Genomic DNA, 144,179 nt, shown 5'->3' with positions numbered 1-144,179 from the left:
GTGGGAACCCAAGTGTAGTGGGTTTTGCCATTTCCAAAGTGCAAATATGTAGCTGTAAAATGCTTTCAGTTTCAAATGTGCATTTTACATAAAAATGAAGAGGACTGATATATCAAACAAAAAATAATTTCCTTCCTGTAGAATTCCACCATGTGAAAACATTTAGAAATGTAGCTTTTTGCCCTGATTCAGAACAGCAACAACAACAAAGAAAAAGAAATCTTGGATGGTTTTGCAGGACAGAAAATCTGTTTTCTAACCAGCTCTAGTTCTGGTGTTCCTTTGTGCCGCCGAGCAGCTCTCACGCTGCACCTCAAACACGAATGCATTTCGGTGCTGGATAAAGCTTTAAATATTTCAATAAAGAATAAATAGATCATTGCAGTCCAAATAACTTTTATCTTATATTTAAAAACACTGAACAGGAAAGAACATGCTGCAGTCTCCATGACACAATGTGTTTGTCTGCACACATGAATGAACACAGTAAGTCTAAAATGGATAGCAGTAGTCTGACAGATTTAAAGGTGCAGAACATAGAAAAGACATCATAATTCTCTAACTTAAAAATGTTGTTCAGGCAATGATTTCTTCAGAAAAGCAAATTGCTTATTGCTTTGTGCAAAGAGATTTGAAGGAGTGCATTATCTGGACTGAGAGAATAAAAACGACTTTTATGTCTGTTTGAATCATGCAGTTCTTAAGATTTCTTTTGGGGTTATTAGAGCTGTATAAATACAGGTTGCTATTAACCGCTTTCAGCATCCAAAGATGTATACATATTTTAGATATTGCAGTAGTCTTTGTCTTCATGACTGACATCACTCTTTCCTGATTTCCCATTTTCCACTGGGAGGGGGGGACCAAGAAGTAGTTCAGCTGTTAGCAGGTGATATCATTCCAGGAGCATCCAGCACAAACATCCAAAAGTTTCTGACACATCTAGGCTCCATCACTTCTTCCCTGGCCAGAATATTCAGTGCAGCTTAATCCCAGGTCTTGTCCCAGCCTCCCTCCCTCTGCTCCCTGGGACACTGTGTCCCTCCTGCTACCCAAAGCTACTTTCTGCGGGTACATCCCTGCAGCTACACTGCTCTCCAAATGTGGAGGAGGTGTAGGGAAGGAAGGAAGGAAGGAGGGAAGGAGGGATGGAAGCAAGGAAGGAAGGAAAGAAGAAAAGAAGGAAGGAAGGAAGGAAGGAAGGGGTGTTAAATGTACCTGGGATAGGTGCTGGAAAAGTCTAGGGAGGTGCTGCTGCATACTGGGGATGTGCTGGTAAGGGACCTGGGGGATGTGGGTACCTGCAGAAGGTGGCTGAGCTGGGCACAGCATGTAGGACAGCATTACCCACCGCTGGGGGATTTCCAACATTCGGCCTGCCCAGGGCACAGGTGAGATGCTGGGGCAGGCTGGCAGAAAGGCCAGGAATGCCGCCGCACCCCCCCCCCCCCCTTAAACAAGGGATTTGGGAAACTGAGGTTCAGCTCCCAGCCCTGTCGTAGACTGCCTGGGGGATTGAGCAGGTAATCTTATTTCACTCTGCCTCAGGTTGCTGTCTGTAAAATGCAGAAAGTAGAGCAAATGTGCTTCCCTCTGCCCGAGGGTGTTTGTGAGGATAAAAGCTGTAGGGGTGCAGTGGCATGATGGGCAGCACAGCTCAAGGAGGCAAGGAAAGAAGAAGGGGCTGCCTTTGGCAGAGGGCTCTGGTGCTGCCTTGGTGGCTGCAACTGTGTGGCAGTGTGCAGCCAGACGTGGGGGCTGTCTGAGCTGTCTTTATTGAAGATACAGCTCATTGTGGTGAAGCTTTCTCCTCTTCCTACCATAAAAAAAGATGTAAATTGGAAGGGTACAGCACTTCTCATGAAAACTGTGCATTTATATTTAAACACTGGAGTCACACCACTCCCTATTGAAAAGCCCTTGGCTCTATTGTTGCGCATGACTAGCACAGAAAGCGACCATTATACTCAGCAAAAATGTATTTTCCTTGCTCATTTTCCTGGAAACAAAACCTTCCGAACCCTGGTGGCACAAACCTCACCAAAAGGTATTGATGAAGAGGGAGAAACTGCACATGGCACCAAATCACTGGCTCCATCTGAGAGAGAAGGAATAAAGCTCCAAAATATGGCAACAGATGCCTGTGTGAAATGGTGAGATTGCCTTTGTGGCAACACAGAACAGTTTACCAATAAAGCACTCTCTGCCTGTTATAGTTGTGTTCAATAGCAATGACAGCTGTCAAGGAGCTTGGGGACTTGCTGTGATGCCTTTAACATTTTAATCGCTCCAGCAAAGGCATGGAAAAACTGTTTGTGTTTGGAGCACTCTTATTGCCATATGATATTTAAAAGGAATCGGTAATTGTTATTTACCTAAACATTAGAAGGAGCTTTTGATTGTTGCAATACAGCTCTCATTTCTGTAAACAGAAAGGACAGGTCCTCTCACATTTTAATTTTGAGCGGTTAATTGGTGATTTACATAGCCCCTTTTACCATCACGCTCTCAATCCTCAGACGATGAACTATTTTTCCCTGAGAAGCTCAACTGACAGATTTTAATATTCCATTAACTTTACAGTTTTACTATAACATTGCAGCTTGAGACACTGGGGCACTTTGATTCAAACTACAGGAAATTAATTTTCTCTCTTTTATTATACCACCAGTAACTACCTTAAAAAAAGAAACTTTAAAACTCCTGGTGACATGAATATAATATGTAAAAATGACAGGAAGAATTATGAATTTTATTTCCATGAGAGAAGGAAAGGGGGGGGGGTAATTATAGTGCTGAACCATTGTATTCAATCTGAAATTAAGATACTTTTCTAAGACATGAAATTCGCATAGTGAAGAAATGATCGTGATGTAAATCTTTGCAGTTAAAAGGCATTAACAGTTGTTAACCCCTTTCGTTGCAGCCAAAATGTTTTGACTGAATATTTCTGCAAAAGAAAAAAAAAAAAAATCACAAAATTGGTATTGAGAAGACCGAACTTTTTAATCTTGTCTAAAATGACCACAACTCTTCCTGGAGAGAAAAAACAAATATAGCTGCTTCACTTAAATTTTCACTCTCATTTGAATGAGTTGAGTTTCTTGATAATATCCTATTATGGCAAAAGTCTAAAATTATGTTGAAATACTTGCAAGTTATGGCAGTCTATTAACCTAAATTTTATAGGTGAATATAGAATATATAGATGAATATAGAAGATAGATTCATCTATATTATGCAGACAAATACATATTTCAATATATAAGAGTATCTATATATTCCCTGAGCACAGGCAAGCAGTGGTTAAAAGTTAAAATACGTTCGACTGGAAGAGCATGTTGCTCTTCACATACAAAAAAAAGTAAAAATAAAAGTTGTGGTTTATGTAATTTCCCCAAACGGCAGAAATGGTATGAAGTCAAGAGAGTTCCTGGCAGTTTTCCACACTCCCAACAGCTCTTATCTCTGCTGCCACGCTCTGACCCCTGTACCCTTCCGAAGCTGCCCACCGTTCCCTGCCCCCAGTGCCAGGAATTCCCATCGGCATCACTTGTCCCGCGGTGCAACCCAGGCACAGATGCAGTGGTGCGTTACTTCCACTACTAGACGCAAAATGCCTCATTTTTCACATTGAATGCTACTCACTGCAGGAAATGTTATAGCTGGGAGTTTTATGGTCTGATTGTATTGTCTAAGCCCTCTCTAACTGTAATTACTGAAGCTGCCAAAGGCAGTTTAAAAGAGGGTTTTAGGCTCAGCACCCCAGGCTAAACGGGGTCCCTGGTGCTGGCAGCCCCCTGCCCCCCTCAGCCTGCAGGGAGCCAGGAGCACCCTGCGCGGCTGCACCCTGGAGACTGGGCACCCTGCGTGGGGATGCTGCTGCTCGGGTTATCTCTGGTTACCATCAAAGCCCCAGTAAACGAGCGGGGTCTGCAGAAAGGCCAGGAAAGCTTGTATGGAGGTGGGAGGTGTTTTGCCCCAGCTCCTCAGGCGAGGAGCTGTGGGACAGAGGCCAGGTGGAGGACACGAACCCACACGCGATGGGCAGGTGTCAGTACTGAGGAGGAGGGCATGGCAATGGTATTAAAATAGCACTTCACTGGGGTGATGCAAATCTTCTTGAGAAAAGGTTAGCAAATGCCTGTCTGGAATGGTATCCTGCTTTGGCGCAGGGGTCTCATTTCGACCTCTTGAAATCCCATTTGTCCTATTTATTTTTAACCATTCAGTGATTAAAATGGGTCAAGAGGGAAGGATTTAGGGAAACCTGTCCGACCAACCAGTGACTGAGAATATGAGATAGTTTCTGAAATGCGGTAGTGTAACCCATGTTACTGGGATCACGGAAGAACATGTATGGGAGGATTTAAAACATCTTTGTTCTGTTTGTTTTTTAATTTCAAATCAAACAAGGATTTACAGGCTGCCATGCTATAGAATTATTTTTTAAAATGGGATTACACATGTGGAGGTTTCTTGCCATTTATCTTAAATTTAAACAGAAAGGATTTTCCCATAGAGTATTGTGTTGGGTTGCAAAAGACCTGGGATGTCTGCACATCATCAAAGGCAGCGAATGATATAATTGCTGCACAATTTGCAGCTCAGGTTGAGAAGGCACATCAGTTGCAGGGGGAGGGATCCTGCCAGCAGAAAGGTGCAAAGTATTCACTGGTTCTGCTTTAAAAAAAAGATGAGAGTAGCCTGGAAAATGCTCATCCACAATAAGAAAGTGAGATTTCTGATACGCTTTTGGAAGGCAGGAAAAAACGTGTGCACTTCTTCTGAGGAGGTCAGGATGAATTCTAGCACAAAGCAAACAAGCACTTGCTCTGTGTTGCTGGAATTAAGGCAATCGAATAGAGACTGAAATTACTTGAAGCTTCTGTCTTCCCTTTTTCAAAATAGTAATATTCTAATAACATTGTATCTTCTTAGCTGCATCCTTATGAAATTTTTGTCCACCATCTTAATCTTCTAATGAATTCCTGTTTATGCATAATTAAAAAACCCTGAAGAACAGATTTTACTCATACTTTTTGTGACACTTCTATAGGATTAGGGATGACCTAGGAGTTACAGTTTCTGCCTGCTGTTTTCACAGGGCTTTTAGCAACCAGAAGCTGCACCTTTATATCCATGGGTGAAGGATTAGTCACATGGAGAGGAACCCGTGCAAAGTAAGCAATGTGACACTATATTCCCTGCTGAGATAATAACTCCACTTTCACGACAGGATGAGTAGAGAGGTAATTGAGATCTCAGAGAAATTAATTACATGTACATTGCAAGCAGAGACTATGGCACTAGTAGCTTTATGTTACCATAACACAGTAGCATTACCATAACTTCCATGTGCTTCAGAGGAAGCCAAACAGGGATTTATGAGCTTTTCAGTGCTAGAACATAGTATGAACATGTGTGGCTGCTTGAGAATTGCACTGAGATTTGGCAAATAAACTTTGGCATTTAGAAACAACTTTCCCGATGAAGTCTTCTGCCCCTCATCCACATAGCTTTTCCATAGCTTGAGAAATTCTAGCACAGAAGTGTTGATTAATCTATATGAATTCTCAGATGGAAACTGTCATTCATCTTTAACCAGCCCTGTAGACTCCTGTGATGACTCTGTATTTATTATTGATATAAGATTTTGTCTGCGAGGCAATAGAGGGGAGCAGAGGGTACTTGTCATGGTTATGTCACATAGATCTGCTGTCAATCCTCTGCAGTTTTAGCCAAGCCAGCACAGTGGAGGGGAATGGTGAATACCAATTGTTTTGCAGTAAAGAAGCATTTGGGAGTTTTGACTGAATTTGGGGGTTGAGACAGTTGCTTTATGTAGCTCTTACCTAGCCATGCTTTTTCTCTCATAATTGGAGATCCAGCTAGTCTTTCAGCTTAATCCCTGTGAAACACTCTAGTAAATTTAGGTCATCTTACTATAGTGATTCTGAGCCCTGGAAATCTGGAAATTTTACTCCTCTGTTCCGATACCTTGTGAAGAACAAGCTTTAGCAAAACAGTATTGCATTTTACTCTCAACCATAAATCCAAATCCCGTTGACTTCAAGTGCTAGAGCTGGCACATGCTTATGGACCCACTGGGGAGCTCCTTGCTAAGCAGCAGAGCCAGCACCGCGCGGGATGCCGGCGGGGCAGCTGTGAAGCTTTTAGTATTTTACTAACAATACAAGCACCTGAGAAATCACAAATATTTATTCCTTCCTTTGATTTAGTTGTAAATGCCTGTTGTGGGGCAAGCCTGCTGTAAAGGTGCTTTGGAGGCTGAAGCTTTCCACCACCGACACAGCTGCGAAGCCTGGCCGGGGCATGGGGAGAGCTGCGGGACAGCGTGCCCCTGCTCGGCGCAGGGCTCCTGCCGCGCTCTCCCCCTGCCACTTGCCTGTTGCCATGGAGAGCAGATTTTGTCATGCACACTAGTGGGTCCCATGCGTCTCCTCTCTGCCAGGGTAATCTGCTGTCACTGCAGTCATCACAATAACCAGGCTTTTTTTTTTTTTTTTTTTAATATACTCTTCTCAGTACCACATATCGCTTTCAGCTGCCTAGGTGCATTCTTGGCACCAGCAGCATGATGTGCTACTGCTCGTTTAAACTGGAAGACAAAACCCAGATGTGCGCTGCTCAGAAAATTGCTCAGTACTACTGTATATTCCGCAAGGTTACTCAGGATACACGCACCAGTGTTTCACCTTTTGTCTTTAAAGCGATGTAGGATGAATGTCTTTCAAATGAAAAGACAGGCGACTCGAAAAAAGGGGGGGAAACAAGTAACAAGATCAAAGACATAAATAGAACAAAATATGCACGAGAGATCTCATCTGAGATCAAAGATGTGAGCGTAATTACCATGAATAAGATGTGCAGAGCTCACCAGAACAGAATGGTTTGTGCGCCTGCAGAAATTCTGCAGAAATAAACCATTCTGTGGGAAATCAAGCGCTCCACAGAGTAAGGAAAGGACATTTATTCTGCATTGGAGGCAGAACAGCAGAAAGCCCACCATTACGGCAGGGTTGCTTATTGCTGGCTGACCCTGTGCAGGGCTGCAACCATCGAAGTAGCTCAAGGAAAATCTCTGAACCTTTTATGTTAAAAAGATTCTGATCCGGGGGGGAAAAAAACCCCAAACCCCAGCTCTTTAACCTGGGACATGTGTAGTTTTCAGGCAGACATTTTCCAGGGTAAATGTAGTGATTGTGTTACAGGTGCAGTTTGAAAAAAAACATTTGCTTCTGTTAAAGTAGCTTTGCGCATAGAGGAATTGTACAGAACATGAAGAATTTCTTTTCACTAACTCTGTTCAGTCAGGGATTGCAAATGTGTTTGTGATTTTTTATGGCTGTTTTATACACGTGTCTTCAGGCCCTAACAGAACATCCTTATAAATGGAATAAATAAATAAGTTGTCTAGAAGAGTATGTAAAGAAAGTTACAGTGACTGAGCTGAAATTGCAAAATGCTGATTCTTCCCAGGGAAAGATTTTATGAGCTATATGCTGGTCATATATACCAGAATATTGTTTGATTTTTGGTGGAGTTACTCCAGATTTATTCTTCTTTTCCTGAGAACACACTCTGGACACTGATCAATCCTTGCTGTGCTTCCAGATAAGATGTGCCTCTTCCATGAATCTCTCAAACATAGTGGGAGCGTGGAAACCCAGGAAGTTTTAGGAGTGATTTTTATTTTAATGCTTCTCTCTTTCTGTTGGCATGAGCCAGAAATTCAGACAGAGGTCCACATCAGGCTTATTTCCACTTGGAAGTCAGGACAAAAAGGGAAGCATGTATGCTACACCTACTGTCAAGGCTTATTTTCATAGAAATATTACTGGAACTGTGTTTAGCATGTAGATGATTTTTTCTTTTCTTTTCTTTTTAACAGAAGCTTACTCTATCTTTTTATAGAAACAGCTGCTGTAGGGAACCTGGAAAGCATGTGCAGTCTAGAAATGAGTATTTCCACTTCCTTCATTCTTCTGACTGCTTTGTTTTAGAGAAGAGCCCACCCCTGCCCATGGGTTCTGCTGACCATGACTCTGAGTCAAACACTGAAAGTACAAGCGCTGTCTGTGTCAGATCTCACATTGATCTGTGGTGGCAATCCTGCTTTCCACGACAATAGACTGTCTCCATTGCAAAATCCCTATCAACAGTCACGGTGCGGTACTATGCTGGATAACACCTTCAAAGGGTCATTTCTGCATAAAGCACATCTCTTCATTCCATGATAAAGTTATAGACTGATTCTGCTGCATACAAGCACTTTGCCGGTACTGTGGAATTTTTATGGCATAATAATAAACTTAAAAATGTATAGTTTTAAGCAGGCAAAAAAATAGTTTACTTAGAAAAAAATGTTGCACAGCTTATGCTATTCTCTTCAGAAGAGTAGACCCAATTCTATTGTCCATCATGTCCCCACGATCTTTCTGAAATAGAGGTATACAGATTAGATTGAGAGAAGATTTTGTCCTTTTGCCAGAGATATTACTTCAGAAAAAGTCTTTAGCCCAAGGTGATTTATGATTTATCATCTTAAAATCATCAGATGCTGTCAGATTAGAGGCTGGGGAGAGTTTATTCTGTGATGCCTGCTACTGTTTCTGTTCTCCTGTGAGCCTTTGTTTGGACTTCAGTGCTATCGGGAATCTGTAAACTCACTCATAAAATGAATAGTATCTTTTTTTTTTTTTTAGCTTGAAGGTGTTGCTAGTATTCACAGATGCTTTCAAAATAACAAGTGTGTCCATGGTCCTGGGCAGCCTGCTGTAGGTGACTCTGCTTGAGTAGGGGGGTTGGATAAGATGACCTTCAGAGGTCCCTGCCAACCTCAGCCAGTCTGTGACTCTGTATTTGTAATTCCTCAGTCTCTTCATTTTGATTCAGACGATATAACAATAGAAACCTCTGTCCCCTTTTATTCTATAAATGGGATCCATCCTACAAAATGGGCTCCACAGGAATGGTGATCACAAATTTTGTATGAGTCTAATATATTTAGTTATTTTCATTAAATAATGCTATGGGCTTTGGTTCAACTAACTGCTTAAATGCCAAAGGTAGGCACAAGAATAATCCTGAGGAAGTCAAGAGATGTGCTTTTATAGTGAATACTTGATCTTAAGTGCTCGGCTGAATGAGAGCCATACTCATGATTTTCATTAAAACAGTACTGAAAAAAGCACGTAGTTTGTGCAGCAGAGAGAAAAAGGGCACTCGTTGCATGCAAGTCTTTACCTTTTACATAGTCTTTGAAATTTTGACGCTTAGTGTTGGTGAAAGATGCAGAGTTGTCTCTGAAAACACAATTACCATTGCTTAGCAATGAAGTAAACTGGATTTTGGGCAATCACCTTGCCCAATAACCAAATGGTTGTCTGGTCTTTTTGCTGGTAATAGTGAGCCATCAAACTGATTTTCTGGGCCAAAAGCAACTGCGAGGCTCTTCTCCCCATCACGTCATCCAGCTATGCAAATATTCAGTCAGTTCAAATAATTTATTATTACCTGAGAGTTGCTGTACCTCATGACAACTGTCAGAAGGCAACTAAAAGGCAATAAGGTAAAAGAAAGCCATAGATACATTCTCTAAATATATCTCCTTTTTTCTTGACTCATTTAATGCATGTTACATTGAATTTATCTAAATTGTAAGATTAAGATTATTACGCCAAAGAGCTGAGTCACTACAGCATGTTGTGGAACACTAGGGCTTGTTCCTCCCCTGCAAAAGGGTGGCCAGGACCACAACTGCTCACCATGGCAGGGTACACAGACTCATCTGTTTTCTTTTGGAAACACTTTCTCTGTCTTTACTTGCATCTGAGAAGTTCTACATATCCATAGCATTTAAGTAAAGTAATCCAATAAGAGTTTTCAGTTTCAGTACTGTAGGTTTCAGTACTGAAGGGTTTCAGTACAGTAGGGTCAATGCAGGGCTTCGATACAAGATGGGGTCGAGCCTTTCATTTCGTGGGTGGCAGCGCTCTCTCTGCAGCATGGTACCTCCCATTTGAATTGGCAATGGCAAATATGTTCCTCCGCTCTCAAAATACTGTTGTCTGCCTTCTCCCTAAGACTAAAGCCTTCCTTGTGATCGCAGCAGTGAAAACAGTGTAAAGATAATGCAAACCTTAGTTTAAGTGGGAATCAGGCGCAGAGTTAGTGTATCAAGGACTATTTGAATTACATTCAGCACTGCTTATGGTTTCTGAGGAGTTGTAGAGCCGGTTAAAAATGAAATACTGCTTATGGAAAGGGCCTTATGTTTTCTATTCTGCTGAAAAAAGAAGTAAAGAGGAAAGCATATTTGTGCCTGTTCAAGGCTGCCCAAGGACAGCTTTCATTCTTTGTGACCCACTTACATTAAATGCTTTCACAGGAACTCCTCAGATACTTGTTAAAAAAAAAACAAAGGGCGGGGGGGTGGAGAAAAACACAGGTCAGTGCTTCTAATCTTCAGTCTGAGGACATCCAGGCTTGGAGCCATTGATAGATATCTTGCATCCCTATACCTGTATGAAAGTTAAACAAAGAAGAGATGAGCGGCACTGGAACTGAGAAACTAACTCTGTCCATGTAAATATTAAATAGCATAGTTTAAGATCATTTTCTTTTTAAGAAATAGGACAATCAATTGTAACTTCAGCTGGCACAAGCTGACCTATTGTCCTCTTTCTCCAGTCAATTTATTTTTTTTTGGCACAATGTGAGTACTTTGGGTATTTTGTCTGATATTACCAGACCTTCTGGAGTCCAGCTGGAAGCAGTGCTTTCTCTGGCTTTTGATGCCCATGCTGTAGACACAGCCACAGTGCACGTACGGTGAAAGTGGTGCTTACTGGACCCTAATCAGACAGAATCCCAATAACTTTGAAACTTCTTTGTGGGGCAGGTGAACAGCACTGATGGGCCCCAGCCTGCCCTACATCTTGAATCCTTACTAGATTTACATAGGAGCTGATCTCTTTACCTATTTGACTCAGAATGGATATTGCTGATGAATGAAAAGTGTTATAGACTGTTATATCATACTTAAAAAACAAATCAGTATGTGGTTTGAGGGAAGATAAACAAAGCTTTTTCTTATACTTCTTAATATTGTATCTGAGTAATGGTGTTTGACGCTGCTTGAGGAACGTGCAACTGGCAGTATTTCTTGGGGCTTTGCACTTCCCAGGTCCTCCAGAAGGGAAAGAGAGAGTGCACGGAGCTCCAGAGTGCACTGGACAGCAGTACTGCATGTACCCAGTGACAGAAAAAGCCTTTTGTGGAAACTTAGACAGTCAAAGGGATAGGTGTGGTAAAACCTGTGCACTGGGAGTCCTTTTGGGTATCTTGTTGTCAGTGACTAAAGTAGTACCCAATATGCTTTTCTTGGTGTCGTTGCTTCCTAATGAAGAAGAAAATAGAAACTAATAAAGTCTGTTGTAGTTGCTTGTTGTGATTTGAAGAAGTTAAGATATTCACTATCCACCATACTAATTTCCTTGATACCGTGCCATGTTAGATGCGACAAAATAAAAAATATATTAAAAAATTAAGTGTTTTCTTGATATGAGCCCTGAATTCTTGTTCTTCCCATCATATGAATATTGAGTCATAGATATTTTATGTGTCACACAGAATGGTTGAGATATCAGAGAAAGCTGGTGTTTTGCATAAGCATCCCAGAGGCATTTTTGGCTTTCCAGGATGCAGAAACTTTAGCCTATTGCCTTTACACCGAGTCTGCTGTGATGCTGCATGCCAGAGATGATAATTTGATAATTTATTTTGTGAAACATGATCAGAATAACCTTTGTGGAGGTGCAACAGATGCAGCTGTAGCCATCACTTGCAGCACTTTCCCATAACCTGAAAAATGTATCTCCTGATTTTCTTTCTTGATGACTTTTTTAGGGATCCTTGAGTTGCAACTGTTGCACGCAATGAAATTCCTAAAAGAGCAAGGGGATAAAAAGGTTAAAGTGCCTGCAGCCACAGTTTCAGGACTTAATTGGACACTAGCTACTCCACTATGAGCATTCCCCCGAAGAATGGTGAGTTCTTATAGGCTTCAAACAATGGAGATGCGTGGGTTGATGCCATCTGCAGCCTAAGGCTGGTGGAACAAAAAGATGTCTGAAGAAGGGGGAAATTCTCAGAGATATGGTAGAATGGGAATGATCTGAAAGTAATCAATCATTACAGTGACATAAATCACAACACACAACAGCCCACAGCCAGAAGATGTCAAATACCGCCCGCAGCGCGTCAGTCTCTCTGGCATCATCACTTTTGTGTGCTGTGCCACTGCTTTTTTGCGGGCCATCAATTTTGTTGGGCAATGAAACTCAAGAATGCCTCTATTCCTCCTTCCTCGCTAATGCAAGCTTTATGATTGCCCACCCTAACGTGCACTTAAGGCGCATTCATCCTTTGACCTGAACTAACAATTGCTTGTGAGCTGGGTGCCAAATCCGCCAGATGTTGCTTGATCTCATAATTACGTTAGTGCTATTGCTCCAGCGCAACAGCATCAAAACAATACCAGCCAATCTGGGGCACAAAGAGAATCTGCAGCTCTCATGTGGTCATCTGGTCCACGCCTGACATTTTTGCCTAAAGCTCTCAGATGTTAAACTTAATTTCCCTTCCTTGATTATAAGCAAAATGATCTGTGCACAATATTAAAAAAACATTTATCAGCTGGAAAACAGTAAAAGGCATAGCATAAACTCATATAAATGTTAATGAAAGGCAGACAAAATTAAGCAATAGTATTGTGTTCCTCAGGCTCTTACACACTTTTACTTAAAAGAGGATCTAGTAGAGGAGATCAGAACATGGTTTGGAGGATAAGCACAAAAACATAGTTTGAAATTTACTTTGATTCTTCTTGTGGTTCAGAACAGTGGTCTGGAAGTCTTGTTAAGTGGACCAAGCATAATCCTCCTTTAACTTATTCCAATATTGATCATCAGATCAATATAGATCATAAATCCCTTTGTTTCAATAGAAAGGCTCCATCTTTCTGCTGTTGCCTATAAAATGAAACATGAACTACTGCATAGCTGCTACCAAGAAACTGTACAAAGTAGTAAAGCAATGACTGGTGGTTGTCTAATGGGGTCTATTCCTCTGAGTTATAGCAATTCCATATGGATGGTCTATAGGGCAGTCTGAGCACAAGGCTCCAATTCCCAGTACAAAAATACCTCAGTGCAAATGACTCAAACTAAGTTATCCTTCATCTTGTCATATTGAGCTGTAATTTGCTAACCTAGAGCTGAAATATTAGCAAGGACATTTGCATCCCATTTTTTTCAGCCCTCACCCCCCCCAGATTGCCAGCGGCCATAATGCCCCTCTCTCCTTCACCTGCCTTCCAGTCTACAGAGCTCCAAGACGTGCGCTCAAGTCTTCAGCCCTGGTGGTATACGTGGGAACAGAGGTTCACTAGGGCACTGCGTAGCCCACTGCAATTTTCTGCTTTTTTAAAAAAATGTGGGTGAGTTCTCATCAGCAGCAACTGAGAAATTACAGCATTTTCCTTCCCTCTCGATTGTAAGCTACAACTCATATCTCAAACCAGGCACAAGGAAAATTGTAGCACAGGACACTAACTATCAGCTAGAAAGAATTTCTAAACAATACAATTCGGCTTCAGCATGCCCTACTAATATTCTCCATCTTACAGTATTTGCATTTCAAATAAGAATGCAAAGTCTTACCACATATAAGAGAAATTTTATTTCCAGTACTACTACAGTTTTTAAGCATAATGTCCTATATAGACCAGTGGGCAAATATTATATCCTAAAGTTTCAAATAATTGCCATCTTTATGCTTCATATCTGATCTTAAATGTTATTTTGCACAGTGCAATTAGACTTCAGGAAGTAAAACTCTAAGCGTAATTCTGAACCTTTTAGCAGAGCTGGGTATTTTCAGGGTGCACTGAAATCTAGATTCTGATCTAACTAATGGCACAAATTTGAAGCAATTTCCTTGAAATCAGCACAATTACATCAGCACAAACCTCATGAAAGTGGGATGAGAGTCAGACCTTTATTTCTTTTCCAGTCAGCTTTAGAGATATAGTATTTTCCATTTAGTCAACTGAAAAGAATTGTAAAGGGATAGAAAGAAATGATAGAAACTAAATTTTATTATTAAACATATGGGAAATTTGGTTATTATTTTACAATAAGCATATGCAGGAAAAAGAGCCTGCTGAAGTAAAATGGAAAAAATTCACCTCAGGTGGTGTATCATGAAATCCAAGGAAGTGACATCAAAGATTAAAGCTGGTCCATTTATTTTTAAGCTATTTTGTTTAAGTATCAGATTTTATGCCTGGGTTTTTCTCTACTCTGTGAATTTTAAATTTTATTTTTTTTTTTGTAAGCATAAAATTGAATAAGGATCAAAAAAACATATTTTGTCACCTTAGTACTGACAGAAGACCCTCATCTTGGGTGCTCAAATTCTTTTGACAGTTTTGGGTGTTCTGCATGGGAAAGCTCCAAACTGGGGTCAACGTACACACCAATGTGGTGCACTGTTGGTTGTAGCCAAGCAGAAGGCAGTCATTTGCCCATGGAGAAGCCATGGCTGGCCTACTGCCAGAGAAGGCTTTTTATTCAAAGGACAATCTTCTGGACTACTTGGTCACAGTGAGACAATCTTGATTTTGCGTTAGATAACACTACCTCTTGGTCATTCCTCCTTCTTGAAAGCAGGAGTGGGAGTGTCAGTGTTGTCCAGCAGTCAGAGTTGCTGTCGTGTCTCCTCTTACCCCTGAAGCCGCAGCCTGTTGCGCTGGCTGGGGAAGAGGCGTGATGGCCACGGCTGCTGCCTTCTCCAGGCTGCTAGTTTTTTCATTTGATTAATTTCACTAGTTCAGAAAAGCGAGAAAAGACCACTTGGGAAACCACAGGCAAACTCTTATGGGAAAAAGAATTAAATGGACACAAAAGGCCTTGTTTTGGTTAATGGGAGCCGATAGGGAAAACATATCAGGGAGAGGTGTGGTGGGGACAGTGAGAGAGATGGCTCCAGGCTGACCCATTCCCTGTGGGCAGCAAGGTGCCCTGGAAGTCCTTGGCACATGGAGGTCTTCTCTGGGGCTCTCCAGTATGGGCCAGTCTTCACCCCGGGGCTGGTGTGCTCTGGAATATTTACTTGGGCTTTCTGGAGCTGGGAAAGTTCAGAGGAGTGTGGAAAGCTTGGTATGGATAAGATGTGTATCCGTCATGCTGAATTTTGTTCCAAGTCCAAAACTGAAAACCTTTTTGTGGGAAGAAGTTAACTGGAACTGCTGAAATTTCTTTTCATGGATTATTTAAGCAGTACAAGATGTTGTTAATTCTGAGTTTCTTCCATGTTATTCAGGAAAGTATGTCTGATTATGTAAATTAAAAGTTGCTGCTTAAAAATATTTTGCTTGAGAGATTGCAAAGGCAACACAGTAAATGAATTAAGTTCAGAGAGTCTTGCTCAAGTGAGAAGATTGCATAAGTAACCGCATGTGTTATTGAAAAATACATATTGTTTACAACGTATTCTTGCAAGATCCTTAAATATTTCACTTTGAGGTTTGCTTGATATAAAATATTGCATTTGTTCAAGCTGTCACACAGACTGGGCTCTAAGCTGATTTGCAGCTACGTGCAGATTAAAACCACGATGCTATCCCACTGCAGTTTTGGATTTAATTCGGTTACTTCCCATCTTTTTAAGAGAAAAAAGAGAGGTTTAAAACCAAAAGGCATTGACTGCTTACCTAATTAAAAATGTATCCATCTGCTGGTTTGGTGGCTGACTTGTTATTCAAAGCATGCAGATCTAAGTAGGTTGATTTATTTATGAAGACCTTATGACACTGAGAGATATGCACTCAAAAACATGTAAAAATAAATGTGGCTGCAGATGGGTAGACACAGACAGATCTTTATGGGGTTCTAAATAACAGATAGAGAGAATTTGGAAAATGCGCTTTACAGGGAAGATCCTTTTATGTTGCTTCCACGTGTTTAACATTTAGAGTTCAAATAACAAAGCAGCCAGCTAATACATTGTGAGATAACTCTAGTCTAAATATCCTACAGTGCCTTTTAAGTTGCAATGACTGTTTCTGAAAGCTTGGTGTGAGTGATAGACTCTTAAGGAGATGCTACATTTTAAGCAATGTTTTATTTAGACAACACTTTAAAGTGAATTTTAATTAAAGGAGAAAAAAAATCATTATCACTCACAAACATCATGCGTTGGAATCAGAGTAAATACTGTCTTCTATTTAATTTCATTGATGTATTGGTAAATGTCTCCCAAATTAAGTTTCTTTAGTAACTATGCTTAGGCTTTGGAAACATCAAGTTCTAATGGAATCATTCTCAAGGCTGTAAATATTGGTAAAGTTTATTCATCAGTTTATGGGCTCTAGGAAATTCCCACTGTAATGAAACCATGGTATTTCCATGTGGGGTGTGGAGCTGGTGGTGTTAAACCTCACATCATTACTAGTGCCATGCCACTGTCATGAGCTGGCTTCTTAAACTCATACAAATGGAATAATACCCATGTCTTCTATATAGAGCTCACTGCAAGACTGAGTTTGTAGGTGGTCTGCATATGCCACCTGGGACGTATGAAGAGAATGGAGAATAACATGGCTGGGAACAACTTTGAAGTAGCTTTATGGCCTCTGTTTCTGTTTATAGCATGGTTTCTAATGTGTCCTCATTTTTTCTTCCATTCATGTATCTGGAAGCATGTTTATTCAGGTTTTGTACACGTTTGCATGTGTGTTCATGTTCGTAGGTAAAACAAGTCATTTTATCCAAAACGGAAATTATTCCTTTATAGACCACCTGATCATGCTGTATCCACTTAAATTGAAACTGTCTTGCACTCAATGATAAAGTTGCTTTCAGCAGAAATGTATTTTTTACTGAACCATGCATTGACAATTGTGTTCATCTTCACAAAAGGTATTTAATCCCAAGGTCAGTTTAAACTGGTTCCCCAGCATATACATTTTCAGATTACTTTAGAATCTCTTTTTATTTCCATGTCAAGACAAGCACGTGGGTTCCTTAGTGCCAGCAAAATATAGGAACATGGTTTGTATGTAGGTTTAGCCAAGGAGGATATTAGACTGAGCTGCTTTTTGGTAGGAAGCCATCCTGGCATTTGTTTGGAAAACTCTAGAGATGTTTGAATAATCCTTATACTAACAGTTGTCACCACTGGGAACCTGTTTTACTTTTACAACTCTTTATTTGAGTATCTTGCTGGCATTTGGGGGTATTTTGGAATGGTGGGGGAAACTCAAACAAATCTACATTGTCTTTTACATTGATCTCTCCCAAAGATATATTTTGATGAAAATTTCAGATAGTAATCAAGGAAAGAAAACCCATAAATTTTAGTATGTGTCTTCCTTTTGTGCAGAAGGGAGTGGACAAAAAAATGACCAGTAATCCTTTCCTTTTGTTTCCAACACACTACAAATGGTTGTTTTCTGGTTTTGTGGTGCTGTGCAAGCCTTTAAAATGGGGAACAAGGGATCACAATGGGTCAAGGCAAATAGTTAGTCACACTCTTCCTTAGAATTGAACCCATTGTTCAAGGAGGGTAAGCAAATTTTACACTACTAATTTTAGTCTGCATTAGAAACTGTGGCCAGTGTGGTAATGCGAGTAAGGATTAGTAATGGTGAATGGGCAAGGGAGAAAGCTGAGGGGAAGGGTGGCATTTTTGTGCCTGTAAAAGCTCTAGTCATTGCACATTTCTCCCTGAGTATAATATTTTTGCTGTTTACCTCAGGATACTGCAAGATGAAATGTTTCGGAAAAAAATATTGTTGGAAATATCAGCTGCATACGCGTTAGGAAAGTCTTACAATTGACTGTCTCAGTAAAGCAATACCAATGAGTCATTTCTAATGGAAACCTTGCCTTAAGGTAGAATTCAGAGAGATGCGTTCCTGCTCGTTACTGTCTACGGACCTGTGTACAAGAAAATAGAGTCAGGGTTTGGGGCTGACTTCCATTAAAGGAACGAGATGGTTACTGCTGAAGGAAAACTTAGAGGGGAATTGGACTTGACAAAGTGTGGTTTTAACCAAAGAAAAATTGTTTGTTGGTGCCATTAGTGTATGAAATAAAAGGAACTAATTTGTAGGTCATAAATTAAAAAAAATTCTTAAAATGAGGTTTATGCCCATGTAACGCAGGATGCAGGTACAGACCTGCGCACATCTTTTGTTCAAGTGCTACAGTGATGCTTAGATCTCTAAAAGTGTATTTGAGATCTGGCTGTGCTAGAAGTTATACAAGAATATCTCAGTATATGACAAGAGCCAGCAGATGGGTGTAAGTAAAAAGAGAACAAGGAAATACAGTGGCAGTGTTGCCCAGCACAACAAACTACCTTATTCTCTGAACTCTTCCAAGATCAGTGACAGTACTGAGGAAAATAATGGCTGCCACTTTTCTAACATAAAAGCAAGGGTGTGTGTGTGTGTGTGTGTGTTTGTCCATTGTCCTTCTTGCAGGTTTTAATTTCTGTGCCTACTATTTTGCTTGTATGAAGTTAATCCAGAATTTGCAATATTCTGCTATAAAGTCAGTGCAAATATTGAGCTAGAGCATGTGCATATACATATACTCACGGTCCCCAGTTAGTTGTTTCTCTAAAATAGGACAAATAATTTCTTAGATAATAAACAACCATTCTTTAGTATCTGTAGCTTCTCTGAAATCAGAACAGAAAAACACAGGCAATGCTTCTGATTCTGAGGTAAGCTCATCATTATTACTTTAAGGCTGGGCAACCCATAGACCACAAGTCCCACACTGCCTTATAGATGTTACCAAACGAAACTGTGTATCTCCATATTCTTTGCGGGAATGGAGCAACAGGCCTACAGATCTCTCTGACTTGATATTTATTTAGCATCGCTGTTTTAAGGTGAGCATTTGAGGTAATCGCTTACTTCCAACTTCAAAATTTTGCTGCAGTGGCTGTTCAAGGAAGTCTGTGCAAAACTCAGAGCAGGGCTTTTCTTCCAGATGCAAATTGCCAATCTTAATCTTTCTCCTGTCCTGTGAGTGTATGTGATGCCTGCATGCACGGAAGAAACGCACAAATGCTTTCCACTTTTTAGAACAAAAAGCAAGGATTTTATATTTAATTCTAAAGAGAGACAAAAAGTCTTCCTCTGCCCTACTCTTAAAAAAATAACACACGTTAAAAAAGAAGGAGGGGTTGGTTTTGTTTCTTACTTCAAACACAAACAGTTTTCTTCAATATGGTTGCAAATATTTTGTTCATAATAATGGGTGGACTATCTCAGGTAGCATGGTTTAATCTGAGTTAATTAGGATTTACACTCTATTAGAAGTGCCAGAAGTCTTCAGTGCTCTGTAGGGAACCTGTCTCTGGTGCAGTTTGATTGGTACCATCATTGCATAAATAATCTCTGAAAAGATCACTGCCTCTGAACACATAGAATAAAAATGAATTAGAGCTCTGACACTCTGTTCTTTTGATTATTTTACCAAAAAGACAATTCAGAGACTTTATACATAAATTATCTTTATTTATACAGAACATTTAGTGGTGCAATAAAAGTAATCCTGTATCTGCCCCCCCCCCCCTCTTTTTTTTTTTTTTAAAATAATACCTGCAGTAAATTATGGCAGAAAACCTAAAATTCCAGTATGAAAACAAATCTGGGAAACATTTTTTTTTTAAATTTATATTAATTCTAGATTTATTCTGTTTCACATGAAGGGCCCCATTCTGCCTACCTATTAAAGCGTAGTAGCTCAGCTGCTACTAAAATTCAACTTTGCCTTAGTACAGGCCAGTGTCTAGTTCAGAAATCTTAAACCGTGACCCTGTTCTTGAAAGGGAAGAACTAAGTCTGTCTGAGTAAACGTTTTTTCCCACTGCAGAAAAACGGGTGCGTGCTTTTAAAGAAGTCTGGATGTAGTTTGCAATTCTCTGTGCTTCGATTTTAGCTTTACCCTTCAAATTCAACTACGGCTCCTCCGAAATTGCTACCAACAGATTCCCTGCAATTTTTGGCAGAGGCTGTTTCCCTTACTCACATTCGTTTCGTTATTGATGGAGGACGCTCTCCCGCAGCCGCTCCAGGGAGTGCTGCGGGGGAGCCCGTCTGTGCAGCCCCCGCACTGGCTGGTGGCCCCGGCTCCTGCCAGCGGCTCTCCCCCCGCCAACGCTGCCTGCCAGCGCACAAGGCCAGCGTGCGCCAGTCCTACATCTTCATCCCAGGAACTTCTACTTTCTGGAAGCTGATGCCCCTCAGAAATGATCGTGCATGAGCAAGAAGCACAGCTGCTAAGGACCGGCAGTACAAAGCCAGCGATATTCAAAAGCAGTTTGTAATAATTAAGGTGTCTGTTAACCTCCACAGCTTTAAATAACCTTTCAGTGAAACATAGGCAGGCACATTCCTCTCCGGGTTGCCAAGCAGCTGTGCTAGCACTGCAAACAACCTGCAGCCTTATACGGTTATTTGCACTGGTGTATCGGTCACACTTTCGCAGGAAAAAACCTGCAGGTTGCTGCTTGCCCCTGGTCTTAATGAGGGTGAGAGCCGCAATGAGCTAAGCTGACACCTACATTGCAGAGGTGGGCACTTGTATTTATTACATTGGATGTGCATGTTAGGTGAAAAACGGTAGGTAATACCTGGTCTGGCATCCTGGTGCATTTTTTTCACTTTTCATTGCTCCGTCTCTGCTGCTTTTCAGATTTTACCTTTTGCCAGTGCCCTTTAATGTTTGTTTATTTTAGGAGGCATAAACTGCATCGTAAAGACTCCTGGCTTTGTAAATAGTTTTGGTGATAGGATTTCCTTTCAGGGACCTGATAAAGGCATATTATAAATTTTAGACTAACTAACTATGAGATTTGAGTTGTGTTGTCAGGAGCAATGTAATGAGACCTACTACTTCAATTGTGATTAAAATCCTGTTAGGTTTCACTTGCGAATATCTAGTTTTCCTTAGCGCTGTTGGTTAGAAAAGGCAAAAAATCTATGCGTCTGTCTGTCTGTATATTGTCAGGTTGCCACATGTGCCTAGTCCAAATAAATACAGTCACAGGTCCTGTAATCAGCATCAAGGCAGTAATAAATAGGAAACTCTTGTGATGATGATCACAGTTAAGAAAAGAAAGTATAAATAATCTGCAGTGCCTAAAGCTCACATTTTTTGCAGAGTAGATTTGCAAATGAGCTATAAACCTGATCCTTTTCTTATTGAGGTCAGCAGCAAAACTCCTGCTAATCCCAGCTGAAACAAAATCATTCTGCCAGCTTGATGTTTATAGAAATGCATATTACCTTCACGTAGATGTTTCCTGCTACAGCTTTTTGTAATACAGACTGCAACTTCAGCTAACATGAACATGACCTGAGGAATGAAATCTTACTCATATCAAATAAAAAAGCTGTTATTGTTAAATAGCTAACAATAAATCTTGTCAAGTAATTTATTGGCAAATGTTTAATACTCACAGGTCCATTAAGAATCAGTAAATCCAGGGAGGGAAAGGCTAGGCACATCGGAGCACTTGCACTGGGAAGGAGCCGGCAGTTACTCTCTGGTGCCAAGCCTGATAAAGGTGCACCTTTGTGGCATTATTCCCTTTGACAATGAGACTCTGTGTGTGTATGTGTTAAACTTCCTGGGGTTATTCTACAGTCTTTTGCAAATAGCCAAGTAGTGTGGAAGTTGTGTGGGAGTGGAGTAACTGGGATTGCATTTTTGTGGGAAAAGGCTTTTCAGAGGAGCTGGGTGAATTTTTTCCTGCAGGCTGTGGAATTGCATATTAAAGGAAGAGCTTATGCTTCCTTCCCCCCTGCTTTCTTCTTTTTCCTCCTCCCCGCCCCCTCCCCCCCCCCCCCCAAATCTAAATGTAGTGCTGGGCCTCAGGAGGCCCATAAACACATAGAGCTTCCTACTGAGGTTGTCACTTGACTGACAGCAAAAAGCTTCTGGGGAGATGGACGAGCACGAGTAGGTGGACATAGAGAAATGGAGAATGAAAAGATAAAGTAAAAATAGAACAGAATGTTCACCCAAAATCACAGCCCTTTCAGGGTCTGTAATGTATTTAACTTAATGAATGTTGTGTTTGTGACTGGGCAAAATGTAAAACAACTACATGTATATCAGTGTATCTGTATGTGAGAGACACTTAATGGCTGTTCAGAATGCTCCATTAGGAATCATACTAACTACAGAAATACATCAAGACAAACCACATGTGCCAACGCCCAACTATTTGTATACTAATATATTCCCTTGGTGTTTTAAAATAAGAGGAAAACAAATATTGAATGAATAGGAAATACGACAATCTTTCAGTCCTTACGTTTCACGATGATTTACAGTGTCTCAAAAACTCTGTTTGTATGTTGATGTGCCTGTTTGTCTATACCATTCGAGTCCTATAAACAGTTCCCTAAATAATTCGGCGGGGGTTGACCTCTATAAAGCAGACAGGACCAAACATTTAACACATTGTCATAATTATTACAGTATGTGCTGCAAGTGAATATAGTTTCACTAAGGAGCTGAGACAAATACAAGATCTGAGACAAATATCAGAGGCGCTGGCTGTGCTTTTTTTGAGCTGCATTCAATTGACCATTTAAATGGTGTAAACTTGATTATGGTGCAAACATGATTAGTTCCCGTCAAAGCCGAATCACTCCTGGTAGTGAGTTACAATAATATAAGCCGGCAGGTTGGCAGCAGTGCAGGCAGTTAATAGGCAGTTAAGAAAAATGTAACGGATCCAACAGCTGTAACAAAATTTTAAGGAATAAATTTTGATGTCAGGTACTTCGTTGTAAGGTGGAGTTACTTGCTGAAGCCGGGAACAGAATTTGGTCCAAGTATCGATGACATCTGTTAAAACCAAGCTGGGCTTTTACGATTGGTTGAAATGATACAAAGTAAGGAACTTGTGATTATTTTGGCAAGGCTTCTTAAAAAAAAAAACCCTTTTACTGGAGCCAAAATGTAGTGTATTTGGTAGAATTGAAAACATTTTAGTTTATGACATTATGACATTTGGAGGCCCTTTTTACATTGTCTGTGTTTATTTTATGTGAAATTTTTTAACAAAATAAAATTGTATTAATATAATAGAAATATTTTCAAGGTTTCAAAGTATTTAATATTTTTTTAATGACAACTGACTTTTCTGGCATTGCAACAAAAATAACTTCAATTTAAAAAAGATGACGTTTTGATGCTCCACCATTCCCATAAAGTTTATCCTGAGTTATAGTAGGTCTGTCAGATGCATCAAAGATGTGAAAACAAGAACACTGAGATAGCTTTAACTGAGGACTGTCTATATTTTTGTGTAAATAATAGAAAAGGAACTAATCCTTTTCTTCCTCCTCATTAGGCCAAGAATTCTTGTAGATAATTAAAGTCAGGAAGTACAAGTTTTAACAGTTGGATTGACTGTGCTGCACTGTTTTCTAACTCCCATTATCCAAGCAGCCGCTTAAAAGATTTGTTTTCAATGGAAAGAGAAAAATACACCAGCTATCCTTGCAGAGTTATCTCTAAGGTTCTGCCAGTGGGTGCTGCAAAATAAGTGTTCAAGGCAAAGGAGAACAATCTGAGCCTCAGCCTACAGAAACCTCACTGTGTTAATAAACCTTCTTAAAGCTGTTTCAAAAACCAAAAAATGCATCCTACCTAGATCTTGACCTAAAGTTGAAACAGGTGAAAGATACTATGTATTTTGAAGCAAAAAGTACTAGCAAGAGCGCGTTTATAAGCATTACGTTTTACAGACAGTTGAATTTGGGAAAAAGCAGAGCGATTTAAAGAGAAAACAGCTGATTCACCGCAGGCACGTTTCCTGTTGCGCAGAATCGTTAGTCAAACTTTCAGATGGATTCAAAATTTTTTTTTAACTAATCGAGCTTCCACAGGGGTTCTGTGCTTAAACTGAAGTTAATGGCGGCAATAATTCGTTTCACCCCGGACAGAAGAGAAATCTTTAGAGAGCCGGGCCGCTGTTCCCTGCGGCCGGGGCGCGGGGATGCCGACGGGAAGGGTCGGTGTCCTGCGCGGGGCGGAGGGACCCCGCTCCGGCGGCGGGGCACTGCCGCCTTGCCGGGGGGCCCTGGGGGCGTGTGCCCGTGCCGAGGGGGCGACACCGCGGCTGCCCGCGCACACGCGCGGCTCCCGGCCTGACTCCAGCAGGGCTTCGCCCCAGCCGCGGGGACAGGGTGCCCAGGCGCGGGGCGCGAGGCGACCGCACCCACGGGTGGCGCCGCTCACTCCCGCCTTGCTCGTCTGGGGGGAAACGGAGGCGGCGTCACCGCCAAGTACCTCCGGTGAAAACCGAGGGTGGTTTTAGTGCCCGCGGGCGGAACGCGCTTCACCGGCGGCCGTTCGTGAAGCTTTTCGAAGCCACGGCGGCGCGGGCGGCTGCCGGCAGCGTCAGCGATAACGGTAGCGCCCTACCGGAGCCGGCAAGCCGCCGTCAGGAGGAGCTTCGGGCGGTCGGGAGCCGGGGGCGGCTGCAGCCCGGCCCGCCGGAGCTGGGTCACCCCCCGGTTCCCTCGGTGCCGCTGGGGGAGGCGGCCGCTGACAGGCAGGCAGGCAGGCAAGGCAGGCGGACCGACCGGCCGGCCTCGGGGCCCCTTTGCGAGTACCGACCGTTTAAGGACGCTGCTTGATACGCCGAGGACTGGGCGGACTTTTAAAAACTATGGCTTTATTGTAAATGCGCATTTAGGGAGTATTTTTTTTTTAAATAGTCTCACGGTCGAAGCGTCCAAACCGAAGCAGGGACGTAGCTACGTACCTCGTGTTAAAAGGCATATCCTCTGCACGGCCCTAAAGACACCGGCCAGCACAGGCGTTACTTGGTAGGGAGCTGCCTTGAACCGTGGCGACGGCTCGATCTACAGAACCCCTACACAGCTGGGGAGTCGGGGCGTACGCGTGAGCGCCTGCGTCCTCTCGGGCCCCGCCGTTCAGAGGGAGCCGCTGCGAGCCCGGGCTTTTTCCTAGGCGCCCCCGCGCCCGGCTGCTGCCCTGGGGCACGAAAGCGTTAACGATTTGCACGTTCGCGGAAAGCCGGGAGGCTCGTCCTCTGCCGCTGCGGCCGGGGAAGCTCCGCCGGGGGTTGCCGCCGGTCCGCCTGAGCCGCCCGCTTCTCCCCTGGCGTTGCTGGGAAAACCGTTTCCCGGCGGGGACAGCCGCCGCCCGCCGGGCCCAGCGCCCGCCCCTCCCCCCCGGGGCACCGGGCGCCGAGGGGCGCGCCGGCCGCGCCGCTCCCGCCAGGTGGCGCTGTTGCTCAACGGTGGCGCCGCGGCGGGGCGGGGCGGGGCGGCGGGAGGCTCCCGGCAGCCGGGGCTGCCCCGGGCTCGGCGCGGGGAAGGTCCGTCTGCGCGGCGCGCCTGCGGCTCCCCGCGCCGCTCCGCGGCACCGGGGGAGAGCGTGAGGGCTGCTCCCAACTTTTCTTTCTTTTTTTTTTTTTTTTTTTTTTTTTCCCCTTTTCCTGTCATTCTTTTGTGCCCGGACACTGTTAATGCTAAAGGCCCTCGCGGAGCGCCCCCCTCCCCGCGGGACCGCGGCCGCTCGCCGCGCTCCGCTAGCTGGGGACGGCCCACCCCGCAGACCCCCGCGGGGGCAGCGGCCGGCCCCGCTCCCAGCTCCCACATCCGCGCCGCCGAGCGGCGGGGGCGGGGCGGGTCGCGAGGCGCGGGGCGGGCGGCGATTGGCGGCGGGGTCTGACGGGCAGGCGGCGCCCCGCCCCCTTGGCAATGTCTATCGCCCGCCGCGCGCCCCATGTAGGCAGTTATTCCACTGGGATAGAGCGGCCGGAGCGGCGGCGGCATGGCCGGGGTCCCGTTCTGCGCCCTCCTCCCGCTCCTCGTCGGCGTCTGCGGGGCCGTCACCGGCTCCCGGGTCTACCCCGCCAACGAAGGTGAGGTGCCGCGCCGCGCCGCGGGCGTCCCGTGGCCGGGCTCCGCGTTCCCTCGGCGGGGCGCCGGGGGAAAGTTCGGTGCTCCCGCCGCCCGGGCGGGGGGCGGGCGGCGGGCGACGGTCCCCTCGCCGCCTCGCCTCTGCCCTCGCCGCCGGGACCGCGCCGCCCCGGCCGGTGGCTGGGCCTCCGGCGGCCCGGCCGACCTGCCCGAGCGGCGCTCCGGGGGACCGCCCGCGGCGGCCGCACAGGTGTCGCGGGGCGGAGCGGTCCCCGCCTTCCCCGCGCGTCCCCCCGCGCCCGCCGCCGCCGGTCCCCTCGGCCGGCCCGGCCCGGCCCGGCCAGGCCAGGCCCGCAGGGGCGCAGCGCTCCCGCGAGCGGCGCCGCCGCGCCGGGGTGGCCCCGAGCCGGGAGGGCGGCTCATTAAACCGGTTCTCCCGGGAGCGCTCGGCAGCTCCGCGCCGTTTCCCCGGAGCCGTGCCGCAGCCCGTCCTGCGGGACGGATCGGCGGCGGCTCCGCGCGGGGGGCGCCGGCCCCGTCGGGGAGGCCCCCCGCCAGGTCTCCCGGTGCCCGGCCACGCTCCCGAGGTCCCGACGGGCAACAGTTTTCCACTCCTCGCTAACGTGCGGTTGCGCCGGTGCCAGCCGGCGGAAAACGCGGCGTACCCGGCGCCGCGGCAGCGCACCGAGCCGGGCCGGGCCGGCCGGCGCGCAGGCTGCCGCTTTTTCCCTTGAAGTAGGAGCACCGTTGTGTGCCTTCTGCCAGAGGTGTCGGGGGAATTCGCTGTTCCCTCCGCGCCCTGTGAGCGGCTTTAACGCGCGGCGGAACGGGCGTGCGATTCCTCAGATCTGAGCCAGGCAGAGTTTCAAATTATTTAAGGTATTGGCGCAGTCGGAAATAACGTTTCACTTCAAGTTGAAGGTGGATGCGATCGTGCTCCCCACATATGGAAACGCTCAGGTAAACGATTTATTTTAATACTGCCTTTTGGCAGCTGGAATTTAATCTATTTTATTTGTACTTTTCTGCAGTTACCTTGCTGGATTCCAGATCAGTTCAGGGAGAACTGGGGTGGATAGCAAGTCCTCTGGAAGGAGGGGTAAGTTTTAAACAGCTATCTGATCAACAGGGTAAAGGGGGTGATTAGTAACTTTCAGAGTCTCCTAATGGCTCGATTATTGTTGATTGTGGTGAGGAGGTCAGGTTTCTTCCCTGGCTTACCAAGTGAATTACTCTTTGTTGGAGAAACTTTATACCCCCTTTGGATAGTTCTGTCACGGAAGAAGTGGAAACCAAAAGGGCAGAAAAGAGGTTTTGGACTTAGGAGATTGGTTGAGGTATGGGCTTAGATGCCTATTTAAAACTGAAATGCTACCAAGAAATGCGATCTGGTGACTGAACTGGCATTCTTGACTGTAATTATTATATCTGCGGGTCATCTCAGCTGAAAAAAAAATTGCTGTTCTATTTCTGGATGAAGGAGCAGGGATCAATAGACAAGATAGACTTTTTGGTGTGACAGGACGGTTGTCCTATTTCAGGGTGTAAACATCGTATGTTTTGGTCTCTGAACAGATAAACTGAAGCACCCCGTACTTGATGGTGATGCCTTGGAGTTTCTTTTTATGTACTTTTCAAAGAGGCAGTTGTAAGAGGGGATTGCTTGAATTCACGGCCCGATGGTGATGTGATGACACTAAGAGATTCACACATTCATCACCAGGGCTTAGAGCCCCTTCGCTTAGTGAGCTGCAGGCAAGTTATCTACTAATTTAGCTTTATAGTAGTGGGTGGGCACCTTGCTGCTCCCTCATCTGTGCTGCCCCATCCTGCAGGGTGCCCAGGGCCTCTGTGGGGAACTCCTGAGAACACTGGACTTTGGAGTTGGTGGGATCTGGTGAGACTGTACTTCATGGGATCTCTTGGGATTTTTTTAAAAATAAGCAATTAGGAAGGCTTTTTCTTTCTTAAAGTGAACAATTTTAAGAAAAATGCCAGCAGTGCACACTGAACTTTAAAAGCATTTGAGATTTTTTTTATATGTTAACATTATAAAATGAGTAAAGCAGCTTAGTATGCTCAAGCAGAAGTAACGAAGTCAAACTGATTGGAAAGTAAGAGTGCTGAAAGATCAGGACCCATGCACAACAAAGCCCTGGATTCTTCAGGAAACCTACAAATTTACTTTCTTGTGTGCGTTCCCGCTTGTAATTAGAAGAAGCAGAGCTAAGGAAACAGCAGTGAGTGGAAGGAATCCGAGGTTGCGTTGGCTAGTGATGCATTATGCATAAGCTCTGAATAACCATAACATGGGAGAATGGGGGATTGTTTTGCTCCCCATTGTTGTTCTGGGTGAACTTGACTACAGTCCTGGCTTGTGCTCTGCCTGAGCACACTGTGCTGTCCCTGAAACTCGGTTTTTCAAAGGATGGGGAAGTGATTGGCAGGCCTCTGGCAGCACCAATGGTGCACATTCACTGCTGACTGCAGGCAATTGCCCTTATCTTTTGACAGTGTGGAAAGGTACAGCTCTATCTCGGTGAGAGTTGGGCTTCCTTGTTAATCCTGTACCCTGGAAAGGTTAGTTAATGAGATGGGGTCTTTCACACAGCTCTCCAAGGGATATCTATGCTGTATATTGAAACAAGACCTAAAATACAAGTTTTAGCAAGTCGGTAGTAGAATTGATGATCAGAGGACGGCTGTATATTATTAATGGATGTCGGATTTCCCCTCTTTCCTCATTTTTTCTCTGAAAGCACCATGCAAGCTTGAGAAGATGTGTTCTGTTATTGTAGACGTGACTTGTTTCACTAAACCTACATACGTGTGTTCTATTTTTAAGCCAGTAGTGAAAAATTCAAGAGTACATGGTCTGTCTCTGAGATGCAGTGCTTGGAAAGCATTTATTTTAACTTCATATGCTGTAGATTTATTTCAAGCAGCAGAAAGGAACTCCTTTATCTTTCTGAAAAGATTCTGTCCTTCAGTGCTAGTTTTTCTTTAACTGTGTGTGCCTTACTGTCTATTAAAAAAGGTATTTTTCTACATCTATACCACAGAGTTCATGACGTGTGAGGGTTGTGTGGTTAAGAAGGGCTGGAAATAAACAGTCATGTAGCAGTGACTAGCAGTAATCAAATATATAGTAGCCCTGGAGGAATTAATGAATTGCATTATAAATGTAATTAATGATTTACTCTTGCATTTCACAGTTGAAAAGCAGGTTTTGTGCCCCGAATGTTTTACTCTGCATCATTAAACTCTGGGAAGAGTTGAATTATAAAAGCTAATTTCAGCTTGATAGCAAAACGTTACAGCTTTGACCACCATACTTAGAGTTACAAATCATTTACAGTGGCTGGAAATTTGGGGCTGCAGTTATTTTCAACTCTGGCAGTAAGTTGCACTTAGGTGTGTTTTGTGTACATGTCTCTATGAAATAAGAAACCCAGTTCTATATATTTGTGTGTTTGTCAGGAGACAGTGCGTATTGAGAACCTGATCTGAAACTTGCTGGATTTAGTTGCAGTCTGTCTGTTGACCTCAGCGGTCTCTTTATTGAATCCTCTAGCAGCATCCTCCATTGTGTAAATGCAGTAAAGGAAATCCCATCAACAAGTATTATTTCCCTATGCTTCCTCTCTCTTGTACCACACACAATATAGGTAGGGTAGACGGTTTGAAGATAAGCAGAATGGAAAGTGATGGATTATAAAGACAACATTGTAACAGTAAACTAGCTCTGTGGCAGCTGTAAATTAAACAACTCTGTCTTCTTACTAACACCATGCTACGCTTTACATTGATAGATGACTTTTTAAGATATATTTTTTTCCTTTTCTGTGAAAAGGAGTGACATGCTGAGTATTGATTTCCCCCTCTCCTTCATCTTAATTTGCAGTTATCTCTAGGCAGCAAATAAAATATTATTCTTTCTGCTCCTAGTGACTCATGGTGCTAACTACTGTCATTCTATAAACGGATTCAGCTAAGCTGGAATCTTTTTAAGTAAAAATCACTTGCATAAGAGCAACCCTTGTGAGAAGAATGCAGGATATTATACAAGAAGCCCCTTAATGTTAAGGCGGCTTCTGTTTATCAAAGCCACAGCTTCAGGAGTTCTGAAGAGCACTTCTGGGAAGTCTCTTCAAAGTTACTACTGTTTTCCAAGGATAATTTTATTTTTATAATTTTATATTTTATTTTTTATTTTTATTTTATTTTATATTTTTTCCACTGTATTGCCTGCAAACCCAGACAATGTATCATTATCTAATATGTTATTATTTTAAGAAGGATTTTTCTGATACTGAAGCGCTATGGGTTTTTTGCTGGAAAGATGTCTCTCCCTAATGCCTCTACTTCCCTTTCTCTCCCTACCAGGAGTGCACTGTGGTAAACTTTCTTCTGTCTATGATAATCCTTAAAACATGCTGAACTACTGGATCAGGGCCAGATCTCTTCTTTCCTTGGATTGCATGTATTATTGTTTTATAATTATGTTGCTGGTTAGTTTGGCACTTTTGAAGATGCCTGAACTCGATTTGAGGGATGTAGTTGAGGGTTTGAGTTTTGAAGCATGCTGCTACCCTTATCTTTCAGCACTTGCCCTCTCTGCTAACCTTTTTGGGTTTTTGAGAATATGAATTTAGCTATTTCCTGACATTTCCCCTAGGACAAGATGTGTAATATTCCTTCTTTTCCCACCTTCCTGCTAATAAACTTTGTTTGGATAGCAAAGTTATGGCAGTGTTCCTAGTAGACTGATGATGTTGTCTCCTTACCTGTTGTCTTATTTCTAAGTGCCACCCAAGTCAAGGATCCAGTTCTCTGTAATCAGCTATTTCTGCCCAGCTCCAAGGTAAAGACTATTTGAGCGTGTCTGGGATATTGCTAGCCCAGGAAAGTAGTTGGTAGCTTAGAGAAATAATAAGGGGTAGCTTAAGAGTTTAAAATACGTGGTAGTGATGCCAGGAACATGGATGTTACTCTCTCTGCGCTGTGCTTTTTGTGTGACTAAGTCATGCGATCTCACTGTTTGATATTCCCACATGCAAGGTGGGGTCCATGCATTACCTGCCTCCTCTGCCGCAGAGGAAACTCTGTAGGTCAGTGCTATACTATGAGTCTGTGAAGTGCTGTGTATAGCCCTGATCTAGGCAGGACCCTGTGGACTGAACTGTAGTGCAAATAAACATAGTCAGTTGATAGAGCATTCCTGGATTGGTTCAGAGGGCCTTTAAAATAAATACATGCTTGCTCCTCAAGGTGTTACTTGATTTGGAGCTTGTTTCTCCTGAGCAGATTCTTCTTTTAATGTCCAAGTAGTTGAGGTCCTCGTTGTGGCTTGGTCTGCACGGGATTTTTGTTGTTTGTTTTCCTGTAATGGAAAAAATACAATCACCACGTTAGTTGTGAAAGTGCAGATTATGCTTGCTGTGAAGCTCTGTTGTTCTTTTTAATACTCATATATTTTTCTTACCCTTTCCCTCTTTGCAGTGGGAGGAAGTAAGCATTATGGATGAGAAGAACACTCCGATCCGCACTTACCAAGTCTGCAATGTGATGGAGCCCAGCCAGAATAACTGGTTACGAACTGATTGGATTCCCCGTGAGGGGGCTCAAAGGGTATATATTGAAATCAAGTTCACGCTAAGAGACTGCAACAGCCTGCCAGGTGTCATGGGAACTTGCAAAGAGACTTTCAACCTTTATTACTATGAATCAAACAATGATAAGGAGCGTTTTATTCGAGAAAGCCAGTTTGCCAAGATTGACACCATCGCTGCGGATGAGAGCTTCACCCAGGTGGACATTGGTGACAGGATCATGAAGCTGAATACAGAGATACGGGATGTGGGACCACTCAGCAAGAAAGGATTTTACTTGGCTTTTCAGGATGTCGGTGCCTGCATTGCTTTGGTGTCTGTTCGTGTCTTCTATAAGAAGTGCCCGCTGACAGTTCGAAACCTGGCACAGTTTCCAGACACCATTACTGGAGCTGATACATCCTCTCTGGTGGAGGTTCGTGGCTCCTGCGTCAACAACTCGGAAGAGAAGGATGTGCCAAAAATGTACTGTGGGGCAGATGGCGAATGGCTGGTGCCCATTGGCAACTGTCTATGCAATGCTGGCTATGAGGAACGTAATGGTGAATGCCAAGGTAGGATGAGCTGTATTGTACTCTTCATTAGGGCTTAGTTGAATACATATTTGAATCGGAGATGAGAGTAAATGGAGTAAAGCCAGTAATTAGCAGCCCCTGTGGGATGTGGTGCGACAGAGGAGTTTAATGAAGAAGTCCAATATCTCCAGGTGGCAAGGCTAAGAATTATATAATACAAAACAAATGATACTGCCGTAATAGGCAGAAGGCAAAACACATTTTCTAGCAGGCGCCTAAATTTGAATTGGCTCACAATAGTCACCAAAATGTGAATGACTGGAAAACAGTGCAGTTGAGCTACCATTGTTTAAAGAGACAAATCTTTCAAGTTTTTTCTGAAGTGAACTTTGTTAAGCACAGGAAATTCTGGCAAAGTCTCCTTTGGATAATGCAGTGGGGTAAGAACCACTCCAGGAGTGGGGGAACAGGAGTTTAGCACTTCGGGAAGGGGAAGTCTTTGGTGTTCTACTTGTTGCAAATTTTTTAGCACTAAATACCCTTTGATATTTGACACTGCTGCCTTTGTTAAATATTTTCATTTCTCAGAGGGTCTCCATTGTTAGTTTAATAATAGAGGTGCTAGGATACTCTTAGAAATGCTAAAAGTCTCCACCCCACCATCCCACACACACCATCCTGTGTGCTGCAGAATTAGGGATTAGAGTTTGTATAAAAACCAGATTATCCTAAAAAGAAAAAAACTCAATACCTATGTTCTCTTCACTTCCCTCTCTGGAAAAAGAAGTTGTAAAAGGTTAGGGAAGGAGAGAAGGGAGTTTATAAATAAAATATCTTTAGCCTCAGCTTCTTCTAAACTCTTGTTCATGTAAGCATAAATTAAGATCAAACTTAAATGGATTCTTGCACAGGTCAGTGGGCTTAATTTTGCTGGGTGCTGAATTGAAGGTGCTCTACTCCTTAGTGGATTTGGAGCCATGTTTCTGGAAAAGGTTCTTTGGAGCCAGATGTCTTTGCTTCACATCTTTTTGCTGTGTTTTTCACTAGGTAACTTTTTTTTCATTTTGAGACTAAGAACAAGATAGCAGAGCAAGTAACTGACTGCTTTTGTGCTAGACTCCTAAGAGAACAGTGTCTTTTGAATGTCTTACTTGATTTCTTTTAAATGATAATTTACAGTCAACATTAAGTTCATTATTATGCATTGAAATAAGCTTTGGCAGGAAAGAAGCGCCAAGTATAAACTTTAGCCTTAATTTCTAGTGTTTTTGCTATGTGGAAAAAGCCTAAGTGTGCCATATCGGCAACAAAATTACCATGTAGAGAGACCTGAAAGATGAGTGGCATGATGATGGGGCATCCTGCCTGGGGTAAATTCCTTTTTCTTTTTTTTTTTTTTGTTTTCTAAATCCTTTGAGATGAAATCTTGAAAACCTGTGTATCATTAAACATGTGAACCTGTGGCTGTGGTACTGACTGGGTGCTGCTTGGGAGAGCCGTTGGTGGCTGGGGAGATGCTGTTACTTTCTAATAGCTGTAACTTCTGGGCAAAGCTTCTTGACAACTTTACAGCCTGGGTTGTGAGAGGAGGAAGTGAATGGCGGGGGGGGGGGGGGGGGGGGAAGCATCTTGGGTTTATCGCACAGAGATTACTCTGCCTTCTCTGAAGGCCTATTAGGTCAGTACTGGGTCACTCTGACACACATCTACCATTTTTCAGTGTCAGTGGCCCAGACATGATAGCTAATTGCCTAACAAATCCTGTGTTCTTCAAGGGAAATCTCTTGAGGTTTTGCTGGTGGGCAGTGGTGATAGTTGGATGCTTTTTAAATTTATTTTTGTGGTGTTGGACCAGGCCTTGAGGATGAATGTCAGCTTACATACCAGCTCTCAGCTGCACCCAGGGAAGCCTGGGCTCAGGAAACCCAATTCTCTGTTTCCCAAGTAGAAGGAAGATCAGGTGATGCCGTATTTACAAAGGAGATAGAAACATTCTGTCTCTTGGGCTCACCGGGGTGAAGTTGGCCTGTAGTAGTCATTTTGAGAGGATTTGAGCCAGCATGTAATTTGAAAGCGCTAAACCCAATTCATCAGCGGTTGTTTGTGGTTTCCTTTTCTCACATTTGCCATTTTCCAGCCAGAACGGTTTACCGGGAACCTCCTCTTCATGAATTCATGAATTTTACCAGAACCATGCAGCTTGCTCTCTGGTTTCCAGCGAGTCCGCTAAAGCAGTTTGGCCTTTGACACTGCTGAATGAGGCTTCGCCTTTTCTTAGCCCACTTAACTTCATAGTTCAGCAAACGTTCTGCTCCAGCAGGTTTTTGGAGGGGAGGAGGAGGATGAAGTGAGGAGGATTCCTGTGGTTTTGGTACAGAGGATTGGGGGTGGGGGAAGAGACTTTGAGTTTGGGAACGGCTGTGAAAGAGTGCAGGGCTGGGACTGGAGCTGGTGAGCAGGTTCCACCTTAATTGTTTTTCAATAGGTTGACTGTGGCAGGACAAATACAAGGAAAGGTCAGAGGTTGTCCCTTTCCTCGTCCATCTTCCTCTGTGATCCTAGTGTCAGAGTTAGGATTGATTAAGATCTTAAATGTTTGACAAAAGCTTGGTGGGCAGAAATAGTTTAGGCCGGTGGGGCTTTGCACTTGTTGGGAGATCCATGGGAGATGTCGGAGCTCCCTGTCCTCTCCTGGGACCCGCCCCCTGCCGCACAGTGCTGGGATAGACCAGTTGGTGCTTGGGTTGCCCTAAAAGCTCCTTCCGATTTTTTTTTAAAGAATACATTTTCTTTGAGCTGCTTTTGTTTAATTTCCGATGTATGTGTGTGTGTGTGTGTGTGGGAAGCGTAATGGGAAGCCACTTCACATCTAAAGTGGTTCCTGTAGTGGGAGTTAATGACTCTCTGACCTTGAACGGGTTTTTTTAAAAAAAAATGTGTCGGTGGCATGGAGGTGTTTGAATATGATGACAAAACCCTGTCCTTCCTCTGACTGCTATTTTTTTTTTCCAAGCTGACTTTTTATTGATAATAATTGTCTTACTGAACACCCGTGTGTGTGTGTATGTATATGTATATATGCAAAAACCCAGGGTATGAAGGGGAGGAAGCCAAGTATTTAATCCCTGTTTATTTGGGAAGTGTCACAGGTGTGTCACAGGAGTGGTTCCACAAAATTGGTCCTGATCAGTAGAAATATTAGGTAAGCTTACCTAATATTTCTTCTGAAAAGAATTCAGCTGATTCTTTGTTTAAAGCTGAATTTGTACGTGTGAACTGGATGCTAAAAAAATCCTAATTTGCTGCTGTTTTTGTTATTACTGTTTATTCTCACCCAAACTTCCCGTGTTAATGGCTATGCATTTAGGAGAGCATAAACATGGAATATTGTTGATAGAACATGAGTATCCCAACTAGTGGCACATCTCAAGGCTAAGGTAATTAGTGCTTTAGGGCAAAGTTGAGACATAAGGTAACTTTAAAATTCACTTATATGCCTCATTGTTATGTAAATTGTTTTGTTACACATTACTATTATGTGGTTTGGATTTAGTTATGATTTCCTTATGATAAATCATGTATCTTTTTTAACTCGGGAGGAGGGAAAACAAGCAGGAAGGGAGAAAAGACAGATTAAAGAAGCAATAGACTGTAGCCATCTGCGATGATTTTGATGCTGTGAAATTACAAATTTCAATTTTAGACCTGCCATTTAGTATAAATATGTGAGACAGTTGAGATTTTTACTGTGATATTGTAAAGGTTATGAGAGCCAACAGCTTTGTCTTCATCTACACTTGCTTTTTTGAGTTGTGAATTGGCCAATTGGCAGAAAATCCAATGTCATTTAAATATGGCTCAGTCCTGGTTTCATATCACTGCTGGCTTTAGAATTTTCCTTCAAACTTTGATAAGAGCATCCCTAAGAAGTAGTAATTTGAATGATAAGATTCTTTTTATCTCAGAGGCTTTGAAGAGTGGCTGTGATCATTGAGAGAGCAGTTCAGTTTACATCAGACGGGTACAGTCTAATGATATTTTTTTTTCTGTGATAAGATTTTTGGATGGTGGGTTCTGTAGGGGTGGGGAAGTGAAGCAATTTGTGTGTACTTTCCCATTTTAGTCAGACAACCTTTTTTGTCAGGATAACACTGATGAATGGTCTGGCTGCACAAAAGGGTAGTCAGAAGGGTGACTAAAACTGCACTGATTTGAGATTTCAGAAGGATTTTTTTCATGTTGATTATTTTTGGCAGGGGGGAAAAATGCACAGACTCAACATGTTATGTTTTAAAAGGAGCTGAGAAGAAGGAAGCTACCATGAGGGGCATGGGAGCAGTACTGAAACACAGTCTGTCTGAACCAAATTTAGTTGGTTGAAGGAGTGATTTGATTATGTTACATTCTCATGTAGCTCAATAGATCTTCGAAGGGTTGCTCCCTCTGTTTTTTGTACCACCTGGTGCATTTAAAAATCTCCATTTAAATGTCCTTGCAGGCTCTATATTGCTTTTCTCCTCTCTGGCCCCCTCAGTAGTCGAGCTGCGGTTGTCAAACAGTTGTCCCTTCGTGTATCACTTGGAGAAAGGCTGGGATTGCTTCCTTCTGAATTCCTGACAAAATTTGTGCTGGTACACAGGAGAGCAATATCCGGGCCTCATTCTGTGTGTTACCAGTAAAAAGCATGGTCCTCGGAATCAAAGCCAGATGAGATGTTGTGGTGGTATGAATTTCATGGCAGGTCTGGGTAGTCTTTTGTGGGGCATATAGACTGTCTTCTGTTTTTTGTGTGTTCTTTAAAAACAAAAGTGTGTGTCTTTTTTTTTAAAAAAAAAAGACAACCCAAATCTTTCCAGACAACTCATCTTGTGTGTGATGACTTTAGTATTTAGATCTTGGCTGGGTAAGGGTTATTATCTGTCTAATAATACGCTCTGCTGAGCTTGGTCTCTGTTGTGCTTGTGAGAAGTGTTTAAAGAAATGCTCAGCAGTACACTTCAGTCTTTTGAGACTGCATCAAAAAGCCCCCCAAACTTGTGAGATAAATATCTTATCTGGTTTCGTCCCATTATGCCACATCCTTTTGACATGTGGGGAGCAGGTGAGGTCACACAGTTTTGTGAATCAGAGACAATTAAAACTCCCATGACTAAATGGCCATTTTATGAATATTCAGAGCCTGCTTCACCTCCCTGGGAAGCAAACATGTTGGTTCCCTTCTCTTTCCTCCTGTTGGAGACTAAGGAAGCTCTCCTTGTGAATGGGGCTTGGCAGCTGTTGGCCGCTTTGCCTTTTGCATGCAGCAAATTCCTCATTTACATCTTTTTTTGTATACACCCTCATGCAAAGTAGCACACCCATTTCCCCACTTCACAAAGGAGATAAGAGCTTCCTTTGGAAATGCCAGCCAAAATCTCCTGTTTATGCAGGGCTCAAAGATTTGGATTTTATGCACATGGTTCCTGTTTTGATTTTTTTTTTTTTTGATCTCTTTGTTTAAGAGATAGTGTAATATTTGCACAGTGTGCTCCTTGTGTCTTGAGGTCTCCTCTTGACTATGGCTGTCACTCCTTCCCCAGTCTCTGCAGCCTACTTGCTTGCTTCAAGTGGGCGTGTAGGAAAGTGCTATGCTCTGAAATCCTGGCCTTGTTTGCAAAACGATGGTTGGAGATGCAGGGAGTGCCATCGCTCATGCCTGGTGGGGCTGCAGGCCCTTGGGCATCATCTTCTCTAGGTGTTCACGAGTGACCATGAAGCCCTTCTGTAGCTACAACCTCAACTAGGGGAATGACTGTTTTGGGAGGTGGGATCCCCCTGTGCTATAAGTGTGCACACATGCATGTGCATCGAAAAGCAATACATTTTATGACATTTTCTATGTGTTGAGCTGATCTGCTTAGCCCTGGTGTAGTGCCCCTCACTTTGCGGGCCTAGCAGCAGAAATGAGCTTGGCCTACAGTTGTAGTTTGGCACAAAGGCGAAAAGGGGCTGGTAGTACTTGGGTGAACATGCACAAGTGAACTGCTGTATTTATCGAAAGAAAATAATCCATGAGAAAAGTTCTGCTTTCTTAAGCCTCATGATTACACAAGAACCCATATTTTATTTTGTTTTAGTGGCTTTGTTTTCTTTTTAAGTTTTCTTTATTTCAACTTTACTTAAAATTGCCTCTGGCTTGAAATAAAGCTGAGGCTCGTTAAATGCTCCCCAAACACAGGCTTGTTCAAAATGGATTTGTTGAAAGGTTTATTGATATAAGTTAGAACACATGCTGCACAAATTTACTGTATTTCTTTAAAGTACTGTTTTTCATTTTGTGTCTTTATAAATCAGTAGTATGAAATTGGGACCCTGATTCTGTTGGGGCATATCCTGTAAGAAACCAGAAGGAAAAACAAGGTTGTGGGGGGGTTTCATTTTTGTTGGATGTCCAGTTAGTGTTTAACTCGAAGGTAATTTCACAGGGGTAGTAAACTGCGCAGTGTGAAACCTGGTGGTGTAATTAAATGGAGGAAAGGCTCTTTAAAACAACAAAGGAACATGCAAAAACTTTGCTTTTGTCCTAATAGTTCCCCAGAAGGGGAGGTCATGCTGTTTAAAGTACAATGTGGATGGGCTATTAAGGTTTAAAAAAAAAAAAAAAAAAAGCTATACTGTACAGTTGATATTTGCTTTGGCTCATTTAGTCATGGATGCCTAGAAGAAACTCAGTTTGCTGGTCTACTTTTGTTTTTGTTTTTTAGATGGGTGGGTTGAAATCTCACTAAAGGAATCTGTAAAACTAAGTTCATCTCTACAAACACACTGAAAGAGATGTGCTTGGAAACAGGCCTCGTATTTACTGTGGGCCTGGTGCAGCATGCACAAGCTGCAGAGGGGCTGCAGTTTGAGCAGGCTGGGCAAAGCAGTGGCTCCTGGGCAGGAGGAGGAGGGATGCTCTTGTGCTGCAGTGGCTGGAGGACGGAGGGAGGAAGACTAGGTAACTTTCCTAGAGGCATACAGGGTGTCTGTGACTGAGATGAGAGCAGAGGGAAGACTTGGTCTAGTGTCCTGGCTGTAAGATAGCTTCTTCCCCTCCGTGTTTGTCAAAAGGCATTGGTCACCTTTCTCTAATGAGTTACCCATCTTGCGCGCTGGAACTCCTTAAAACACCACTTGAACTAAGGCAATCAATAACTATTGCTTCTGCTGGTATATGTGAATACTTTGTACAGCCACAGTACAAAGCTGCAGTACAGTGTCTTAATTACCCAGATAATCCTGTTTGCTTGTATTTTTAAACTATAGAGCGCTGGGTAATTATTCAATTCTTAATAGAAGGCAAATGGCAATGTAAACAATAATTAGGATGTTAGACTAATGCGCTTCAAAGCAAATTGGATTTTTTTCATACCGTTCAGCATGAAGTCCCATAAAGCTAACAATTTAGCGGCAAGGAAACAAGTTCCATTTTGTTCATGTTTTCTGGTGTTATCTCTTCATGCCTTGTTTCTGTGAATAAGTATGCTCTGATGATGCTGCCCACTCCAGAGCCAATGTCAGGTTGACAGTCGGCTCCCTGCTGTTTGCCTACGCTCTCCTGCGGATTCCGATGGGCTTTTTGTCCCCAGGGCCATGGGTTAGAGGCCAGCGGCATCCCGGATTCCCTCCTGCCGTGGGGGCAGGTGAGTGTGGAGGGGCTGGCTGGTGCTACAGGTGCAGCCGGGGCTCGGCTCGGTGGGTCGCAGCTGCCCTGGGCCAGGGCCCAGAGGAGCAGGCTGAGCTTGGTGGCTGAGGCTCTTCCTTCCTCTGGGTTCAGTTCTTGCTTGCTGACCAAGGCTGACTTCAGCCTTGGAAATAGAGACGTGCTTGGACAGAAATTCAGGTTTTTGGCTCTTTAATTGTTGAAAGCAGGGTAAGATGCTGTGGGTCAGAGCTACAACTCATTATCACCCTTAGCTTGGAGAGCACCCCTGGTTTTCACAGCTCGTCTCCAGTTTTACTAGAAGCCTGATGTGAGCCACAAACATGGATGCAAAACACTCAGTTGATCTCTGTTCTGTTTGCAAATCTTGTGTATGTAACATATTTCAGTACTTCCACAGACTGTTAATTAAATCCTGTCATTGTATCCATTCCTCGCATTGTATCAGTGATTTGAAGACCGTGTGTGGTAGCAAATGCGTTAGTCAATAACGCTGCTGCTTTCTGAAATATTTTAATAATGCCTCTGTCACACCAAGGGTTTTGTCTGGCCTTTGCTGTGCGTTCTCAGCGGTCTGAAGGAATTGAACAATCAGCTTTATTTTTCCCATTATCAATGCTAAGAAAGGTGCAAATGTTCTCCAGTGTTGGTGCTGAATAATAGAAATTGAATTACAGAAATTTAATTTTAACTACATTTTACTTCTGAGAAGTGGCGGTGGGGGAAATCAGTGGAACACTTCAAGAGGTTATGGCGGAATTTTTTTTATATTAATACAGGCTATCTTTATATTAAAGTGTGCACTTAAAGGGTGTGGATTTTCTCATTTTAAATCCCAGAGGCTTTTTGCCAGGCCACATTTTAATAGCATTAATTAACAAGTCTGTCTTTCCATACATCAAACATCTCTGTCTGGGGAGCTGAAGAATACCGACCAGGCTTCTGTGAACTTGGTGCTTGAATTCATTTGTTTTCAGTTTTAAGTGTTTTCTGCAGTTGAAAAAGACATCGGTGCTTTGAAAACAGTTTCCTTTTGAAGTGTCCAGCCTAGCAATGACTGAAGGAGCTACTGGGCAAATTAGCATCTTAAAAGGACCGGATCAATACCTTCCCCTCGCCTGCTCTCCTCCGGAGCTGGGTCCAGGGAACCCTTGCTCCGGGTCTGGCCAGCTGTACCCGTGTGTTTCGGGGAAGCCATCAATAGCGGCGGGGGTTGCACCAAGCCGAGACAGCTTGATTCAGTGCCCAGGGTCTTTCAAGGATTGCAATTTGAAAATGGATTTGGGGGAATTGATAGCTTTGGAAAGGTCAGGCAGCTTGTGTAATTATGGAGAAGATTAGAACCAAAGTTTTGGGAGAAATAGGAGATCAATAGTAAAGCATGAGTTGCCTGAACTCTTCAGATGCTGGAGTATTCAGTTTTGTTGTACTTAGCTGGTGTGTGTAAAAGATTTCTTTGGGCTTTTTCAAGAGACAAGTAAACACAAATTAAAAAGCGGGTGAGTGGGTAGTCCCTACTGTTTCACAGAAATGCTTGGGGGCAGTGGCGGCTGCTGGATAAGTATAGCAGGAGATGCTTAGATAGAACTGTGTTTGCCGACAAACTGAAGAAGATGGTTCTGGCTTCCCCAGTGTGTGGTCTGCAGCCCTAGCCTATGCGCCTTCAAACATGCAGTGGCACCCTCCAGGAGCTCTGGGTGGGCTGCTCTCCCCTGCCCCTGGCTTTCTTGGTGCCAAACTCGTGCTGTCTGATGAAGGCCTCCGTGGGGCCTTTGGGCAGTGTTCAGTGTCTGTGCCCTGGTGGGAGAGGGAGCCCCCCTGCCCTTCCTTGGGAGTGGGGTTAACATTGAACATTCCTCCTGCATCCATCAGTGTTAAAACAATGAACAAACGATTGCAGTAGTCAAAATTGCATTGGAGCCATTCTGAAATAGACTTCCTGTGGTCTCACGCACCAGAGATGCTAGAAGATAGCTGAAATCTGTTGCAGTTTCTTTTTAGTGGCTTCAGTGTTTGCATCTTGCGCATCTGCCAACCTCCTCTTAATCTCTGAAGTACTGTAACACAGTTATTAGGTTGACACGTTTTGTCCACTGATAATTAGTTCTTGGATTTCCTCATTTATTTTTGTGGTGATCAGAAGTGTGCAGGGTAGAGCTAATAAGACAGCTGACAGCAGGACCAGGTCCCTATATGCACTCCACCTGCTCATTAATCAAGGACTGTGCAGTTAATGAGAGTACTTTCTAGGTAATATTTAATCTCAGAGTAGCAATAGTTACACTTTAATGTGAAAGAACTTTTTTTGCAGTTTGTTGCTGATGTCATTTTGATGGTACATTAGGAACTGTCTGCCAGTGCTAATCCCAGATGCAGTTCTGTCAGGCTTACCCAAATTTCGACTGCTTCTGAAAATCCATGCAAGATTAAAATACTGGATCCAATACTTGGACATGATACTTCAGTGGGTGCTGGGTATGCATGCATACATATAGATGTGGCTGATAATGTACACTGTTTTGTAATGCTTTGAGGTTCAAAGGCCTGTCTATGTGGGGAGGAAAGTTGAAAGGAGCCAGCTAAAGAGGTGAAGTCAGTGTGTATAATTTAAGGTGCATCGCTAATCACCCGCAAGACTATTTCCATTATTTTTGGCTGAATCTACCCATGTACAGATCCTTTATCCATTTAGTTGATTCACCTTAAAGTTCTTGGAGGCTCTTTGAAGACATGCAATGTGTACCCAGTTTTAATGTACCCAGAATTAATGTACTTGGTAACCTTGAATTCAACACACCCAATAGCTTGGGAAAGTGAGCTCAAAGGGTTGTGGGCACTGTGAAAGCACCCGTTTATAGCTTTAGGATAGATAGAGCACTTTGATTTGTGAGAGAAAGGAGAACAAAATCCACCTACAGTCACTTGCAGTAGAGTGTGGAGCGGCAGCAGAAGGGAAAGGAGCATGGCCACGGCATTGCCAAGGAGGGCAGCTGCCTGGCTGCAGAAAGGGGCAGGAGACATTGTCCACTGTGGAGGAGCAGCACTGGCTCTGATGGAGGCTGAAGGAGATGCACCATGGGTCTGATCCAGCACTGCAGGGAGCTGCCCTTGTCTTAACAGGAATGGTGCAGTCCCAAGAGCAGTATGTGGCCTTATTAAGTATCGCATCTCCTTCCCGCTAGGCTGAACTGGAACAGTCACTGTGCAGAGCTGGTCTTTTTAGTTCAAGATGAACTGCTATTGGGGTATGAAAGTATGGGAAAGGAGGTCTCCTCTCTGTCTTTCCTATTTAGTTGGACATTGGTTTGCCCTTCCACGCAATCAGAGGACCCCTGTAGCTCTAACTTGTGCTGAGTTTTTAGCAGCTGCCAGCCTACTGTGGGGATACTAGTGGGGAGGAGCTCTGCCCACCGTATTGCTTTGCTTCTTTAAAGGTCACTATTAACTCCTCTTTCTTGTGGTTGTGCATTTAGCTGGCCTTCTGCAGGGATCATGGTAGTGTGACCTCTTCATACACCTGTATTAAAGTTCGAGTTAAAAATGTAGCAGAGCAAAGGAGAGACAATTTTCCATGGGATTGTTGAGCTCTTTGAGAATGCCAAATAGCTAAGTTAACTCTTGTGCAAACACTGCCTTTTATTTGACTTTGTAGTTTGCCCTTCGAAATACAAACATATTTGTGTCAATCAGCAAGTCTCCCTTCTGGAGTTCTGGTTGACCCTGCACAAAGAAATGTGACTGTGCAATTATTAAAGGCGAGGCCTTTGTTTTAACAAATGCTGAGTAATTGCTCTTCACTTGTCTCTGTGCCTCTGTCATAAATGATGGTGAACTGCCCTTCAGCCCAGCTAAATAACAAGGAAGATACTTGTTTGGAAGGAATAACTCTTCAGAAATTTGCAATATGTCAGAAGTATTGTGTCACAGGGACTTGTGGGTAGGGCAAAGAAAAAAGTTGCCTGCCTCAGCTTAGAGTGCAAGAACCTTATTTGGGTTTTAAAATGCAATTGGGTCACATATTATGCTTAGGTCACTTGGACAGAGTTGGTAGGGGTTGTCGAAGTATAGCGGAGGGCTGAATTTGCCCATTATAAAATAATCTAAAGCAAATATGGAAATGTGATACTCTGGCAATTTACCTAGTGCTTTTTATGATGAAAAAGATGAAAGCTCCTCCTCTCCCCAGCCATAGTGTTGGCAGGTATCAGAAAAAGGCTTTTAATGTTTACCAGGAGTTTTTCCACAGTCTGGAGGCTTGGATCTGGTTGGTGCCACTGCCCTGACTGATTCTGTATAGGGAAGTTGTCAGCCACAGTGGTGAGGCTATGGGTGAGTTGTGCCAAAGAAATAGGAAGTCGGACCCCACAGCTGGTTTTGGAGGATAACCCCTGTCCTCTTCTAGATACTTTGTTGTTGTTGTTTTTTTTTTACTAAAAACCTTCTGAAGAACAAGAAGCCTGGTATAAAATTAATTTTATTAAGCATTACTGATGCTCTATAGAGATACTACCAAGATAGCTCAGTGCTTATTTGACCTGCCTCTTCTTTCTGTATTAGCTTGTAGTTCCTCCATCTTCATTCAGTCTGTATGTGATTTCGCAAAATAAATTGTTTATTGCCCTGAGCTCAGCATCATGAATCTTGCAAGCAGACCTTCGATTACAAATAAGTACATGTGATAAGGGGAAATAAATTTCCTTTAAGGGAGTACTTTTCAATTTGTTCCTCAAAGAGGTTTTTCAGAAAGTAGTGGATTCTGTTTTACCTATTCATGTCAACCAGTGTATTTTGGCCTTATTCCAGAAGGAAATAATTGAAATACTAGGTGGTGTCTTTTTAACTAGTCCAGACCTTGATTAATGGATTCATAGTCCTCATGCAGGCTTAAGAGACTAAGGCATACCTGCTGCCTATGTTAGCATTTACTGTCCAGCTCACTTTAAGGATTTCAAAGTTTGGACTTGCTTAGAGTTGAAGATACCTTGAAATGTCTTTCACCTTTCCTCTTTAACCAGAGGTGTGTGTACAAGTTGGCTGTAAAGATGGACCTGGTAACAGGGCAGGAAATAATGGGCTTAAATTGCAAAAAGAGAAGGTTAGGGTAGACCCAAGGGGAAAAAAAAATTCATAATCACAGAGATCTGTAGTGCCAGTGCAGATTGCCTGGGGATGTGGGGGAATCTCTGCACTGGAGGATTTTCAGAATAAGTTAGTTAGACATCTAGTAGCATGGTTTAAGTACAGGTTATCCTCCTGTGGGGCAGGGGAGTAGACTAACTGGAGTCGTCTCCAGCCTCATCTCTTGTGGTAAACGCTTTGTCACAGTTGCCATGGGATCACCATTGTCTTACATCTGTAAGGTAGCTCTTGAGGTCTGACCTAGAAATAGAGACTTGATTGTGCAGTTTCCTGACCTCTTTCTCCCCAAGAGGTCTCTTGGCTGCTAGAGCTCTTTCCCTGCATTTCAGTTTTCCAGTTGGCTAACCAACTAATTTCAGCTAACCAGAACCCTCTTTAGGCATCTTAGATGTCTCTCTATCAGTTTGTTCTAGTCCCCTGCAGAGCCAGAGTGACACTGAACAGGCCCTGGCTTTTCCAAAGGATCGTGGTTCCACATATGAGGTTCAAGGTTCGTAGCTCCATTTTACTGGCCTTAGTGTTCCCTCCTTATCTGAGCCTGTGGTAACGATGTGGTATGGCAAGGATGCTGTGGAGCAACCACGAGGAGCTCTGCCTGTTACTGGCTTGCCCAGAAAGGCAAGCAGAAGTGCTGCTTCCGTCTGGGTCCTTCCTCCGCCCCCGTTGCAGCAGTACTGCTTTCATCGCTCTGAAACAACGCGCTGTCTCTAACACTTCAAGAAGCCCAGAGTAGATGTGTGTAGCAGATGCGGTGCTGTGTGCCTTGGTTTGTGAGTCTGTGCTGTGTTTTGGCTTAATTTCGCGTTCCCTCCCACGCACCTCAGATATTTGGCAAATTTATCTTGGCTTGTTGAAAGATGGCCTCCCTCACGCAGACAGAAACCTTCACTTTGCATAGAGGTTGGTTTTAATATGCAGCACATGTGCTCACTTACACGTTGAATAAACAGGTACCTCTGAGGAGATATTGGCTGCTCGGGTGCAGTCCTATATCTGTTGGGATGCGGAGAAGGGATGTTAAAATTGTTTACGAGGTCAGAGCTATAGTGAGCCTTGCACCACCTTTGAGTTACGATATCATTACCTGAGCTGCAGGAACCAAGAAATAAAACCTTTTACCATGAAATATGAGGAGTGCTTATGACTTTGAAGTATAGAAAGGAAGAAAAATGTACACTACATCCTAGTACATTTTTTTTTGTTCTATTGCAGTGAGTTTGATTTTGCTTTCTGGTGACACATAGAATGTGGCATAGAATAGATATGGCATTTGTTAATAATGTTTGTGCTAGAGAAATGCTCCTTTTACTAGTTCCTTTCTTTTTGGGTCATGCCAGGAAAAATGTTCCTTTCTAAATGGGATAAATTATTCAAGCTTATTTAAATAAACTTGCTATTATTTCTCTACCTGGTACCTGCACTGTTGCAAGTCCAGTCACTTGTTTCCTTTTACCCATTGTGCTTCCCATCCTTTACATGAACAGGTTTTTTCTCTGCTCTGGTGTAGAAGGCATTATTATGTTAAGGCTGAATGAAAAGTTGCACTAAAACATTGATGGAATAGAACAGAGATTGCTGAAGCAATATTGATTAAGCTAATTATTCTCAAATTGACAAGAGCAGCTAGCAGTTTACTTCTGTTGTGAGAACCACTAGCAGTTTTTCAAAGACTGGAAGCAGTTGATGTCTGTATGCTCTATAGGTAGCAATCGATCAGAAATATTTTGGCAGTTCTTATATTGTCCTTTATAGGTACTTGTCTCGTAAGTCACTTTAGTGGAATTAAATAACGCTGTAACAAAGTTAAGTATTTGCAGAGTGAGAAAGAATTTAAAAGCTATCAACGAGAGAAGAATGTGTAGGTGTAAAAACTGGAGTGAATGTGGGGTATTGTAACAGAAAGATGCGCTGCAGATGGCAGGAGAGGCAGCAAAGACTGTCCCAGGAGAAGCTGACAACTGCCCTGATGAAAAGTAGTAAATCAGTATTTAGCAAAGTTAACTTTTTGTTCCTTCAGAAAGTGTATTTTGTGGTCTTGCTGGTCTAGTGTTATGTCAATAAGTTGCATCAAAACTTCCTCAAGTCAGAACATCTGTTGTGGCCAATGGAAGGACTCCCCTTGACTTTAATATGCTTTGGATTGGGCCCAAAATGCAAATAGTTTCTCTCTCATCCTTTGAAGTCTTTAACATTTCATGGGCTCCCTTATGTTATTGGTAATTTGCACCAGAGGTATTTTGCATGCAAATGAAATTTTGGCAGTGACGATGACTGCATTTGTGAATATGCATGGAAGTGTGCACATACAAATATCAGTAAAGCGAATTTTACTTTTCAGTATACCAAACTAGAAATTTCTTTGTAATAGTGGGTTGTTCATAGAAACTAGAATTGCAATCAAATGTATTTGTCAATAAATGAAAAGACTGTATAAAACTGCCAAAGTACATTTTGATACATCTGGATAGAGCCAGTTGATTTTTCTTTTTCTTAGCTTGTTGCAAGTTAATGCGTGTTTTCTATACGAAACTGGCATTTGTCACTAACTTGTTACAGCACTGTAGATGTCATAAATTTAAATACTGTAATTGAACCTGAATTCAGTATGGATTATTTACCAGATCAAAGAGTAACTTCAACCTACAACACTCATTTTGTTTGCTCATGTAAACTTGTGAGCTTAGTGAAGTGCTAGAGAAGGATTACTCTTTAGAGTTATGTGAGTGCTAGCAAATCACAGGGTTTTAGTTTTTAATAAACTGGAAGTGTATTTTTTAGCTGAGAGACCCATTTTAAAGTTTCTTAACTCAGACTATTGTGTTCTCACAGGAGTCTGAAAGTGTTATTCTGCAATACCAGAGCAATAAAATATGGCAAGTTGACAGTCACCCTGTTTACCTGATATTAGGACCTCACTCTTATCATGTGAGGGGTGCGAAGGTGCTTTCTCCCCTAGTATTAGTCCAGTTAACCCTGTCTGAAAAACACTAAATGCTTACAGGGGCAGCGTATTGACATCTCAAGTTGTCACCTGCCCTGATCACTGTGATGCTCTTCCCCATTTAAAAGTCAGTCTTTCTTCCTTACCTCTTTAGTTTCAACCTTTTCTGACCCAGCCGTTTCTGCCTGAGCTCTCATTTGCAGGGCAGTCCTGCCGAATCCCAGCAGGTTCAGCTGACGTTGCATCCCCTGGGGGTTTGTGCTGAGGTCCTTCAGCCCTTTCTGCTTCCTCGCTCCCTGGGGCAGGTGGCCCTACCTGTCCTGCTGCATGGTGGCTGGGTCGGCTTTACTTCAAGGGCACAGCCATCTGGTGACTGGGAGGAGAAAGGGAAAAACACTTTGGGTTTCCAACTGCCCTAAGATACGATTAGGAACACCCTTCCACAGAAAAAGTCAGATAAATAGAGTGTTGTAGGAAGGGCTCCTCAGTGCTGTTGCCTGTGAGGAGACCACCGCGTATGACTGGAAATGTAAAGCATTAGTCACTCTTTTTTCATACCCTAGGCTGTTACTTAAAGCTCTTGCCCGGAATGTCATTGCAACAGGGAGGGAGTAGCAGGGAATAAGGGCTGGGGTCAACAGCAGCAGTGCCGAGCGTTGAGAAAGGATGTGTTGGGGGAGTGGAGGTGCCAGTGCCGAAAGCCCTCGCCTGAGCCGCGGCGGCAGTGCTCACTGACTGGGTGAGTGCCAGGCGAGCGGGAAGCTCGCTGCCCAACAAGGTGCCGGCTTTGATCGAGTGGGAGCTTCTCTCTGAATTCCTGTGCATCTGTTTGCGTGTGTAAGAAAGAAGTGCATAAACAATCAAAAACTGAATGCGGTCTTTTGTAGACTGACATGTGATGGCCCAACTCTTAGAAACGTTAAGTCACCAAAAATATTTGTCTGTTGTCAGCGGAAAGCATTTAAAGGAAAGAAGTGTCTTTCTGGTTCTGTCCGTTTTGTTAACGAAGTTTCTTTTTGAGAAAGAGGGAAGATAAAGTAAGGGTGAACATATGAGGGGACATAATGTTGTAAGCCCTATTACGGAGCTGCTGGCTGCACTGGGACAAAATAAGGTGGGCAAGTTGAGGTACTTAAACTGTTAAGGATAGCAAAGGTATTTGACTAATACTGGGCCTAGTCTGGAAGATACTGAAGGGAAGGAAAGGAGTGGGGCTATGGACGAGGCATTGCTAAAAAGTGATTTGGAAGTGCCGTAGAGACCTGCCTCTTCCCATGAGGCTGTCCTCAACCTGAAGCGCCCCGAGCCTGCTGAGTCAACACCTGCGCTCCCAAGAGTAAAGGAGGAGGCAGGGGCCCTCGGTAGGTTTTGTGGTCCTGAGAAGCCGCTGGTGCCGATGAGCACACATCAGAAGAAGCCTGAGGCTGTCTGGTTTAGTCCTGGAGCCATGGGCTTCTTGAGCAACCTCTGACTTGAGGGGTACAGCTCTGCTTCCTTCAGTTGCTTGTACTGCAGGGTGGTGCTTGAGCCATGCTTGACTTTCCCTCCTCAGCCTTCCTCCAGGTGTTGCTCAGGGCACAGCCTCAGGGAAGGCCTCAGGTGAGGGGGAGGGAAGGGTGCAGTGGCATTCATGCAAATCCTTGGCTGCTTTAAGCTCCTCTGTTCAAACCCAAGCTGTGGAGGTTTCTGATTCATGGGATTTTCCATTTGCTTAAGCATCCTACTTGCTTTTTCTGAAGGCAGGTTGTGTCCCAAATTACTGTGTAGCATGGACTCTTTAATATCATGAGTTCGAGGGCTAACTTTGATATGAGCTGCATAAGTAATGAATAATAGCTGCTTCATTCCTGGCAGAGGCTTAGTGATGGATATTGGCAGGGAGCATCTAGCTAATTCTTGAACTTTCTTCCTCTACCCAAAGTTAAAAGCTGATCCTAAACTATTGATGACATCTGGCATGTAAACTTGGTTGTTAAATCTCATCCTGTCAGATTTTGTGGTTTGGGGGCGCTGCTCAAGCCATACTGCGACACCCAGGCATGCTTGAAATTCACCTTGCAGGCATGCTGTTGTTCCCTAATTCACTGCCAACCCTCTGGAGAGTCAGCAAGTGACCAGTCAGTGCAGTGAGAGCTGGGGTCTGTCTGAATTAGCATTCCAAAATAAGAGTGAAGTACTGCCCAGTTAATATACTCTGCATTACCTAAGACCATGAACAGCCTCTTTTGTGAGGGCCAAAGTTGTCTTTATAAAGAAGTGACACAAAGGTGGCTTTAAATATGCATGGAATGCATATTGATTATTTTAAATGCTAAAAAAGCCTTGCTTGTTATCTGGGAAACCAAGGACAGTTGTTTTATTATATTGAGTCTTACAACATCTTTAAAACTTTTCAGCTGGGTACAATTGTAGAATGAGAATGATCTTCTAAGTCTGAATCACAAGTTGGAAGCAGTATTACTATTGCCAATGTAGGAGGGGGGATGGAGGGAGGAGGGCTGTCCTCCCAGTAATGAGACAGGTTTAAAATGCAGAAGTCAGGAGTTTATATGCTGTTCTTTCCCTTCTGTGGTTTGGGGGGGGAGAGATGTTTGTTTGTTAAACCCACTGGAGAATATTTAGGCCATCATTCCAGGCTTTTCTCACTGCCAGGAAGGATGTGCTTTAACTCTAAGATGAGAGTGACAGTGCCCACTTAATTGTGTTTAGAGAGTGAGATTTTGATAAAACAACACATACTGTGCAGATTGTGCCGCAAACTGCTGATAGCTGGCCTCCGGCCCATAAAGTGACACCTAACGTAACCATGCTGAAGTTGAGTGCAGCGCATAAATCTGGTTTCTTGTGAGTCTTTTCGGTGCACAGCCTTTGGGTCTCCTTTGTCTGCCTTACAACTTTTATATCAGTGAAACTCCACTAATGATGAGAATTTCAATTTGCTACTTAAATTTATGTTGATGTCAATGTGAGGAGACTCAGACCATGTGTTATTAGGCTCGTTTTATGAGAGTAGTGATCAGGCTGTTGAGTCATTACATCTGCTTTACACTTTGGATTTTAATTGCTTTATGGAGCTTGTTAATTTTTGTTTAGTTCACCAGTAGCTTATGAATGATAGTTGTCTCTAGCAAAAACCGCCACCAGCTCTCTTGTTGTTGCTTCTATATAGTACCACAGATCTTAGAAACATGCGAGCAGGATTTTATCCTAGGTAACTATTACATTGTAGCTTCAGAAATATCATTATGTTTTGTTTTGGCTTGTTTTCTTCTCTGTTACTAGTTAGAGCTATAATGCTTGGAACAATGTGAGCAATAGTCAGAACTTCTTAAACTTCAGCTAATGCAGGAGATAAAACTACCCAGGTGACGTATTTATAAGTGCAAGCATTAATGAAGTCATATGAGAAGTCATTATCTCCACATTTTTAAATCATTTGTTGAGAAGTATACTACTATTTATTTAAAATATCCTTAGTATAAAGGTCCTAGGAATACACCGCTAGAATGTGGTACGCAAGTCCCTCTGTATGGGGTTTTCCATAGGCAGGTGTTCTTTGACCTTGCCCTACATGAGGAGCTTCAGACTTTCATTTCTGGATTACCAACTGCCCTCTCTCAGTATCACACATTCACCTTAACTTTTCTAAAAATGCAGTGGCAAATCAGATTGCATTAATGGAAAATGCTGTGGCCTAGAAAACAGCTTTTAGTGCTGACAGAATGGGCTGATGAAATCTGGGCTGGTAAGGTATGCTATTTTTGACTGCAAAAAGTAGCATTTTCTGAAGGTTTGCTGAATGCAGTAATGGATTTTATGTTCTTCTTTGTTAGTCGTCTCTAGCTGCTGGTAATGGTAATGGATGCTGTTAATGTTAAACATTTAATCAGCTAAAGTATATGTCTGTCTGCTTTTCTTTCTCAAAATTTGCAAGGATTGTTATCAGTTCTATATATTTTCTAAGAAGTCAAAAGCAGCTCAGAGAAGGTGAACAGACACCTGCTAAATCCATTTTAGAAGCCTGTGGGTACAAATGAATGATTATGTGGAAAGAATTGAGTCTTCTCACTGGCTAAAGAGTTGCTTGCAGTAACCATTGCCTTGTACTGTCTTTCTCCAACCTTGCTGTGACCATTTAATGAGGTCTGATTCAGACTAATTCCCACAATCTGTAGGTTTTATTCCCTGCTGAGGCTGGAATATTTGGATGTCTGTTCAGACATATAGTTTTCTTTTAATTAGCACATCTAATTTTTTTTCTTTTTCTGAAGGCCGCAACCTCTGTCCTAATCCAGGCAGGTGAAATTTCACAAGCACTTTATCATGGCTCATACCTCAAGCATCCGGACACACCTTTCTAATTGTCATTTATATCCGCCTGTCATTGCCTCTGGCATTTGCTGAGTTCACATTTCCATGTGATTTACTGCAAAATATTTTGTTTAACAAGTAGCTAACACACAGTGACAGGGAAGTCCCCCTCAAGAAGCTGAAATAATGATTGCCTTGATCTTTGCTGTCTTGAGGTAGATGCTAAAAAAATCAATCTGTTGATATCAGTGCTTTAGTCTTTGCGCATATGAAGAATTCTTGAAACTGGAAAACTCTGACCTTGAATCCGTGAGTGCTTTGACTTGCAAATGCTTTTTGTCATGGGCTCTGTGTGCGTAACAAGGCGGATGAGCTCTGAGGCAGTGCATTTAATCCGCAGTTGCAGAATTTCAAGTGCAGTTGGTTTATGAGTAAGTGGCAGCTCTGCAAGTGTTCAGGTAACTATTAAAGTATTTGGATGCTGAGGCTGCTCCTTAGCAGCAGTTCTGGGAAACTTTTTAATATACCAGGGCAGCTGCTCTGTCTTCTGGACTCAGCTGCTTTAGTCCCTGTCTGAGGGTCCTGTGCACAGCAGGGAAGGAGCTCTGCTGGGCGCCCCTTGCCCGTGGCCTCCTGCCGGGGCACGCTGTAGCAGCAGCCCGGAGTGGGGCACAGCCCAGGCGGGGAGGCTTCTGTTTCCTCTCCACGGACCCGGGAAGCCTTCAGCTAGGGTTCTTGGGGAGCTAGTTTTTAAGGCTATGGATGAGTCCGGTGTAACTCTTCCCATGTGGGAGTGACTTCCCTTTCTTTCCTTGTTGCTTTAAGGCAATCTGGGTAGGGAACATCTAATTTAGGCCTAGAATTTGCTCTTCTTCAGTTAAACATTCAAACCTAGTATTCTTCTGAAGCCCTGGAATTACTGTGCAGATGAACAGTTCTGTTTGTGTATTTCAGAATAAAGTCACTAATCATTTGCAATGCCAAAACCCACTTAATATTGACAAAAGTGGTTCATATGGGTTTTTCAAAAGATTGCTTACATCCCATGATGATTTGGGCACAACCTAAAAAAATAGCTCTAAGTGGCACATGCACCAAATATAAGCAAATGCATAAGAATAAAATATAGTGAAATAACCATCTCCCCTCTTACCCCAGTTGGTTGCTGATCTCATGTATTTGGGGCTCTGCCTGGCACAGTGTGAATTTACTGACCCATTAGTGGCTGCTGTTTGGCTGCACTTTCACAAAGGAAAAATGTCTAGAAAATAAACTTGACGCATCAGACGCACCATAACTAATTAATTGCAGCCAGCACTTTTCCTCCTGCTCTGGTTAACTGCCTGAAGTTTTGATTATGTACAAATTTCATGGTTTGGTTCTGTTAGAAAATTCTGGGTTTATTTGAGTGTATATTTCTTAACGAAAGCATTCAGGCAAGAAAAAAGCATTATGTAATTGCAGGTAAGGAACAAGGAAAACTAACAGACCGATCTGAGCATTAGTTTTCAAAAGAACAGATTGTCCTATGTCTTTTTGATAGGCTAAGAAAGATTTTGGTAATCAGGTGATGAAGTGCTTGAAAATTCAAGCAATCGGTGGTCCTTGAAGGACTTCTGGCTGGGGGAACCCAACAAATTCACAGTGAACTCAGTTTTGGTGGTCAAAGGCAGAGTGCAATAACCCTTCTGTGGAGTGGGCACAGGGGAGAAGTCTCTGCAGGCTGTAGATGGCTGCTGGGGCTGCTCTTGAGGATCATCCATCTGTAGCTGTATGGTGCCTTACTGTATGAAACTTGACAGTCACGGGAACACCAGGAAGGCAGTGCAGTTTTGCACAGTGGTTTTCTCTAATTTGGGATGAATGAATCCACTGATCGTTGACAAAGGCAGAGAGAAAAAGGGGAACATTTCTGCCTCAGGTCTGTTTGGCTGAAGTTTGGAAGTGGAGGTTACTCTGTGTGAATTTGGGATCTCTTGAAAAGTGAAAGACACATACTGAAAATAGATGGTCATGGATACCCAAGTAGATTTGTTTAACTGGTTTAAGATCACCTTGTTGACAATATTCTAAAACCTCAATCTCCTGAGCTATCTTAGATGCAATTTTGATGCTGCTGGTGGCATTCTGTTAACTGTTGAGGCAAAATTAAGTCTTGATATGGTTTAGTGAGAGCAGATAATAGTGCTCAGAACTATGAACTGATAACATATCGTATCAGGAAGAGTGTGGGACGATCAGGGCGGATGTGAGTCACACGCCGGCTCCAGGGTGTGTGAAGCCTTGGTGAGACATATGCCGGAATTCTTTGGTAGAGTAAATGTTTCTGGCCTCGACTGAAGTCAGTGGTGCTTTTGGCCATTTCTAAATAGCTCCATGGTTACCCCAAGTAATTTATTTGTTTATTATCTTGCACTAATTTACGTAATCATGGATATTTGAATAAATAGCTCTATCATGCCACTCATGAGGGCCCATGAGCCAAGATGGGATGTTATTGTTAGGTTTATTTGCCGATAGTTTTGTCAGAGACAGATGCTTTTCCACATTAGAAGCAAAATTGTGTTTGTTTTGTCACTTTCTCCTAATTAGCAGCTGTGTGATGTCCAGCAGGAATTTGAAAGGAAGCTTTTCTTGTGTGACACCACTGCTGGGACAAAGGCTCCGCAGGCTCAGCTGTGTCCTGACCTGTATCCCAGCCCGTGGGCTGTTCCCTCTGGGTACTTGCTCTGGTGGCCAGGATTGCAGGAGGCTCAGGACAATGTGGCAAAACCCCACTGGGGATGGCTCATCAGCTGCCCCTGCTGGGGATGGGACTGGCCTCCAGTGATCTGCATGGAGAGAGGGAAGAAACTTGACATTTGTTCGTCAGTGATGGCTAGCATTAACCCAGCCACCTGAGAAGTCTTAATTTGCTTTAGCAATTGGGTCAGCTGTGGGCTTGTTCCCTGTGCTGGAGCTAGTCTTGTCTTGAAACTGCATTATCATGCCTTGGTTTGTGTGCTTCCTGCAGCACCCAGAGTGTGAGCTCTGTCTCCCACAGGAGCAATAGGCACCTCCACTGTGTAATCTTTCAGCTAGTGTGCTTTTGCTCTGGTGTGGATGGATTCATACTCTGGATGCTTCACCTGGAGTAAGTAAGCCAGAGGGCCCGTGCCACCACTCTCCCAACTCATCATTTCCACTGGCTCACTGGTGTGTCTGCTGAGAGCCTCCCTGGAGTTGCCTGGCAAAGGCTGAGCTGGGGGAGAAGAGACTTATCACAGCTATTTTTGTTCATGCCTAACATCAGTTTCTGCAATTCTTTTCCCCAGGATTTTATTTAATTTCATATATTTTTTTAATGTATCTTCTCACACAAAGGCAGACTTTCTGCAGAACTCTTGAAGAAAAGCTTGGCTTAAAACATTCATCAAATGGGTGCCTCCATAAACAAACCTACTTTCAAAATTTACCACGTGATATGCCCATTGTACAACTGGGCCAAATCCTGTACTCATAGAGCAGCACCCGTGTTGTAAATCTGTGGGTTATCTGGACCTTGAATATGGATGGACAGAGCTGTGATACAAAGATACCATACGTCAGCTAAAAGGAATTAGTGCATGATGTGTCTTGTGAGTTCAGGCTAGGAGAGGATTTAAAAGGTAAGTCTGGCTGAACTTGTAATACTTCTTATCCAGAACTTGCAGCAGCCACTCACAAAACTGGTATCTCTCTGGCTGTTCTTTTTCTGAGCCTCTTGCTTGCTGGGGCTGCTACAACAGGTCCCCCAAAACAGCCTCTGTACATCCAGTGCCTTTCCTTCACTCTGCAGGGAGGTGTGTTGATGCAAAGAGGCACTGAGTGCAGATTTGAGGGAGACATCTGCTCTCCACAGTGCAAGCACTGATGCACCAGTGTGGTGGAGACCGTTCTGAGTGTACCTGAAGAGGGTCAGCAGTACAGCCTGGACAGCAAGCATGCGGCTTTCCTACTCATTCTAGATTGGCACAGTGCCACTGCTGGCATCTCCTTCAGGTTGTCATGATAAGCAACTTCACAGTTGCTTGTGACCTAACAGATCATGCTTCAGTGCTACGAGCGATACACTTCTCCCCTTCTCCCCAGATAATTCCCTCTCTTGCTTTTATTTATTGGTTAGAAAAGACTGTCACAGATAAATAAGCATGTTCTCACTTGACTTGATAATTTACATGGCATTGCTGAAGGTGGTTTGTAATTTATACATGGAAAGGATTTGCTGATCTCATTAATAACTTTTCAGACATCTAGATAAACATGCTATTGCTCTGAATCAAGTGAGCTTGAAACAGCCAAAGTATTTACCTGCAAGGGCTTCTGGCACTCCACTCTTTCCCAGACAACAGAGGTTTGACAAAAGAATGTGGGAACTGCCAAAATGCGTTTTTCCTTATAGCCACCCAGATCACCCTAAGGTGGGAGATTTCATCTATTCTTGCTAAATTATTCTTCTCTATCGAAAGGCTTGTTGACAGGAGCAGATTCCCAGTGCTTTGATTTTTAAATAGGGACTGTATTTCACAGCTCTGAGCGCTCAGCCCATGCAGGCATTTCTCTGCATCCTTTCGAACATCCTGCCAAAGCCTGTGATACAAAAGAGCAGGTAAACAATCTCCACAAGCTTCCTCTACTGAGGCTGTAAAAGGAGAGTTGAGACAGCCCTGGATATTCCCTGCTGAGTATGCCAGGTTGTTACCATGAGATTTTGTTTCATCAGAAGTAATCACCTCTCTTTGTATGGGCACCTTGTTATCTGGAGATCTCCAAGTGCTCTATGTGCACTTATTGCTTAATTAAACCTCACAACAGCTTTTAGATGTATCTATTGTGAATTTTATTGCCACTTCGTAAGTGGATAAACTGAGGCAGGGATATTGAAGTTTACGCTCTGGGTGTCTGTGTAGTTATGCTCTTCAAATTAAGGGGCCCAAAGTAACAGCCCTGCTCTCTTCTTCCACTGCTGCCTGCTTCTTTCTTGCCTTTAACTCCTGTGAGAATGGGTTATCCATGCTTGGGAACCTCCTGTGATCTGGAGGGAGATGAGCTAGAAGTTACTGAGCAGAAGGTGAAGCCAGCTGGGAAGGAAATTAATTATTTTTCCTTTTAATACTGTGATACACACTGTGTCTGTGAATGCCAGAGGAAGGTCAGGTAAGCTGTCCTCAGCCTCTGTGACAGAGCCAGGAATTAGACTTGGGTGACTGTCTTGGTCTCCCCTGTAGCTGTGAGATTACACCTTGTTGTGAGGCATGAGGACGTGAGAACAAATGTAGAAGGATGGCTTCCAGATGCCTCCCTGCATGTTTGGGGTATTGTAAGTTAGCCCAATGAGGAGCAAATGTTCAGCCTGATTTTCATATCTAGGGTAGAATCAGGGAAAAAAAAAAGGTATCTAGAGAAATCCTGGGTTTGAGTCTTCCTCTTCTGCTTTCAGAATGTCTTCGGTAGTGAATGCCATGTTTAAACAAGGGTGCACCTGCACATACCCCATGTCTGACACTTCTGAAAAGGTGCAACCTGTGTAGAATAAAGAAACATACAGCTTGAGCAAATTTACAGAGAAAAGGACAAACAGTTGAGCTGCTGTTTTCCTCTTGTTGAAATTAAGCTTTGTGCTAAACTTTGCATTGGTAATGAACTAAAAGTGGTCATGCACTCCAAATAGCAAAGGACAGAGAGAAGCAACTCATCATTGTATGACCCTCTCTAAAATGTCATGAGTAATCAAGTGTGAAGTACTTAATGGATCATGATTTGCACGCCACTGTTTTGATTGATGTACTACTTAGTAGAGGATTGATAGTTTTTTACAGTTATGTTGATGGGAGTCTCTCAGAAGCACCTCCATCTATTTTCTCTAGTGCTGGGAAGAGCCAAAGCAGCATTTGTTTGAAGACATTGTCTTCCCAGCATCTTTGTTCAATGGTCAAAAATAGTGCAGAGTTGTTATCTTGCATAGAGACCCGGATCTCACCAGAACTGTCTATATTTAGGCATCTTCCAAAACCTTTGTGTCAAGCAATTCTCTGGGGAGACCAGAATGGCTTGCTTTTTTTTTTAAATAATGTCATACAGCCATTTAGAGAGGATGTGATGATTAAACCATATTAAGGCATCTTGCTATATAGCTCTGGAGATATAAGCCTGAACTCTGCTCTGGGCTGTTCACAGTTAACCCAAGAATAAAAAAGTCCAGAAAAACAACTGTAGTTTTTAGTTTGCTGGCATGACGTGGCTCCATCACAGTCATGATACAAGTTCAAACAGTAGCAGAAAACATTACAGCTATGCTGAGTTCTGCTGCGGAGTGAAATTCCACTTGCACAAAGGAGGCAGCATTAAAGGATTTACGTGCAGGATCAATCCACAAATTCTTGACAATAGGCAATTAATTAAAGGGTATTAATGTAATAATTATTTTGGCCAACTTGCAATGTTTTGTTAGCATGTATAAAATACAAGCAGTTCTAAAATAACTGAAAATAGCATATTAGATGCTCTTTAATACCTTATGAGTACACTCTTTTTCCTAAGTCCAAGACCCTCAGCTAATGCCAGCTGATGCTTGTGTTAGGAGCAAATAGACATTTTAAACAGTAATGTCAGAGCTACGGGTTTGGCCTTTCCATGTCAGACTGCTCAAGCTGCTACTGTGCTCTATCACAGACTTCATCTAACTTTGGAAGTTTTAATTGCCTTTCTACAGAGCTGTTGAGATTTAGGAGATGAGAGAGAATCCCAGGCTGGCTGGACAGTGCTTTGAGATAGAGATTTCTGTTCCCATCAGTGCTGTTAAACGACTGGGGAAGAGAAGCCTGTAAGCAGTCTCCTGACAAGAGGATTAGGGGACTTGTTAATGTGGAGATTCAGGCTAATTAATCAGCTTTCACTGGACTATATTGTAAAACTTTAGTGGTGATTTTTTTCTTCTGCAAAATGTTGTTGCTTAAAGAACAAAAATCACGCTTTTCTATGTTTTGGTTTGGTTTTTATTTTATTTTTAAAACCCCTTAACTTTTTACATTTGCTTAGAAATATCTTAGTTTCGTGATTCTCCTTGTGCTGCTTCTGTTCAAGGGAACCCATCAACTTGTTTTTCTAATTGAGTAATTATTTGAAACTGATTAGTTGACTCATCTCTTAAATCTCACTGCTTGTATAAAGGTGATTAAACTTTCAAAGGTAGATGAAGTCTGTGATAGAGCACAGTGACAGCTTGAGGACTCTGAAATGGAGAACATCCGAATACTTGATTCAGGGAGTAATATTTTAAAGATCCTCTTAGCGCTTGCTCGAGTGTGCTAGCCATGTTAATACTCTCTGCACTGAAAAAGTATGCAGCAGCTCAATTGCTGTTTCTGAGAAGAGGGTTTTTTATCATACCAGGGCATCTGTTTATTGTTTAAATATTTAAAAAAATAAAAATGCAAACCATTGAGGTGCCAGGTCCCCAGTTCAGCAGTACATCCCTCTTCATTAAAGTACTTAAATGTGAAGTTATGTGTGCTTTTAATACTCTGCTGCATTGGATCCTACAGCTGCCTGGAAAGGAACGGACAGGAGACATTGCAAGGACAAACAGTCCTTTCCGTTTCCCGCTGGTGGAGTGCTGGCTGCTTCAGTTGCGATTGCCAGTCCTAGCAAATATCTTCCTGTAGAGAGCAGAGCAGGTTGGGATTTTCATTCCTTGTGGAAAATGCTGACTTCTCACTAAGAAAGGGGTTTTGGTTGGTGTCCGTCTCCCCCCCCCGGTCAGTAATTGCTTTACCCAGACCCTGAATTTTTAGCTTTCTATTTTTTGTTTTGATTTCAGACAAATACCCAATGCAACAAATATTCTGTCCAGGGGCTGGTTTTCCTTTTACAACGTCTGGATGAGACTTTTCAGCTGACCCTCCTAGCATGGGACTGGAAGCAGTGTATGCAGGTGGTGTTGACAGTGCTAATGCAAGATCAGGGCACTGGCAAAGATCAGTAGCAATCATGATGTGGAAAATGCAAGCTTACCTCCAACTATTTCCCCCCCAATACCACAACTATAGCAAAGATGGGTGTTGCATATATAAGCTATTATTGTTAATTCATAGAAATATGAGATTTTCAAGTTTGTATATTTTTTGAGAGGTTTTTTTAGCAGTTGTGATCTATCAGCTGTGTAGCAAAGTTCAGAATAATTCTTAATAGTTTTTAAGAATAAAAGCTAACTCTTCATTTTTGGGCTTTTCCATGTATGTGCCTGTTGAACTTACTTAACAAATGAATTGTATATGTATTTAATTCTTTCTCTTATGCTTTTGACTGTCTGATAAAGCAGATTTCAGGTTTTAAAATGATTGGGTTATTGACACAATTTTATTTCTTCTGTATGAGATACAAGTTGGTTTGAAGAGTTTCTGTGGAAGACAAGCATAGCATTTCTCTGTGTGAAACCCAGGAGAACTGATACCGCTTAGGACTGGCACTCCAAAAACACAAACTCTGTCCCTATAGAGAGGATTTGGAAGTGTAGTGATGTCAGTGGTGCCATGGGTCTGTGCCTGCAGTATGCGGTGTCCAAGTGCAGGGCTGTGCGGTAAGAATGTCTGGCAATGACTCTGAAGGCTGTATCAAGAAAATGATACCCGGGCAAACAAGACCTCCTTGGCTGGGATTCATAGACCATTCTAGTTCTTGTATCGTACACCTGGCAGTTTTGTTTGTGCCTGTAGCTCTCTTTTGAACAGATTGCTGTATCAGATGTCCTGTCCTGTTGTGCTTGTGCCCTTTGCTGAGCTAGCGACTTCTTAATTTCTCCTGTTTTATTTCACTGGACTTCACATATATTAAAATAAATAAATAAATAAAAATATATTAAAGCCCTGGACTTCAGGAGAGCAGATGTTGGCTTGTTCAGGAATTTGCTTGTCAAGAATTTGCTTGTCAGGAGGGACGTGGAGAAGCCCACATGAGCTGGTGGGTTGTAAAGGACAAGCTGCTGAAAGCACACCAACAGCCCATTGCAGCTGCAGAAGGCAAGGCAGGTGTGGCAGGAGGCCAGGGTGGATAGGCAGGGAGCCCCTGGCACAGCTCAGACACACACGAGAAGTGCCATGGAGGACTGTATAATCTAGCCATTGCCTGAGGATGCAGGGGAGGAGTTAGGAAAGCCAAAGCTTGGCTAGGGTTGGAAATAGTGAGGGATATGAAGGACACTAAGGACACCTGCTTCTGCAGGCACCAAAAGGAAGGCTGAGGAAAATACGGTTCCACCGCTCAATGGAGGAGGAGACCTAGTGACCAAGGACATGGAGAAGACTGAGGTTCTGAATGCTTTTTTGCCTTGGTTTTCACTGGCAATGTTGACCGCTTGGCCTTCCAGGTCCAGCAGAGTCTGTGGAAGTGAAGTGTTACAGGAGAGGACCGAGTTAAGGGGCACTTAAGTGAAATGGATGTATATGAGTCCACGTGACCTGATGGGATGTGTCTGAGGGTGCAGAGGGATTTGGCTGATGTCAGTGCACAGCTACTCCTTGCCATCTTTGACAGGCCGTGGCAGTTGGTGCCTTGCAGTTAGCAGCAAGTGCCTCATCCCTTTCCCTCCCGAGGATTCAAGAAGAGACCTTGGATGGTGATCATGATTCATTTCCACACCAAAGATCTCTCTAGCTTCTTGTTCCTCACTTCTGTTAATTTCTGAAACGGAAATAGGCAGTTGAATTTCTTGTCTCCCAGGAGCCAACAAAATAAAAATAAAAATCTGGCCACCTATCAATGAGGTGGTCATCACCTCACCATGTTCACCAGGCAGCACACTGTTGGGTTGCTGAAGGTTTCTGGGTACTGCTATGACTACCTCTAGCCACTGCCTTGGGATGCTGCCCTCCTCTTCCTTGTCCTGCTGTCTGCAGCTAAGCCTTTCGTGATGGCCAGAAAGGCTGAAGCAGTCATCCATGGCGTAGCCACCATTGTTTCGTGCATCATGGCTGAGTCCTCTTGCAGTGGCTGCTGTAGGTGCTTGTGTGGTGCAGGTGGCTGATGGAGAGTTGTCTCAGCAGTGCTGTGCAGCTGGAGATCATGTGCCTGGTGTCTGTCTTCTAACATTTACAATTACTGCTTTGGGAAAACCCCAGCCAGATAAAATCTCCCTTGCAGGATGTGGACTTTGGCCTTGGAAGGGTCACGCTCAGCATGGGTTGGAAGGGAACAGCCCAGTGCATGATGGCATAGATGCCACCTCCCTGACGCTAACCCAGCCTGGGGTGGCCTTGCCTCTGGGCAGCTCCCAGGGGATCCTGTGCTTTCCCAGGGCTAGGTGCCTGCCCCCCCTCCTTGCCCTGTGTTGGGTGCCTGGGGGACACAGGAAGGTGAACCTCTCGGCAGCCAAGTGGAAGCTGCCTGACACACAGGCTGGCCTCGTCCAGGGCAGTGGGGAGAGGGGCTGCACTCTGCTTGCAGCTGGCTCTGGGAGGGGTGTAGGTGTGAGGTGAGCAGCAGCAGCAGCAGCAGCAGGGTCGCATCGCCCGCAGTGACTGGCTGCCAGATCTCTGGTCCTCGCTGTAGGAACCGTCGGAGGACCACGCTTGTGGGCTGTCCGGGGGGCTGTGCTTTCTTCCGCTTCTGCCAGGGCTGCAGCTCTCCTGTCAGCACGGGGTCAGTCCCCAGGGGTTTTTAGAAAAAAAAAAAAAAAAAACAAAGAAAAAAAAAGAAAAAAAACCCCAGAGGACAGCACAAGCTACAGACTTGTAGCCAAGGTTGCTACACTGGGGAAAAAATAACTAAAGCTGGGGTTTTTTTAAGGTTGTTCGGTTTGGCTGTGTGAAAAGCTCCTGCACTCAGTTTATGTTGTAACTTTGCACAGGAGGTCTGTGTGCGTACCTGCAACTGTACCTGCATGCACAAGTTACACTGGCTTAAGCAGAGTTTGGATTTCACATCATAGTATATTTGTGCTCCAAGGTCCCTTTATTTCTGTTTTGAGCTTCCCAGGTTTGTACCCAATCACGGAGTAAAAGTGCTCTGAAATGAATCTAGGCCCTTTGCCTAGTGTGATTGTATTTGTGTTTCCTCGTGTCATTCATGCAACAAATATATACTTAGTGTGTAGAAATACTGGTTTTCTCATCAGAGATAAAAGTTAAAGATGGGGAACTCCTTTTAATTTGCAGCAGTCATACAGTCATTATTAACAGGAAGCAAAGATCTTACAATGTGAACATCAAAGGAATCTGACGCTATTTGGAAACAGCATTTGGTGCATCACATCAAATTCTACAACTTGACTTTTAAGAAAGGCTCAAAAGAAAGCTCTCCCCTCTGCTCCCCCCCCCCCTTTTCCCCCCCTCTCAGGGGTATTACAGTGAGTAATTAGATTGGACCAGGAGAACAACTTAATTTTACAAGAAACTCATTAATTCATCCTATTTAAAATCTTCTCATTTCACCCCAAACCCAATTATGCTTGTAGTGGCAATGATCTGGAAAGGCATTGTCTTGTAGGTATTAGGGGGGCCATTGGGACTCCTGTGGTATTCATGTCGGGGAGACAAGGGTGACTCCCTTTCTTTGACTTTTAGGTCAAAAGAACTAGTCGCTGGGACAGCTTGACAATTAGAAAACCCTGATGGGCATTTGGAAGTAAAACAGCTGTACAATAACAGAGGGGTTCATGGTGCAGGGCAGAAAGCTCATCAAAAGAGACTATCCAAACAATTGAGTTCTATAATTAACACACAAAAATCTGTTCAGAAATGGTAATAACAGTAAAAGAGAGCTGAGAAGATGCTGCCTACTTATGTGGCAGATGTGGTTTTGTTACAATCTGAGAGAGAAAATCCATCCTCTTAAAGAATAAGAACAACGTTAGAGGGAAGAAATAAAAGTAACTTTTTGTTCCTAAGGGTGTAGTTAAAACATGAGCTTAAAATATTTCCAGACAGGGAAGAGCTGTAGAAAAAAGTAACCAGTGATGAAAGGCATGAAATATGTTATCAAAGTATTTTTTCAAGCCTTTAAACACAAATTTCTTTTCTCATGGAAATTTATAAACCTGACACTGAAGTATCTTTTCTTAAATTATTTGGTTTGTCCTTCATTTCACCAAGAGTACTATTTTAGGGTTTTTCATTGAAGTTGGCTTCAATCATTGACTTAAAAAAACGTTTCCCCTCTTCTGTTGTGTGTGGAGGGATATTTGATTCAAAATTGCATCTCAGGGAATTCTGAAATTTTCATGAGTATGTAACTGATATATTTTTCTGCTTAAAAAAATGCAAACTATTAAATGCATAATTTCTGAAATTTCTGCTAACTCCACAGATTTTTAGCTGCATTATTCACTTGCCTGTGATAATAAATGTTCTCAGTGGTGCACTGGTCCCTTTTGGGAAGGAGGGGTGCAGCGGGAGCATAGTTTGTGTTGGGTTGCTGATCCTGTCCTGGTTGAGGGCCCTTTCCTTGCAGAACTCATTTGGAGATCGCAGCCTTCAGCGTAGTGATCTATAGGGTGATGGCTCTGCAGTCCAGCATTCCTGTGCCTGTTCCCTACCTCCTCCTGTACAGAACTGCCATTCCACTAGTCTTTTTTGCTGCTGCTGCAAAGAAACTCTTTAGAACATCTATGTCAAATTTTCTTCTAATATAAGTTCACTGACTTAACTAGATTTACTTGAGCAAAATGATGTTTCTGTGCTTATTTACCCCATTCTCTTTATTAACTCCTAATCTGGAAAAAAGTATTTTTCTCAGTTGTGAGTTCTCCTCTTCAGCAGAGGCTGAGGCAGGAGGTAGAAACTGTTTCTTAGGGCCTTGGTCCCTGGTTGCCAGTGCTGCTGCAGGAGTTTCTGCCCAGCGGCTGTCAGCTCAGGGCTGGCTCGCCTGGACCTTCCCTGTCCCATCTTGAGCTCAGAGCCCAGGCAGCCCTCCTGGGCTCCAGAGTCTCTTCCCTCCCCAGTTCAGAGTCCTGCTTAGCCTTCTTATGGGTGAAGAGCAGAGTGCGGCCTCAGTGGCACTACTAAAGCCTCTGCTTGGAGCTCGCTGAGATTTTTTTTAAGGTATGCATTGCATTTTTTATGATTTAGGAACTTGTCAACAAAAAGATTGGGATGGTCTCTTTATCCAAGCCTTTGCAAGACATTAACTCTTCCTTTTTCTTTTTGGTTTTTTAATGAACTATTAAACGTGTCAAGCCTTTACCAAACTATTATGGAAAGATTCATTGCCATTTCAACAAGGACAAAGAAACAACTGAAGAGCAAGCACTGTTTTTTTGTTTGTTTTTTTTTAACACCTTTAAATTTGCATGAGCAATTTTTTTCAAAATATTCCTCCCCCCCAAATCAGAAAAAAATGTAGCTTATTTAAAAACAGTTAAAAACAATTTAATGCATATATTTTGTTGTAGCTGTGACTGAAAAGAATGTGACTAGAACCCCATCCACTATGAGATGTGTTTTTAAATTCTGAAATTCCTGGCTGAAATTTTCTAATAGAAGATTCAGCATTCGGAGAGACCAAGCAAGCAGGCTTTCCAGCCCGCACATGCTTTTTTGCTTTTTTTTTTTTTTTTTTTTTTTTTTTTTTCAGAAAGCAATGAGTCTGAAAATCAGGTTTTAATGAGAAAACGGAGTTTGAAAAACAGCTTGAGAAAATTTATATCCAGATTTGACTGAAGTTCCATAATTCTTCATAGCAGCTTTGCAGTTTTAACATGTATCATTCTGGTAAAAAAAAGAAAAAAAAAAGAGACCTATAATAATAAGGGCAACCAAGCTGGTGAGGGGCCTGGAGCACAAGTCTTATGAAGAGCGGCTGAGAGAGCTGGGGCTGTTTAGCCTGGAGAAGAGGAGGCTGAGGGGAGACCTTATTGCTCTCTACAACTACCTGAAGGGGGGTTGTAGTGAGGTGGGTGCTGGTCTCTTCTGTCAGGTGGCTGGAGATAGGATGAGAGGAGACGGCCTCAAGTCGTGGCAAGGGAGATTTAGGTTAGATATCAGGACAAATTTCTTTACTGAGAGGGTTGTCAGGCATTGGAACAGGCTGCCCAGGGACGTGGTGGAGTCCCCATCCCTGGAGGTATTCAAAAAGCGCGTAGACAGGGCCCTTCAGGACATGGTTTAGTGGGCATGCTTGATGGTTGGACTCAATCTTGAAGGTCTTTTCCAACCTAAATGATTCCATAATGACCATCAATATTTGACAAATCCTGTCTCACTTTAAGAGAAATAGAAATCAAATAGATTTTAACATTAGAACTCAAAAGATATCAGCGTAATTATTTCAAACTAATGTCCATTTAAAATCAATTATATTTGTTCTGAGGAAAAACTATAAATTTTTTCATGTTGAAAATATTTTTGTTTGAGAATTTTCCTTGGATCTAGTGCAGATGATTGTAACCACGATTGTCATGCTTGTGGGTGATCTGAATGTGAGAAAAGACTTTTTTCCTCTCTTTAAAAAAAAATAATCAAACCCAAACTATCAGAAAGCACTAATTAAGGCAAAGCTAGGCAACTGAATTCAAAGTTTGCATTGCACATGTGAACTAATCTTTTTACAATGGTATCTTTCAAAAACTGTGCAAGAACCCCATTCATGCTGGGTCTCACCAGCAAATCCTTCCTAGAAAAGCAGCCGCGTGAAGATTTGTCATGAGCAAGCAATAGAGACTTTCAGGGAACAGGTTCTGTACAGGCTTCTTGTTTGCCTACTAAATCATTAATCTTCAAAAAAAGCCCATCTGTAGCCTTAACAGGCTCTGGTTATAATAGGTGTGTCAGCAGTACTTCATGCTAAGAACAGTTTTTACAGCATTAGATTAGAATTTTTAAGTGATGGTACCATGGAGCTCTTGGGGGCAAAGAACTACTGGTTTAATGCAACACATTCTCTAATGTCCTTTTATGCCACGTGCTGAAATGTGGTGAATCGAAGAAAACGGAGTGTTCAGGAGCAAGTGATTTTTGAAGCAAAATGGCTGTGTGTGCTTTAGGAGCAGCCACTGCGTTTGGAGAGCTTTTTTCAGGTCTTGAAATATTAATGATTTTGGCTTAATATAGCAGAAAACAAAATACAGTGCATAAAGCAAGGAGGAAAAAAAAATCCTCGAATTACAGACTGTTGACCTTGCACTACCCACTGAAACCATCCATTCCGTTTTAAACCGCTGAGTCTGAAAAGAAAACGAGGAGGAGCAATGGTCACAAAATCTTTATCTGTGACATTTTACTACCTTTCCAACAGCACGTTATAGCCCAAGCAGGATCTTCAGCCTTGTGCTAGATTGTTTATCATGTAAGTATTTTAATAGTAGGAAGATGCTAAAGACAGCTCTTCATTTAATAATTTCTGTGAACTATGAAGTTCATATTAGCAGTAATGTTAGAGGTTACTCTTTTTTTAAAAAAAACCAAAACTTTGAATAATAGAATTTTGTGGATAAGAGCAATCAGCCTGGTCTCCTCTTGTATTCTGTTTTTCCATGCCTTGTCTTTATGTATGACAGCAAGATTCTGCCTATTGGTGTCTGTCCTGGTGATATACAGGCTTAGGTGTATTTCTGATCTGAGCTGTGACAGTGATAACTGGGAATAATATCTCAGATCAGCATCTGCCACTCGACTGCCACTACTGTTAAACCAGGCACAAGAGGACACGTAGTGATAGTATAACTCACCAGATACTGAAAATCATATAAAAAAATGAAAGGTAATTTTCCATGTGTGTGGTGGTTTTGGTTTTTTTTTTTCCTTCTTCCCCTGGGCAATTCACATCACAAGCAGCATAAGCTATTTTATATGAGTTGCCTTTGTGTACTGTGACTGCCTGGCTGATAGGTCATACCCAGTGGGTTTGTATTTGTGTTCAGGGACTAATTGTCTCTGACGTGGGGAGGCTGGGTTTGACCCCCGTGATTCTTCCTGCCAAAGCTGTGGTTTCTGATTTTAATTGAAACCCAAGGCCGTTTGAAGTATGGCTAAAAAGCACCTTGGAAGTTGAACCTTATCTAATAATGTGATGCATGTAAACTCTGGAAGCATAAATCTTAGTTACTTTAGCAATGTGTTTTTACAAGATCCTCTGGTCCAGTGACAGCCAGAGCGAGTGAAAGCGCAGACTGATCTCCCAGTGCTCTTACAGATGGTGCACGGCACGTTGTAAAGTTAGGACTTGTTAAGGAAATCCCATAAATGGCTTTGGTTAATAAGAGTGAAGTAATTTGCTGTTTTATAAATGTGTTACTAAAATCCCTCTTTGTTTCCCATTGGAGGGCTTCACACAAGAAGGAGGGAAAGAATGAGGGGGCTAAGGGAAGGGTAAAACAGAAAGAGCAAACCCTGGCTGTGCTGACGCTTGTGCCCCACATACTGGAGCCAGTGCATAGCAGGGGAACCCTAAAGGTAGCATAGGTGATAAATGACGAGACGTGAGAGTGAGTCACACAGTAAATACTAGGAACAACCTTTCCTTTTTACATGTTTGTGTGCCTGGGTACATTCTCTGTTTTCTGTAGTGCTGAAAGCCAGTGGTGAGGGTGGGCTTTTATCTCTAGCCAAGGGAGAAATTTCTGGGATGACATACCTGTTAGCCACTATTAAAATGTGTTATTCATGATGCTAATGATTTTTTTCCAAGTGATGTAAAAGTAGCCATTCATGTAAGCATTGCATTTATGAAGATGATGTCACCAAAAGCTTGCCAACTGCATGTGGGACCTGGTGGCAGTGGTGCAGTTACTGCTATGCCCTGGCTTCGAGGAGGGGAGGGCGTTGCTGGTTTCCTCCCTTGGGGAGAAAGAGCCAAATGAATCCTGCCTTGCCAGGAGGGAGTTGTGCCATTTCCGGGCATGTTAGGCTGGGGGCCTCGCTGCCAATCCCAGTGGGTTCATGTCCCACTCCCTCTTAAAAATTGGCAGTGTCTGACTGTCAGCTGCCATTCCTTAAGTGGTCATAGAATAAACCAATTGCACCCCTTTTGTCATGCTCTGTGTGTGTGTGTGTGAATGCAGGTGGACATGGGTTAAGCGACATGCAACTCCCCAGTAAGCACAAAGAGGCAGCTGATTTTCTGGCGTTGTCAATAGAAGAGTATAATTTTTTTTACCATCTCCAATCCAGCTTTTAAAATGGCTCTTGTTGGAGTGAGAAATCAGTGTCCCCTGATATAGGATTACTCATTAAGAGTGTGATGATTGTTAATTCTTCACCTGGGGCTAAGAGGACATCATTAGATGTCTTTGAAACGTCTCCTGCCTTGATTTTGAATAAGTAAGCTAGCAATTTATGATCACAGCCTGGGCAAGTAACATTCTCCCTTCCTGTTCCTCCATCTAGCTTGCAAAATCGGATACTACAAGGCTCTCTCGACAGATATTGCTTGTGCCAAATGCCCGCCTCACAGCTACTCCATCTGGGAAGGCTCTACCTCCTGCACCTGCGATCGGGGCTTTTTCCGAGCTGAAAATGATGCTGCCTCCATGCCCTGCACTCGTAAGTTGGTCTTTGAACAGTCTCTTCCTCTTTTATCATCCATGTCTTCTCCTGTCTTTCTTTCACTGGGCATGTAGGAAATACTGACCAGAGATCTGTGTCTCTAAGTGTCCTGCTTCTGAGAGCAGCATTCAGTAGCTCTTACAGCCCTTTCCAGACACAGTTTGTATTTTGGCTCACACTTGTGGGAGAGAAAGCATTAGTTCTCAGCCCTAAATTCCTAACAGTGGCATGGTTGTGCTGACCCTTGAGAGCCTACAGTCTAAACAAGTCAGGAGACTGGGAGGAGAGAAAGCTGCAAAAGAGGAGTCACTCACACGCCTCAGTGACAGAGTTGGAAATAAAATACAGGTCTAAGGTCCAGTGTGAGGACCTGCCCAGTAGATCACAACTTCTTTCACCTCTTTAAATATATTTGTAGAAATTGTGAAAGCTTTTCTCATAATTGTATGACCTAGGGTAAATAGGTCATATTTATAATCTCATTATGTATCTAATTTGCTCAAAATATAGCTGGTGACCCTTAGGAACATGAAAGTGTTCATCTGAAAGGTGTGGTAATAATAAATCTTAAACCTTAATGAGCCAAACACCCAAAGTATGGTTTATTTTATCCTTTGTAGATAATGACATCATGTATAGTAAATGGAATTTGCTTTAGTTCCACCAAAACGCCCTCAGCAGGCAGAACAAGAGGCATAGTGCACTGAGGACACCCACGGGGGTGCTGGAACAACTCCTTGTCTTATGTGCTGGTTAATGCCTCACGCAGCTGAAGACCTGGGATTCCAGGCATGCCTTGGTGTTAAATCATGATCATCTAGTTCTTTGGTTTTCACTTCTATAGGAGCAGAGCAGTTTGAAACAGTAAGTGAAAGGGCTGTGTTTTACCAGGGGATATCCATGTGTGGGTTTTCATGAAAACTATTGGAAACGCTTCCAGATTTTTGGAGTTCAGCTGTATATTTATGTGGAGAGTGTGTGTGTGTGTCTGTGAGTGACAGAAGGCTAGGATATTTCTTTTGTAACATTTTAATATATTCCAAATTAATTTTGGAGAGATGACTCACATTTATTTAAATCTTAATTTCTCCCTTACAAGGCAAAACCAAAGTATGTCCATAACTAAGCCAGCACTCACCCCTTCCCCACACCCCCTTGATTCCAGCTCTTCTTCAGTGATGTCCTCCTTTTCAGCTGTGAGTTTTGCTGGGTGGTGGTTAAGGAGGTCTGGGCATAGCCAGGAGCAGCTGCTTTTGCTTAGTAGGAAAGCAGTGAGGTCCATATATCCCTTGCCAAACACTGACTGGGGATGGAGATCTAACTGTATTGTGAAGCCTGCTGAAGTGGGTAGAAACATACTTTTTATAATATAGTTTACACTAGGAGATATAAAGCTTGACTATTTTGATAGGAAAAATGTCTTTTTACAGCAATAAAACTATTGTTCAGAAGGTACACCCTAAATAACATTATACCAGCAAAAGTTTCTCACAAAGCCCTGGTCCTGGTGAGTGATATCCTGACCAAATTGAAATCAAATTAGTAGTCAACTGGTTGAATTTATATAAGCATGTGCAGTGAGTGAAGTATGAGGAGAGAGCAAAACACTTCCAGATGGGGGAATTGCGAGCAAATGATATGTGTGTTTGCTTGTATTGCAAAATATACCCCTGCAAGCTTAGCCCTTTTTTGTCAAGTCTTGGGCCTACTTCTGGCACCCTTCCCTGTTCCTGTCTTTGGAGGTCAGTCAAAGTTGAAGTCCCTGATCTTGGTCTTTTACCCTGAAAATATGAAGAGAGAAGAAGAAAAGGCAAGGGCCATGGTGCTGGCCTCAGTATTCATCTCTGCAGCACTCCAGGAGGACTTGCCATGCAGAGGCAAGCCAACACCACAATCCCACGGACACCTGGTCTTGGAAGACAGGCCTGTCTCTGGAGGTCCCATTTCATAGCTTTGAATTTTCCTGTAGCTTGAGGGGTTCTTTTTCTGTGATCCATGGTGAAGGGAGACACAGAGGTTATTTTGATCTGTCTTGTGGGGCAGCTTTGCTTCCCCACTCACTGCTGTGCTCGCTAATATCCCCTCTTTGAGGTCTGCCTTAGCAGTGTTTGAACGTTGGTATGATGGTGGTATGGTACCTGCACAGGCACAAAATGCAGCCCGGTGTGTGTGGTGCGCCTCTGCATTGCGCAAGGAGTGGGGTGCAAGGGGCTCCTGGGGGGGCTGTTTGTTTGTCATGTTCCTCATACTGAGTAGCCTTCTGCCCATGCACTTGAGGCAAGTGACAGAAGGTATTTAGAGGGCCTCTGCTGAAGGAAGCCGCTCCGGAAGAAGCACCCCATTTGTCTGCCTTTCCTGACAAGATGTGGAGACAGAAGGGAGCGTAAACATCAAAGGTTCTTTCAGACAGATTCAGACTCTAATCAGTTCTTACCAGTTGGTTAAACCAGGTGACAAACCCAATTCCCCTGTGCTGACAGCCATAATAATCAGTCACCTTCTTTGTTCATTATGCTCTCTTTAACCCTGGTATTCTCATTCAGCCCTGTGTTTAGTAATCACTCAGTGTGACGGTGCACTAATGAAGAAGTAAAACACAGTATCTGAGATCCATTCTTCTAGCAAAAAGATAGACTCTGCTCCACTGGCTTGTAAAATCAGGTTTCTGTTCACTTGGAGAACTATTAGACCAGGTGAATAAAAGTAACATTGGGTAATATGGAGAGAACACCTGGAATGGACTGCAGATTGATCCTTGTCTTTATTATTTCTAAACACTCTTTAAGATGAAGAACTTCAGCCTTCTTAGGATGTGTTTTTGTAAAGCTTTGACCCTTGGCTATTGATTTCCTTTAGTAATAAAGTGGCTGGCCTCATCACTTATCTCACCTTCTAGGTTGGGGGAGGAAGACCGTTATGGCTTTCCATTAGCCTGATTGTGCTAGTGGATGAAAGGGAATCGGAGAATTTCCCTTCCCTTTCCTTTCTTGCAGTTCCCATGGTAAGTAATAAAAGCAACACCTACTTCCTGATGCGCTGGTCAGGAGAGGTGCTCCAGAATTTTCTCATTCTATAACAGCACTCTCTGACATCTTCATCCACTGTTGAGTTGTAAAAACTGTGCCTAACTTTCAGGTAAGCCAGGCATCCAGTCTAAACAAATAACTTAAACTCTGGTTTTAGTGTTCTGCTCTGTTTTAGCTCTGCTAGAGTGAGTAGTTATGTCTGGCTTAAGGCTTGTGCAAGTAAGAGCAGAATGTGGTGGGACGTGAGCATAGGAGATGGTGGAGTGGGTTGTGTTGGAAGGCCAGGCAGAGACACCGTGACATAAACGTGCTTACTGATGCTTGCCTCATGGGGATAATCATCCATGTGTCTTGTCGCCACTGAGGAGCAGAGCTGCCCTGGATCTGCCGCTTTGACCTAACTGGAATTTAGACTTTCAATTCTGAAGCACAGTGGCCTTGTCAGCTATGTGCTTGGGCATGGAGATGGTATGATTGACCTGTAATACACTTGACCACAAACTGTGGAAAACATGGACGCCGTTCCCTTTGGGAAGCATTGCAAAAATAACATTAAGGCAACTATTCAGACCTTTGTTATATTTCAGTACTTGCTGAGAGGATGGGCCTTTCATAAGATTAGCAATCTAATGGAGAATAAATTGCCTTACCAACACACAAATCCATGAGGCTGGAAAACAATGTCTCAGTCATGGTCCTCATCTCTGAATTTCCTTCTCCTTATGGAGATATTCTGTGAAATGCAGCCTGGTACAGGCAGGTGCAGTTCCCACCCAAGTTAATGGGAGTTGGTCCTGCGTCCCCACCGTTAATGAGTCGGGTTGTCTAACTGTTTCTTAACAAACAACGCTCACATTATGAGTGAGAATGGGATGGTTTTGTATTGTTTATATTGTCTGTTCGATTCAGATTATTAATGATTTTTAATTGGGAGCCCTTTACAAAAGAGAGGTTACCAGCATAGACTGTCCAGCTTGAAATCTGTCTCAGTAAATGACCCTGAATAATTTAGTCCGTTGTGCCACCCAAGTAGTAACTGATTGATTGATATTTTGGCGTGGCCTGAAATATTTCTAAAACGGTTGCATTTAGGACAGTTTATGCCGGAGAAGCTTAGAGATAATGAGAGCAAATCTAGTGAGATGCAAGAGAAAAGTGCCTGCTTTAAAAGGGCTTTCTCCAGTTTAGGTTATCAAGAAATCGAAAAGCCTAACTTCAAACAGCAAACATCACTTACTTGTCTTTACATTCGCCTCTTCTAATTGAATTTAGTGCACTGCTGTATTTCCTCCAGAAAGTATATTGTTTTTAAATTACCATTTCAGTGCTATTACTCAAGGCTCCTGCTTCTAATGCTTTCTGACAGTTATCAGCATAATGAACCATAATGAAATGATGAGCAATCTACAGTGGAAACTCAATGTGGATTCCACTAGAGCTGTGTGACTGTGGTGTTAAAATTTGAAGGCACATTAAAATAACACTGTCCTTATTTGTATCCAAGGTCAAGGCTTTTAAAAAGGTCTGAAAGGTCCAAACACTTCAATTTTGTAAATGTTGCAGTCTAATATATGCCCTTAGTGCAATCTTGTGTTAAATTTAATATATCTCAGAGATAAATATTTGACCTGCATTTTTAACAAAGAGTGAATTTACCTACCTAATAACTGTGCTTGCAAATGAGTAATTACACAGGAGCTGATTATTTGAGCATATGTTTATTATGATTGCTTAGACTTCTAAATAAACAAATGTGCTCTTTTTTCCTTCAGCTTAACTTGTGCTCTTCTAAATTTCCAGACAGACGCTGATTATCACTGTTCTAGCTTTTAGAAGAATAAGAAAGTAGGGTACAACGTGCGGTCATGCTGGCTAGTATGTTGTAGGTAACTTTGCACTGGCTTTGCCATGCTTCCTTCCCAGGGTTTGCACACTTGTTCTGGCACTGCTTCAGTCTAACCTCTGCTGTTGGAGCCCGTTCTCTATAATATGAAGTATATGTCAGTACAGCCTCTGATCTTCAGAAGTTAAATTTATGACATAATAATTCTTCCATGTCTTTATATGTGTCCATACTTTAAATAAATTATTTTGTTCTGAAAACATCATATAAGGTTGTTCATTATGTAAACAGTACATCAGAATCCTTTTAAGGTGCAGTATGGCAGTTGCAAGAGCAGAGGGAACAGTGGGTAGGCAGTATGGAGAGAATGATTTTTCTTCTCATAGGCTGGGAAAATAGACCATCCATCGCTGCCAGACTGAGAGAAAGGGATTGTGAGTGATGAGAATCTCAAAGGAGAAGGCTGTCTCCCCTCGTCTATGGTGACAGGCTGAAGGAATTGAGAAAATGTTGAATAAGAAGGGGAGTGGTTATGGCTTGAAGAGAAGAGACGGGAGTAATTTGACAATGTGTGTTCATAATCAGTAGACTTAAAAACACGGCTCCTTTAAATACAGCAACTGTTTATTAGCTGTCTTCTGATTTTCTGGCCAGAGCCTTAAATTAACAGAGACATTTACTCAATTAAGTGGGGGCTTTGATTTGGTTAGTCAGGACCCAGTTCTGTAGAGTTGTTGAAGTAAATTAGAGGGCTGACAGAATAAGAAATTCAGCAGTTGGGCCAATGACAGAACAACTTATTTTTCTGGTTGGATTTCTTCCCTGTCAGACTGTCAGATAACTTTCTGGTATCCACAGTGGAATAATTCTTTTTATCTCGAAAGAGTGAGTGAACACAGGTGATATTGTCTGCAGCACAGCGTATTAGAGTAGCTGCAGTAACATGTCTCAGCATACATGGCAATGCGAAATGTTCTTATATGGTGGTTTTTGGAAGAGAAACCCAGAGCCCACAGGTGTGGCACCTTCAAGCATCAGTTTTCCCACACCTCTGCCAGTGGTAACTGGACCTCTTCTCTTCACTGCCTTAGCCTGGAGAGAAGAGGAAATATTGATTGGGTTGTTCTCCAGGTGAAAGGAACAAAGCCTTTTGTGAAGCTGGTAACCAGGGTTCTTTTGGCAAGTAAATAGGAAATCGTACGTGCCAGTAAAATGAGCATTTTTATCATTGGCGCTGGTCCAAGATCCCCAGCTTGGCAGAACTCCCGCTAAAGTCAAAGGAGTCTTGCCCGAGTAAATAAATTAAGAATTGTTTACCAAATCAGTTGCCTTATTAAAACCCACTTGTAATGCTAACTGTGCACAGAAAGGACAAGGAAGGTGGAAATAGAGCAGATGACTGATATTTCAAGTGGCTGCTCCATCCTACAGACTGTTGACTTTGGTCTCACCAGCTGTAGAAACACATAATCTATAATGATAAATGGTCAGGAATAGCCAGGCAGACAAGAAGTGAGGGTTGTCCGAACTAAGTGCTTGTGTAAATTAGTGCACAACAGCAGGAGACCTGTCCACAACTGCCGAAAGAAGCAATTAGTGGCAGCAACATACACAACTGTCACAGGAAAGTGTGGGCTTTATTTCTAAGCCTAAACTTACACAGCCCAGGTGTTTACTCTGTTATAACTTGTCTTTCAGATGGTTAAAGATCAACAACAAAGGCTTATCTGAAGGGCTTCACGGCTCACATGCTGAAACATTATTGACAGCTCCACAGTTGTACAGGTTTAATGAAGCTTTATGAGACAGAAAGAGGAGGCCAAAGTGCTTTTTCTTGAAGGCTGTGCCTGGCACCGCTTTTAGTGAGGGAATTTAAAGAGTTTAAAGACATTGATTATTTAATAATTACTTTCTTTGCATCCAGTCTGGAAATAGTAAACTCTGTGGTTTCACACTCAGCTCTGCCTCCAGGGAGATGAATTTTAGGATCATGATCAAGTTAAAGAGTATTGATTAGAACTGTTAAAGGCTGTCCGTACGGTGACGGCATCGTGAGGCCTTGTTGAGAGAGTAGCAGTATGGTCACATTGGTGAGGCTGGCAACACAACTAAAAGCCTTAGCAGAGTCGTACTGCCTCTTAGGGCCTGAGCTAGCCCCTTCAAAGGTACTTGATGTACTTCCAGTGACATTTCATTGCTCTCTGTAGATATGCTCCAAAGATCTTTGGAGTTTTTCATTGTATGGATCTTTTCTATTTTACACCTTTTTATTTGTTCTCTTTATTCTTGCTGTGTCGTATACAAAAGCTGGCTTTCAGCACTTGTATAGCAGAAGATGTGCTAAACTTTTCACCGCTTCTGATAATGCATTTCTAGTTAGGTTTTCTTGCTATTAGACAGTTGGATGCTTACTCCCAGGTGCCTGCTGCTCCTGCAACTTATCAAAGACTTAACTGCTCCTCTGTAGTATAGCCAAGGCCAAGTTGCTGATTCAAAACAGGCCAGTTCATACTAGGCTCCTTTTAAATGACAGTGAGTCATAGCAACCTTCCCTGTTGTATGAATCTTGTTTATTATGTAGCAAATTAGCTCAAGATTTCTGAATACCCTGAGTTCCTTTTGAAATCACCAGAGATGAAGAGGGTCAGCATCTCTGGAGCAGGCTCATGAAGAGGATCCTTTTGTCAGTCCCAGGCCAAAGCCCATTGAAGCCTGCTGGTCTGCCTGATTGACTTTGTTTAACAAACACCCATAGTTGGCAGTCTGCTGCATTTAACAGTGTGTTTATAGGGTTTTCTCAGTTTGAGGGTGAAGTTAGAAAGGTTTGAACAGCAGCAGGTTATTGTATTATTTTTACTGTTTGTTAGAATAATTTTTAATCCTTATCAAGCTAAGGTCTACTTTTTCTGCCTCAAAAAGGAGGTGATATTTTCCTCAAGGAGAGTGTGGGAATGGTTAAAGAAGATAAAAGTCTTTTCTACATGCTTGAGGTTTTCTGATGTCTGGTGGGAATTGCCAATGAAGCTTCCTTCTGATTTCATACTGTCAGGCGAAGGCAGACCAAATGCAGGGTGACAGCCCACTTGAAAATAATTATCCATTGCCCTGGCTGCAGAGACATCCGTTATCTGATAGAGAAATGTGGTTTTACACACGTGCACACACAGACTGAGTAAATTATTTTTTTAATCATTCTCTCCTTCCAGGGCTCAAAAGCTTCATCCTGCTTGTTACTTAGTCACATACATATCTTTTGAAAGCATCTTTCTTTTTAAAGGAGGGTACATTTTAAATGCACTGGTCTGGTGACTGACAGGATGCTCATAATGAAGGCTTGCCTTCTGGAGGGTATATATTTGAAATATCTCCATTAGCACTTCCAGGGATAGTGTGGGTTTCAGCTTGCGTTTTTAATAGATGTTGTCCCACAGATACATCTTTCAAAGTAATAAGTATTAACCATACCATAGGTTAGTAGTAAACAGGTGTGGTTAAAGTCCAAATACTGATACTATCAGTTTAGTCTTTAATGGGTAATGTTGCTGCCAAAATAATTCACTACCACTGTTAATGGCTGAGGACTAAGATGGCACAAAAAAAGAAGCTCCTGGTAAAGAGCCCACTGCCAGGGGACACGCTAAGACAGGGGAGTGCAGGCAGGTGGCTCTGTGTGGCTAGAGAGAGCTTTATTTTGGGTGCCATCAGAGTGGGTTTCTCCTACGTGTTAAATTCACTTTAAAGGCATTAATTGTCAGAACCCTGTGCTGAGGTGCTTTCTGGTTTGTTTTGTGATGTTTTTGTTTTTCAACCTAAGAAAATAATGTATAATTGCTACTCAGGTCTGATAAAATTGGCCAAACCAAAGTCTAGAACTTTATCTTCAGTGCTTTGTCCACAGGACCGCTGAGAAAGGGAAAAAGAATTTTTTTATTTTTTTTTTTTACTTGCCTATAGCTTTGGTGAACAAAAGGTGTTTGCCCAAAATTTGGAGCTGCTAGTTGTCTAAAAGTGGGATTCTGGCATCCTGTCAACCTGGGGCAGCAGAGAACCAAGCTGCAAGGTCCTCTATTTCTTGTCATTTTATGGGACAACAAAGTTACTCAGGAGCTGTTTTGCTAGGAATCATTTCTTTCTCTTCTCCTTTCATTGTCCTTTAATCCACGCCTCCTAACCATACACTGTTGCTGAACTAAATTAACTGGTTTGGTGAAGACAGTATTCTTTATGTCAAACAAGTCTGTCTGGTCCAGTTGTAGAAAACTGTAATTGAATTTACTGCATATACACCCACAGAGACTTTTAGAGAAGCACCTTGCTGGACAGATCAGTAACAAAAAAGGAAGATGTAAAACCAAGGATATTAAAACACTTGTCATAACCATTAAATACAGTTCCCCAGCACAGTGCACTTACAGTTCTGTCCTTGGATCCCAGGGTTAGTTTCCAGAGGTATTTTTCAGTTGTGTAGATTGGTTGGGTTTACAGCTGTAGGGAGAAAGGGTGGGCTGACTTGGTTGGAATCTATCTGCACGCCCGACAAATTGTGCCTGTCTGCCTGTCTCTCTGGAGTCCCTCCATGTCTGGGAGCCCACTGCAGCATGCCCTTTGACATGAGTTTGTGGTATATGGAGTTGGTCAAGGGAGAGATGCTCTCCTTTGGGCTTGTGGCTTGGCGGCAGTGCTGAACTTGCAGTCCTGGTGCAGCCTGGTTAGACCCTGTCCTTGGGCATGCCAAGGGTCCTGGTGTCTGTCCTTTCCCTTTGGCATGCATGAAGGGCTGGGCGTGACCGATCCCTGAGGGCAGCAGGAATATTCACTCAGTTGCAGCTAATCATCTTTGTGCTATTTGCCTTTGAAATTGTTCATTGCATTCAGGATAGATTTTCTTTTTTCTTGGCAGAACAATTTTGCCACTTCTGCTAGTTTTAACCTCCTACAGTTGTACTATTATCCGGTGGTGGTGGGAAGAAAGGGGCTTTGGGATAACTTCCTCAGCAGGATTGCATCCGAACAACAGGCAAACTTTAAGCCAACAACCTCTGATGGTCCCTCAGTGTGTAGGGCAGCTGATTTAAATGCAAAATATTATTTTCCTTGCAAATAAACAGTTTACTGATGAAATGTCTTTATGCACTGTGTTAGTCTGCAGCCTTCACTTCACAGCCATGGCCCCTTGCCATCTGCACCCCACAGGTGCTAGTTCAGTCCTGGATAGTGAGTTCATTACAGGGTCTTCATTGCAGAAGCTGTATGTGAGTCATTTCAGTCCTCGGACCAGACTGGATCCCTGGTGTGAATCACAGAGGCTCCTTAACTATGCCTACAGAGACCTATAATCCACAGAGAGCTGGCACACAGAGATGTCCTGTGGTCTGGAAGACAGGAGGGAGCCTGTCAGGTGTTGATATGTGCCCTTGTCATGGTTTTCATCAAGCCTCTTACTGGTCTTGCGGTGGCGTTCTGGAGGCTTCTGAGTGGAGAGAAACTTGAGTATTTTGTAGGAAGGGAAGGAGAGAAATACTGATGGATGAAAAGTTAAAATGCAGCCTGAGATTGTGGTAAGAGTGCTAAAATACATCAGTCCTTTTAGTATAAGTAATGCTCATGCTATTAACCCCTTAAAAGCTCTAGTTTTCCTGAATATTCATTTGGCATAGGCTGCAACATTGTCCTTAAGACAGACAGATCTGTCTATCTGTGGGTGAAAGAGACAGAGATATATAATGGCTATAGCTTATTGCAGCAAGAGAAAGCCAAACAATCTGCATTGCCCAACACATTTAAGTAAATCTAACAGGAGGGTTGAGGAAGATAGCAAGATTAGCTTGACAAAGATTATTTATTGCTAAACAGACTCTTCAGTGTTTCCCTCAGCCCTGACACACACAATGAACTGCTCCACCCAGGGCCTTTCCATTTGCTTCACGGCTCAGTTGATTTTGATGGGTTTATTGTGAAGCAAGATTTATGGAGCCCCAGGAAGGAATAAAATTAAAAACTTCCGTTCCCTATGTTCCCACAGAGGAGTCCCCTGTGTCCCCTCATGGTGCTGGTAAATGGGCTGGGTGAGGGATCCAACTTTCAGGCCCCAAGATCAAACCATGTCCTCTTTGCAGTCCCCCAATGGGAGACATGGGAGCGGCTCTGCAAGATCCATCTCTCAAGTTCTGTTGTTTTGGGCAAGGAAAGTGAGAGCACTTGACTTCCTAACATCATGAAATGAACTTTAAAACTGTTTTACAAAATAAAAATGTATAGATTTTTTTCTTCTTCTGTAGGGACTGTGACATTTCTAAGCTCTTCTGGGCTGTGTGGCAGTATTAGCTCTATGCTTCCAGAGTGCTGAATGGCTTGTGCAATAGTATGCTTTCATCAGTAGGAGTTATAAGAAAAATGCTGTAAATTCTGGGGTTCAGGGCAAAATCACAGACATTGGCAGCAGTTTCAGTGGCACAGCTCCTTGTTTCCCCTCTCATCTGCCCCGTAGCTAGATTTTCTGCTGGAGGACCGAGGGTTTGTGTGAGGGTGGTGGTCGGGCCAACAGGCCACTGTCCCTGCGGGATTCTGCTGGCTGGGGTTCATCTTGAAACAGTGCTGACGTTTCTAGCCTGCCACGGCCCTGAAAGGGTTTTCATCTCATCTATCGGCAGCGGCCTTGCTGTCAGAAACAAAGCAAATCCTGATCGCTATTGAAGGAACAGATACGCCCTGTGTTTCAACATCTGAAACCAGGCCCATCAATCTGAAACTATTCCCCACTCCCCGTGCCAACTGCTCCGTTGATGACTATGCTCCAGAAAGAAAAGAAATTGCTTTTCCCTCACTGTAATGTCAGCCCACCATTTGGAGACTCCCCCGCATCTTCCTTTTCATGCTGGAGGTGGTGCACTCATCTCTGTGACCTGCAAGCATCTGCTTCCCTGGTTTTCCGCTTCATTGCATCTCTGTTTAGACACTGCAATGCCCTGTCCCACATACTAATTACTGACTTTTTGCTTCTGAGGAGCTTGATTCATTCTGGCACATTTTCCCATGTGAAACTGGACCTAGAGCCTTGGAAAATATCTTAATGGACATCAGAGTAAGTCTGAGTTTAACCCCAAACTGGCTGCTGTATCTGAGCTAAAAGGCACCTCTTTCAGACCGTAACTGTGGCAGTATGGACCTTCCTCATGTGGAGTACTTTGCCTCACAAATATCCCCCTGAAATGAGGGCAGCCCTGGCAGAGCTGGGCGTTGCTCAGGGAGGGGAGGTGTTTGCACTGGCACCACCTTATCTCAGCTCTCCTGGCCGTGCTCCGAGTCGATGCTCTTGCTCGTGTGATTGCAGCAAGTGAACGCTCTGTAAGAAAATGCCTTTTTCTTTTTCTTGCTGTAAAGCTCTTGCCGCCTCCCACAGGAGCAGTTTCCGTACAGTGCTTGCTGCTGCCAGGTACTGAATGGCCTCTGGGAGGACTGACATCCTCAGCTCCCGTCGGCTCTGGCAGCTGCTCTGGCGAGGTCAGACTTTTGCTGCACAGCGTGGGCTTAGACTTGCAGTCTATTGAGGCTGCTGGTTTCCTCCAGAGGTTTTTATTTGTTCTCCTCCCTCCTTGACAGCGTGGAGGGACAAATGTTGTCACCTTGTGAACCTGCCTGCCCTGGAGAGCCCCAGTGTGAGGCAGTTTGGGGAATTTTGGGGTAGATGGGGTTTAGATCAGTTCCGGCTCAGCAGTTCCTGTGCTGCTGCTTGAGTTCATGATTTCAGGAGTGTCTTCCACCTCATCGCACTCTTGTATTTGCAGGCTAAGCAGAGACTGCTTTCTCCTGCCCAGGGGAGCTGGCAAACCCAGCTTTTGGGGGAAGGAGAGCTGCTTATGGGGCAGAGGCACTGGGCTGAGACTTGGGAGCCTTGTGACCGATGCCCAGATATGCAAGGCATGTCTTGTGTGCCCTTGCCTCACCACATCCTCTCTACCTAAGTTTCCATGTGATGAACAGAGACTAAACCCAGTTTCTAAGCATTTTTTGAGCAGGAAATATCTTACTGTGTTTGGTGACTGATCTTTGAGTAAAAGGGTTCTGTCCTTAGGAGTCCTAAACGTTGCTAGTGTATAAATAAAAGTCATGAGGGGCAGCCCAGTGGTGCAGCAGGCAGGAGGGCTCCTCGTCACAGGGGCTGGCCTGGGCTCTCTCTTCTCCTCACAGTAATTCTACCTGTCAGTCCCCATTTAACTCAGAGACTGTTTCAAAGGTTTGGCAGGAAGGGAGGATTTCCCTCTTTTCAAAATGAATATATTAATTTCGTGTTTCTCAAGTGAGCACAGAGAAACAGTCCTTGCTCAGCTACTCTTGCAGCAGAGGCCTTTCATTTAGGTACTACAGAAAAGTAGATACATTTGACCTCTATGTAATTTAAGACTCTTTTCTTAACCTACCTGCATCTCCTAAAATAAAAGTCCTGTGTCCTGTTAAACACGTTACACCCTGGCGGCTTCAGGCACAGACCCAAGGATGTGATGCAGCCCTCAAAACCTTGTCTTCCATGGTGTGCTCAGGTCTCAAGCTCCCTTCTAGATGCACCTGATGAATCAAGGCAGCCAGAATTAATCTTCACCATAGTCATCTCTCAATGGCTTAACCTCTTCGCTGCTACACTTGAGTCACTTTGTAATTTCAGCATAATTTCACCATAATGTATTTGGTTCCCATTTTAGCCTTTGACATATTAGAGATTATGATTGATTTGTTTATACACTTAATGCAACTATTGGTACTGGCTGAATTTTTTTCCAGTTTCATAACACTTGACAAGTTACAGGAATGGAAAACCTGGAATGAAGCTTGCCAGGACTTTCACTTTCCCTTCCTTTTCTGCCAGGAGATCTGGCTGAACTTTTTTTCAATTCCAACCATCAAATGTATTTTGATAAAATTTAAGCAGCTTTCACAAGCTTTCCTGTGTCTTGAATAAAAATTGAATTTGTGATTTTCTACAAAATTATTTCCAGTATTTTTCTGGTAATAATATTTGTATTTAAAGCTCTAACTATGAGTAATTATGAAGAGCTGCTATTTTTACTGTATTCCTGTTTGGATCATTACATTTTGCAAGCTTTGTTCTCACTCTGTTTCATTTCTATTCGATACATATGCATATATACCTTATGTCCTGTACCAAAGTACTGCATGAGTAGTCAGAGTGCCCTCATGCTCTACCCCAGAATAGAGTGTCTTTTGATGATCAAGGAAGCTTTCTGTGATGTATAAAATACCCATCTGTTTCATGGGGTTGCTCCAAATCATTCTTGTGAAATTTAAGGATACAAAAAGCGTGTCTTACCTCAACTGCATTGAAATTAGATTAAGAGTCACAGGATTTAGCTCTTCTGCATTTTCAGTGTGTTTGTTGGTTTTGGGCCTGTGGGGATTTAAGCATATAAATAAGATTTCTGCCTGTGTGTTGTTTACAGAACGAGGTAGGGCACTGCTGGAGGCAGTTTGCCCAGTCGGGCAGAACTGACCATTACAGTCCCAGTGGGTTGCTGGAGGTGCGGGGAGGAGCTGCCTCCTGTGGGCTCTACTCTGCTCCTGCCACCCCTCTCCTGCCCAGGGAGGTCCTCCCCCGCCTGCTTTCAGCTCTGTCCCCAAATCCCATAGTCTCTGTGCTGGAACTAGCTGGGAGCTGTTTGGCAGCGTATTTACGAATCTTAAAGTCTCCTGTCCCTGTGGTGCAGAGCTGACCTTGCGTCTCTGATTCAGTCTTATTTCCAAGCTTTTTGTATGGTCTCTTGTTCCTGACCAGTTTTCTTGTTTTGGCTCATCTTTCGGCTGCTCCACATATTTTCCTCCCCAATTCTTTCACATTCTCCAGCACTTCTCTATTGTAACCTTTACTCTCCCACCTTCAAAGCCTTAGTTCTGTGCCCAGCTTTCTACTCTAATCTCCTTCCTGCATCCCAAAGTGTCATGTCTAGCTCCCTGCTTGATGGGCTTCAGTGTTCACTGAATGCGATCTGACATAAACTTGTCTGGTAAATATTGCACTTCCATTCTTAAGAAAAAAATATCGGGAGATCAACAATTTCAATGAGAATCTGCCTGTAGGTAACGAGGGGACCTTAAAAGTCTCAAGTGAATCAGGATTTTGTGCATTTGATGCTTTGCTCGGGAGATCATGGAAAAAATGAATGTAAAATATATAAATTTTAAGTTTTTCATAACAAGTATAAATAGTGAAAGTAAAAAACCCCCACTCATTTAATTGCAATGCTGGGCTTTCAGGCTTATTTAAAGCTGGAAAATACTGTTAATTCATCAAATAAAGAGATCAGAGTTTGACTCGCCAGTCAATTTTTCACCTTCATTAAGAACACAGAGAAGTAAAATTCTGTGTGGTCTCTGTTGTCCTTGACTTAACTGATGGTTGCACATGCTCTGTATCACCCAGGATCCTAAGTCTGAAGATACTGTGTAAGGTTTTCCCAGTTACTAAAAGCATGTGGACTTTCTCTTTCTAGGACCTCCATCTGCTCCCCAGAACCTGATTTCCAATGTCAATGAGACATCGGTGAACTTGGAGTGGAGCCCCCCGCAGAACAAAGGTGGTCGGGAAGACGTCTCCTACAGTGTGGTGTGCAAGAGGTGCGGTGCCAGCGACCTCAGCCGCTGCCGGTCCTGCGGCAGCGGTGTGCACTTCAGCCCCCAGCAGAATGGCTTGAAAACCACCAAAGTCTCCATTACTGACCTCCTGGCACACACTAACTACACCTTTGAAGTCTGGGCAGTGAATGGAGTGTCCAAGCAAAATCCTAGCCAGGACCAAGCAGTGTCAGTCACTGTGACAACTAACCAAGCAGGTAGGAACCTAAACACAAATTCTCTTCCTCTCTCTTCTGTCTGTTTTTTAGGAAAGCTGTGATTTCCGTTACATTTAGCATTAGCAAATGAATTCAAGGAGCCCTAAGATGTGGAACTGGGTCAAACCCTTATTTTCTGGTTATTTATACGGATAGCTTAAATTCTTTAGAGCTAGAAAAACAGAGGAGGGTTTGACTCCTGCAGCCAGGAGCAGAGCTCTGCTGCTGCATGCTGCGGGGACGCTGGGAGGCATTCTGCAGAAGCAGAACAGCACAGCTGCCCTGGGCGATGCGAGGGGAAGGAGCCAGGACCACCAGGGCCTCGGCCCTCCGTGGGGGAGACCCTGCCCATGGACACGAATATGCCCTTGGTGTTCACCGAGGGCAAAATATGCACTCGGAGAGCACGGGATTGTGCTTCTGCCCCCTTCCAAAACGGGCTGCGTAAGATTCAAAATGAGGAATGAGTTGGTGCTCACTTGCCTGCCTGCTGCTTCTCCTCTCCTGCAAAGTTAATTAGATTCTGTCCCATTGTTAAATAAATACCTCCTTAACCTGCTGCTAACAATGTTTCAATTGATCAGAGCTGACATTACTTTAGAAATCCTATATGAGCTTTCATCTTCATGCGGGCTGATTTTTTGCTTTTCACTCATCTAGGAGAGCGAAATGCTATTTCTGTTTATACCTGATTATTTCAGATACTCCAGGCAGTTCTACTTTTTTTTAGTCCTCTGTGCTCGACCTAGTAAAGGCTGCTGCTGCAGATTGAAGTTTAGTTTTGATGATCATATGTGTGATTTTATTCTTTACTTACACGAAAACATTTCTTGTTTGCAGCTAGCTAGGGTTGCAAGCACATGGTTGCAGTTGAATTTTTAATTTAATGCACAAAATTATATACATTTGAATATGATACTCTTCTATATGCAAATTAGATATCCAGACTGTCAGACTGGCTATAGGACCGTCAAACCTGTTACCTAATTGCACACAGCGCTGATTGCCTTCAAGTCCCACAGACGCTGCAGGCATTCAGCACCTTAGAGTGTAGCTTACAGGTTTATCATTTATTGTTAGATTTGTGGTATATGTGACAATGTTAATATTGTGTATTTTGATAGTACTGGACTATATATATATAGTTCTATTTCCTAGTGGATGCGAATGAAAAACAGGTACACATAGTCTAAATCTACAAATTTTAGCAGTAGTCCAGAACACTTCAATATTACCAGTGAGAGATATGTTCAATTTTGCAGTGACAGTTACAAGCAAAATTGTCAGGTCCACACTGAAGCTTCTTTGAAAACCTGGCCAGTGTTTTTTGTTCTTTACACATACAGTTGACAGCATCCCTTGTAAATTATGATTAAAAAATTCAAACTATTGCTTTGCCTAGTGAAAAGACGACTAATAGAGAACAGGGGCTATTACAGAATCGCGGGAGAATGCTGTCATACGCTATACGAAAAGAGAAGATTGAGAACAGCAGCAGGGACAGTGTTTTTGTGCTATGAATGCCTAGCAAAGAGAGTATTTCTGACTTATTTTGGCATGTGTAAGGATTAGTGGATGCATATATGCATGAACAAGTGAGTGGGATCCATCTACCGTGTGAAAATTCTACCATCTTATGCTTTAATATGCAAACCAAAATCTGATTGAATATGCAAATAAAAATTGATTTTGTTTATTATCCATGAGTAGCAGTTCTTCACATCAGGAAATTTGTATTTGTGCCAACATTTCCAATTTTGAAACATGCCCAGTCTATCAAATGCTTCAGGGGGCTGGAGAAAACTATACTGGTGCAAATGAAAATTAACTCCAAGGTGCTGGCGTTCTTCTGTTCTTCATACGACTTTGTGTATTCTGCTGCATAGAAGATCTAAACAGAAATGTGTGGCCTAAACCTACAGATCTCAGCTGAGATAAATAGTCCTTACATATGCAAATAATGCCATTGATTTCAGTGAAACTGCTTGCTTGAGTAAAGGTTTATAAAGTTGGACCCTTGGGTTTTACAAGTACTGATCTGTTTAATCATTATAAATGTGTGTCTGGGGTGCATTAAAATTCTTGTGCCACTCATTTTCTTTCACTATATTTCATAATAAAGAAATCATGTCATGATAGAGCACTGCCACAGACTTGGTTTTGACCTTGCATCTTTCTTACACCAACGTAAAGCTACCTTGGTTTCTTTGCAGCAATTCCTAAATTCAGATTAGAGCCAAGCTCCTCCTTTAATAACACTCTTTCCCTGTTTTGCTAATAAAAATGAAACTACCAACACTGAAAATCTGTAAACGACTTTACTGTTTTTGCTATCTATGATGGTGCTTTCTAACATTTGATAGAAAAAAAAAAATGTTGTTAATGTGGTTCTTTAGTGCTTTAGATATGAGCAGAACTTTTGGGTTGTATTCTGGGGAATTTGCTTGAATTGTTTGTAAGAGGTGCATCTTTTAGGTAATTCAATAGGGATGATAAGTATGTAAGGGACCAGGAAATCATTCCTCTTAACAGCAGCCTCAAATTGACCTTCCAAATATGTAACCATATAATCTGAAGAAAATATACAGAAATTTTAGAATGCAGTTTTTGATGTTAGAACTAGAAATCTGAATATTTGTATGTTTGTTTGCATTGGTGCCAGCCCCTATAGAAGGTATGCATTTGGAGACGGACAGAAAGCAATGAGAAATCAGTTACTGGTATATTCAGCACAAAATTGAAGAAATGTGTTGCAGTGACATAAAAGGTGCAGTTGAAAGGCACAGGTGTTTTTTTGTTTGCTTTTGCCATTTTACTCCTGAAGATAATGAAATGAGGCAGTTTACTTCCCCCCTTTGTTTAGAAACTCTTCAGTTTCCAATACTGTAGAAAAATGTTTAAATGAAAATAAGCTTTTGCCATTCAAAGTAGGATCAAAAAGCATTTGAAAAAGTATTTTTCTTGCTTCCTTTGAAAAGGTCCTGATTTTTATAGCTTGCTTTTGTTTTTTCAAAAAGAGAAGCTAAATTTCAGGCTTTGAACCAAAGTAAAAATTTCTGTCTCCTAGCAAAATACTTCAATGTTGTGATGTTTTAAGAATTTTGAATGGTGAATTCAGCCTGCTGTTCTACATGTTTAGTGTAATAATTTTTTTGAGTTTTTTGAGATGGGAACTGCCACTCTTTTCCCACAAAAGATTAAAAAGAAATTAAAAAAGCAAAGGGTGGAACACTGAGCTGTTGAAACCCAGAGCCAGCGCCCTTAGCACAATTAGTACTGGGAAATGCTGGTATTAAGGGTCTCCACTAGGAGTGGTGACTTTTGTGGCTTTGTCCATCCTCTAAAAATGTGAAATGACTTGTGCATGAGATGCAAACCAGCGATTCCCATGCGATGCTGCTAGGAGAAGCTAATTTCAGTGAGAAAGTCTACCAGGCAGTTGACTGAATAGCTCAAAAATCTCCGGGCTCTTTTTTTTTTTTTTTTTTCTGCTAAGGATAATGCTGTGAATCTGTTCAAAATTAAAAGTAAATCTCTCAATAAAGAGACCTTGTTCCCAGCAAGCAGGAAGCTTTTGGTTTTTTTGAAGAGGTGCTGAACAGTTTATATTTTTATTAAAGATTACAGCCGAGCTGTTTAGGTCTCCAACCTGACAGCCAGGTTCACCGCTAAGTTTGTCTGTGTGCACGTCCGAGGGGGCAGCACTGCAAGGACAAGGTTTTGCACAGATGCTGAAGGCGTTCATAAGGCAGTGAGGGGGGAGAGCCTATGCAAACTCTAAATGAGATTTAAATTTCAAACTCATTCTACTGCTTGCTTTGCTCCCTTCTTTTTGTTTGCATTTTATGAGGGATGGGTGTCCTTCTTGCTCCTTTGCTTGTTGGAGTTCAAATGGTGATATTTCTGAATAAACAGACTGCCTGGTGATTTGTTACCTTGTTAGGTTACCTTGGGCTCAGTGTTTCCTTAAGTGGACCAGCGCAGCTAGATGGAGGCAGAATGTGCCAATTAGGATGAAAATACAGTATAAATAAATAAACTTACTCTTTCTCCCATTGCATCAGACTGGATGTTTTCAAGCTGCCTGTGCTCAGCGCAGGATCAAGAACTGATCTTTCTTCTGAATGTGTCAGGCTCTCTGTCCCGTTTTTTCCTCTTTCTGCTCTTGCTCCTCTCCCCGGCTCCTTTGTCTCTGCAATCCCCCACACCTTGCCTGTCTAGCTGTCTGTTTGCCTGTCTCAAAGCTGCTTCATCTCAGAGGCAGAGCCGTGTGGCTGGCTGTGCTGCAGTGCTTCCCCCCCTCTTTTGTATGCTCCCCGGTCCCTCACCGTCACTCAGAACCCTGTGGTTGTTCAGTATCCACTCCCAGGCAGGAACTAAAATAGGTTATGGTGCCACCAGGACTTGAGCAGCGCTGAGAACACCCACGTGAATTGAGTATTCTTCTGGGACAGGCTGCAGTTGTGATGAACCCCAAATGTTGACATTCAGTGCAAGGAAGGAAAATGTCAACTGTTACTCAGTTTTATTTAGCCTTTGGGTTTCTTTGTTGTTTATGTTCTTAATTCCATTACTAAAAGCAAAAAAAATATCTGAAAGATCCTGATCCTTTGAGGATGATTGTCTTTTAAGTTAGAAATGGCAGGGGGGGAAGAAGTGGGAGTTATTTGCTTCCAGATGACTCACAAGTTCTACTGGACTTTTTGGTAGGGAATATATATTTCCATTTTGCATTTCGGTGGGTCTTCAGTGAAAGCCCACGTTTCCTTTCAAATGCTGATTAGCATTCCTCACATGTTGTACAGAACAGCACAGAAAATGCATAAAAGGTCTTACATTCTGCCAGTGTGGTTTAGCCTGCGCAGAGCTAAATTTGCAGTCAGTAAAAATTCATGGACATACACTGCCCTTGGTCAGTGTGTACTTCTCATATCGACAAAGTAATAGTTGCTCAGGCAGATCAAAAGCAACACATGCCAAGGCCAGGAAACCTAAGGTTTTCAGTATTTTCTTTTTAATGTGCTGCTTTCCTGGATATTTATAGCTTATCTGTAAAGAATTGCTCTGTAGTGAAACATCAAAAGACATTGTTAAGTAGATTTCAGTTGCAGAGCTTTCTTTAGGTGACTGCATGAATACCCTTAAACTACTACTGGAAAATAAAATTAACAGATACTCTGAAGATCGATTGATCTATCTGATTCACTAAACTCCATGTTCTTTGAGTATAGTCCTGGTTTCAGTATTAATAACAGTAAATCATTTCTGTTTGCTGAGAGTGAACATAACATTTTTTGATTTTGTATGTGGTGATATTTTTGTGCATATTGAGAATCTTATCGATGGGGAAGGTGGTAAAAGAAGTTAATTTTGCTTTCAAGAATAGCAAGGTCTGTAGTTGTTCAGATTGCTATAGTTTTATGCTCAGTTCTTGCAAAAATTTTCCTTTTTTTTAATGCAATCCTGGTGATGAGCTGTATATTATTGTGTTGAAATGTGATTTTGAAGGGCTGTATAACCCCAAGGAAGACATCATCTCTAAATAGCCGGGAAGGAGCTCTGTGAACTTGAAGACAGGATTCATCATATGGTTGTGTCACAGATTCACAGACCTTCTAAAATAGTGTAAGCTGGCAAAATAAGTCATTTTCTGTTCTGATGTCACCCTTCCCTAGGGCCTGCTGAGGATATCGGCAAGTTCATGTAGGTCAGCTCCCCTTTCATGGCTGGTGGGTTTTCCAGTCCAGCTCCCCATCTGGCTCCCTTGGGTGGTGTGAGAATGGGATAGTGCTGGTGAGGTTTAGGGCATTGTGGAGGGCAGGATTAAGGTGCTGGGAGAGGCTGTTACTGGGTAAGTGTTTTGGACCAGTTGGAAAGCGTTGAGGTTTGCAGCAAGCTGGATGGCCCAGTGTGGAAGCTGTGAAGGTGGGTGAGTTCGTGTCTCTGCCCAAGCAGAGGACCAAGTGACACTCCAGGTGCTGGGCACAGTGGTATCTGGCTGTAGCCTTCCCAGACATCCAGGAGTCAATTCAATTTTTTATTTTTATTTTTTTCAAAGTACTTGCTACCAGCATGGTCCCACCCTTTCCAGTTACTTGTTCCCTGCAGCCAAAGGATACAAATAGCCTGTTCCAGGAGCCCTTTTACAGGCACACAAACCCAGGAGGAAACTTCTGCATGTAGCTGGGTGTGTATAAGCAGTCACAGCACCCTGGACACCCAGTTCCCCACAGGCCTGATTTAAAATAATCTCTTGGCAAACATCTGGATACATGCCAGATGTCCAGAGCATGGGATGTGTGTGTGATACTTATAGCTGCTGCATTCTTTTTTCTGCAAAATGTCAGGGTAATGGTAAAGGGGAATTGCAAAGGGGTGGTTTTATTTTGCCTTAAAGGTGTTTGTACTAAGGATGATGGATCAGCAGTCTCCTTGTTCCTCAAATGGAGCTGTGTCAAGCATGAATTCAATAGGGAAAGAGATTCAAAACTAGTAAGCAGGGACTTGAAAAAGGGGTGATCCGTGAGCGTGACACTCTGAGTGATTTGTTGCAGCATCTTGCAGAATTCCAGGCTAATTGTATGCAACTTCCTCATTTTGAATCTAAACCAGCGTGGTTTTTAAGGCTTCACATTTACCTGCTAGACAGAAGCAGCAATCCCCCACCGTACACATATTTTCAAGCAGAAGGGTTGGGAGTTGTCAGCTGTTGTAGGGTTTCACCTGCCATAATCAGTGAGGTGACCTGCCAGGTTGTGCAGGACAATGACCTGCCTTGTTCTTCCCTGGCTTTATTTCTCTGAGGGAATTGTGTTTTGGCTTTTGCTGTCTGCAGATTTACATCGAAGGGAGTTACTGTGAGGATTTCTGAAGCAAACCAAATTATGTATTTTGGGAAACCACAGACCTTTCAAATATAAATGTGGTGGGATATCCAGAAAGAAGATAAGTGATCCCAGTGCAAGAAATTTGGGCATCGCATGGAAGCAAACAGTTAGGAATACTTTTGAATGGGCAAATTTCAGTGTTGAGCATGAGCCTTCTCAGAGCCTCAGAGATGTTGTGTATTGACCACTTCATATTTCTTCTACTGCGCGTTTAGTTACGTGTGTAAGATAATGTGTCTGAGTAAAGAGCTTCTCCAAGCTGGCAGATGCAAGTGGGAGCTTCTTACTAACAATTATGTGTTCTTGCACAGGCTTTAACTGATGGTCTGTAATAAATGCGTAGTTATAAGTATACGTGCTCCTGTCTCAAAAACAAAACCGGGAAAACTATTGTTGGGAGGGATTAAATTATTTTAAGGTAACTACAGCTTTCCACAAAGAATAATTAAAATAACAACTGACCGCTTGCTGGCAAAGCCATCTGCACCACCCATTTCCATGAATTTGTATTCAAGGTGGGGGATGGCAAGTCCTGGTTGGGAGGAAGAAAAAAAAAAGTGCTTGCTAAAGATCCTTAGTAAATAACCAGCTTCAGGGTTCAGCGAACAGCTTAGACAAGTTGCATGTCAGATAGAGCCAAGAAGTAATTGCAGCATTTTTAAAAAGATCTCATGGTTTCCTATGGAAAATGGAGGTTAGTTACATATCCTTCTGGGGAAAAAGACATTTAATTTCAGGACTGGGTAGCATTGCCCATATTTAAATTATATAAATTTACTTTTAGGAGGCATCAAATCGCATCACATTCTGGTGGCAGTGCTGTTGGTACAGATGAATAGTTACCAAACTGACAGAGATGAAGATACGGTCCTGCAGCTTTTATTTGCTCTGAACTATTTAACTGCACGTTTCCTTTTGCTGGCAGTGTGCTGACATTTCACGTCCGTGAAGCTTACCGCCCAGCCTGAGCGCTTCCCTTAAACAGTTGGCAAGGAAATATTTTTTATGTGGAAGGAGAATTTGCCCAAGAATGTTTGTGGCTACCAAATGTTTAGATGGGCTTCTAAATTTTCTAGTTGTTTTTGCAGCTGACTAAATTAATTGGAAAGCAGCCAGAGAGACAGCGGAGTCCAGTCTGTAGTTGAGCAACAATAAAAGGCTTTGGAGAACTTTATCAAAGCTTCCATTAACCCCCTGCTGATGCCCTCAAACAGGATTTTTTTTGAGAGAGTGGAAACACAAAAGCTGGGCTGCACAACTGCCCCTGTGTGTCCATTCAAAGGTTTTAAATCTGCACAGTTACTAATTAAAATGCCATGCAGAGTAGCACAAATAAACATCGCTAGTCCCTGAAGCCCAAAGTTTCTGCACTGGCTCATAGTTTGGAGGGCAGGGTGCTGAACTGACCTTGTAAGGGTGGGTAAAGTAGCCCCTTTGGTTCAGATACTCTGTCCTTGTATGAGGAGTTGCAAAATGTGTGTCGAGTCCACCCATATGCATGAAATCATACTCCCAGAATGCTATCTCAAGGCAGCCTGTTATTTATTTATTTTTTGCATAGCATTGCGTTAAGCCATGAGGACCAAATAGAGCTGTGGCATGCTTGCTGGATCTCTGTAATCATGTTTGCCAGATTTTGGTGGACATCAAAATGCTGAGCACACGAATGAATGCTGCTCCTTTCATTGAGAAATGTCACTTCAGATTTAGCCCCACATGTGAACTGGTGTGCAGGGAGCTCTTTATTATTACGGCTGGGCTCCAGTGGGCATCCCCTCCCAAACAAAGCAGGCAAATGCATAGCCTTTCTCTGCACCTACTTGAAGGATTTCATGGCGTCTCCTTAGATTAAGGTAATCTGCCTTCATTACTAAATTCAAGAACCAGAGTCCCAGAACTCTTAGTAGTACACTCCAAGAACGGATCTGGGATCTCCTGAAGTTGTGATTTGTAAACTGTTAATAACAAAAGTTGGCTGTGGTTTTGGATTTGTTTTTTTAAATACAGTCTAGAGAGATGTAAGAAGTTCAATCATTTGTGTTTTATTCCTCTAGTCATTTGTATTTCAAAACATCCCTTATGGAAAAGTCCTACTGTTAATTAAAAAGGAAATGATAACTTTTGTCTCAGCCTTCTGAACTGTTCCTGCAGAATTTATTAGGATTTTTATCCCTGCTATTGAATTCTGTCACCTAGTCTTAAAATGACAATTGACTGATTCTGATTTTTTATTAAATACTTCTACTGTTCCATAAAATCTCTGGTTTTGTCTGTAGTAAAATCCATTGAAAGTATCCATGGATTATTACAGGCAGAAAAACCCTTAAACTGTAATGTGCTTTGGATATAAATGTTTTCAGTTCCATAGATTAGTGAAGACTAAAAGGAAAGCACTGAAGTTTTTATTAGCTTTTTATTATTTTTAATTTTCTATGTGCCGATAAATGGTCCCATCAATAAATAATAGAATAAGACAGTTTGGGCTAAGCAAAAAGCAAGGTATAGTGGGCTGGAAGAGGTGTCTCATACATATATTGAGTTTTGTGTGGTGTCCATTTATTTTAGCAAACAAACAAAGGCATGATCTCAAGACAACCCACTACAACAGCTCCCTGGGAAGATTGCGCTTGTCTCGATAACATACTGCGTTCTTTAAATCCGTCCTCTGAATCGGCCTCAATTTATCTTTCTTAGCATAAAAGGGAATGCAGATGGAATGGCTGTAGCCTTCCTTCTAGTTTATCAGGATATTGTGTGTGCACATAAATAAGACAGAAAGTGACTGGAATATATAAGTGGCTGAGTGTTAAATCTCATGTTTTTCAAGCTCCTCGGGCACTCTGGGACAGGGTGGCCCAGGGGACTCTTGTAGGAGCTACAGAGATTTGTGAACTCTCCACCGTAGTTCAGACACGATGTGGAGACCCAGTGGTGCCTTTCCAAGAGTGTTTCAGCCATTTGCTTTCACTGCTGCCTGTGCTGAAGGTTAAAACTGCAATTATACAAGTACTGGGAAGAACTGATTTGAAGAGAGTGGACAAGACTCAAAGGGAGACTTCTTTAGTACTGCTTGCAGATGTGGCATTTTTCTTTAACTAGAGAATTTTTTTATTTATATTTGTTAGGCTGACAAGCTATGAACATCACAGGCTAGAGGGGCTCTGTAGCACCGGAGTTGCCTAGTTTATTTTCAGTCGGATTGATCCTTAAAGGGAAGTTACCAGCTTCATCTGGACCAAATGAGAAGATAATAAAATTTTTGGACCTGTTGATGACAAAAGTGAACTAAAAACAAACCCATGAACCTTACAGGGAAGAGAGACATAACACTGAAAGTGTTTTCCATGCTGTTGGAAGAAGAAATTATTTTTGAATTGGAGGTTTTGAATGAAGATTTTCTTTTTCCTTGCAGTCCCTATCCTGTGTGCTTCTAGGTTCCACCCTGCCAGTACCCTTGGGGCCCCGGCCTCGGAGGGGTGGAGAGACCTGCTGCAGAGATCTTCTCATCAGGAATTGGGGTGGGCTTTCAGTGTCCTCCTATCTGCTGCGGCTCTGGGACTGAAAATGAAGGTCCAGACTCAGAATACAGACCCATCTATGCGATTGCTGAGCTAATTTGGGATTATTGTTTTCATGGGCTTTTGTTTGCCCAGACTGTAGCTCAGTACTCCTCCAGGAAATAAATATGGCTGGTTTCTTTGTACAACCCCAAATCTTCATAACCTCATGAGGTTGATTTTTTTTTTTTAATTTATTTTTTTTTTACGATTGAAATGGTTCAGACTTTGTAATGGCACTTGCAGTGCACAGGAAACTTTACCAATTATCTTTCTGACTGTTTTCCACTGAAGCAGCCACCTTTAATATTTAATTGCTTATTCCATTTGGGGTTTTTCTAATTGACACAATTTTTAAATGAATAATGCACTAGTTTTTAGTATCCGGCATAAAACCAAAATAATGAAACCCCTTTATAAGTTTAATTATGTGCCACCTATGATGTAATTGCTTACTGACATCATGAACTACGATTTTAATTTAAAGGTTTATGTGTTTCAGGAAACTTAAGACTCTTCCCCAGTTTGTCCCTCATCACTTTTTCTTTTTCTTTTTTTTTTTTTTTTTTTTTTTAAAACCCAACAGCAAACTTCAGGTAACTGCTTTTTGCAGCAACACTGCATGCAGAATATAGTTTTCTCTCTCATTGGGTCTATTAATGATTTTTAATTTCCCTGCCTGTTGTGGAGGAAGGAAAGGGGGCTTAATTCAGTCCCAGCGAGAGGACCTGGTAGAAGAGCTCTGAGTGTGAGGGTTAGGTGTGCTGCAGTCTGATTCTCTACGATACTTTTCCAAAAGCACAGAGTAACTTTTTGCCCTGAAGAAGAGCAACTTTGATGGGGAGTATGGTAGGGTGTCTCGCAGTATCCTGGAAGAACTGAGGATCTCCATATGCTGTCAGACCAGTGTCCTTCACAAAGTCCTACTAACATGAGCCCAGAAACCCTAAACCTTGATTCAATCTCAAGAGTTTGTCAACAGCCCAGAGGCAGACATTGTCTCATGTGAAATCCATCTAAGCTTTGTACAGAAGGTACTTCACTGGAGTTCTAGCTGAATGCTCTGAATATCAACTATAATTACAATTTATAGATCCTTCAGCTGAAATGTAAATAGGTAAATGCAAACCTTCTGCACCAGCCTCTTCTGTGTGATGGAGCTTAAAGTAAATAAAGGTGAAGTTCCTTAACTTTGGTGACTTTGAACCAATTTATTACTTTCAAGTGTTAAGATGGGAATTGTGATTTTTATTGTCAGGTGAGTCCTGGGTTTTTCTTCTTTTGGGTGCCGCAGGCTCAGGAGGGCATGTTTGAAACCCAGCCTGCAGTTGCTGTTGGACCTGTGTATCACAGTTGAAGTAAAATGTTTATAATTTTATTATCTTTGCTTCCTCCAAGATTCTTGCCATTTCTGACTTTGGGTGGTTGATGTGAGAAACCCAAATGACAAAGTCTAACTCTCTGCTATTACCGTAGCACTTCAGAAGCCAGGATGAGACAATGTGGCCAAAACTATTTATGAAAATAGTGAATGCTGCTGTAGCAAAATGAGTCATAACATTTATTTATTTATTTATTTTGTTTAGAAGATACTTCAGTATTTCCAAAGCATTTAAGTGGCATATAGGGCAGAGGCTTTTCTTTGTCTGGATTTCAAAAAGGCTTTTAAGCAGCTCTTCTTACAAAATCTAATATTCTTAATGCTGAAAGTAAATGGCAAAGGAAGTTATGCAGCACATACATATATATCATCTAGACATCCATGTTTCAAGTAAATAAAAAGTAACTGTGAGAACCAAGGAGAACAGAATTAGGAGATGTGTTGCCTTGGGTACCAAATCACACATTTGCCCCATAGTGGGTTAAGCTTTACACCATAACTGTTGAAGTAACCACATGTTCCTTGGTGGTAAGTATAAGAAAGGACCAAGGAGCAGAAATGAGTCTTTCTGTTAATAGATGTAGACACAAAGTATTAGGTGAGAGCTGTCCTTTGCAGTGTGAAACAAAGGGTTGCCCCTTTGGGATATTAATAGAGCAGGGTCAATATTTTTGGTATTGTTTTATGGATTGTTGATATGCTATTGTAAGTTCAAAAGCTGCACCCAAGAAGTCATTTGCAGGGCACAGATACAGTAAGTTATTTCACCGGTCCTGTACAATTTAAGAACAGCTCTACCCCCCTCGTCTGTTGACTCATGAAGTGTATGCAGACATGTCTTAACTCCTCTGACTGTGGGCAGGAGGATGGGAAAATGGGAGGAGGAGTAGCTGGATGGTTGCTTGACTTGAGGAAGGGCTTAGAGAATGGGACAGGGCTCTCATTTGGGGGCATCTGATGTGTCTTTGAGGGTAGCTTTGATTTCCTTGTGGAAGGGACTGGAGGGGGAGTGGAGGAGTGTGTTTTGAAAAGGCAGCTCTGCAGATCCTCCTCCTGTGCAGCAATACAAAGGTTAAGGATAGGCTATTTCTAGGGAGGAATTAGCTCTGGTGGCTACCTCTGGCTTCCCGGTAGGAACAGCAGGGTGTGTGGGTGAGGTAGAGTTGCCCTGAGGGGCTGGTGGTAAGTGCGTCAGATTGCTCCAGACTGCTTACTTTGAGCGGTTGGGGAATGCCCTGTTTCCAACATTATTATCTTTTTTAATAACTAGAGGTTATGGTCTCTAATTTCTCATTCTGGCTGCCCCAGAGCCACTGTACCCTGGGGTGCTATACATTGAGTCCTGGCATCAATGGTTTCTGGCAGTCTGTGCTTGCTGGACTGGCGTCTGGGAAGTAAGAGGATGATTACAGGATGTGCTTCCCAGAAGTGTTCAGCCCAAATTCGGGTCGTGGGATCCTACCTCTAAGTGTGACTGGTCGGGGCCCTAAAGGAGGACTCTGAGAGTTACGGCAGTCTCTCTTTGTCTGGACTGCGTGGCCCATTTTCTCTGCTTCTCTCAATCCAATATAATGCAGTGGAGCATCAGTATTGGCTTCTTTAGGCTACAAAATTTATTGTTGTTTATATTGGGTCAGATTCTAACCTTAACTAGAGGGAAGAGTAACTGCAGTGTGACCTGCTTTGTGACCAGCGGCTCCAAAGCTGCTCGGGTCAGACAGCTGCTGACTAATTCCCCATCTTAGCAAATTGCTTATAGCTCTACAGTTTCTTAGAGCAATTCACAGCACTACGTATGTTCACCCTTCTTGTGTTAAATCATTCTAGTTTAAGCATTTAGAAATGTTTTGGTGCTGGTTTTTTTAAGTGGTTGTAATGTTCAGACAGATTTTTATAAATTGCCTTCCAACTAAAAGACTTGTTTTCCTGTTTGTTTTAAACTGGCATTCATATATACAGGAAATACACAGTATTCTGCCATGATTCTGTTGGCAACTATTAAGTTATCCTTGTCAGAACATGCCAACAGGCTTTCTTAGCAAGCTAGCAGAAAGAAAACAAGCAGTTCTCAGACTAAACAGACCCCATGCTTGAGTTGTAATACGGATCTCTTGCTAAATGCCATGTAGATTCTATAGTCTTTTGGTTTAAGGCAATCTTTGGGATTGCAGGTTGTAGATTCAGATCTTTGGAGTTACTCTAGACCTGCATTGCATTAGCTGACATCATTATTTGGCCTTCAGAATTGGAGGGCCAGTACCTGAAAATAATGTATTGCTGTCAAGAGCTGGTCCTCAGAAATTAATAGCCAGAACGAGCAGCCTCCTGGGTGTGCAAAATCTTCTTCATCACCCTTGTCTCATTGCAGTTCCGAATGTAAACCACAGGGAACTGTGGTCAGACCTCAGCTCCTATAATTGTTTTGATCTAAATTAGAGCACTTCTGGTATGCTGAAGTGGTCTGTGCTAAAACTGACGCAGAACTGGACATGCAACACAGAAAATACACAGGCTCTTTGTGGATCCTCAGAAGCTCCTGCATGTCTCCAAGAACTGGAGCTGGAGTAGAGTGGTAAAAATACAGCACTCTAATAATCCTCAAATACTACTATTTGTTGCTGCTAACAGCCTGGGTTTTCCTTCAAGCTTTTGATTTGATGCAAGTCAGAGCCAGCTTTTGTGGTTTGGCAAGATTTGCAGCACAGGTTCTTTTGAGAGAGGCAAGAAATGAAAACTTTAAAACAGGGGAAATGTTTAAAACATAATAATGCTGTTACCAGTCTTTAAAATCTCATTTTCTAGCCCCTTTCTTTATGAACACATCATTACAAACATAGCTGATGTGAGCTGGTCCCTAGGTTTGAGAGCTTGTCACTTGTTTTTCTCGGGACTCTTTGGCAATGGCTGGGTTGCAAAGCCTGGAAAGAAAGGGAAGATCACTTGTGCCTGTCATTTTGGGATGAAGGTGTCTGACAAGAGTATCCTGTGGCCAAGCTGGTGCTTCTCCTAAGCAGCTTAATTTCTAGTAACAAGGAGGGAAAGTTTAGTTCATAAGTATTACGGCTGATTGAAGGGATTGAAAGAAAGAGGCCAAGCTCAGCTGTCACACTGCTTCACATTATGTTGGCCAGGATTTTCAAGTGTGCATGGATAACCTTGGGCCCTTTACTCTAGTGGCATAGATTTAAAGTCTTTGCTTTTAATGCTAAAGCTTGAAAATGCTGGCCTGAATCTCGGCATGTCTCAGTTTCCAAGCTGGGAGGTGTTCCTCACCAGTCGTCATTCCTGGGGGAGGGAGAGGCAGACGGTGGGAAGACAGAGAGCTCGGGAATGTCTTGGGAGGCTTCCAGTGGCTCAGTTGAGCAATCAAGCCTCTAGATCCTTGTCCAAGTCCTAACCTGGCCCAGTCATCACTAGTACAAATGTTTGCTCCACTTATACAGAGGGAATAATGAAAAAAAAAAATAAAAAATGCATATGGTTAGTTTTTAAAGTGCACATCCAGCCCGCAGGCTCTTACTGGTCCCTTGGAGAAAGGCATAGCTGTCATACAGGCAGTGAAGAATGGGAATGCCAAACTCTAGCTCAGTTCTTCAGGCAAGCACATAGGTTCACATGTGCAAAAACCTTTCATGTGCTTATCCTTATGTACATACATGGCTTATGCATATGCTATGCATATGTTTGGAAATTTAGTCATACTAAAATGCATTCTCCTTTGTTAGCAAAGCCATTTGTTAGGAGTACTCAGAGCATGGGGGTGGTGTTACTCCGAAACATGAGCATTTATGCCTGGACAAGAGAGGGGAGTGGGTGAAAGGCCCAGGGGACCAACAGGAAGCAGAACTGAACACCAAGATTTTAGGAAAGAAAGGAACTGCTTTCTTTTTAATTTATTCTGGTACATGTAACTAAATAGGGCTAGATACTTCTCTCTTCACTTGATTTGAAGTCAGTGCGACGGCTAGTAGATTAGGTTGCTCTCTTACATGAAGAAAATTACCAGAATCTGGCCTGGAGAATGTTGCCTTTAGAAATTATTAAAAACACATTTGATTCTCTGTGTTGTATATCCTTTCACTGCTGTGAGATTATTTGATAATATAATTTACAAAATCCCATGTAAAACCCCATGATATTACAAGGTAAATATTCAAAGAGAAAACCTGAAATGTGCCATGTTCCCTTAAATGGGTTTTGTCCCAATTAAGAGAAGATCTTTTATCTTTTATTGTCTTGTTTTGATTTCCAAGAGGACTTTTCTTCGGTGTTACATTCTCAGAATTATTTTTTATTTATTTATTTATTTATTTAAGTAGTTAATAGTGGAGCAGGCTTTTAGTATCTACCCTGGAAGGTAAAAACCCTTAATCACAGTAACATCATTAGTGCTTTCAAGCATTTAATTTTGATGCTTGACAAAGTGCATAGCCATTGATAAGAACAACGAAGTGTTGTTGTGTGCAATTGAGGGAAAAAAGAAAAGTATGAAAACCCCTAAGCTTCAAGTAATTAAATTTAAATATGTTATTTGAATTTAGCTGAGATAATGTACAAACTGTGGGTATATTTTTCAATCAGTGAAAGACCCCTTGAGTAAACATGATCCATTTAAATTCAAATCATGGGGAGTGGAAAGTAAACCCTGCTGTGGTTAAGAAGGCATCTTCACTAAAACACTGGGCATTGTGTATCTTTGATATCTGAGTACTCATGTGCTGTAGTTTTAAAAAGGGCTGTTTTCACTCATGGATGCCTACATGCCAGGGACTTTATTGCATCTATTTATTTCCTGTTTTTTTCCTCCCTTCCCCTCTCCTAATTTGAACCAGTAATGAAAAACTGACACTCTGCTTCTGCCATCCTTTAAAGTGCCTCGAAACTGTTACAATTCAGCACTTATTAGCCTTGGGATATGGCTTTATGGCATTTGGGTGAAGTTTTTGTAGTACATCTGTGCTCTTTCTCTCTCTGTAGGCCACAAGCTCAGAACCGCAGTAATAAAACTACTAGTAGGTGTTTAATGGCAGGTTATTGAGGAAGTAGATAAAAGAAAATTGCAACATTCACATCAGTAGGGAGTGGGTTTTTTAAGGAAGAGGAACTGCTGAGCTTTGAACTAGGGAAAGTTACACTTGGTGCTTTTGTTCAAGGGGTCCCTTTTTTAGAAACCAAAATACCTCTTCATTCTTCCCTGTGAAGTGGGCTGTTCTGGTAGAATTGGTGCTTGGTATGTACAGTCTGTGCATGTGTGGCACAAAAACTTGCTGTTGTAAGTAATGACGATTGAGAAACAAGTTTTTGCTTAGTGTTCCTTTCCAAATATCAGGGAGTAGGGAGGAGGAAAGTGCAAAAAGTGAAAGAAAAAGTGATCTCACACTCTCTTCCAAGAGTATTATGTAATCTTATTGCGAACATCTTCATTGTGTATTTGGTCAAGCTGTCCTCAGTACGTTTTGTGTAGGAACGTGTGTATGTAATGAACAGTTGGCCCATGCACATATAAGAGAAGATTCTGTCTTTTATTCTGCTCGTGATCAAAGCATCATTTTACAACCTGTTACATGTTTATCTTCACGTCATCCCCAAGAGGCAATTTAAAGGCAAAAGGGAGAAGAACAAAGAATATAAATATTTTGCAGAAGCTCACCCAGAATGCTATGACTGCTGCCTGGATTGCCAGGGTGAGCAGGTAGCAGTGATGACCTTTTTATCCTGGACTCCACTGACCAGACTCTTACGCTCTTCTGGTAATATATGTCTAAGGAGACCCAGACCTGTTGTTCTTCCAGAAACGCCATCTTTCAACGACTCAGGTCAGCTGGTGGATCCTGGAAAACAAGGAAACAAATAAACCTGATTTGTAGGGCTATTTGCAGAAATAAGAGAGAACTGGTAATGGAGGATTTTATCCATGCAGTTGGATAACTGTAGTACTCCCCGTGGTTACTGAGCCCACTTCCTCAAGGTCCACAGAGTTGCAGATCACCATCCTATTGCATAGACTGTTTTAGGTCTGTGCTGCAGAGATGTCAAAGAGCTCCTGGACAGCCTCTTGCAATTCTGGTACCTCATCCTATACTTGGACTTCAGCACTCTTAGGATTTCTGTATAGCATATGGTGAGGCAGAATGTACAGTTAAAACAAAAAACTCGGAAAGAATTGCTCATCTGCAGAATACAGGACAAAAGAAGAGATTAAAAGTTAAGTGGGATGAATTTGTTTATGAAGGACAGGAAGGAAAAAAATAGGGCCATCCTTACAATTGTAATCGTAAGGAATAACAAAGGAATTGATGTACAAGTCCTCTATGTGTCCTGGAGGCCAGGAGCAGGTTGTTTATTCCAGTATGGTGTCATGACTAAGATCATCTGTCCATTTTTGAGAGACATGAGAAAGCACTTGTTAAACTGTATAAAGCTAAGCATCTTCCACAAGAAGGGGTAGTTAATATATATTCTTCTGCTACAAATAGCCATTTTACAACAGAGAAGAAATACATTTTCATACAGCACTTATCAGCCCAATATTGAAGGACTCACTAAATTTCAATATAAATGCCTGCAGAAATGAAATGGGAAACCAAGGAGGATAAAGGAAAGAAAGTGAACTTTCTCTCTACAATTCTTGAAGTCAGACCAGCATAAGTGACAGATTCTCAGTAAAAAGTATTGTTTGCCCTGCATGAGGCACCGATTAACTAAGCAGATTTCTCTCCAGCTGGTTTATCAATAATGTTGCACATGCATGTGTGCGTGTGTTTTAGGGTAACAAATCTGATTTCTAATTTATTAGCTAAGCAGTTATTCTTACTGCAAAGGGGGGAAAAAAAAAGTCTGTTGAGGATCTGTGAGATTATTAAGTAGGTTCTCAGTCATGCCACAGATATAACTTGATGGAGCATACCTGGATCCTCCCTGTTGGCTGTGTTTATAGTCTCCTCTGTCATCCAGTATTTGCCTTTGCATGTGAGAGACAGACAAGGAGAAAGAGAGGAAGGTTCTGGAGGCATTTCTAACAGAGATGCCAAACTGTCAAATAGTAAATCAGGAAGCAGCTCCCTGATGGTTTCACATCAAGAGGAGACACCCTTTTGTGACTGTGCGGCGTCTACTGGTTATTTTCACTTCCATCAGAACTGTCTGATATGGTCAAGTAGGTTTGAGGCTTTCAACACTCAATTTTCCTTTCATTTATTGTGACTGTTTTATTTATTTGTCTTTCTCAGTAGTTTTGAAGGATATGTGTTTCAAGGATACTTTTTACTCTCTTAACATTTTCATGGATCCTCATCCCAAAGTTAAGGGTAAAAAAAGAAACAGAAAGGGAAAGGGGGGGAAAAAGAGCAACATGGCTACAGCTTCAGGGGACAAAAGAAGAAATGTATTCAATTTAGGAAGACCTCTAATCTCTGGTTATACAGGAGAGCTTTGTTAGATAAGATTAAAAATTTCATGAATGTCCCTTTTTATCCCTGGAGACTCCACCATTTATACCAGCTATTGTCAGCATCAAAAGAGCTTGATAACAGCTGGCTAGAGACGTGACCACACAGCAACACAACAGCAAGAAGGGGGCAGCCGGGTTCATAAATCTTCAGAAAACCCATTCCCCCAGCGCAGCCATGAATCTGCTGCTATCACAGTCAAAGGGAGAATGCATTGTCCTCCAGCCAGTCAAAAACCTGAACTTCAGCATTAGCAGGGGCCCTATTGAAAGTATAGGGTGCACAATGAGATGTTTTCCATTATCTTCTTCATTGCAGCCCTTATTACTGCACAGAGATACAGTTTAAAGGATCTTTGAGTTTCTCTTGTTGCTAGGTAGAGTTTTTCCAAAAATCACGCAGCCCTAACCCAGTGTAATCCTGCTTTTTCTATTCATCGCATCAATATAGCGCCACATGGGACAGGGTCAGATAATGCCAGTTTGGTACACAATGGACCAATCTCTGAAATCTTCTGCCTGGGAAGGGGCTATCAAAGCCGGAATCTGGCCTTTGGGCGCTGAGCTTCAGAATTCTCCAGGGACTGCTCAGAGACTCGGGCATAAGCAGGGCAATTTAGGAAGCACAAATTGGCTCAGGCTCTTGAAATACAAGTTTCCTGGTTTTCATGGGAGGGTCCAAATTCATATGTATTCTGCTTTATTCTGGTCTTAACTTAATTCAGTGGCAATATTTTCTTGGCTTTAGAGAAAACCAGATTGGTCCCTCAGGAATTTCATAGTTCCTGTAAAGCAAATAACTAATGAAGTAACATCAGTTAATTTTCAGAGGTGGAAGAAGGTAATCACTGTGGACCAAAACAAAAGTACAAGTCTATGCACTGTGCCTAACAAAGGACAAAAATAAGGCAGAATCTTTTAGTACTATAGCCTCTTATGGAGGTTTGTACCTGGGCATCATGAACATTGCAGTGTTTAGGGAACTGTACTGTTACTTCAACCCCCGCCTGTCTAATATTGCCCAGAATCCAAGAACAATCTTTATTAGAGAGGATTAAATGCAATTTTGTTACAGAAAACAGGAAAAATAATTAATGCTTCTAATCCTCCCCCACCCCGCAAGAAAAACACAAATTTCTGAAAGTGCTCATGTTGTGAAAGCTATGATTAAAAATATATGTTCCTCATTAAAACTAAATTATTGCTTATAAATTCTTTTTTTTTTCCTGTCAGCTCCATCCCCAATTGCTTTGATCCAGGCTAAAGAGATAACAAGGCACAGCGTTGCCTTGGCTTGGCTGGAACCTGACAGGCCAAACGGAGTCATCCTGGAGTATGAAGTCAAATACTATGAAAAGGTAGCGTTCAAAAATGGACAAGCAAGGAGTTTTGTTTGGTTTTGGGGAGAGCTTTTTACTTCAATCCATTAAGGTTTATTTCCAGATAGGATTCCATCATTTGAAACCAGATAGATTCAGTATAATAAAATTCAGTTAAGGATTTCATGCACTTGCGTGGTTGCTTGAAAGGATAAGACTCATAGGCTGTTCTAGCTGTATGGTACGAGCTTATTTTGTTATTCTTTCCTACCTAGGACCTGAGCTTTTATAGCAAGCATATTTATAATGAGAATCAATAATGTTGGGCAGAAGTGAGACATTAGCTTTACTTCATAGGCAGAAGTATAATAATGAAGTATATAACACAGTAGTAATAATAATAATAATAATAATATGTGTTTGCCGATAGCTTCTGCTTAAAGTGATAGTGTGGGCTGGATGGTTTTTAATAGAGTATAAGGAAAGAAAATTACATTCTTCATACTTTCCAAGTTAGAGGGAGATGTTATTCCTACAAATAACTTCTCAAGTATGCAACTCTTAAAAGAGCTATTTTCTTTGACGGTTCTCTGCAAAAATGAACAATTATGTGTTCTTGTGCTTGTGTGCGCTCTCTCTCACATGCAGATGCATACTTCTAAATCTTTTTATAAAGATAATCACTTACTTGCTTCCCTAATACATACAGAAAAAGTTATCTGATTTGTAGGGAAGCTAGACTATTACATTTTCTGATGGATTTTCCAGCCAAAAATAGAACGGTTTTTAAGATTGGACTTTGTAGAAGACATTTTCTAAATATTTTCTTTCTTAAAATATTTTTATCATTTTTTTTATATGGCTCCTGGCTGGTAGGAAGAAAAAAAAAATTGCCAGCATGTGTGAGTAAAATGTTGCTTGTTCGTCAAGAGGATCCTATTTGAAGGCTTGGCTATTTTCCAAAGGATTTCATTGTGTGATTTCTTAAATAATCAGTGATATACGAGCATCATACCTACTGCCTCATCATCCTTTTGTGGCTTGCTCAGAGCTCCATGCAGCACACAGTGCGAGGGGTATTGAGCAAGGCCGACAGCAGGAGCCCTTGGGACATATTTTGAGAATTCCATTGTTGCTACTCATCTTGTTTCATCATGACAATTTTGGCAAGGAAGTGGGGTTCCACGGTTCATGGTGCAGTGAGATATTTTTACTTGATCACCACTGTGTTCTTTTGTTGTTAGGACCAAAACGAGCGCAGCTATCGCATTGTGAAAACAGCCTCCAGGAATACTGACATTAAAGGCTTGAATCCCCTGACTTCGTATGTGTTTCATGTGCGGGCCAGGACAGCAGCAGGGTATGGAGACTTCAGTGGACCATTTGAGTTCACAACTAACACAGGTAATGACATGCCCACTGATTTCTTTTTTTTTCCTTAAGCAAAGAGTGCAAATGTAACTGAGCTGTGTGTTGGGAGTTTCCCGTTGGTTGCTTGAACTGTGGTGTGTCTGTTCTGTGAAAATGTTCTTCCATGACTGCGTGGTTGTTAGCGATGAATCTGACCCAAGACATCTATTTGGATATGCCATATTCTAGATTCTAGCAATTCAGTGTGGCATAAGGAGACACGCACGGTATAAACACTTGGAAGCCGTTGATGCTTGAGAGATTCGTGTACCTATTTTGTTTACTCTAAATGTAGATGTCTGCACATGTTTTTGGAATATCTCATTTACAGGAGAATAGAACTCTCTTACTTCCCTTTGCAAGCTAGTGACATAGGTTGGTTAGGTATCCTATATCAGCTCACATATTTGCACTTTTCCTTAGACAGTCATATAAAGACAGAATGTTCGAAATTACATTGTCAGTGGAGCTTTTCACTTGCTCAAGGAAACATGCAAATTTAGCCCCCATAATGTTTGCCTTTTGGTGACAGGAAGGGAATGTGACAAGCCTATTTTATTTGGGACATACAGGTCTGCTTAAATCAATTTAAGGTCATGCCAGTTAGCTGCAACATCCTTCAGCATGTTAACGGCCGAAAATAATCAATGCAGCAGGAAAAGGGTAAAAGAACTTACTCTTTTTGTGTCAGCTGGGGAGTGATCATCTGGCCGCACTGAGAGAAAAAGGAGGAGGAAAGAAGAGTGGAAAGCAATTAGAAATGCAAAAAAAATAGCCATTATACCCTCTGAGCAACACTGAAGGGGAGAATGAGAGGGAGTCCTTGTTCCCAGTCAACTGAAGTTCCCCAAATCATTATCAAACATCATGTCTTCAGCTAATTAGGGCCTTGTTGGAAAATTGTGTCAAATGACTATATAATAAAGGCCTAAAAGCAGATTTGAGTGCTACTCTAAACTGCCTTCACAAGACAGAAAGCCTCATTGAGTGCTACCTTAGTTGATTTTTTGAGGGTGTCTGACACTAATGCTCCCTTTTCTGTTTCCAGTTCCTTCCCCCATCATTGGCGATGGTACCAATCCCACAGTGCTTCTTGTTTCAGTGGCTGGCAGTGTTGTTCTTGTGGTCATTCTCATTGCAGCCTTTGTCATCAGCAGGAGGTAAGAACTTAAGCTTCTGTCTCCCCCTCTCTCTTTCATGAGGGAGCTTTTTGTCTTCTCCAAACAAAGCTAAATTCTTTGATTAGCATCATAAACAGTGCATTTGCATTACAAGCTTTCTCCCATGTAGCTTTGATCTTCTCAACATTAGTACCAACCAGCATGTGATGTAATGGCAATAGTTCCAGCTCTATTTGCCCTTCAAATGCAAAGCTGATTCCAATAACTGGCATTGAGAAGCAAGCCAGCTAGAGATTTGTGGTTAGTGTAATTTGAAGTTAAGTTTAATGGGTATGGGTACAGTAGATTTTCTTGGACTGACTCCTGATAGACAGGGAATAAACAACTGCACTGTTGTGAACTAAGCCATTAGACTGCTATGCTTGTGATTTTTGTGTTAGTCTGTATGAGTCTGCATTAGTCTTTTGGGTTAGTCCTTCCAGCGTGAATGGATATGACTGTAAAATAGAAGCCATAGTCATTCAGCATCATATGCAGTAACACAGCAGACTGGATCGATGGTTATTTTGTCAGAGCAGGACCATAATCTTCTACCAAGTAGTTGTTCATTCTCCCACATTCAACCCAGGCATCAGGAACAATCCTGTGAATGGGACGACAGTGTAGCAGAAACACAGTGTGAGTGCTTCTGTCTTCATCTTTGCGTTCAGTCTCATTTAAAAAGATAAGCACGATTTTGCTTCAGTGTAATTCTGAGATAAAACTGGATGTGTCATTACTGCTTCTGAAGCCTGGGATCTGAGGGATGCACATTTTCTCAGTCTCTGTTGATCAGTTTAATGACATCGGCCATAAATGTGCACAAATTCCTTTTGATTTGCTCTCTTACTTTAAATTGTCTTAAAGAGCAGTTAAGTCACTACAACTGTAATATCTGGAAAGTAGACATGCATTGTTATAGCTTTCTGTGGGTGTTCAACTCAAAGCCTCCATGCTGACAAGAAGAAAGAAGAGCAGAACATATGAAAATGTAATGTGGAGAGACAGGTTTATTAAAAGCCATTGCAACAGAAAATAGCATCACTGAGCTTGATGACTTAATCTCCTCTCGGCTTTTATTGATCACTTTATTATTTAAGGCAGGATTGATAGCAGGATACATTGGATTTCTAATTATGAGTCGCCACCTTGGAGAATTGAGCCTGTCGAGCTGCTTTGAGATGATTCCTTCCCCTCCTCCCCCTACAAAAAAATGTCACTTCCCAAGGCTGATAAACACTGCTTGGTGATTGGCCCTCAATGGATCACTTTTTAGAAAATGAAATGTCAACCCCTTGCCCTCATATTGATTCTCTTTAGTATCGGCCATAAAGCTGTCAAAGGAAAGGCTGCCTGGAGCCAGGTAGCTGACAGACTCACTGATGCGGGTGAGCACTCAGCCAGGTCTTCTCACCGCTCAGGCTGTCTGTTCAGTCATCTTTGCCCACAAGTGTTCAACTTGGACAAAGACAAGACAAAGAGCAGGTGAGCAGTAGGGACAAACGGCTGGTCCAAGCACTGATGGGAATGGAGATAAGAGTATCCTGGTGGCCATGGGTTCAGAGATGTCCCGTAGCTCTGCACTGGTAGGTCTCAGAGAGGCTGTGGAAGGGGAAAGACATAGCAAGATGAATGAAATACTAGGACAGTGAAACTGCTCTGTGCATACTAATGCATGATGTCTTGCTAATTAATAGCCTTCCTCAATACACAGCTCTCCAGTACTGGAAGTAGCTCTCAATAAACAGAACCTAATAGTCCCTATTACTCTAATGATTTTAACCACTTTACCAATGTCATTTAGAGGTGTGGGCTTTGGGGATATTTCATGATGTTCCTACGCCAGCAGAAGTTAATAGCAAAATAATTATATTTTGTTCCAAAATGACTTCAGATGAGAGAAAAGCTTTTCTGTCCATACAGCCCCCATGAGGAGGTATTGTAGTCTAGCTGTGACCTAAAAGTCGTATTTGTACAATCAAAGCCGTGCTTTGGCCTGCAGACATGGCCTTTCTGCATCCGTGAGCCAAATGTGCGAACTGGGCATATGCTGTAGGTGCCCACTTTTGAACCCTGGGTTATTACTACTAATTTAGCGTTACATTTTTTCAAGTCACTGCTCAAATCCCAAAATTCATCTTTACAACAGAATTTGTCAAAGGACTTTGCCTTCAGGCAGGTCAAGCTGTTTGGTTCTGTCCTGCAACCACGTCGTTTGTGTTAACATGAGACCTAATCTGCCTAAATGTTAGTTTAAACTTACTGAGGTTAAGATGAGTGTATCCATAGAGCAGAGTGCAGGAGGTAGCATGAGTGTTTCTAAACCCCCTGCTGCAGGAACACTGAGTGAAATTACAGTATCTCAAATAGAGTTCTAAAGGATTTGGGAAAGTCCAAAACAGAAAGAGCCACTTTCTAAAAGGGCTTGCATGGAGTAAGATGGCCCTACAGAATCCTCTGGTCATCTGAAAGTTTCTCTCAGTAATTCTTCCAATTGGTAGCTTGATTTATCTTCTGCTCCGTCAACGGCTGAACACATTTGCCCACCTTCTGCGGACAGTGTTGGATGAGATGCTCCGCCGGCCTGGTGCCTGGCCACCGCAGCACTCCCAGCCCCTCTTTTGTTTGGAGAGGAGGAGGTGGGAGCAGCAGTGCGGCACCAGGTCCTTGCTGTTTCACTTCAGTGCGTGCTAATTACCTTCTGTTGTTACCTCCTCTTCACGGCCAGCCCCCACCTGTAGGTCAGCCCGTGTCTCTGACTACCGCAGTTTCTGAAAGCTTCTGTGTTCTTTTCCTGAATGCCGGCTATTTTATCACCACCACCCAAATCCCTGTAATTAAGGGGTTCAAATTTGCGACAAAGGCTCCCTTCTGCCACTCAGGTGAGCTGCTCCTAAAGGCAGCTCCAGCCCCGCGTGCCCCATGGTGCGGGGCTCGGGGGCTGCTCTGGGGGACAATGGCAGGCAGGAGTGTCCTGCCCCCAGCCAAGCAGGAGAGGTCAACAGGTGACACAGGGAGAAGTGGAAGTAGGTAGTTAGTTCGGAAGGTATTATTTAAACTTAATAAGCTACCATTATATTGCTTGAACAGCAATCCCTTTGTTTCCCTTTGCTTTTTGCATGTCTTTGGGTTTTAGTAGGGGAAGGTTATTTTTTTTATCTGTTGTTCAGGTGCTTGTACTTTTAAAAATAAGATAAAGAGCATTTTTCGTACTTAAAATGCTTTCATGCAAAGCCTGTTTGTGTTTCATATTTCCCATCTGTGCCTAAACATTAATAAAATGAATTTGAAGGGCTCCTGCTTAAAATGCAGAATCTTTTTTTTTTTTCTTCCTTTTTTTTCTTTCCCCTGAGAGAAACTGTATAATACCCAAAACCATCTCTACAATCTCCTTAGCTGACTTGGTCCTGTACAGCACTGCGTGAGATTTGTGCTGCCTCTTCTTACTCAGTTCAGTAACTGGGAGCAGAACATACATAGTCCTTTTATTTAACTCAGCTCTGTTATACCAGTGCTGTAAGTCGTCGGGCAGATAAATGGTTTAAATTGATGTTTGCACCCAGTGTGGTTTTTAATAATGCTCTTCTTGTGATTTGGAGCCATTTGCGTTTAATTGACTTTCATCAAGAAAAGAAGCTCCCAACCGTTTATGGTTGAATGTGTACCTGCTTTTTATGTCTCAACACAAGTCCTGTTGATGTTCTTGGGAGCTGTGAGGTTTGGTTCAAAGATCAGGTAGCTTCACATGTCAAACAGGATTTTTTTTCCTTCTGTCTCATGGTTAATTTATAGCTTTTATTATTGGCATAGTGTGTTTAACACCCAGCACTAAAAGACTGCAAAGACAAAGGCTGGGAAATGGCCTTTCAGCTGACAGCGATGGGAAGCTGCCATTCCCCGCAGGCCAGGTGCAGAGTGGGAAGTGAGATGCTTTTCGCTAATGGGCGGAAGGGTTTTGCTGACGGGAGGGGAATGGTGAGACTCAGGAAGATTTGCTGCAAGTGAGGCTCTAAGTCATGTGTTTTCTTCCTGTTACCTACGAGTTTTGGACCCCTTTTAACTTACATCTCCTGATAGGTCTTTCTCTCAGCCACTCCCATTTTCCTCCTGTACCCATTCACCATTTTCAGACTTTTAACCCAGTCTCACACCAGTGTCCCTGGCAGACCTGGTCATCTCCTGCCCCACTCCAGGCAGCGGGTTGCATGTTGCAACAGTGCCAGTTTTGTCTCCTGTTCTCTGGGTCTGGTTTCTCCTTCTGCCTTCCCCCTTCTTCACTCCAGCCCAGACTCTTGCCAGTTAGCTAACTTGAGTCTGACACGCTGGGAGACCTGGACTTCCATAAGAACAGGCAAACTAAGGAGTAAGCAACAATAAGCCCTTCTCTTCGGCAATGTCTGTTCTTATGCCTCGTTCTGAACTTCCTCTGAATGGTGGGTAAAAGTCCAAATCAAATCTCTACATCTACATACCATTAGATGCTGGGGAACCTCAAATCCCAGTACACATTTGGCTGAGCTGACTCCCTAATATCTTCCCTAACAGACTAACCTCTTATATTAACTTTTCTTGATACCACTTACCCATTGAAGTGTAAAGCTGCACTGATTAAATACATAACTGGATACAATATCATGTGCGTAGGTTTCGAAAAGTAATCTATAGAATTAACATACTATACTACATTATTGTCTCCAACTCAGAGGGTTAGTAGAGGAGCTCTGTGAGGAGGAGTTCTTTGCCCCCTTCAATTGTACAGTGATTAAAAGAATAAACAACATCCTTGGGATCTGCATTTTTGATGGTCAGGGGGTTTTTTTGCTGCCATCCCGATTTCTGTGTTAACAGACTTGTTTCCAGTTTTATATTTGCAGTTAAATAAGTGTGTTGGTATTGGCATTTGCCTAATTATGTTTGAAAATCCACCTGCCAAAACACCTCTGTTGTAGCATTTAAATCCATACATGATAGGGCTAAAAAGCAGTTTGGTGCCTTTTTGGACAGAATTGCAAATAAACATTTGAAAAAAAAGTGGCCAAAATGCAAGCTTTCTTTTTTTTCTTTAAATGCCAAGATACAGATGGATTTGTGTTTCCCTTGATGCTTTTTTGATGCCAGTAAGACTTACAGCAGTTTGAGAGGAGTCTCCTACCCCGCTGGTAGGTGTACGTTGTGTCATGGGCTATTGTAGGGGAGCTGCCGAACACAGGTTGTGGCAGGTGCAAACAGCTCAAGTCTCAGCAGGTCAAGAAGACTGAGCTCGTCTCAAAGTAAGATACTTATTTTGAACTGTAATGTTCTTTCTTTGTTCTGACAGGCGCAGTAAGTACAGTAAGGCTAAGCAAGAGGCAGATGAGGAGAAGCATTTGAACCAAGGTAAAAGGCAGTGGTGCTTGGGTTTTTTGATTTGGTTTGTAAAACATGTCCCACGTTCTGATGCTTGGGGAGTAAGGGATGACATTGCTCTTGAGATGAATATGTCTCTGTTTTCCTGTCTTGCAAACATCCTTCTTCAAAACTATGTACTTTAGTAACAGGAAAAGTAGAAATATCTGGGTAAAAAGTTTTGAGGGAGCAGACAGGAGAAAGGTTCATCAAATTTTTCCACTGTTGCTTTCCCCTGAAAGACATCTCTTCTTGGCCAGTGATATCTAGGCATGATTTTTTTCCCCACAATACTCTGCTAAAGCAGTTTCTGGATGGGCCGGAGGCAATCCTGCAGGAAAGGGTATATGAACTTTGCTGCGTTTTTTCCAGGACTGAATCCTACCATTACTTCCATCTCAGTCATCCAGGTACCAAACCTAGGACCTAGGCTCAGAATTTCTTGGCTCACAAAAGGGAAATGGGATGTGTTTTAATCTCACAGGTCCATAGAGAGGCTATTGGCCTGTTAGTGATGGCAGTGATTTGTAAAGCTTGTTTATTGGCAAAAGCCTGATTCCTTACATCAATATTGGGAAATATTAAATGTTTACATTAAAAAAAAATTGCATCAGGGGAAAAATACATTAAGTCCTTCCTTCCTTCATCAGTCATTCCTGGCTTACTGTACATTTTTATTGTACACTCTCTTTGCTGTTGTATATCATTAAGGGTTCCGTCTCATATGTTCCGTGTTCAGCAGCATGTAGATCAGTGACTTCAAATAAAACATTTCTGCCTTGCAGGTGTTAGAACATATGTGGATCCTTTTACATATGAGGATCCAAACCAAGCTGTGAGGGAATTTGCCAAAGAAATTGATGCCTCCTGCATAAAGATTGAAAAAGTTATTGGTGTGGGTAAGTGCCAGGACTTATGCATTTTTTTCTATAAATATAGTTTTAAATTTGCTTTTAGGAAACATGGGATCCTATGATTTTTGTATGACGGTTCCCCAAAATGAACTGACATAACGGTTTGACAGCACTAGTGCATGCTTCATGTTCATGACCATGGATTCTTGTGCCTTTCTCCTTAAGGGGAATTTGGTGAAGTATGCAGCGGCCGTCTCAAAGTACCAGGAAAAAGAGAGATCTGTGTTGCTATCAAGACTCTAAAAGCTGGTTACACTGATAAACAAAGGAGAGACTTCCTGAGTGAGGCCAGCATTATGGGACAATTTGACCACCCCAATATCATCCACTTGGAAGGTGTCGTTACTAAATGTAAGTAGGTCATTTTCATGACAAGGCCAATTTGGAAGTCACTGAGAAATAAGTCTGTGGTGGTGTGTGCTGTGGGTTTTTTTTCTTTTCTTTTTACCCTCTTTCCTGTGAAATGACAGATGGAACAGATTCACTGATAGCTAATAGGAGGAAATCAGTGCAGGACAAGTCATTAATCTTGTTGTCAGCTATAAATGGGTTTATGGTTTCAACTGATACTCTATCTGTAGGCAGCTTGTACAAGATTTTGTAGGGGGAATTAATACTGCAGGGGTTGGCTTTTTTTCCCCCCCTTCTTGCTATGCCAAGCAGGCATCTTTCACATCTTTGCTAGACTGAGCTGATTGTTACAGGATAGGCAAAAGCAGATGGTGAGCAAAGAATTTAAAATGGTTGGGAGAAAAAAAACCAAAACAAAACTACAGTCATATGTTTAAGGTACAAAGCACAGATGTAAGGAGCAATCCTTTGAAAAGAAGTAGGCTATTTTATTGTGAAACTTGCTTATTTGTTTTCTCTGATTTACAGGTGTGATAATTTCACTCTGCAGAATTTACCTGGCTGATCTTTTTGTTTGTTTGGTTTGGGGTTTTTTTTTAACTCTGTTAGCGTTCGCTGTGCCATGAACCCTGCCTTAGAAAGAGAATGACAGCACTCGCTGGATGCTGTTTGTAGGCTAGAACTGAAAAGACACCTGTAAGACAGACATGCTTGGGTCTGACTTGATAAGGTGATGCTGTGATGATGTAGTTATTTTCCCTGCTCTGACTGCCCTAGGTAGCATGTTGGCAAAGCCTGGCACTGATTGCTAATCCTAAAAGACCCTTTGGATGTAGGGGCTCATGCTCAGGGTAGCATAGAAAGCAGTGATCTTGTGAGCTGCTGTTAAAGGGTGGAATTTGTGAGCTTACCTTCTGCAGCTGATGGTGTGCATGGTGAACATGAATGCAGGGTATTAATAGCATAAGGAATTAAAATTAGGTATGGCTGCAAAGTTAAAAAGTAAAATATTACCTAGAACGAAGTATCTCCCATAGAGGGTTGTCAACGTCATCAATACCACTGAAAAACCCTGTCCTTGAATGTCGGTGGGAGCTGGATGCTTACTCTGCCACTTGAGTTTCTGGAAATCTTACCCTTGCTCATTTGTGTTTCCCTCTCGTAGTCTGCCTTCTGTCACAGTTGTTGAAAGTGTCTCATACAGTGTGTCGCTGTTTGCTTTTCAAGACAAATTCCACTAGGGAAAATAGGGGTTTGGACTAATTTTGACCATCGTTTACTGAGGGCCTCCCTCAAAACTGAAATTAAAAGATAATACTCTGTTTAAATTTTGCAGGTCTAAGTCTCTCTTTCTCTTTTTGTTGTTGTTGTAGCAAAGAGAAGGGGGGGTTGTGGTCAGGCCACAGTGTTTGCTACAGACAGTGATTTTTCTAGCACCTCTGTAGAAGAAAGGCAACAGGGGAATCTTTGTGTTGAAATCCCACCGAAGCTGGAAACCCCTGAGCTATTAGAGCTCTAGCTGTTATAAATGACTGTATGCATTTGCATAATGGAGTTGTCACTGAATTAAAATTATTTGAAAATTTCATTGAGGAGGTGGTAGCCTGACCCGAGAATGTTTCATTGCCTGGCTCGCAGTAACTGATGCTTCCACAGCAAGCCAGCTTGGTTACCTCAGAGCTGGTGTGTTTGGTAAACAGGGCTGCTTAAGAAGACATTTGTCTCAATTTCTCCATAGGTTTTCTGAATGCTGTGATAAATGAATGCATTTAATAAACTGAAAATTAAAATGTGAGATAAATAGTGGTGTAGATGGGGGGTTGAGAGAGGCAGCAAAAAACCATGAATACATTATTGGCTGCTAGTCAAGTACTTTAATAATTGACTCACTGATGGTAACTTCTTCTCTCTCTGTCCCCCTCCCCTGCTAAAGAAGTGCCTGAGTAATGAAATTACATGTTAATGCACTGAAAGAGTCTCCCTTTCTTCCTTTCTGCATTGACATAGTATCTTTTGATTGAGGAAGGTTAATTAAAACTCATTTAGCTGTATTTGTTCAGAGGAAGTGTTCCGGTCACAGTTGCAAAGGATAAACGAAACAGTGACCTATGCAGATCTGATTGGATTTTTTTCTCTTTCTGCCAAAGAAAGCTTGTAAAGGTGAATTAGAGGGAGGACGATTTTTTATCACATCCCTTTCCTTAAGGGTGCAAGTACTCAGCCAAGGTCACTAAGCTCTTCATCCAGAGCAGTTCGCTGCATGCAATACCATTGCTTCTCTACTGCATTCATGCAAATGGTAAAGGATTCAGCTGCCAGACTGGCATTTCACAGGCATGCCAGTTTGCATGGGACCAAAACAGTAAGAGTTTTGATAACAGTAGGGAAGGGAAGGAGAAGCAGGAATAGTAAAAGTCCTGCGAAGGATAGGTTGGGGCTGAAAAGGTGAAATAAGTAACTATGAGTGAAATAAGTGTTGTTTCGCACATAGATGTTGGCCTAAGTGAAATTTTCGGTACAGTCAGTCCTTATAGCATATTGTTTTCTAATTAAAAAAAAAAGTTTACTTCAAAAGTGGAAACCCCTGACAAACAAAGACATAAGCATCTTGGTGAAAAATGCACTGAGAAATGATTAGGGGAACTTTCAATGCTGCAACATTTCATGGTAGGGTAATTTCATAGCTGGTTGTTCTGGAGCAGATATTTGCTGGTGACAGAAGCAAGGAAAAGTTGAGTAGTTCTGATGCCAAGACAGAATTGAGCTATCTACAGCCTAGGTGACATGTCTACTGAACCATTCTTTCCCCATAATGTTCCCTTATTCAGAGCTGCTCCAGTAAGTACAGAAGCAGAGTTTCTCTGGGACACTGTCTTTTATTCAGGAAGAAACTCTGTAGTTCATGTAGCTAAAGCATAACTGGGAGGAAGGGTTGCCATGCCAGCCTGGTGCTGATCATCAGGTGCTTCCTTGACTTCAGGTGAGCTTAATAGTGCTCATCTTGGGACCGGACTTTTGCCATTCGACCTTTGATAAGTCACTTCTCTACATCTCCTATTGCTCACTTTTAGAATGGAGATGATATTGAACATATTTCTGCAAATATCTAGGTGCTGAATATCCAGCATGATTTAACCCCATGAAATAATAAGTGTTACTTGTATGTATCTGAATGTTTTCAGTTTCAGCATCGTATGACTTTGTAAAGCTCTTAAAGACATCATCAAGCATTATTTATGTATTTGCTGATGTTTAGGCAGGAGAGTGCCTAGAAAGCATCCCTATGTCAGAAACATTACATTACATTTCTCTTCAGATTGCCCAGCTTGGCTTTCTGTATTGCATCATGGGAAGCTGAGTGCTGCTGAAGCACCATGTCCCACATGTGACACAATTCATTGAATCATTTATCCTGTGGTTGATTTCATGAGGCAAATGGCTTTGGCTCATTTATAAATAACAAGAGACACGGGATACAAATTTGGGACAGAGAAAGTTGAGAGGAACAGCTTGTACTTGGCATTCTTGAATCCAGTTGTCTTGGAATACCTTGTAGCTGCTGACAGCTTCTAACTTGCCTAAAGCGTTGATCTTTCGAAAGAGGCAGAGAGACCAAAGCATTCACAAATTCCGTTTTGAAAGAGGAAGGCTTTCTAGTCTGCAAGCAATTTAATTACACTAAAGATTTTTGTCAAGTTTGAACAGATCTTTGTTTCTTAGCTCTCAATTACCAATTCATATATTCCTTAGAGAACAGGAGCCACTTTAGTTAAAGACCTTGTCAATGAGTCAACCAAAGGGTTAACCTTCCAGATGGGGCCCTTTAAATGTTTCTGTCCTATAATATTCCTTCTCTTGCTCCCCACAGCTGAGGCATAAGCTTGGTGCTTTTCAAATTAAATTAGATTGTGTAAGCCAGGTGTCTTGGCAGTAAAATCATGTGCAACCCATTTTTATCCCATTAACATCGGTGTTCATCAAGGAATTGTGTTTTTCTTTATATGAACTCTAGGTAAACCGGTAATGATCATAACTGAGTACATGGAGAATGGCTCCTTGGATGCCTTCCTCAGGGTAGGTGATTTCTTCATAATAAGCTAAGGAGATTTTATACTGGGAAACATTTTCTGGTTTTCATTCTGGTTCTTTTTTTTGCAGAAAGATACTGAAAATTCAGCATTTTTAGAGAAATTATGTTTGTGCTTGGGAAATTCTGTTTTCTGGTGTTGCTCCTATTGAAAACCAGCATAAATGTAAAGTAGAAGAATATAGAATAAATGTAATGTTTAAAATAGCAGGGTCTTAAATAATCCATGTTTAATGGGAACAGTTCTGATTTGCTCCATTTTTGAAAGCATCACAGTGGTATAGACTCATTAAAACCAGATTTATTGCAAACTGGATACTGCATCACTAGAAGCTGTGACAGAACCTCTGGGTTCTTACTTTACTGGTGAATTATAGACACTAGTCAGGAGAGTGAGGAAATAACATTGCATTCTATTTGAGAGAAGATGGGAATCCAGAGATATGCTCTTTGCCAATTTCAGCAATGGTAATAATGTAGCTTTTAGCTTAATGCTCTGTGATTTTCTTCCTTTCCCCATATGCAGAAGAATGATGGCAGATTTACAGTCATCCAGTTGGTGGGGATGCTTCGTGGCATTGGCTCAGGAATGAAGTATCTGTCTGACATGAGCTATGTGCATCGGGATCTAGCTGCTCGAAACATACTAGTCAATAGCAACTTGGTCTGCAAAGTGTCTGACTTCGGCATGTCCCGAGTCCTGGAAGACGACCCTGAAGCAGCTTATACGACACGGGTAAGGAGGGAAAGAAAATGTCCAGTGGGTTTTCTTGCCTACATACTGGTTTTGTCTGACTGTGTGGGAGGTGGCAATGGTTTGTTTTAAAATAATCTCAGTCACAAGTGAAAACCTATATCACAGTCTAAAAGTAAACATTGGCCCAGACTCCATAGCTAGTGTAAGTTGATGTAGTGTATTGCTACATCAGCAGCTACATCAGTATTTCTTCTCTGAGGGTGTGACCCATGTATTCCTCCAGTTCCTTCAGTGTGCTAGAGTGCGTGACAGGAATCTGATGCCAGAAAAGAGAGCTTGGGCTTCTATTCCTTCTGATGTCTACAGACATGCATAATGATTTCCAAGTGACTAGTCCCACTGAGGTTTGATACAGCAAGTGTAGATACGCCAACAAAAAAAAATTTTTAAAAAAAATCCACTTTTGCCCATTGCAAAGCGAGTCATAAATTTGACCTAAATAACTTGGACCGGGAAAAGAGTGAGACCTGCATTCCCATTTTTTTTCTTGCCCATTTTATCTGTATTTCAGCATCCCACTATTAACTAATTTTGCTAAAGCCATTTTAATATGCTGCTTGTGGAATAGTACTAACGCAAGTACTTCTGGCCACAAAACAACATCCTGACCATTACCAGCCTTTGTACCAATACCTCTGTAATTAACATGTGTGTGAAGAAATAAAAGTCAGAGTTTATAAAGTCTCCTTTTTTAATTGCTTATTTTCTTTGTTTTTAAATATCTGCCATTCTCCATCTGTTCTCCCTAGTGCAGAGTTTGTTTGCAGCACTCAGATTTTGCAGTTTAATCCCAACACTCATCCTTTAATGGATTCACAGTTCATTATAGGGAAGGATAGACTCATGTAGTATTAAACGCTGGCCAGCCTTGGTATTTCTCGTTCATAAGGGTGGCAAGTGGAAGAAGCAGAGGTCTGAAAAGCTGTGTTCAGGGAAATCAAAGTTTAGACAAACACACAAGGGTAAGACAGAAGTGATTGAAAAGTTTCCCTTTGAATTTAGTGAGTGGAGATATAGTATTATGTTTGCTCTCAGGAGTAAACTACAGGGAATCAATGACATTTGCTTTACAGTGCATTGTCTTTATTTGGTATCAGTAATGAAGGATCAGGAAAATTTGGATGAACTCCACTGTACTCAAGCAGCTAAATAAAAAGAGCTTATTGACAATTTTTAGAATGACAACCATGTATAAACAATGTCCATGCATCTGTGTCTAAAGGAGGAATAGAGCTTTTTCATAACCAGAGATGATGCAATAAAATACAATTTTTAAAGCAGCCTTTTTTAAGAGAATGGTGTGTTCTGCTCCCTGCTAGTAGTATAACTCATTGAAGTGAGAGCATCCTCTAGCCACACAAGGTACATACTGCTACAACCTGATTCACAAAGGGCCTGATGCAAAGGCCAAAGAAGCCAGGAGAAGGACCCTGTTTTATTTCACTTGGCTTTGGAACAAGTCCATATTAAACACTTGAGAGAGATATTAGAACAATAAACCATTCAGTATGCACATGCTGCACTCAGTTATGGGTAAAAACTACCTAGAAGATGGCTGAGAAAAAAACTACCAAAATAAACTTAATCAAAAAAGCATAAAAGAAATGAAAAAACCCTAAAACCTTTGTTCAGCTTAAGTTGTTCCCCAGATGGAACTGCAGGAAAGCAAAAGCTCAATTAAAAACACCTTGCATAATAGCATAAACAAAAGGAGAAATCTCTGGCTTGGCATCACTCAGCTAAGGCAAAATCAGATAAACAGGATGGAGTGAGTTCTTCTTAAAACAGTGCAGGACCTCAGTGGCCCAAATCAGATGGCCAAGTGTTTTTATTTGTTTAAAAAGAAGTATTGTAACAAGAGGCAGCTCTCTTCAACAGGCATCAAAAGCAGCCTCATACCGTGGTCTGGTGTTGAACTCCTCCCACAGGGACTGGGAGAGCCCAGAGGCTTGCTTGCCGTCTCACATCTCTGGTAGGAGTTGGGATATTGCCCATGGGAAACACCACAGTATTCATAAATCTTCCCAGTTTATCCACTCTTTATTTTACCTTTTTGAAAAGCAAAACTTTTATAATCCCATTTTTCTGAAACAGGCCAAACAGGTCAGACAGGCAAGCAAGGAAACAGTAATTAACAGCATGTACTTATTTGTTTTGTCAACTAAATCTCTAATATATACTTTGTAAAACCCCTGGCTTGTTCTCATGCTTCAGCATAGCCCTGAGCAGAGATCTCTCAGAGGGCTGATGAAAATACGTTTAACAATTTACTGGTCGCCTCCTTGTGACTAAAGAAAACAGATGGGCAGCATTGCCTCCTGTTTGGATCTGACAGTTTTATGGCAAGAAAAAGAGAAAGTGGAAGCCTTTTTAAGAAGGATTGTGGAATTGCGTACAGATAACGATTTTGTATTTTTAATGGCAGTGTAGAACAGTGCCAGCCATGCACATTACTGGGTCAGTGACTCACTAGCCTGTGATTTCTTTTATTTGTGACAGGGTGGCAAGATCCCCATCAGGTGGACTGCACCAGAGGCAATTGCCTACCGTAAATTTACATCAGCTAGTGATGTGTGGAGCTATGGCATCGTCATGTGGGAAGTGATGTCCTATGGAGAAAGACCTTACTGGGATATGTCCAATCAAGATGTGAGTCTCCTTCTGAGCTTCCTCTTCCTTTTCTCTCCCTTTCCCCCCACGCCTTTGTCTTTGTCCTTAGATGTCTGCTGATGTGTTTCTGTGTCAATTGCTGTATGGTTACAAGACATTTAGTCCAGGTTTTTAAAAGGATATCATGGGTGGTAGATTCCTGTTTTCTCAGGGACCATCTCTGGAACTAAGACTTCCTTAAATACGTCAAGCCTGGTCTCTGCTCAGGGAATAGGAGATTCTCAAGTTAGGGTCTATAACTTGTGTAACTTGTGCATGTATTATTTTTTTTTTTTTTAATTTTAGGAAAAATATTATAAGCAATTAATGTAAGAAAGAAGAATGGAGGAAAGGGAAGCGAATATAGTTAAACTGTCAGACTGTAATACTGTCAAGAGAGGGAAGATTTGAATTTTGATATTAAATCTCAACTTTATTGAAAGTCTTTAAGAAAAAACACTTGAATTTAATGGGGCTTCCTATTAGGAGTTAATTCTTCAAGCCCCAGTATGCTTGTAATTCTTCCAGAGGATTTTATTTCTTGTAGGGTATCTAAAACAACACATAATGAAATCCAATTCTGATTATCAGTCAGAGCATCCTTGTGACAATTGCATAGCTGCCCCTCGAGGACATTAAAAAGCCGCTTCCTAAATGACCATTCTTAAATTATGCATGTCCTGTTTAACTGTACCATCTGGACTACTTCAGTGTATTCCAAGAGGGAGCATGCACAATGGCTGCTAGGCCAGAAGAGTATTTAATAATAATGCTAATAAGAGCTTTTGCTAATAGAATTTTTATTAAATGAAAAAAAAAAAATCCCAGTGAAAATGAGGCATAGATTCTCCATAATTCTTTTCCCAGGGGATTTACAAACATGTAAAGGAAGAAGAAAATGTTAATGTGAATATATGGTCATGGGAGTGGTTAAGTCATTTTACAAGTCATCTGCTTTCTTATGTAGAGCTGAATATTTTCAAAGACTGTCTAGATGCGGATGGCATTTAATCTAAATGGGATATAATTTTAATTTCCTTCTGATGTGAAATGTCTCTTCTGGCACCCAATCTTGCCTTCCTTTGCTAACAGGAAGTCATCAAGACTTAGCAAGAAAATAAAACACCAGATGTGTCTTAGTTATATCAGGCATGTCTACACAGCACAGTGGAGCTCAATGCAACGAACACAGAGCTAGCACATTAGGCTGGTATACACTGCTAATGTGTGGTGCTAGACCATGTTGAAAAGCTGTCTTGAACATGACAGTGAAAGCCAATATTACTGTCTTTGCATCCTCTTTTTAGTACATGGCGTAGACCCATTTTTTTCTCCTTAACGAAGGTGAGAGCAGTGTTTTTCACAACAAAGCAGAATTGGATTTCAAATTATTCTCAGTGTCTGTTGAATCAAGAGAAATCAAAAGGATCTTCCTACTTTCTGGAGTAGTGAGAGCCAGTTTGTTTGTGGTCACTGAATAGCTGCTAATAGTGCAAGCATATCCCTCACCTTGTCCTCCCAGTGGATTTTAGCCACTAATTGGACAAGACCAGAATGAGGGAATTTAGTGCAATTCAGTCTCTGTGCACTCCTGGTCTCTAGTCTCATGGTGAATCCTGCCAGCAAAGTCATATCAATTAATTTAGATCTGAAGGCTTGGGTCACATCCCTGTCGTATCGGAATTGAGTCCTGGTCACGTCCCGTTCTTCTGAGAGAGCTAAGAAGCCATCAGAGTACTGAGCTCTGGAGCTCTTTTTGGAGGGTTTGAAACTACTTAAGCTTGTGAGTTTTTCTGCTTTCTATTAAATATGAAATACGTACTTAAGCTGCTGCATTGGACTTCTGTAACCATCTTGATTAAGCTGCACAAAAGGGTTCCCATCTCTGCATTTCTTAGTTCAGAGCATACAGTGGTGAGAGAACAAGTTCTCTACAAGGTCTGTATGACTGACAGAGATGATTTAGCCCAGGAGGAGAGGGAGGAGGGGGTGATCTGCTGTACCCTAAAAATGATGGGGAAAATTTTGTCTTCAACATATTGCACCCAAAACTGACAGATATTAAAGATTTGCTGTAGAACTGTTGCTTCTCCAACCCTACGTCCAACGAGGATAGTTGCTTAATTCTAACCTGGGCTATTTTGTCATCCCTGTATTCCATGTGCTCTTTTGTGATACATTGCCTTTCTGTATCTAATGTCTGCCTTGGATGATGTAGCCTTTTATTTTTGAATTGCTGAGGAGAAATGACAGTTCTGAGACCACCAACTGCCTGAGTCTGAGTGCAATTTTCCATGTTGTTTCACTTAACTGTGGATTTGTTTCCATACTTTGGATCGCCCTAGGATAAATGATACTCAGCTGGTAGATGTGAGTGGTGTCTGATGTTCTCTAATGTCTTCCTAATTGTGCCATTTATAGGTTATTAAAGCCATTGAAGAAGGGTATCGTCTGCCACCCCCGATGGACTGCCCCATTGCTCTCCATCAGCTGATGTTAGATTGCTGGCAGAAGGAACGCAGTGACAGGCCTAAATTTGGACAGATTGTCAACATGCTGGACAAACTCATCCGCAACCCCAACAGCCTGAAGAGGACAGGCAGCGAGAGCTCCAGGTCAGCTGTGCTTTTGTAATGGTGATGTACGAGGGAGCACAGTGGAGATGACAGGCAAAACTGCAAGTCGCCTAAACCTCTGCGCTGGGATTAAAGCGTGCTCTGTAGCTCTGCAGAGCCAGACTGTACAGCAGACATTGCACCATGCATGAGAGTCAAGGGGTAGTGCTGGCGCGCTGTTGAACCCTGCTGGGCACCCCAGGCTCTCCTAGCTCTGTGAGCAGGAAAACCAAATGAGCAGAGCTGTTGCTGTATCACACCAACGCTGACCAGTTTTACAGCACAGTCTTAAACACATCCTGAAAAAGTTCTGATGCAGGCAAGCTCTGTTTGAAGACAAAGTTTTCTGCATCTTTTCCCTCTCCCCCCTAGTGAAAGGACTTGAACAGGTAGCCTTAATGCAGTGTAGCTAAAAGGAGTGATGTGGTTTTCTGCAGGAAAAGTACCTCATCAAGTTTTATAAACCCTAGGTTTGTGTAGGATTTGCAAATGAGCGTTATGGCATTACAGCCAACGCCTTGCGGGCATTGGGGAGGTGTGGATTAATTTTTATGTGAATTTGAATTTAATTTTGTGGAAAGCCAGTTTCATGTCTCCACCGATCCCGTATTACATTTGTGTTTTGTTTTGTTTGCTAAGCATGGTATAGCTGGTACGTGCAAAAGAAGCGCAGTAGGAAGGAAACTCCCAGAGTTTTAGGGTAAAACCAAAATACCTTTGTTGGGAGAGATCAGCAGTTTGTTTAAGCTGGTGAAACACTGCTGAAGTAATAGGAACTTTACTCATTTACACCAAGTTTGTTCTGTTTTTTTCAAATGTCTTCACTTTGTCAGGTAAATTTGCTTACAGCAAATATGGAAAAGAAGCTTAAAAGAAACAAATGAGGAAGATAATGGGAAAATATTTTTCAGTAGAAGGGAAAGTACAAAAATATCCATTGGGCAATACAAAATTAAGTTTCTTGAATCAGCGGAGGAGTAACAGAGGTTCTGTTTCGGCCTCCAACAGAGCAACATTCTGGAAAAAGCTATTTTTGTTTTAAAACTTGTAGGTCCCTTTGTGACTCTTACTTACAATGTACATTATCAGAAGAGGGATTATTAACCCTGTGAGGCCACTATCACCACGTATCCTCCAGATTGCCCTAATTGCGTTGGTAGTCTGGCAAAAATGTATCCACCCTTGAGGCTTAAATAATTTACATGGTGAGGATCACAGTATGATCTGCTGTAATAATTTGATTTGAGAATCACAGCATGAACTCATCCATTTTGCTTTCTTTCCAATTTACAGGTGCTTTTTGAAATTATATAGATTTTACAGAAGTTAATAGCCTGTTCAAAGTCATTTTGTCTGTGTGTGTGTGTGTAAGTTAATAGCCTTGTCAAGGTCATTTCATGTTCATGGCTATTTATAGGATCTCTATTTTTCTTCTCTTTGGAATATGAATTTCAAATATGCGTATAACATTAATATATTATATGACTTTATATGTGAAGCATAATTGTGTATAATTAGGTTGCCATCATTGGTCTTGTGTTAGATAATACAGCAGAAGAGTTGGACCAAGTATTACCAGCATGTACTCGGTGCTTTAGGCAAGACATAACTGCTATTGCACGCCTAATCTTTGGTGATGTGCATTTTCAGTTTAATTGCTAAATGATAATTGGTTTGTTTAGATAGAGAGTAGTAATTTATAATGGTTTAATGAAACTGTGATTTACAATAGACAAAAAATAATAAATGAGATTTATTAATAAGAGAAGCAAATTTTGTAAAAATAATTATTCACAAAACTGTACAAGGGAGAATGAGAAGCACATTCCACAGTGCAAACAAAGATCAAAGCTTGCATGATTCCCACCATTCCTGGCACACGCGTTGGTCAGGAATGGATTGATTAAAGAGGGGATTAACTCCCTGCTGTCCTCAGTTTGATTGAATGCACTGAGCTTGCCTGTGAACCTGGCTAGAAACAGAATTTATCTGAACCCGCCCTCCAAACCAGTCTGGCAGGTTGTGAGCTCCCAGTTCCTTTGTGCATACTTCAGTAGTGTTTCTATAGTTGCTGAGCTGAGGTCTGACACATGCAGGACTGGCAAGGTCTTGCATTGCTGCCTGTGAGATACAGACCCAGTAGGCTGAATGCCTTCCAGCATTGCCATCTTCTTTGGTTTTTGAAGTAAAAGCATTTTCTATGAAATTGGTTGCATCTGAGGTGGAAATTGTAAGCAGCATTGTGGTTCAAATTAGATCTGAAAGCAAAAATAGAAACCTAAGGTCAAATTCATTCTTAGCAAAAATTGGCCTATTACTTTGCATTTTGTTAAGTGTCTTGCATCTATGCTGCTGTGCAGAGAGCCACCAGTTTTGCTGGGCGCGACATCTTGCTCCTACTTTCCCTAATCATTGAGGATAATTGTTGTGGAGACCAAACTTTGGTTTGCGATTTGTGATCCAGCTGACACCATTTCTCTTTCCCTTCACTGTTTGGCATCCAGACCTAGCACAGCCCTGCTGGATCCCAGCTCCCCTGAGTTCTCGGCGGTTGTTTCTGTCGGTGACTGGCTCCAAGCCATTAAAATGGAGCGATACAAGGATAACTTCACAGCTGCTGGCTATACCACCCTAGAGGCTGTGGTGCATATGAACCAGGAGTAAGTACTCAGCGATATAACAAAAAACCTGGTAAATCTGGATTTAATCGGCTTCTTTTGCTTTGTGCTGCATATCTCTACCCTCATTAAAGGAATGGAATGCCTTTCATTTGGATGGAGGATGACTTTAAAATGCCTCCACAATGCCTTCACTTATTTAATTAAACATTTCTGTACATCTGCCTTGCTTTTGCTATGTTGCTTGCGGTTGACTCAATATTTTTCACTGCACCAGCATCTGATCCACAGTTCTCAAGCTCCCTGCTTCTTCTCTTGCTTTTCACAGTGACCTGGCAAGGATCGGAATCACTGCCATCGCGCACCAGAACAAGATCTTGAGCAGCGTTCAAGCAATGCGCACCCAAATGCAACAGATGCATGGCAGGATGGTTCCCGTCTGAGCCAGTACTGAATAAACTCAAAACTCTTGAAATTAGTTTACCTCATCCATGCACTTTAATTGAAGAACTGCACTTTTTTTACTTCGTCTCCTCGCCCGTTGAAATAAAGATCTGCAGCATTGCTTGATGTACAGATTGCGGAAACTGAGCGTGTATGTTGGGAGGGGGGCCTCCAGAAATGACAAGTCGTCATTTTAAACCAGACCTGGAACAAATTGTTTCTTGGAACATACTTCTCTGTTGATCAATGATATGTAAAATACATGTATCTATATAAATATAAAGTCACATTCAAGTTTTGATGCTATGTTTGCTGCCAGATACTGTGCTTAAAAAAAAAACAAAATTACTTCCCTTCTCCCTATGACCTGTAGGATTACAACCATAGTGTTTTATTTGTGGGTGAAGCCACCGTTGTGCATCTTTCACTGGAATGAAGAATCTGCCCTAGGATATTTTTTGCAGATTTGAAGCATCACTAATACCTTGCAGAAACATCAGTGAGAATATCATTTGGCTAATTGGTGCCTGCTGATTAGTGATCTACTCATTTACGGGCTTGAGACATGAAATGACCCACCTCATGGATTACTGGGTGAAACTGGACTTCTGGGGCAATTATTGGCTGCTGTTGTGCCGTGCTGAAGCCTACCACTTAAAGACATTTTGTGAACATCTTGCCAGTAGTCAGCTGTGACAATCATGGCTGTGGAGCTTTCAGACTTCTTTTCTCTTTCAAGAAGTGATTCCTTTTGCCACACGGAGAAGGTCAGTGGAAGTACAGTGTCCAACATGTTCACGGTGCTTTGTTTCTTAAACTGTGCTAGGATTTCATCACTGTTGGGGAAAGAAAAAGAAAAAAAAGTGCTGTGGTATGTATTATCTGGGGTTCCCAACTGTTTTGTGTGAACCTGTGCTGGTTTCCCAGACTAATTGCTTAGTGTTTCCCATTGTTTACTCTATTTGATGACAGTGAAAATTGCACTGTTTCAAAACCTGGTCTTGCTCTCAAGCTGTTGCGTGTTAGGATGTGCAGACAAGGTGCAGGAGTACGTCTTGGGGCTCACTCAGTTCAGTGCTAAGAGCTTGACCCCATTTTGCATTGAGACCAGTAGGGGTGCCCTTATTTTTGGGGTGGAAAAACCCACACATACTGATCCCATAGAAAGTAAGAATAACCTTGTAAAGTACAGATACTCATAAATGCACCAAGAAGAACCAAGGACTTTTTCTGCTCTCTCATGAACTACAGTAGAACCAATATTTGTGTTTTAGAACGATCAGTCTCAGTTGCTGTGTTAGTGGTTTTATGGGAGGGGGAGCAGAAGGAAATGGGGTTGTGAGTGCAGCCTTCTTGGTTTTGCACAGCTTGGGTGTCAGGCATGGTGATAGCTCTATGTTAAGCAGCAGCGTTACACTTCAGACATGGTGATCCAGTCTCATCAGCTGTGGGAACCAAATTTCACTTTTGAAACCAGCCCCATAGGCTGGATTATCAAGGCGACTGTGGGTTTGAGTGCCAGGTGTAGGCTGCATGGCTAAGGTCTAAGTGCCCCTCTGCAAGTATGGCAAACAAGATGGAGCATGACCTGCTTGAAAAGCTGCCTTCCAACTCCTCTAAGAAATAGTTGGAAGGTTGAGTGAATGGAAGCATCCCCTGGGTTGCTAGGTGGAGGTGAGTGCTATAGGAATGTGGTTGTCCTCATTAGGTCACATAGGATAAAGCTTTATCCGGTAAAGCTCTGAACACGTTTAGTCTTGAATTTTATTTATATTAAAGCTTTTACTGCTCTTTTTGAATAGAGTGTATAAATTAGATTCCTTTTAAAGTCCTTTTGAGGACCAAAGTGATGAGATGACCTTAGAAAAGAGACAGGATCAGGCCCACTTAAACTGTGCTTGGTGGGAGGGCAATTTTCATGACACATCCTCTAGAACAGAGATTGTGTTTCAGCTGTGCCAGGCACAGTGTCAGAAAGATGAGATTTGTATTTTGATGGCGCTAAGACTGGTTCTTTGGTCTGTAATATTTTGGTCCCACTGCACCTGACAGCAAATTCAGAAATGATTTAGTGGCTTTATATGTCAGATTTTTTCAATAATTATATTTATTCTAAATCCAAACCAGCTCACTCAGTTGGACAAGTCACACTTACTGTATTGTCACATCACTTTTTGTCACTTTTAACAATAACTTGCTGATTTTAACCACTAACTCTCCCTCACCCCCAACTTTCTTGGAAAACAACTTGTTCAGAATATGCGATGCTAAATTTGGATCCTGTCAAGTCATGACAGCTTAGTAAAAACTGTTCTGCAGTATTACTTATAAAGCTTTTCCATTTCAAGAAATTTAAGATTTCTTTTAAAAAACTATTTAAACCAGCATGTTTTAATGTCATTTTGCCAGGCAACGTAAGAAGTGGTTACTCATTTTAAAGACCTGACACTTGTACTTTCAGCAGCAAAAATTCTTTTGCTTCTTAAGTGTAGAGATACTTTTAAGTTTCCTCATGCTGTAAATCTATTGCATTCTGTTGAGATTGTCTTTTTACTTAAAAAGCAAAATACACCCAATTTTCTGGCCAGTTTGTAAAATTGCTTTCTTGGAGTCTAGTAACAGCAATTCAAAACACTCCAATATTTTCCACACAAAATGGAAAATGGTGTCCGTATAGAACGAAAACTGTGAAGGCAGCTCAGATGCCAGGTTTTCAGAACTGCCATTGATGGTTGTGTTCTCCGTGATAAAATATGGCCAGTGAGGGGGCATCCACTTGAATGTGATTTTAGCTGGAGGAGAGCAGATTAAAAAAAATTGGTGGCACATATAAATATATAGAGAGAGATTACATATCTGTTTATAAGAATGGAAGCAAGACTTTGAAATAGTGTGAGGGAAAGAAAAGAAAGAAAAGGGACAAGGAAGACAAAGGGTTCTCACCCTTTGAGAACTGCTGGTTGTATTTGTCTCACTGGCCCGAGACGGCCGAACCAGCTAGCGAGAGGATGTCAACGCGCTGCAGCCTCCTGCATTTGCTGTTCAGCCTCTCTTTTCTGGGGGAATTGCATGTCTTCCTACTTTCTCCTCTGTCCTTTAGGAAATCCTTCTCCCCTCTCTGGGGAGAGGCTTCATTCCATGAACCTGCTGCCATGTCACCTGTTCACCGGGGCAGAGATGAGTTCAGGTCTTTTCCTTTCATGTGAATCAGCAATTGCAGCAGCCAAGGAGGGGCTGGCTACATACAGCAGTACTTCTGCTGGGAAATCTAAGAGGAGGCATTTGGGCAGGTGTGCGTTTCTGTCTCATTGCATGTTGTTTAATGTGTTTTCTTTTTGTACAGGGAAATTAGATTTTGCTTTCATGGCCTCGTAGCCCGTCCTATGGATCATATTGACCGTGGAGGAACATAGACTAGACATGAAGCCATCTGGATCCGCAGTTGCGTCTTCCATAGCACTGATTCTGGAAAACACATGCTGAACAGTCATCAGTCCCTGAAGAGAGTGTGACTTCTACTTTCTCTTTTTTTTTCATGCTACCCACTCCGTTTTTTTTCTTCACCGAGAGATAACTAACTCATTGAAACTCAGCACCCAGTTGTCACTTCAGGAATGTACTGTGTCAGAGCCCTGCAGACTTCTGGATATTTTTTTTTTCTCGCCTTCTGCTTTCTCTTCCTACCTTCAGTTTTATTTATATATTTTGTTATTTTGTCTCCTCATCCCCCTGGCTGTCACTGCTGCATCTTGGACAAATGCCAGTGACAGAACACTACACATCTTACCATGGACGCCAGGCCAGGTGCCGCAGCAAAGAACTCCGTTCCTGTGAGCTGCCTATATACGTTGCTGAAGTGACATTTTACACAAAACGTGCCATTGCAGTGATATAAATATATTTTTTTTCTTGAATGGATAATGGATTATTATCTCCTCTGAAAGGGTGCGTATGTGTGCTTGTGAGCGTGTGTTTGCGTGCGAGTCACCTTGTGTGTAGAACTGCCTGTGAATGTGCCGAAAACATCTCTGGAAGCGCAGGAGTCCCCTGTCGTATGAGAGCAGGCCAATAGCTTGTGTCTGCAATGGTAGGAAGAACACACACATTAAAAAATCTTTAAATTTCTGTATCTATAAGTGTATTTTTTAGCTGCCACACTAACCTTAATGAGTTGTTCTGCAGCCTGAAATGGGCAATTTTGAATTGGTTTTGGAGTTGTGGATTGCGGGATCCATAAGGGTGCTAAAGATTTTCGTAAGTGTCGTTTATTTGTTCATGCCCTGTTCATGATCAAGACCGACCAGTTTCTCAATAGCAAGGTGATGGAGGCAACAGCTGCATATCCATCCACTGGTAACCCTGAATTGAATTCTTAAGTAGCCTTTTTTATCTGCAAAAGTAGGATTTTAAAGACTTGTTGAATGCGAACAAATATATGCAATTCTTCATTCACAGAAGCACCTTGCTCTGTGTGCAAGCTGTGAAAATTTGTAACATAATAATCAAAACACTTCATTTGCTCCCAGCACAGCTAAGGAACAAAAATGCCACAAGACCTGTAAGGTTACAGTAGCTAACAAGAGAGTTGTGAAATGTGTCCTGTTCCTTGTGCAGGCGATGAAGAGCTGGTGAAGTGCAGTAGAAGGCACTCGGCACTCTTTCTTCCGTGGCCCGAGGAACAGTGCTGCAACTTACTGGTACTACCTAGAGAAGCTTTTTTGTGTTTGGAGAATTCACTGTTAACGTAGTATAAGCTAGTCTGAGTGGAGCTGTGTGCTAGAGCCCAGGGAACGTACGGCTGCTGGGTATTCAGAGCGGGGCAGGTCACGCTCCCCGCTTGCTTCCTGGCCGCGGGGGGCTGGCGTCTGCCGTGGTACCCACTGCAGCACAGCAAACTGCCACAGGACAGGGCACCGCTCCAGCAGTCGCGGGGGAGGCTGGATGCGCTGCGTTAAACGAGAGCCCAGCCTTGACCAGAGCCGTAAAGCGGTGTCTCAAAGTCGCTCCTGCTTCCTCCTCTTTTCCTTCCTCACTCACCCTCTGAGTCTATCGTTAACCGTAATTCTGCCTGCTCTGGCTCTGGCGGAGGAGGAGCGGCAGGTCTGTGGAAGGGAAGCGAGGGCATCCGCGCTGTCGGCAGAGGCCGGGCACGGTCAGGGCGCTGGGAAGTGCCAACTGCGGTGGCTGCTCCAGATGGAGCTGGGGGCGAAAGAAAAGCAAGTGCTGTGGCACTGCCGCTCGTTTCAAAGAGGTCATCACCAGGACTGTCTCGCATGATCAGCCTCTGTTAAGAAATTGTCCTGCTCACGCACCACTGGTTGATGTTTGTCCGGGTTTCTTGCTGTACTAATTTTGTGATGGATCTTATGTATTAAAAATATATATGTATAAAATACAAAAGGCTGGTAAGTAACCAGTAAACAGGACTTAAAAAGCAGTATTTTTCTTTCATGTGACATTTTCATAACCAGAAGAAAAAAAATCTGAAATACTAATCAGACAAATAAAAAGAGAGTGCATTTATTTTTTTGTATCACTGCAAGTATGTTGGAATATGCAAGGACTGTGGTTAAAATTAGAATGTATAAGGCATATTATAATTTAGTTCATACTGAAAAAATCTAACAGCATTTCTTGGTTCGTGCATTTGAACGATCTCTGGGTTAGATATATAGATTTTTCTATTTTGTTTTAATTTGTAATTTTTGTCCCCCTCCATGAATTTTAGGTACACATAACTTATGTCATTTATTTATGGTCTTTTATACCTAGTTTGTAAAATTGTAAAATAGCAAACAATGCAAACATTTGCATTTGAAAACAATAAAGTAGTTGCTGTACAAACATGAAATGGACTATTTCTAATTATTGTATGTTTTTTTTTAATTTAGTATTTATCCACAACAGGTACGAATACAGAACTCGGAGTAATAATCCTGGCGTTTGCCCCAAAGGGACAGTCCCCTCAGTAGATTTCACAGGAACGCAGTCCTGAAGTTCATTTAAACTGCATAACTCCCATGTGTACCTTAAAGCACGTTACCTTTTCTTGGTACCATCTTGGATTGTGTGGTGTGCTGAATATTTGTAACGTGGGAAGGATGCTGCCGTCAGGCTGACCTGGTTAACGATCTCAATGATTTTTCCTCGGAGACCGGGTAGTATCCATGGGTGTCACGCCTGAGGAAAACCTGCCGGATCATAATGTTTCATTTGCACACCTGGGATCGGCTGGGAGTAGTCTCCCTCCCCTGTCTCCTGCTGTCTGGACCTTGCCTGGGGCCAGACGTCACCTTGGCAGAAATCCTACAGTTTTTGCAGCTTCCTCTGGGCCAGGGTTTCACCTCTAATGTGGAAACTGTGACCTTGCTGCTGAGTTACTGCACTTGTTGCTCTGCTTGTGGGCTCTGTTTGCATGGGTTGGTGGGCTCGTGTTGGAGACTCGTGGCCAGAGAGGCAGAAGGTGAAAGGAGCAGGAGGGAGGGGAGGGAGAAGCTGAGGGACAAAATGCAAACCAGAGGTGCGAGAGTGTCAGGAGCAGCAGAAAATGGAGAGGGACGGTTTCTGTGATGAGGGCTCCAAGCCAGAGACTGAGAGAGTGGATATTGTGTAAAGGATATTGCTGTGTAATGGTAACACATGTACGGGCACGTGCTGCATAGTCGGAGTGCCAGGGGTGTAATGTTGCTTCTTGACAGTGCTGCTGCTTAGTTCAGGATATACAGGCTTTCTGTATGTCCTGAATATTTCTGTTTTAACTATCTGAATTATATGTGTACACAGTTCACAGGTACTGCAGAAAGGATGGTGGCTCTTCTAGCAATTTTCTTAAGCTTTTGACTTGTCTGTTTGAAAAGTATTTTGAACCAAATTCATCTTGGGAAAGGTTCCAGTGACGCCAGCAAAATTGTACAGCATTGGTCCCAAGAAAGTGCTGCCAATGGCACTGGGTTATTGCATTTCAAAAGCAAGTTCATTGTGTCCTTTTGTACTTGACAGAGCAAGCCAGCCAGCTGGGTGTTTCTCTGGTGCCTTTATTCAGCCTGTTGGTGTATTAAGAGAGAATGTGTCATGGCTGGAAAAACAGATTCCATTTCACATGCACAAAGTTTTACAAATTATTTAGTTTTATTGTGAAATGAAAGCAAACCCTTTACATCTTTTTAAGAAACAACTGCTTCAAAATGTCCAGTGAGGACTGAACACTCAGGTACTCTCCCTTCTGTTTCTGATTCTCTGCTCTTTATCCCTTTTAGCTCCCAATAAATCATCCTATCAAAACTTTTTACCCCAATGGTTTAATTTTCTTCCAAGTGTATGGATTTTATTGAAATATTTCCTTACCAAAAAGACATTTGTTCCGTCTCTGCCCCTCACTCTTTCCGCATACTTATACACTAGCATGAAGAAAACGAGTCTATTTACATATAAAGCGTATAGATTTGCATCTCAGTGGAAATGTACATAGCTGCCCATGGGCTGAGCATGGAGTAGTGTGAAGAACAGACATGGTTTATCTAGAGACTTTGGGGCTGTTCTAGACATGTCAAGAAAAACACAGTGGTTTTTGACAATTGAGAAGGAAAAAAAAAAGCACCTTATGCTCTAAATCAACAACATGATTAAAACTAGATCTGCGTTTGAGGCTTTGACCTCAGTTATTTTACCCTTTGCCTTGCCAGGAAGTACCCTTGGGCCATTGACTGATTCTCTATTGAATGGGTTACAGACCTCTGACATATCTGATTTCTGGCAGTGGCCCTGAACATAATCCTTTGTTTACAGGACCCTCTAAGAAAGTTACATGAATATGTAGACATTTTCTTTAAAAAAATAAAATTAAAACCTAAAGCATTCCATTCCAATCAGCTTAGTAAAATGTGTTCTGCATGAGTGGATGGAGAGAGTACCCACAGGAATATGCTACACTAACTTACTTTTATACATATACGTATAGGACAATTCCACAGTAATCTGCTGTGGATTACTAGCCTGTAACCAGACCAACAAAAGATAATGAAATCCTTGTTTTTATAGTGCTCTTGAACTTACTCATGATTCTGTTCTATAAAAACTTGTAGTGAATTAAACGGACTGAGGCATTTTGGCATTCATTTTTCAAAGACTGTTTTTAAAATTAAAAAAAGCTCTGGTCAGCAGAACAAAACCACCATTAGGAACCCTGCTCTTCTCCCATTTCTACCAAGGTAACCTGCCTCCCCTGAGGTTAATAACTAAAATCTCAGGGCTGGGCAGTCTAGGGCTGTTAGGCAATTACAGGTGCAGGCAGGTGCCTACTACCACCTTTTTAATGATGCTTTGGAGCTGCTTAGCTGAGGGGTGCAGCAGCTCACGTAATGAGCTCTGGCTTCCCAGTTGGATTTTCAGCCTTGCATTAAGTGTCTTGCTGATGAAGCTCCCAAAATGTCTCCATCGTAATCACCTGGGGGAGGGATTTTTCAGAAGCTGACCATCACAGCAAGAAGCCACGTAAGCTCAGAGAGGCTGGAAAGCTATGGTGGGACCTGCTATGCTGCTCCGGTGCCTCTCATGCCTTGGAGCCTGCTGCAAACCCTGCCCTGAGCCGGTCTCAGTGACGGCTGCCCAAGGCAGGTCCTGCCCTTGCAGTCCCTTCTTCCTTCCTTCCTCTCGTGGCCTTCGCAATCAGTCCTTCTCTCACAATACAAAAGTCACTGGGATGGTGGTTTTCACAAAAGGTATTGTCTTGCCTTCTCCTCTCCAGCAATGGCGGTCTGACCTGGGTCTCCTCTCTCACCTGGCCTGAGCAGGGCCAAAGGCGCAGGAGGGTCCTTTGGTGAGTGAGGGGATGGGTGGGTGTCCCTTGTCCTGGGAGATGCTTTCTGAGCTCCTGCTCATTTGAAGGCTGGGGGAAGGTCATTAGCTCTGGGGCAGCATCAGCATTTAGGCTGTTCAGCAACTGTGGTTGGCCAAGTCATACGTGCTTTGAAAATGCAAACATCTGGGAGGTGAGCAGGCATCAGAGGGAGAGTTTTCAGTAGGTGTAAATCCAGAAGTCTCTTAAAAGCTCTGGCCTCAAATTTTCAGAAGTACTATGGAGCTCGGTGCCATCTCATTGCCACGTGCCAATGGGATCACCTGGAAATGCAAAAATTCAGCACCAGAATCCCCAAGGAAGCAAGGGAGTGCCCAGTTCCTCTGCTTACCCTATTAATCTGTTTCTGAGAGCTTATCTGGGACTTCCCAGCCAGCAGATTTGCATATGTGACAAGTATTAAAGAGCATTTACTTCCACCTTTCTGAAAAAATTGGTTAAAACTCCCTTGGAAAAAAATGCTTCTGGAAAAAAATATGAAGTAAAATCAAATGGTCGTGTTCTTCTGCACTTAAAGGCTGCTGGGCTGATTGAAGCAGCATGATGTGAAAGGCCTAGGAAGGGTAACCCTGACAATAATAAGAAAATAAGGATAAATGAGTTGATCTGGTCCCACAGGTGGTATGAACTGATTTCACTGGGACTGCCCTGACTTGCATCAGCTTAAAGGTCTATTCCTTAGCTACATGAAACTTTAGGTAATTTTCATTTATATTTTTTACCAGAAAATGTATTTTAAAGTGTATTTTGGTAATGAGTCAAGTAGCGATAGCACATTCATGTTGGTCTTCTTGTCTATTGCATTTTTTATGTGGCCACTACTCATGCAGATATTTGAAGTACATGTTTAACAATACAAAATAATGGTATCTAGTAACAAACAGGAAGGTTTCTATGGAGTCCTACAACTCCTGTCTCCGTCAGCTTTGTTTTCAGGTTCATATTATAATGGCAGATGGGTTTTGTTTGGCCAAATGGTTAGGATTGCAACACGGTGTCCTCGGAGACTTTTAATTGTTATTTTTGCAGTCTCTCTCAGAATGCTCCACTATGGTTGTTGAAGAGGCAGGACATTTATGTATCATTCACCAACTTTTGGTCTCTAATATCCACAGATGGAGGAAAGAAATGGAAAACCGAACAGCCCCCTCATAACATTAAATGAGTTTCAGGCTTGGGCAATGTGCTCACACGTGACATCCTCCCAATCATCCAACAGTCCAAACGGGCAGCAGCGGCTCAGCTTTGCCTGCAGGAGCGATGGGAATGGCAGAGCCAGGATTCAGGGTCTTTTGCTGACTTTGCTGATCCCTTACAGAGGGGAGGCAACCTAATAAGCTGGCTGCTATTTTTCCAGAAGTACCAGCAGTGCAGGTTCTGTTGTTTCAAGTTTAGAAGATTCACCCACGATGATGCTGTTCCACGCCGTGTGCACTTGTATGGTGGCTTCCTACTGTACTGGTGAGGTAAGGAGAGCCCAAGCTAGTGGCAGTTGCTGAGTATTTGCAGGCAGTGTCTCCGCTCTTCCCGTGCCCAAGGCTACTGCTTTCCTAAGTGTTACTGGCTTCAAAAACCGATGTCTAGAAACTTTTTGTACATAGATGTTGCTTCACTTTTCACCTGCTTTTGTCTTCACACCAGGCTGCAGCCTGCTGAGAACTACTTTTGACTTACCCAGGGGTTTGGAGGTGATTAGTTTTGGAGCCAGTTTATCACCCTGAACGGGTGGAAGAGATCATCGAAAATTTTAAATCAGCTTTGGAAGTGGGTGTAGTTGATCCAAGAACAAAAAGCATTCACCAACTGTTAAATCAAATCAACCCTAGGTGACTGATTACTTTTAGCTTTCTTAATTGCTTGACTGTGGCATTTCTATGAAGGAGCTATTATGAAACCCAATGAAGTCCACACAACTGTTTCAATTCTGGGAATAACTTGTAAGTTGTGTTAAACCTGTGTTTGAATTCAACAATACTGAGTATTATAAGTAAAATACACAGATGGGTGTGCAAGAGCTGTGCTGGATTAGAGTGGGTGGGTTTTTTTGCTTGCTTAGTAACAAGTTAAATGGTGGGAGGCATAAGTTTATGGATCCTTTGAAAAGAGTTTGAGGAGTTGCTCCCAGTAAAAAGTTCCTGTAATATTGCCTGGTAGCATCTGGTAATGGAGTTTTCCAAAAGGGGCTCCTTTCATTCCAACACGGTAGTACAAAATCTATCTGTGTCTGCCTATGTGTATGTGAAATTGCCTTGTCTACACACACGTGCATCAAAAGAGCTTTGTTCTGGCTGACTGTCATGGTGCAGTGCTGAGACCACACCTCTACTCCCACCTCTGATCTACCTGTGTCTCTCTGGCAGAACTACTGCTGAAGACAGCTGCTGAAGTTATGTTTGACATTGCACTGACATGCCAAGTGTGACGGTGTGCAAGAGCTTGCTCTGGTGGACACGACCTTAAGCTCACTGTGTGCCTGGGCTTACCTGTCCCAGGACCACACATAGGAGACAATTCAGATAGGCTTTGTAACACCAATGTCACGTTTTTACTGGCATTTTTACTTTACTGGCAACTACTTTTACTTGCACAACTGAAAATGAACCTGTCAAGTGCTAAAGTACTATTTCCACAGCAGTGCTGCTGCCAGTGTGTGTTCTAGGTCAAATCATTAATGTCATTATTGTTTATTTTCAACACAATAAGACAACTCCAGCTGGCAGTGAATGTGCATGTTACACCTGTCAGAAGGTGACTCAGATCCAAGCAAAGGTACAAGCCCTCATTCAGCAGGACTCACTCATCACTCTTAGCTTTCAAATGTGTCTGGTGATGGGCTGGGACCATGGCTTTTATGGGGTCGATGGAGAACGTTTTAAAAAATGCTTCTGAACCCGAGGGAATTTTTGCCACAAGCAGAGTCCCTGGGAGCAATCACCTTCCCCATAAACTACAGACTTCTTCATGGTTCAGCCTCTTTTCTCTAGTAACAATATCTTAGGAACATTTTAATGAAAAAAACAAAACCAACTCTTCATTCTTATAAAAGAACATAAGTAACGCACACCAATCTGTCCCTGAGCTTGAGTTGAAGAGTTTGGGTGGGACTAATGATTCAAATGATAGAGACTTGATTAGTAAAATTCTTTCTCTGGGGCCACTTTTTACCTGTGCATAGGGATAGTTTGGTTAAGGAGAAAAGACAAATACACTGCTGACATTGCATCTTTTTGCTACCCTGACTTCAGCTATATTGTTTTTGGTTTTATGTGAGGTAAATGCAACTGGTTGTCTTCAGCATGACCTTTGCAAGGTGTATAAAACCACAAGTGGTCAATGTGTATCTAGCCTTTGCCAGCTGTGGAAATTATCCAAGGTGTATCCCAGCTGCTGGGCATCTCTTTTAATTGCAAGCCACAATTACAGTGCTCCCATGCTCTTGGCTCCCCAGCTAGCCAGCAGCTGCTTGGAAGGGGAGAAGGAACTCACAAGGAGCCAGTTCCCTGAGGATACACGTCATTTTTTCGTCTTTGGGTTGGGTAGCAGGTCTGGGAGTTGTTACTGTATCAGGAGATGAAAATGCTGTCTCTATGTGAATTAACTGTGGAAGCAGTGCAAGCTCTTCTGGACCAAAGTATGCTTCCAGGTTCGGCTAGGGATGCACCTGAGCCCTGTGCATCTTCAGGTATCCCATGGGGTGTTTCTGGGCTCAGAAGCTGGGGAGCAACAGATCTGATGCCTTGCCTGGTGCTTTTGTGGTAGGTATGTTTTGTACATAGCGAGCCTTTAGCTTGTCATTTGCTTGCTAAAGGGGTGGGGGAAAGCAGCAAACAACAGACAAGTGTGGCTTAAATCAGAAACACCTGCAAAATCATGCTAAGTTTGTGTGTGTGTGTATTTTAACTGAAAGCAGGGTGGGGTTTTTTTTGTGGTTTGTGGGGTTTTTTTTTAGGTTATAATTTTGCAGTTTGTTGAAAAAAGATGTGGTCTCCATTCCCTTCTCCCAAAGTTAATTGTTATCGAACACTCAGCCAACTGAAATAAGCTTTTGTTATTCACAGTGGAGGAAGAAAAGACGAACAGAGTCGGTTTGTGTTCCAGAAGCACATACAGCCAGTTCTGGGCTTGAGCTCAGATTTGTATTGTGTTGATCACAGAAACCAGACAGAGCAATAAATAAAGCAAGGGCCTAGTCTGGACTGTCAGCAGAATCAGTAGGTATACTTGGTAGGTTTTATCTGCAGTTCTCCTTGTCTCTCAAGAAAACTGCATGTTTTCATTTGAAAAATTACATTAACTGGTAATTACTCCACACACTGTTATCAGCAGTGCCAGTACTGGGTTTCTTCACCTGTGCTTGGGTCTTCCGTCCCTCAGCACACTCATTCTTGATGCAGATAACCTCAAGTCAAAGTTTGTCTGATAAAGTCCTGGTTTATTGTTTTCTTGATTGCTTCCTTCCTATGCTAACCCCAAGTTATTCATATTTCCTGCTCTTCAGCTCTCATTTATGTCAGATTTTTTCTTTTCCATCATTAAACGTTCCTCATCTCTCACTCTTAAATTGCCACTGGTGAGGACTTCCCTTTTTCCCAAGTCCTGAATGCACTGTGATTTCCTGGCAGCCCTGCTCTCATTACAGGACTGGAGAGGCTCATGCTTGTCATAATGACATGCATCCAGACAGCATCACTACAGTATCTAATGCAGATACAAACATATTTCAGGAATAAATGAAAAGCAGCTCTACTTAAATTATTGAGGAAATAAAGGCAATGTGCTGTTGGGTACTGGGAATGCTTCCTCCTTTTGCTTACAAAGAGCACAGTTGTTAAACATTACACATGTTCCTATATACGTGCTTCGTGTTCTGAGGGTGAATTTGCCCCTCGTGTGTGACTGAGAAGCTATATGTGGTATTGTCAACAGACACAGGACTGCCCAGGCAATTCCAAGTGTTCATGCCACCCAAAGAGCTTCCTAGCACAGGACAAGTCATCAGATGATTTTTGTAACACTAAGTCTTATTTCTTTGCTGGAATATAAATCTTTTGTTCATCCACCCTTTTTCTTGCTGGTTCTAATTTTTATTGACTGTTGAACAGACTTACACTGAAGCTAAGCCCTTTCTGCTTGTATTAAAAAGGGATATCTATGGATTTACAAGCTTACCTTTTTGAATCAGAATGACATGTTGGTTTATCTTGTAATCTTGAATATCTCATTATTAACAGGAACAGCATATGGAATCTTAAATTGAGCAACTGGAGGCCTTGTTTGTGAACAAATTGTGTTCCTTGTAAAGTATGAGTCTGTGAAAAAAAGCATGCCTCTTCCATATGTAACTGCATGAACTAGCATTTATCCCTGTAGATGAGGTGACTTGCAGTGGGGTATTTACCTAGAGCAGTATTGGACTGGTGGGATTGGAGCTGCGTTGCTTCATTTGTTTCATCTTGCAGCTTTTTGGTTTTTTCTTCAGCCTCAGTGTTGCATTCTGGGGTTTGGGTTCAAGTGAAACCCACTTCAAGCAGCTGCATTTCAGCTGTGTGCTCATTTGTAGGTGATATTTGATATATATGGTGTTGCTCTTTTTGCTTATACATCATTTTGTAAACCAGACTGGATTGTCTTAATGGATTTGCTGAAGAGCACAGCCAAGCATTCAGCTCATGAACTGTCCTCTTTGAGTCATCACTAGTTGAAATTCAGTGTGTGTGACTGGGCAACTGAGTTGCATGGGATTTTTTCATGTTGCCCGAGTCAATCAAACTTTCTCAGCGAGAAACTGTAATTTAAAAGAAAAACACAAAAACCTGAAAAACCCTGTTCATATTCTAAGGCCCAGATTTCTAGAAGTGTGAAGCAGCCTTAAAGATGGCTTAAGAAGTCAGCTGTGGTTTTCCTGGCATGAAATAGCACAGAGCTAGTGCATTTTGTCTTACAGCACTTTAGTTCGGACCAAGCATCGTAAGCAGGTATAAATCTGCGCAGCCCTGATGAGTTAGGAGGTTGTCTTTGCCTCCGTCTGGGCTCCGGGCTGTGAAAAGTTTGTCTGAAAGTAGAAGGAGGCGGCTGGGGCAGAACTGCAGCCAGGCTGAGAAGCAAGAAGGAGGAGGGGAAAAGGAGCAGAAGAACAACTTATAACACAAAAATGTGGAAAAGAGCACATTACAAAGTCAGAACGAAAAGTGAAGTCACAAATTAGCAATGTTCACTGCGTTCTGATGAATTAAAAACTCGTAACTATATTTACTAATTATGGAAACAAAAGATAATCTAAGAATGCAAAATCTGTTGTGTGTTAAAGAGCTTAGAACATGGATAATGGACCCGAGTCGTCCCTGGATGTGGGCTGAGATGTGGAGTGGATGTTTGTAATGCATTGCATACATCCCTCCATGCACATCTGATTTGGGGCTGGCAGTCTGTGCTGTTATTTCACTAAGCTTGTATATTTTAAAAGCCCCAGCTCCTTCCTTGCTGAAGATGATGCAATTACTTTTTGTCTTTTTTAATTGGACATGAGTAAAGCAGATTCCTGACAAAGCAAAAATCCAAACATTTTTCTTTCTATTGCTTTTTAGAAAGCAAATATTTTTAAGGGTTCAGAGGGCTCTGCAAGTTAAGTGTCAGAACTGGGAAATGAGAAAAAGTGGGAGGTAGTGGGGAAATTGTGGTGAAGAAGAATGGCAGAGTGCTGACTAGGAAAAACAATAATGGATATTATTGCCTTCTGGGTAGAATAAAAGGGCTGTGCCCTTGGCTGGTGTTAATTGGCCTAACTCCTCTAAACTTGGTAGAGGATTGATTCACAGCAGCTGTAATCCTCAAGTTAAATCCCAGCCCCACTGGGAGTTTTATCATTGTCTTCAAAGAAGAAAGATTTTAACCTGTGTGTCAGTCACCTAGTGAATCTCTTA

At 42.3% G+C, this 144,179-nt stretch overlaps 1 protein-coding gene across 1 annotated transcript; it reads left to right on the top strand.

Moving 5' to 3' along the window:
• The first annotated feature begins 25,887 nt into the window (after nt 1-25,887).
• EPHA4 (EPH receptor A4) lies at nt 25,888-133,338 on the top strand. Its single transcript, XM_049803648.1, has 18 exons — nt 25,888-26,025; nt 27,055-27,122; nt 31,526-32,189; nt 69,559-69,714; nt 85,086-85,424; nt 105,930-106,054; nt 107,260-107,419; nt 108,474-108,585; nt 113,903-113,961; nt 114,756-114,869; nt 115,050-115,235; nt 119,248-119,309; nt 119,849-120,058; nt 122,579-122,728; nt 125,150-125,343; nt 127,848-128,003; nt 128,290-129,172; nt 131,749-133,338. The coding sequence occupies exons 1-17, from the start codon at nt 25,935-25,937 to the stop codon at nt 128,402-128,404; spliced, it is 2,961 nt and encodes a 986-aa protein (XP_049659605.1). The 5' UTR covers nt 25,888-25,934; the 3' UTR covers nt 128,405-129,172; nt 131,749-133,338.
• The last annotated feature ends 10,841 nt before the right edge of the window (nt 133,339-144,179 follow it).

Source organism: Accipiter gentilis, chromosome 6 (genome assembly GCF_929443795.1).
Source record: "Accipiter gentilis chromosome 6, bAccGen1.1, whole genome shotgun sequence".
NCBI lineage: Eukaryota > Metazoa > Chordata > Aves > Accipitriformes > Accipitridae > Astur > Astur gentilis.
Note: the sequence above shows the minus strand (reverse complement) of the source record. Positions and strands in the feature narration are given on the sequence as shown.

Coding starts and splice junctions, on each gene's coding strand:
- EPHA4 (XM_049803648.1), top strand. CDS start 25,935: ATGGCCGGGGTCCCGTTCTGCGCCCTCCTCCCGCTCCTCGTCGGCGTC. Junction 120,059..122,578: donor AAGCAGCTTATACGACACGG/GTAAGGAGGGAA, acceptor TATTTGTGACAG/GGTGGCAAGATCCCCATCAG. Junction 128,004..128,289: donor GTGGTGCATATGAACCAGGA/GTAAGTACTCAG, acceptor TGCTTTTCACAG/TGACCTGGCAAGGATCGGAA.